Source organism: Pinus tabuliformis, chromosome 5_2 (genome assembly GCF_031772625.1).
Source record: "Pinus tabuliformis cultivar Carrire ecotype Pingquan chromosome 5_2, CPIR1, whole genome shotgun sequence".
NCBI lineage: Eukaryota > Viridiplantae > Streptophyta > Pinopsida > Pinales > Pinaceae > Pinus > Pinus tabuliformis.
This window is the reverse complement of record NC_142306.1, coordinates 806,521,872-806,666,050: the sequence shown is the minus strand read 5'-3', so window position 1 is coordinate 806,666,050 and position 144,179 is coordinate 806,521,872. Positions and strand designations below refer to the sequence as shown.

The 144,179-nt window shown below is 38.2% G+C and overlaps 1 protein-coding gene across 1 annotated transcript; it reads left to right on the top strand.

Moving 5' to 3' along the window:
• The first annotated feature begins 43,200 nt into the window (after nt 1-43,200).
• LOC149161768 (uncharacterized) lies at nt 43,201-90,193 on the top strand. The gene is made up of 7 exons (XM_089434994.1): nt 43,201-43,233; nt 43,489-43,652; nt 87,362-88,016; nt 88,206-88,645; nt 88,793-89,477; nt 89,742-89,834; nt 90,125-90,193. Exons 1-7 carry the CDS (start codon nt 43,201-43,203, stop codon nt 90,191-90,193), a joined length of 2,139 nt encoding a protein of 712 aa, XP_089291120.1.
• The last annotated feature ends 53,986 nt before the right edge of the window (nt 90,194-144,179 follow it).

The window sequence follows — 144,179 nt, the reverse complement described above, 5'->3', positions numbered from 1 at the left end:
GCTCAGTGTCCTATTGTGGTAAGAATACACCAACCCCCCACCACCACCCCCCCTTCCCCCGCCCCCCATATTCACTTAATTCTCATTATGGCGACCCTTTGATTGAATGATTGGTTATATCACTATTTGATTTTGAGTATTTGGATGGCTTCAATATGCTCCTATCTCCCTATCATAACTCATTTGATCTTATTTGGACATTTGGTTTGCAAATAACACCTAATTGAAGATTGGATGTTTTTTTACTACTTTGGCCTTATCTAATGTATTTTACCTTTTATTTTATAAATTTGTCTCTTTGTAAATAATTAGCTTTTTGGAAATATTTATTATTTTCAAATATATATATATCATGCATTTCATAGCCCTCGAGAGCAAGACCAAGTCTTATATTACAAAGTGACTTTTATATTATGAATTGACTTATATTATTAAAAGTAGAGAAAGGCCTATTGAAAAGAATGCATATATCAAATCTAATATCGGAGCTTTGATATCGGAGGAATTCATTTGAAATCCTCGATATTCAAAGTCTAATCCATAAAGTGGTTCTTTTCAATAATCAAATAAACTATGTTGAAAATTGGCAAGAAGGAATTGCTAAAAGTAGAAGTGCTAAAAATAGCACTGCTAAAAATAGCAATTTGGGAATCAATGTTGGATTGGGCAACAGGGAATGAAAAATGGAAGTGATAAAAATAGAAGTTCTATTTTTAGCAATGCAATGTGGATTCCTATTTTAGTCAGTCCCTGGACTAGAAATAGGAAGTAAAATTCGAATTTGGTCTTACCAGCAGTTTGAATATTAATTAATTAGTTCAATTTGAGTTAATTAGTTAAGGAATTATGAACTTGATGTCTTTGTGAGAACATGCAATATTTTCTCCATTGATTGGGGAATGTGTCCTTGATTTGCTCCACTGATTGAGGAATTAAGGATGAGTTCTATATTGAGAGGATCAGTTGAATTAGTTTAACTTAATCAAGTCTAGTTAGATTAATTTAACAGTTTGTTAAATTAATGAGATTCAGTTTGTTGATGCTTGCATGCATGTGACAACTGGTATTTTCAGATAACTGAGTATTCACTCATGGATAACTGATGCATGGCAGTTCAGACAAAGACCCAGTTGAGATCAGATGAGGGACAATGTACTATCAGTTGCTAGGATATTCCTAGTGAATATTCCTTGCATGAGGAAGGAATATTATTCCTTCTAGTACTATGTAGTTGGACCTGAGGTGACAGCATGTATGATTTGGCCAATTCACACATGTTATGTAATTGGACCCCAATAAAAAATGCGCAAGGAAATAGGGGCTTGGAGGACTTGTGGAGCCTATATATACAGGCCTAGATAGTCCATGAGCTACATCATCAGAGTATAGAGAGAGCAGGATAGCTTTTGAGCTGATTCTTTTTGTATGTTGTTGAGGATTTCCACTTGATTGATAATACAGAGATGGGGTTTTAGACTGATGTTTTTCCCAGATAAATTCTTTTGTGTTATGTGTGATTGATTCCTTCTTATTGTTCATGCTTGATGTTGCTGATGTTCAATTAAGCTTCTGCAAAGTTTATGGTAGATGCAGATCTAGTATTATTCTTTAGTACATTGCATATATTAGTTTGATCTGCAGGTGAAATTTCTACATGATATCAATAAGCTAGCTAAATTGTAAAGAAAATTCTACATGGTATCGGAGCACATGTGATCAAGGAAGAACAGTATACAAGAAGGAAGAAGTTTGTGGTTTCTAGATATAGATATCGAGTTCTTATCACATTTCAGATTTCATCAATGGCATTCTATGGTTTGAGGCTTGAGTATGCACTAGATGGCAGCTCAAACTATATAGCCTGGAAGGATCACATGGAGGCAGTATTAGAGGATAACAGGGTGAAGGACTTCATTGATCAAGAAGTCCCCAAGCCCTCAGGATCTAATGCCCAAGAGTTGGCAGAATGGAGGAAGTGTGTGGCTAGGGCTAGGAGAATCATCCTGGAGGGAGTTCGAGATCACATAGTCTCATGGGAAGGAGACTCTGTTTTCGATGTGGAAAACATTGAAAGATCTTTACCATAACAACAATGATTAGAGGAAGTTGGCACTGAAGGACACACTTTGAAAGATCAAGTGTGAAAAGGGTGACACGATCTCTATGTATCTGACCAAGCTCACCACATGCAGGGATGAGCTTGCAAGTGTAGGGGTCATGACAGCTAATGATGACATGGTGAGTCTTGCACTCCCCGAACTTCCTAAGAGCTGGCATAGCTACCAGGACTCGGTTAATGGAAGAGAGAAACTGCTAGATTGGGAACGACTTTGGTCGGATTTGATGCAGGAGGAAATAAGAAGAAGCACCAGAGATGGTTCTTCATCCATGGAGGATGAAGAAAACTGTGCCTTAGTGAGTAAGGCGAAGAAGGGGAAGGAGAAGGTTTCTCTTTCCGAATCCAGTTCTTCCCATGGTGGGAAGAAGTTTGACAAATCAAAAGTGCGATGCTTTTGTTGTCATGAGGTGGGCCATTTTGTTACAAATTGTCCACTGAGGAAATCCAAGAAGGGATCTGGGGAAGGATATGAAGGTGAGGCACTTGCTTCACAGTTCAAGTTGGATTTCACACTCTTCGCATCCATGGTTTCATCCATGGTGGGAAATGGTTGGTTTCTTGACAGTGGAGCTTCTTTCCACATGACCAGCGACAAGAGTTTGTTCAGTACTTTGGAGGAGAAAGATCTCCAGATACTCATAGCGATGGGCAATGATGAAAAGTACAGTGTGTCAGGTGTAGGCACGGTTATTTTTTAGAGGGAGCATGCAGCTCACCTAACCTTGACCGATGTCAAGTATGTACCAGGACTGAAGCAAAACTTGGTGTCGATTGCGATGCTGGAAGACAGAGGCTATGATGTAGTCTTCAGTAAGGGAAAGGTTTTCCTTAGACACATCATCACTAGACAGGTGAAGCAGATTGGTTCACGAGTCAAGAACCTGTATGCTCTTGAGGTTCAAGATGCATGCAAGGCCTTGAGCAGCAAGGCAACTAATGGAGACTTGGTGGTTGAGAGGGAGAGTCTATTACCTCTCAACATGCAGCGCCAAAAGAAGTCTTAGACGATTGTGGAGGAGCCATGATTGGTGCAGCAGCTTCAGGAGGTTGTGGAGCAGCGACAACAGGGGAAGCTAAGTGGAGATCGAGTAGAGACATCTACTCATGTAGAGACCTCCAGTAGGGGGGAACTTTGAGCCAGGTGGGCTGAGGGATCACATGCAGCCATACCTCCAGGTAGGAGGTGGGGCGATGTGGAGTGATCGTCCCAAGGAGGAGGGGCAGGATCCTTGAGGTACCCAACCTCTTTGATTCGACTTTGCTATGGGAGCTCCGATGAGGAGTAGCAGGAACTGGCTGATTGGGCAACAAGGAATGAAAAATGAAAGTGCTAAAAATAGAAGTTCTATTTTTAGCAGTGCAATGTGGATTCCTATTTTAGTCAGTCCCTGGACTAGAAATAGGAAGTAAAATTCAAATTTGGTCTTATGAGTAGTTTGAATATTAATTAATTAGTTCAATTTGAGTTAATTAGTTAAGGAATTATGAACTTGATGTCTTTGTGAGAACATGCAATATTTTCTCCACTGATTGGGGAATGTGTCCTTGATTTGCTCCACTAATTGAGGAATTAAGGATGAATTCTATATTGAGAGGATCAGTTGACTTAGTTTAACTTAGTCAAGTCCAGTTAGATTAATTTAACAGTTTGTTAAATTAATGAGATTCAGTTTGTTGATGCTTGCATGCATGTGACAACTGGTATTTTCAGATAACTGAGTATTCACTCATGGATAACTGATGCATGGTAGTTCAGACAGAGACCCAGTTGAGATCAGATGAGGGACAGTGTACTATCAGTTGCTAGGATATTCCTAGTGAATATTCCTTGCATGAGGAAGGAATATTATTCCTTCTAGTACTATGTAGTTGGACCTGAGGTGACAACAGGTATGATTTGGCCAATTCACACATGTTATGTAATTGGACCCCAATCAAAACTGCACAAGGAAATAGGGGCTTGGAGGACTTGTGGAGCCTATATATACAGGCCTAGATAGTCCATGAGCTACATCATTGGAGTACAAAGAGAGAATGATAGATTTTGAGCTGATTCTTTTTGTATGTTGTTGAGGATTTCCACTTGATTGATAATACAGAGATGGGGTTTTAGGCTGATGCTTTTCCTAGATAAATTCTTTTGTGTTATGTGTGATTGATTCCTTATTATCAGTTATATGTGTTCATGCTTGATGTTGCTCATGTTCAATTAAGCTTCCGCAAAGTTTATGGTAGATGTAGATCTAGTATTATGCTTTAGTACATTGCATATATTAGTTTGATCTGCAAGTGAAATTTCTACATGATATCAGTGAGCTAGTTGAATTGTAGAGAAAATTCTACAAACTATATTAAGTGGCTCTTTTCAATAATCAAATGAATATATTAAGTGGCCATATAACTTTCGGAACTATATAATAAAGCGGAAGTCGGAGGACCCACATTCCACGTCATTGTTTCCACTCTCGAATATCGAAGGTAGTGCATATTGGAGATTTCCTTTCGAGACACATTTAAAAAACTCTGATCGCTGATATTCCAATATGCCAATCCCTCTGATATGTCGATACAACATATCCCTCTGATCTTTGATACAACACTCCCTCTCATCTCTGATATCGATATAACCTCTTACTTCGACCTCGGATAATCTCTCCATCGCCGATATTCCAATGCACTTCTCCCTCCAACTTTTGATATATGTTAGGCTCTAATATCCAGACCCAGTATGCGTATTAATGATGATCTAATTGGAATATCGCATTTGCTTATATATCAGAACTTTTAAATGGTAACATTCATAAAACCCCTGATAATCCGTTCACCTCCGATATTTGGACCTGATATAGTTTAAACAAAAAAAAAAATGTGAAATCGCATCCATTCCATATCAGAGCCTTACAATATCAGCGTTTTTTATTTGCGCACATTATAAAAAGTTCTGATGGGCTTACGTATGATACCACTCAACTCTTGCCACATGTATCATCCTTTGGCCATTTTTATAGCCACTAAATTTAAAAATTCCACTTAGTTATAAAGTTGGGCATATAAATGATGGTTTAAGGATTGGTATCGCATCCACTTCGTAACACCCATATATCGTAATATTTGCTGTGTGACTATGTTTAAACCTATGATATGAATTTCTCTAATGTCTGTCAATGCTTACCATTTGTCACCTCCAGGGGGGCGTTGTCTTATTAATAGAAAAGTCGTGATATATATTGATTTTGGGTTTAATGAGAGTTTGTTCAAAGTTTGTTTTACTCTATTTTTAGTATATAATGGCTAATTTTGATTTTGGTTTTGATAGAGGGCTTCCAATATATGGCTGAAAACGAAAAATGATCCAATGAAATTCCTCTAGGCAACAAATGAATCCTTTATTAGCAGAAAGTTGTTGAAAACCACCGAGTTAATTTTAGCACTGCGCAGACTAAATTGGGGAATTCATTCTTAATTGTCCCATCGACATTTTGCCAGATCCCAATCAAAGCAATCCTTCCGTTTAATTGTATTTTTAATAACTCTATTGTTGAGAGATTCGGGGAAATGGTTATTATTTCTAAATCATGTATAAAAACCCATCGTTGGGCTAAGTTAAGGGGGATTCGAATCTAAGAGAAGAGGCAGAATAATTTAGGAGATTTTAGTCTGTTTGTAGAGGAGTTTCAACACTCATTTGCACTATTATAGTGGGATTGAAGTCTTCTTTGCAGACAAAGATCGAGTTGCTGACAGTAAGGGATTTGCACTACTGTAATCTTTTGAGGTTTTGTAACTTGATTCATATTCATAATAAAGTTTATTTCTATAATTGTTGTATGGCACTATTGTTTGCATCAATTATTGAAATAATTTTTTTTAGTTTTCAATTACATTTATGTTGTATGAGTTATTTGTTGGCTTTAGCACTATTGTTAAATGTTAATTGTTAGCCCATTTAAAATTTTGATCAAGCTACCTTGCAGAATTAATCAGAAATGCATCTTGAAAACTGGAAATTGTATAAGAACAAACATTTATTTCTTTAGGCTAGCTAGCTATCTAACAATTTAGAGTTATAGATGTTTTTCTTTTCTACATGGCATTTTATTTGAACTACTTCAGTACTATGACATGAATTTCTCATTCTTATACATATTTTTATTAGGAGTTGGAGTTATTTACAATTAAGTGTCTGGTAACTATTTATTAGGCATTTAGCTATTTGTATTTGTTTTAACAAGGATTAGATCTCGTGAACTATTTCCTTGGTCTATTTCCTTCATTCCAATTCCAATTCCTACATGCTTCTTTTCCCGTCATTTTAGATTTCTCTCGATTGAGAGAAAGACTATTATTTCCTTAAAACGAGATAGGATAAGTGCATCATAGGTTAAGTTTTGCATTTTAATTCTTGTTTCTACATATTAGAAGTCCTCTTCCCAAAGAGGAAAACTTTAGTTGTGGCTTGGTTGAGCCCCATATCAGCTTAAGGATCACTTTCTTGCTTGATCAGAAAGAAGTATTGATTTGATGTCTCTTCTCTATTGGTAGGTGGAAGTCATATTTTAAGCCAATGGAGATAGAGAGAAGGTAACCGGACATAGTTTAACCAATCAGAACCACCATTTCAACGGAAAAGGAGTTGCTCTAAGTTCCCAACCGAGTGGTCTCCTTTATAATGTTGTAGGCAAATATTTTCAAGCCTTCAACATTTTTGGCGCTAGAAGGAGGGCCTGAAGACTTGTTGTCTTTTGGAGTTTTTGTATTTTAAAATTTTATTTTAATCATAATGGCTCCTCTCAAACTTCCAATTTGGAGTTGTATCTTTGGATGTGCATCTGCCAATACTCCAATAGAAATAATAAGACACTTGTCAAAGACAAATTTTAATGGTAAGAAGAATACTTCTGCATTTGATCATGCCTTACAATTTATTCAAAAAATTTCAAATTCTACTTATCATGATGTTGATAAAGGTTATGCATGATTTTTACTCTTACATTTTCAAGAAAAGCCAGAAACTGGTGTAAATCTCTTCCAGTTGCCTCTATTCATAGTTGGGATCAATTTATCACAATGTTCCTTTTTAAATTTGATGCGTATGAGTGTTAACAAGTATGTGATGAATTTGAAGGTTTACGAAGATTTGAAAATGAATCTCTTTTATATTTTACTGTTAGATTTCAATTAACTTGCCTGAGATTCAAAGTTGAAGATAAACCTTCAAGAATTGAATTGATAGAATGGTGTGAATATATTTGTTCTCTTGCTCCCATTTCAAATCCATATAAAACAATTGCAAGCTTTGATGACTCTCCTTCAACTTCTAGTAATATTATAAAAAATTCTGATATAGAGGTGCATTTTAATCATGATAAAGTGGCCTCAATTATGTATGATAAATTCCTAAATTTAGTACAGACCTCTTACAATGTTAATGGTAATCATGTTGATGAAATATTATCACAAAGCTTGCAAGAATTTGATAAACCACTACAAGAAGAAATCAATAATTAAATTGAAGGACCATCTGCCAGGAAATCTTAAAATCACTGAATTAAATTCATAAAAACAGATTATAAATCATCAAGTATAAGCAGAAATTGAAGTTTCCAATAATATGCAATCTGTTGTACAAATTTCCGAATTTGATCATGTTGATCAAAAGACAAATTCAGGGCATCCAAGAAATATTCTTCAAGAAAGCACAATTAGCCAAGTAAATGATTTGGAATCTAAAATTTGCAATGAAGAAAATGCACAAGAATTCACAAAGAAAGATATTTTTAAATTCATTGCTTATGATTCTCATTTTCACATCTATCCTGATATTTTCGCTGATAGCAATTTATCCCCTCTTTACCTTAATGTTGTTTGAGAAAACAAAGAGGCTGACATAAATTAATTGCCAATTAGTTTTCATCAAGATAGAGAATCATTCATTGATCATTCTTCTAGCATTAATGAACATGTTCTCCATATTCCTTCTTGTTTTGATACATCGGATGGGAGTGAAGAGAATTTTAATGAATGTCCTAAAGTTATTTACGATAATTACTATCACATTGAGGATGTTGATTTATCTTCTTATACATTAAATCCTCATGATCAAAGTCAAATCATACTTGAAAATGAAGAGGAATTGTAACACCCTCCTCCCATATCTACCCAAGCAACTGGCCAACTTGGGTAAACATGCAACGAGAGGCCACTATGATATGATTCAACCTCCTAAGTCATGTTAAGGAAGTGGAACTGATAGAAACACACCATACAAACATCAATCATCAACTGCATGACCCTCAGGAACCAATCCAATGCTTTTGACATCTTGCCTTGGGGTCCCACTAAAATTTTGGACAACTTAAGCCTCAGTCGCTCTCATGCTACAGGCAAGAGGGCCACCATAAATCCAAATTCGCTCACATAAGCTTGCCTGCCAATGACCAGAGACCAAAATTGTCAGTACTATGCGAGTGACTCCGGGATTTGAGCCACTTTTTTAGGCCCATAGCCCAGGTCATTGCCTAGAATTGAACCATCTCTTCAAATAAGCAAAATAACATGGAAATGACAGTACTAAAGAAAATACTTTTTCAAGACCTTGACTAGACCCCTACTAGACATCACAGGAATTTCGTCAAACACGGTGTTTTGATGAAGGCGTTCACCCCTCCTAGGCTACATCTCCTTAGTCCAACTTCCATGGCTTGGGCCTCTGTATTAGCTCAATGTGGAAAAAAATGTTGTTTACAAAGCTCTATGGCTCCTGATACCTACACCAATGTTTTCAGAATTTCCAAATTAGCCAAAAATGACTATTGGATCTATGAAAACTGACTCTGGCTGCTCTGGGTATGACCCCCTTCCTTGGTGGCTCTAGGCTTCCTTGAACTTTTCCGTGGAAAAATCATCTGTAGAATTCTTCTATTGCCTCTGCAACTTGTACCAATGTCTTCAGAAGGTCTAAATCATCTAAAATTTGTTGAAAATTGAGCAAGATATGCTTCATTCAATTTTCCCTAGGAACCCCAATAAATTTGGAGGAGACTTCAGTTAGCACCACCAGAACTAGCAATTCCGCCGAACTTGGCACTCCCTCCAAAATCTCCGCCAACTTAATCCATCATTAATGGAGGGATAATTATTCATTAAGCATGATTATGGGCACGCTTAGTGCTAGCCCTAGCCCTTGGTTTCGGTGCTTGGTCGCATGGGGGGGACAAGCCCCCTTCACCCCCACCGTCGGCTCCGTTTTGTGCTTTAAATGAAATGTCATGGCAAGGTTTAACAAACCTGTGGCTTGGTACGATGGTTATGTATTGGAGTTTGGGAGGGGGAGGTCATGGGTTCAAACCCACCCTCTGCCCATCCCTTAAACATTTTTCCACCATATAATACATTACAATTCATATATATTCAGACTTATAACTTTGCCATACGATAAAATTTAAAATGCACCATTCCAATTCAGACTTTGCTATAGTTTGGATTTGTAATGTTTGTATAATATATATATATATATATATATATATAGAGTTAAAAACTATATAATTTAAATAATTTTTTTTTGTAAGCTTCGATAGTTCCTTCTTTTTCTATTTATAAACCAAGTTGTTTCATGTACAGAAATTTAGTGGCCTCAACTTTCCCGGATGGGAAAGCAAGTCTGTTGGCCACCTGAGACTGTTATATGCCATCCAATAACAAAATTTAACTAGTCTTTCAATCCAAGCTAAATAAACTTCACATCTAGAAACACTATTCAGGTTCCGTACTAACATAAAACACAGGAAAAGAAAATGATAACCGCTAAAAAATCAAAACTAGAAACTAAAAAAACTATTCCTTTCAATCCTCTTTGTCAGATTCCACAATAGCCAGTGCGGCAGCAGAGTCGCCTGGCGCTGGAGACAACTTCATCAAATGTTGCTGGATCTCATCTAGCTTACTGTCTTGCATAATAAAGATAATTTGCAAGTTTTTCATGTCCTTTTTAATATTGGGCATGCCTTGTGCTAGTTCTGCCATCTCCCCCACCACCTGCTCCAGGGCTCTGGCCAGTAAGCACTTCATAACCCAGTATACGTGCAAGGCTTGTCTATATAGCGTCATCCTACCTCTGGTGTGCCCTGGATTGGGGACTATATCCCCCCATTCTTCCATCTCTGGCTTAGAATCTTCTTCCATGACGCTATCCTCCATCTCCTATATTAGCTGACGAATATCAACATTCGTCCCTTCTCTGTATGCGTGAGCGGCTTCATGGACAGCCGTATTGATATATTTCCTACCATTTCTCTGATCTGTTGGTGTCGAAGTTGTAGGATTGCTTCTACACGGCTGGCTTTGGCATCCTTTGCCCTCACGACCCTGACCTCTGCCCAGGCATGCCATCTTTTCCTTTACTGACTCTTGCTTACAATTTTCAACAACAAACGTTAGCTTTCTATGAACTTCTATCTTCCCATCAGCTAACATGTCTTTGTCGCTTAGCATACCTTCCCCACTCTGGCCTCCCCCATCACTCTGGAGAATCGATGGACTCTCCCCCCCCTGGACTAAGGTTGGTGGTCAAGCCCTCTGCCATCCTATCCTTCTCATGGATTTCAGCCATGGTTTTCCAAGGTTGACCCTTTGCCCTGCTAATACATTCCCCAGGTATGCCTATTCTTTGTTTCTCTCGCTCCCTCACAACGCCGCCCTCAAACCCACCTAGACACAGCCCCTCCCCTGCGAGTCCCAGCTTTCCCCCCTCCTCCAACAGGCTATGTGAGATAGAGTGAATTGTAGAGGTAAGCCAAAGGAAACATACCCGGAATTGAGCTCAACCTTAGAAGATCCTGTCACCCGTGCTACCTTGTTCCCCTCCTTCCTTCACTACAAACTGGGTTCTCTTCCTACCGTTGCCACCCTCATGAAGCCCTTTCCATCTACCCTACATCCCATCCCACTACCGCCACCTTTTCTTCCCACCTCTTCCCCCACACTCCTGCCACTTTGCTTCCTCGACATTCCCGCAAACATGCAGGACACCACCACGTCCAATTGATCCAGATTGAGGGTAGCAGGTGGCCGTCCTGGCCGTCCTCTCCCTTGCGTTGTCCTCCGGCTCGTACACTCCCCCTTCATCACCCCGATCGGGGGAATATAATATAAATAATAATTATATATAATAATATTTAAATAAAAACAAATTCAAATTCCAACTTAGGATAATTAGGCAATTTCACAATCACATAACCAAATTGGTGAATCGGGAGGTGATACTTGTCACAGCCCCATTGGGTGAAAACTGAAGAAGATTCCCCTTCCTGACTAGACTGCTGACTGGACTGCCATGTCATCATTCTATCATATTCTGTAATTTTTTTTAGTTGTTTAGGAAAACAAACATAGGCCTTTTCTCCTTCATTTGGACACCGTTTTCAATGAAACGAATTGCATTGCGATCATCTTTATGAGATAGATGCATTCATGCAATTTTTGAGCTAATATGAGAACTTTAATTTTTCAGCTAAATACTGAGCACCTGATCATCTGAATTTCCTCTTCTCAAGGAATTCAGTTGAGGTTTTAAGGCCTTGTGCACCACTCTTCAGGTCCGGAACATAACGTCAAACCTCAGTGGTCAACTTTGTACAACGGTATGCAAGAAACTTCAGGTTGGTGGGTGAACAAAGGTAGCCAATTAGTGGTCATTGGCTCCCCTCTGGCTTGTGGCACATGGTCATAACTAGTCTTACTACTGGTTTATGTCATGTATTCGCCTAGTCATTGAAAATATTGAAAAATTTTGTCTTAATTTGAATGACCCATTGAAGAAGAGTCATTAACTTTGTAACTAAAAACTGAGTAGCCCTAGTCTTAGTCATTTTTTCTTTTTGTTAGACAAGCTAGTTAAGAAAAGCATGTGCAAGCTTGAGAATCTCAACTTCTGTTATTGGGTCGATTTCCCAATAGGGCAAGCAATTGCACAAAGGAGAACTTTATATATCTCTTTGGGACATTAATATAAAGCAAAAAAATAAAAAAATCGCAATGTAAACTAAACTAAAAATAAACAAATTTAATAATTAAATAATAATAATTATTATTATTATTATTATTTAAAAACATCACAATCACTATAGTTCAATACTCGTTACAACTACAATTAATTAAAACATAAACAGAAGCCAAAAATGCCTCCACCTAAGCCAGTGAAGGCATGTGAATATCTTATCTCTTCGAATTTATGATTGCCTCGAGCCCCTCATTCAATGGCGACAGATTCTCCGGTGATAAACCATTGGGTAATGAACTAACGTGTGTCAATATTAACAGAGACAAACAAGCGAGTCCCAATATTCATGTAAGTAGGTTGAAGGAATCTGCAATCGAAATAATGGTTGTCGGTCAAAAGTATGTGGTTGATTCTAGAGGCAAAAGTTGTAGCTCTACTTAATGTGTTTAGGGAAAGTGACCAAAGAGAGTGAAAAACTATCTCTAATACAATAAGCATTATAATTGTTTGCATGTGAGAAAGTAGTAATGTGTTAAATTAATGATAGATAGTTGTCTTGGTGTGTTTGAGATGAGACGCAGAGGAATTATGAAGAATTGGTGTTGGTAGGGTAATAAATGACACTTTTGGTGGCATTGAAAGAAGCAATGTGTGGTCATGAGATGTAAATGGGCTTGTAATATGTTGGGTATTTAGTAAATCATTTGGAATACTTGTTGTACATGATTTAAAATGTTGTAATAATTCCTGTGTTGTATGGGGTGCATGATTGGTTATACCTGACACCCTAACAGCTTTTGGTCCAAACTATAAAAGTTGATTTCCCTATGTGTTAGTAAGCCTTGTTGAATCAAGGATATAGATTAGTGTGGTAACAAAAGTAATAATGTGGCGAGTATCCCTCTTGTTGAAAATGTAACTAGTTTCAATCTTCATAATTGTTGTACTCATTTCAATATGTATCCTATGTAACAAACAAAAGAAGAAATGAAAAATTTAATATTGTTAAAGCATGGGTTTCATTCTCTTTATTGATGGTATTCTAGGTAAAAGCATGTTCTTCTTGCTTCTAGGGTTTGTTAGGTCTTAGGATTTACTATCATGAGTCAAAAGAGTCAACATCATGTTTATAAGACCCTTATAGGAAAAATGTAATTGTAAAAAGAATTATTTTTGAGTCCAGAAAGTCTTGGAATCTCCAAAAGTACAAGTCGGCCCTAGCAGTTACAAGTCAGCCTAAAGGAGGGAATTCAACCCCTTGGAAAGTCTATATAAAGAAGCAATTCGACCTCATTTAGGACTCACTCATTCACAAGTTCGATCTATCAAGAAAGGGTTTGATCTGTAGCTGGGAAGTAGGAATAAGAAGAAAGAAGGGTGAAATATCTTATTTTTTGGGCTCTATCTCTCTAAAACATGTGAAGTTCTAGGGTTTATGGTGCTACAGAAGGAGGTTGAAGTTGCAGGAGGACGAAGTGAAGAAACTTGTAACTGGAAGGAATAACACCCTACCTTGACCTCATTAACCTTGGGAAGAGTTATCTTGTTGTAGGAAGGTCTCAGCAAAAGGTTGGATCAGGGTTTCCATAGAAGCTGCAAGGCCAAAATTGTATGGTAAAAGTTTCAGGACGAGTTGCAATATTGAAGTTGGTAGGTCGAAGTTTCATTATTGAAGCTGGTTGGTGCAGGATCAGGGAAGGACTTGTTGGAGGGATGACTTGGTACTTGGAGAAGGACTTGGTCTAGGATTTGGGTCTTTGTTTCTCAATTTAAGAAGATTCTATAAGAAGAGAAGATTTTTTCATGTTTTCCCCTTAGAGTGGTTTTTCCCTAGATGAGAGCCTAATTTTCAGGTCCTATATTGTTGTTATTTCATTCTTGATGTTTGTTTGATGAAAATATCTAACTAAAGAACACAAGAAGAATAACTAATTTCACAAGCAAGTATTAAGGTAAAGGGAAATAAGAATCATTAAGCTACCACTTTCCATTTTCCAACATGGTATCAGAGCTAAGGTGAACAAGGAAGGTGGTTGGAAGGACACTAGAAGGAATTTCTTGAGGGGAAGGAAAAAAGGAAACTCTCAAGGAAAACTTGAAGGAACTAGTTAAAATACTCATTGGTAGACCTCTTTAAAGGAAGCATCAAAGGATCTTATCATTCATCACTCTTGGAAGTTATTGTTGGAGGAATCATAGGGAATATATTTCAAGGAAGTATCTTCAAAGATATTGAAGGCATCAAGAAGGTTGAATACATCATCAAGGAAGAGGAGTATCTTGATTATCAAGTAAGTTTTACATCATGTTTGAATCTACGGGTCATATCGGTTCTTTCTACAAGGAAAGTAATAAGTTCGTTGGAGCATCAAACTACCTAGCATGGAAGAAAAGGGTTTATCTAATACTCACAAAACAAGAAGTAATGGAATATGTTGATGGGAAAATTACTGAACCTAGCAAAGACAAGACATAAGAACTAGCAAAGTACAATAAAGAAGAAGTAAGGGCTCAAAGGATCATAGTTGAATCCATTAAAGATTCTCTTGGTCCATTTGTTGCAAATTTGAAGACTTCCAAGGCTATGTATGACAAGTTGGTGAATTTATACGCTGTAGGTACATCAAGACAAAAGATGTCTTTGCAGGATAAGGTATATATAATGAGGAAATAAAAGTACGAGGACATTTCATCCTTTCTCATGAAATTCTATCAACTAAGAGACCATTTGCAAGGACTTGGAGAAACAGTTTCTAATTCGGAAGTCACCATATGCGTACTAAATGCATTTCTACAGAAATGGAGCAGCTTTGAACCAAGCATCTACTCCAAGAAAGATTCAATTACTTTCGATAAGTTTCGGGCACAATTCATTTTGGAAGAATCAAGGATCAAGGTAAAAGATGACATTGGATCATATGAACAGTCTCAAGACTTTCTAGCTCGAGTCGAGAAGTTGAAGAAGGGAAAGTTTGGAAATTCCAAGAAGAAATACATGTACAAGGTGTAATGCTTCAAGTGCAGTGATTTTGGACACTTTAAGAGGGGTCGTCCAAGTCTGCATAACAACAAGAGAAAGGAAAGGAGTGAAGCTCATGTAGTCGAGGAAATGGGAGAACCTGAGAAGAAACTGAAGAAGGAAGAAGTGAAGGATATTTACTATTAGAAAAGGCATCTTGGTTGGTTCTTGGTAAAATTGGCCTTTCCTTTAGGATATCATGCATTGTTTAGAAAAGTTTTGATTTTGCATAACATGATAGAGAGAAGCATGTGATAGTTACATTAGTAGAATCTACTTGGTTAAGTTACTTATTGAGTCCTTAAATATCTAGATAGATAATTTTGCATATTGATCATCTGAGCATTATCTAACATTGTGTTAGAGGTAGTCATATTGATTTGATGGATCATTATGCTCTTGGAAGAACCATCATTATGGAAGGTTCCTGGGAAGAAGCACTATGACAAAGTTAGTATACATTCCATGTAATGTGGAACTAATAATGGTAAAGGGATGAAGGAATGTAATGAGTCAGGATACAAGCTCTTTTTGAGATTTATATAGCTAGATGATGGAGTAAGAACCATAGGAATTCACATTGAAATAGACTCTTGGATAAGATTCATTTGAGTAGAATATGGTAACATGCTTAGTGTGATTATATGATGTTTAAAGAAAAGAAGTTGACTTACTTGAGAATTTATAAAAGATTAAGATTTTCTCTAGAATATGTAAATAATGATTATCATCTAGTATAGTCTCCAGAAGAAAAGTTGTGACTTGGTAACCAAGTTTGATCCTTAGGCACTATGATGCAAGAAGGAATATTCATATGGAGATGGAAAGAGAAGATCATCATGATGAGGTAAGTCTGATTTTAATTATTGTTTATTATCTGGTTAATATATTATTTTTTCTACCTAGAAGAATGTTGCAGGAATACATGATGACATTTGAGGCAAGTTCAACTGTATGGATGGAAATGTATGAAGAATATTGAGGGAAGCTCAATATTTGGTGCCTGGCAACTGTGAATTCAAGATGTACTTATCTTGTGATTGAAAGGTAACAGTGAAAGAAGATAACCCAAAGGTAAAAAAGAATATCACTTTCATGAAAAATCTTGAAGCTTAGGAATGCTCAATACAATGCTTGCATCTATGATGACGATGATGGAATTGGTGAGCAAGAAGAATGACCTGGAACCTGTCACAAGATTGCAGAGTGAAGATGGCTCCATGATACCTTGAAAGGAAGCAAGTTCGATACGATGGGATGCGAATAAAAGAGGAAGCCAGACAACTATGGAGAACTAGTAATTAGTACTCTTATCAAGACAAGTTATAAGGCTTGTGGTGTTGAATTCCCAAATAGAAAGGAAGTCTATGTCTCCTTAAGTTTTGAGAGGAAGTAAAAGGAGTCTCCCTGAATAGGAGAAAGGTTATATTCTCAAATTAAAAAGAAGAATAGGGATGTCCTCTCTGGTTGAGAGGGAGTGATGTTGGACATCACATGTGCATTCTCTTCTTCAGGTTATGAAGAGAGAATGACAAAGGTTTAGATAAGCATTTGTAGTTTCTTGACGATAAAACATCCAACAAAGCAAAGTTATCGACACTCTTTGAGGATGTGACAAGTATCCAGGAGAAGAGTGGTCGAAGAGGACCAATATTCTTTGAGGACTCAGGATTGGAGATCCAAGAATAGTCCTAAAAGGACATACCTTCTAGACATCCAGATGGGGTATGTACCTTGTAGATGTAGTGCTGTATCAATGTAAAACCTCCCAGCATAATGCTCTTGAATAAAGAAGAGTCTACCTAGTTAGGCCTCAGAGATACTGTTGGTCATGATGATGATGCTTATAGTATGGCTTATCAATTTAACTCTTCTTATGAGAACTCTTCAATTTGAGAATGATGTTGTACTGGTTGTACAATTATGAATACCTCCCTAGTTAAGAGGGAGTGTTGAAAATGTAACTAGTTTTGGTCTTCATAATTGTTGTACTCATTTCAATATGTATCCTATGTAATAAACAAAAGAAGAAAAGAAAAAGTTATTATTATTAAAGCATGGGTTTCATGCTCTTTATTGATGGTATTCTAGGTAAAATCATGTTCTTCATGCTTCTAGGGTTTGTTAGGTCTTAGGATTTATTTTCATGAGTCAAAAGAGTCAACATCATGTTTATAAGACCCTTCTGGGAAAAATGTAATTGTAAAAAGAATTGTTTTTTAGTCTAGAAAGTCCTAGAAACTCCAATAGTAAAATTCATCCCTAGCAGTTATGAGTCGACCTAAAGGAGGGAATCTGACCCCTTGGAAAGTCTATATAAAGAAGCAGTTTGACCTCATTTAGGACCCAATCATTCAAAAGTCCAATTTATCAAGAACGAGTTTGATCTATAGCTAGGAAGCAAGAAGAAGAAGAGTGAAGGTCTACAAGAAGAAATAAGGATGAAATATCTTGTTCTGGGGCTCTATCTCTCTCACACGTGTGAATTTATAGGGTTTCTAGTGCTACAGAAGGAGGTTGAAGTTGCAAGTTTGAGCTACAGGAGGACGAAGTGAAGAAACTTATAGCTGGAAGGAAGAACACCCTACCTTGACCTCGTTGACCTTGGGAAGAGTTGTCTTGCTCTAGGAAGGTCTCAAAAGGAGGTTAGATTAGGGTTTCCATATAAGCTGCAAGGTTGAGATTGCAAGGTCGAAGTTGCAAGACGAGTTGCAGTATTGAAGCTGGCAGGTTGAAGTTGTAGTGTTGAAGCTAGTTGGTGCATAATCAGGGAACGACTTATTGGAGGGATGACTTGGTACTTGGAGAAGGACTTGGTCTACGGTTTGGGTCTTTATGTCTCAATTGAAGCAGATTCTATAAGAAGAGAAGATTTTTTATCGTTTTTCACTGACTGAGAGCCTAATTTCTATGTCCTCTATTGTCATTATTCCATTCCTAATATTTGTTTGATGAAAATATCTAACTAAAGAAAACAAGAAGAATAACTAAGTTCACAAGCACGTATTAAGGTAAAGGAAAATAATAATCAATAAATTGACACTTTCAATTTTCTAACACCTATGAGGTATAGAGTGAATGTGATATCAAGTTGTGGAATTAACCACTCAGATAGGTGCGTGGGTAGCGAGTGGACTTGTATCTTAGCTTGATGTGGAATCAGATAATTGAGTCTTTAATTAAGCGGGGATGTGAAATAAAGTAATATCAAAATATGGGAATGTAAAGGACCAAGTTAGAGAGAGTTGAATAGATTGATGAACAATGTAAGTGAAAAGGATTCCAAGATAATTTACGAGTATAGTGGATGGTACATGTTGTAACATGCATTTTTGTTGCGTGTGGTATTCATTTTTCATTCAAGAATCACTTGAAAATATTTCAAAAAAAGATAAAAGCAAGATGAAGAAGTGATAATGGCATAGCGGAATCGCTAAAAGAACAAGCATAAAAGAATCGGCCCCGGTATACCCATGCAACCAACTTAAATCATATTATAAAGGGTTATATGGAGCCATAACCAATATATGTATACATATACATGTATACATACATATATATATAGATGTATATGTATACATACACATATGTGTATGTATACATACACACACATATATGTATACATGTATATGTGTATATATATATATATATATATATATATACCCATGCAACCAAGTTAAATCATATTATAAAGGGTTATATGGAGCCATAACCTATATATGTGTGTGTGTGTGTGTGTGTTAAGCGATGCGGTTAATCGTAATTGCAAAGATGCAGTGGGCAGTTATATTATTACCACAGGAATAACCGATTCCCGATTGCAATGAGCGGTTATATGATATCACCCTTGGCTGGACCTGAAAGATTATATATTGCATTTATTACTTCCACGGGTCCACGGAGCAATGGATGTTGGTTTCGCCGATTTCAATTTGTGATAGGCGGATATATATATATATATACCCATGCAACCAAGTTAAATCATATTATAAAGGGTTATATGGAGCCATAACCTATATGTGTGTGTGTGTGTGTGTGTTAAGCGATGCGGTTAATCGTAATTGCAAAGATGCAATGGGCAGTTATATTATTACCACAGGAATCACCGATTCCCGATTGCAATGAGCGGTTATATGATATCACCCTTGGCTGGACCTGAAAGATTATATATTGCATTTATTACTTCCACGGGTCCACGGAGCAATGGATGTTGGTTTCGCCGATTTCAATTTGTGATAGGCGGATCCCAAAACATATATGTTGCATTTTATAAGCCCGGAGGGTCCGCAATATCGCATAATGCTTTATGCATATGCGTTGGGTTATGCCGATTGCGATATGCGATGGACGTACCCGAAAATATATATATTGTGTTTTATAATGTCGGTGGGTCCATCATATCGCATAACATATTATATATATGTGATTAGTTCATTCGCCAATTGCGATATGCAATGCGATTCTAGACCCGATATTGTTATGTATTACGTTTAATAACTCCAGCGGGTCTGTCATGTCTCAGATTGTTAAATATTGGGTTGATACATCTTTTGAAATGGGCCGATTGCGATTTGTGATGGGAAGTTAATGCAACATTGAACGGGCAGATCCAATGGAGTTATTAAACTGGGTTAATTCTTTTTCAGTTCCGCTTTTGCGTGCTTTGTGTTAATTTTGCCGTGTAAAGGAAAAAATCAGTGTTAAAGCCGAATTTGAAGAAAAGGCAGTTGGTCGAGTTTCTTGGTGTTTTGGCCAATTGAAATGCACCCAATACATGCGTAAGCCCAGGTTTACACAAGTCAAACATAGTTCGTTATGACTAAAGCGGATCAATCATTGTTAAAGCATCTAGAGAAGAAACTTAAGAGCCGATTAACAGAGCAAGCCAACAGCTATCGTCCTCTTCTAAATTCAGTTATTTTCCTATTATTTCATGTTCTTTGAGGTGTCTTTTACCCTCTGTAAAATTTTGTAATAGTTTTACTTTAGATAGTTAGAGAAACAGTTTTAGTAGTTTGGCAGTTTCAGAGATCAGCAACTGTTTCACAAAAGTATAAAAGGAGGAAAACTTACAGAGAAGGGGTTGGAATTTTGGAGAAACTGGAGACTAGGCCACTATATTCCTGATATAACTGTTGATTAATGAAAGAATCATAAGTTTCCATGAATTGTTGGGTATAATTTTGTAACCTTCTCTGTCATGTGTCATCTTATGTTTTCTTCTTTCAAGTATAGTAATGAAGTTGCAGGTCTTTATTTGCTTATGTAGATAAAGTTAAAATTCCTTAAAAGAGCACTCCTATACTTGAAGTTTTCACCTTCCTTTCTAAGTTATAGATAATAGTTTCTGTGTAAGGCAACATATTATCTTTAACTTCTCCAAGGGTCGTAGATAGTAGTTTCTGTGTTAAGCAACATATTGTCTATGATTCAATTCTCATTTTCATAATTATTCTAAGTGACAGATAGTAGGTTCTATGTTAAGCAGCATATTATCTTTAACTTCTCCTTCAAGCTTTCTTCATTCATCATTTATATCTAGAAACAAATGGCATTCTGAGATGTTCTTGTCATACATGTATTAAGGGTTAAAGACCAAGTTTTCTAGGTTCTTCGTTTGAGAACACAACAAACAATAAAGTGACAAATAAGTGACAACAAACAATAATCATTAATGTCTTAAGCACAATTTCTCCACAGCCAGGAAATTGGTTTCTTAAGGTACAACATTAATTGGCGTCGCTGGCAGGGAGAGAAGACAATAACACTTTTCCCTAGATTTTTCAATATTTTCCTCTAGTTGTTTAGTGAGGAGGAAATACTTGGCTGTTTTGAATAAAAGCAATAAAAAGTGACTCCATAATAACAGAGACCACAGCCTGCAAAATAATTGAATAAGAACACTTTTCCATAGGTTTATTAAGTTTGAAGCTGATCCTTGAGAGTGACAAGTTTCAACAGTTGGTTGTACATTCACACTTGTGATTTTCACTTACAACATTAATTGGCAACTCTATTACACTTTGAAGTTTTCTTCTTTGGGTTCTAATGGCTCTCCCTACGTTCTTAATCCATAAATTTGATCCATTTGATTTTGCTGGGATCACTGGCTATCCTCATGATATGCCTGCAGTTTCTGCGTGGAATGAGTATCTTCCAAAATTCAGTAGAATGGAATATGAAGATCCATCTCAGCATCTCCGAGAGTTTCATGAATGCATGGAGCAGTAGGGCATCATTCATGAAGATGTGAAGATGAAGTTGTTTTTGTTTTCTTTATACCAAGAACCTATGGTTTGGTTCAGGTCTCTGCCTCATTCAAGCATTTCATCTCTGAAAGATTTCCATTCAGTATTCAATTCTTATTGTAGAACTTATTATCCACACAAGTTTCTTTTTGAAGGTTGTTGTGAATATTATGATTTTAAAGAAACTTTAAAAGCTCAAGATAATCCTGTTGAGGAAACTAATGATCTTGTTGATAATATATCAAGCATTCAGAGAAGTTATAGCCATATTAACTATGAGCAAGTCTCTAAAAGCGAGGAACTATCATTTTCTCAAAATGATGTGGAGAAGTTTATAAAGCATTTCTCTTCAATAATCTCCCAAGCAGAGAATTGGTTGACTATGTTCCAAGCAGATCGAGCATCATTTTCTCAAAATGATGTGGAGAGGTTTATAAAGCATTTCTCTCCAATAATCTCCCAAGCAGAGAATTGGTTGACTCTGTTCCAAGAAAATCAAGAGAGTATTCAGATGGAGGAAAGTTCAAACATGCATCAAGAATTTCTGCTCAGTAGTCGAGAAGAGGAAGAAATAATTAAGTTGCAAATAAATCCCCAGATTTCCTATTTTGTTAAATTTGATGATCCTCCTATCTATAATGAAAATGGTTTAAATGGGGAACAGGACGAAGCTCTTCAAGTTCATCAGTTGGGTGTTGAACATACAGGAAGAAACCAGCAAGTGGGATATGTTGGACAACAATATATTGAGCCATCTATCATAGCAAAAGAGGTTATCTTATGTAAAAAGAAAGCTGATAAAGAGATTGTATATCATTGCATTGAAGAACATAAGGATGCCCATGGATCAGAGGTAAACAATCTGTTTGAAGTTGATCATATGTCGTATAGTAATGTGAAAAATTTTCTTTTTCCTGAGGTTAGAATTACAAATTATTTTCAATCAAAGCTTAGAGATGAAAAGTGGAGACATGAAAGTGACATAGATCATTTTCTTAAAGATGTTGCTAATTGTTCTGTTGAACATATTATCCCAACAGAAGGTTTAATCGAGCAAGAACCTTCATACATAGAGAATTTCTTTTTTGGAGTTGATCAAGAACATATTTTTATTATACTTTTGAAGATCATGTGGCAGATTACATGGAAGAATTTATCAACAGTCTACACATATCATTTTGTGGATATACTCCTAATTTTTGTTGTGAGCTGCTTTTATGCATAATTTATTTTTTGTTCAGGATGAATTGTATTTTCAAGATTCATTGGCAGAATGGTTCTAGATTAAGCACCCAAATGCTAACCTGGTACCATTGGAAGATTGACTTCACTTGATGGAGATCAATCATGTACATATGTAGGAACTTGTACATAAATAAGCTCAGGTGTTGAGCATTTGGTTTCCAATTGTAGTTCTTCAGTTTAATCATTAGTTGATGAATAACGGTGACTTTCCCTGTTGAAAACCAGTTTGCAGAGGTTTCAGACTTCAAGAATGTTAGGTTTCAGTTTGTCAAATTTCAGGGTTTTCACAGTTTTGGACTCCATGCCCAACTAAGGCTATTGATCTATGATTCTCAATATTTTGCTATCAAAGTGAAAACGTCTTATCACTGCATATATTGGCGTGGGTTCACTATATAAATTTTTACATAGTTAAGTTTGGCGAAGCAATGTTTGACTCCATGCCCAATGGATAAGGCACTGATCTGCGACTCTTAGTGCTTCTGTGGCAAAAGCACTATCCCCAGGTGGAGCTAGATGTTGTAACATGCATTTTTGTTGCCTGTAGTATTCATTTTTTATTCAATAATCACTTGAAAAGATTTCAAAAAAAGATAAAAGCAAGATGAAGAAGTGATAATGGCATAGCGGAATCACTAAAAGAACAAGTATAAAAGAATCGGCCCCGGTATACCCATGCGACCAAGTTAAATCATATTATAAAGGGTTATATGGATCCATAACCAATATATATATATATATATATATATATATATATATATATATATATATCTGTGTGTGTGTGTTAAGCGATGTGGTTAATCGCAATCGCAAAGATGCAGCGAGCAGTTACATTATTACCACAGGAATCACCGATTCCCGATTGCAATGAGCAGTTATATGATATCACCCCTGGCCGGACCCGAAAGAATATATATCGCATTTATTACTTCCACGGGTCCGCAGAGCAATGGATGTTGGTTCTGTCAATTGCGATTTGTGATAGGCAGATCCGAAAACATATATGTTGCATTTTATAAGCCCAACGGGTCTGCAATATCCCATAATTCTTAATGCATATGCGTTGGGTTCCACCGATTGCGATATGTGATGGTCAGACCCGAAAATATATATATTGTGTTTTATAATTTCGGCGGGTCCGTCATATCGCATAACGATTATATATATGTGATTAGTTCATTCGACGATTGCAATATGTGATGGGATTCCGGACCTGATATTGTTATGTATTACGTTTAATAACTCCAGCGGGTCTATCATATCTCAAATTGTTAAATATTGGGTTGATACATCATTTGAAATGGGCTGATTGTGATTTGTGATGGGAAGTTAATGCAACACTGAATGGGCGAATCCGATGGAGTTATTGAACTAGGTTAATTCTTTTTCAGTTCTGCTTTTGCATGCTTTGCATTAATTTTGTCATGTAAAGGAAAAAATCAGTCTTAAAGTTGAATTTGAAGAAAAGGCAGTTGGTCGAGTTTCTTGGTGTTTTGGCCAATTGAAATTCACCTGATACATGCGTAAGCCCAGGTTTACACAAGTCAAACACAATTCGTTACGGCTAAAGCGAATAAATCATTGTTAAAGAATCTAGAGAAGAAACTTAAGAGCCGATTAACATAGCAAGCCAGCAGTTATCGACCTCTTCTAAATTCCATTATTTTCCTGTTATTTCATGTTCTTTGAGGTGTCTTTTACCCTCTGTAAAATTCTGTAATAGTTTTACTTCAGAAAGTTAGAGAAACACTTTTAGTAGTTTGGCAGTTTCAAAGATCAACAATTGTTTCACAAATGTATAAAAGGAGGAAAACTTACAAAGAAGGGGTTGGAATTTTGGAGAAACTGGAGACTAGACCACTGTATTCCTGATATAACTGTTGATTAACGAAAGAATCAGAAGTTTCCATGAATTGTTGGGTATAATTTTGTAACCTTCTCTGTCATGTGTCATCTAATGTTTTCTTCTTTCAAGTATAGTAATGAAGCTGCAAGTCTTTATTTGTTTCTGTAGATAAAGTTAAAATTCCTTAAAAGAGTGCTCCTATACTTGAAGTTTTCACCTTCCTTTCTAAGTTATAGATAATAGTTTCTGTGTAAGGCAGCATATTATCTTTAACTTCTCCAAGGGTCGCAGATAGTAGTTTCCGTGTTAAGCAACATATTGTCTATGATTCAATTCTCATTTTCATAATTCTTCTAAGTGACGGATAGTAGGTTCTGTGTTAAGCAGCATATTATCTTTAACTTCTCCTTCAAGCTTTCTTCATTCATCATTTATATCTAGCAACAAATGGCATTCTGAGATGTTCTTGTCATACATGTATTAAGGGTTAAAGACCAAGTTTTCCAGGTCCTTCATTTGAGAACACAACAAACAATAAAGTGACAAATAAGTGACAACAAACAATAATCATTAATGTCTTAAGCACAATTTCTCCACAGCCAGGAAATTGGTTTCTTAAGGTACAACAATACACATGTATCTTAGTAGATGGATTGCTTTTTATATGGAAATCAATAATCAATTGTTTGCAAAAAGAAGCATTAGATTTGTATGCAAGTACAAGAGCAAGAAGAAGAAATCCCATAGTGAAGAAAGCACAAGAGAAGACAAGTATGATCCTTGAAGTAACATAAACAAACAACTAGTGATAATGCATGTGGAAGTCGTGTGGCAACAATGAAGATGAAAAAAAAGGATATTGATTATGGCAATAGTGGAGAATGCATGATGGTGGACAATGAAGGTAAAAATTGTGTGAAGAAGTTTGTGTGAGTTTGTCGAATAGAATCAAATATCATAATGAAATGTGAATCACACATTGTGTTTATACACAAGTCTATAATGTCATGTTTGAGTTGATATGGCGGTCCTACAAAACGTATGTACCTAATATCTCCATGATTTGAGTTTGTGATAACATGTAACTAAGTCAATGGTTGTAACATCCTCGTGTTGATTTTTCCATGAAAATGGAAGGAAATTTTAAAGGCAAAAATATGACCAACGTTACGGGACACGTATTCCAAGTTGAATGGAGGGGAAAACATTAAAGTGGGCATCACTTGTGGTCAATTAATGGCTATGGAAATGGGCATTAGCAAAGGGAAAAAAATGGAAATTAATTGAAGGAGAAAAGGAAAATAGAAGAAGAGGAAGATGAGGGGACAATAATATGCATGATAGGGAAATTAGAAAGAAAATAAAGGAAAATGAAAGAAAAGAGGAAAGGGAAAGGAAGAGACACCAAACATCAATGATAAAAAGGCATTTGAGAAACGATTGACAACTTTGATTAGTTTCAACTTTAGTTTTGCTAAGGAATAAATCTAACTCTAAGAGAGGAGAGAGAGAGAGCACTTGGACACAAGCAAGCACAAGAAATCAAGGGAGCGCAAGGAGAAGGTTGGAAGAGTAGTTATAACCAGAAGATTTTGCAGGTAGTAGGTTGCATGTGTGATTTCCTTGTCGGGATTTGAATGCATGGTGCATGCACTTTGTTTCCATGATTACTTTGTTGTCATTAGCATGGGATTTTCTTAGATTGACAGTGGTTATAGCCTTGCCTTGCCATTTCTTGGATAGCCATGGTGTGGTGGGATTCATTCTTGGTTGAGCTTTGGATTATCGAAATATTTTGGATCTCGGTGAGGTGGTCATAGGAAAATCCCAAGGGTTGGGGGTGGAGATGGTTTTCTCTAGGAAGCCCTTGACAGGTGGGTGGTGAAAGGAAAATTCCTCTGCGTATGGTGAAAAAATTATGAGGAATCCAAGCTTGTGTTGGTTTGGTTTCTAGACCAATTTAGGTGAAATCACTCTGGTTGAGGGTTGAGGTGGTTTAGGCTCTGGATGCCTTGGTTGGTTTTGTTTTGGTGTATCCCATGAGATCCCACATTCATGCTTGGAATATAACATAGGGTTGATTGGCTGAAAGAGAGATGTGGTTCAACCCAATCTATGGTCGGGTGGTACATGGAAGTCCCTGATTTGGTTGGCTTTATGCATATATTATTATGTTTTATTTCTTATTAAGATCAATGAGCACACGTATTGGTTATTGTGTTGATTTTATGATTGGTTTGTCATGGCTTCATTCTGGTTAAATGTTAGTTATAGGCATGGTTAAATGGTGTGCTCTTGTTATGGATTTTGTTCATGATTCAATACGTTAGTGAATGGTTATATGAATGTACGAGCTAACAAGTGTTTGATGCAGCTAGCTTGAGCCTTCTTGATGATTCTCTGGTGAAACTATGAGACAGTGAACATATATGCATTCATGGCTTGTAGCTACTATGTTTACAATATGTTTGTCTAAATGTTTATCATGTGTTTGGCATGTTTGGGCAAGATCAAAGCCTAAGTATCAATTATGCATACTTGTGACTATTTTAGAATTGATTCTGAAAAGTTATAGGCAGTGGCCTATAAGCTAGCACTAAATTTGTGGCACTAAATCCATGGCCGCAGGCACAAATCTAAGTATTTTTTTTTGGTAATCACATGGAAGATGGCCTGTGCATGTGGCTAGAGCCTTCTAATTGCATGGAAGACTCAACATGTGTGCAACTAGGCTATGAAGTGAGTCAAAAAGGCAGTTCCAGTCTAGGAAAAGTTGATCAATGGATGTTGTTTGACATTTGGGTGATCAGGTGTTCTTGGGGGTTGCAGTGAAGTTTAAAGGTAGTAGGCCCCACTTCCATAATTGGAACTTGGTTTTCAGGTCATGCATAATAAGTCTTAACTCATGTTTACCCTGGAGAGCTAGTAAAAGTGGGTAAATGTGGGGTGGGGTGGTTACAGGGTGGTATCAAAGCAGTTACGTTCCCTGTAAAACTTTCTCTAGTGTCAGTGTTGTAGAGTGGTATCAAAGCGAGGTTTACAGTATTAGACCTCGAGGTAAATTCATATGCATATGCTTATCATGCAAGCAATTATTGTTTTAGTTTTGTATTGTCATCTTGATTCATGCATGATGTTGATATGCTATTGCTATTATTATATATTGTGTTAATCTGGACTAACTTGTGCAAATGTAATAACCTCCCTTGAGATACATTGAGGTATGATTTTGATTATGTCTTCTATTTGGTTTATCTAACATGGTATGTTTGCAGGAAATAGAAGGCCAAAATATGAAGAGAAGAATGGTGGATTATAATTCACATGACTCCCTATATAGGACTGAAGTGAAATAAATGGAATGGGAAAAGTCAATTAAGTAGCAAGGAGAGGGATATTCTCCTGAACTAGCAGATACAATGAGGAGCCTGAGGGCAAAGATTAGAAGTTGTAAAGTAGACAGTAACAGGTTGATTGAGGCACATGAAATACTTGTAAAGGCTCAAGAAAAGCAAGTTGAATTCAATGTAGTAATTCTTCAAAGCCTTTCAAACTTACATAAGCAAGGACAACTGGGGATTAGCCATGGAAATAGGCAGGAGAAGAAGACTAATGGAGCAGATGGAAGAAGGTCTCAAAGAAGGTATCAGATGGACATTTATGATACAGTGAAGAGTGGCAGACTCTTGGATACACCTGACAAGAGGACACGTATGCATGGATTTTATTTTGGCTCTTCTTCTAAGAGACATCATTGCCATCACCGCCATCATCATAGGAGGAGAAAGTATTTTCCAGAGGAATTAAAGAAAGCCAAGCCTCCTACTTTTGATGGGGAAATAAAGAAATCAGAATATGCAGAAGAATGGCTGCTTAGGATGTGGAAATTTTTCAGAGTGCATTATTACTCAAAGAACATGAAAGCTAAGATAACCACCTTCAATCTGAAAGGAAAAGCATATATCTAGTGGGAATATAAGATATTAAGAATGTGAAAGGCATAAGAAAAGAAAATCTAACTTGGAATGAGTTTGAAAGGATCTTTAGGAAGAAGTACCTATCTCAGAGGTATTATGATGGAAAGGCCAAGGAGTTTTATGAGCTCAATATGGGTTCAATTATAGAAGAAGAGTACACGACTACATTTCTAGAATTGTTGATGTATGTGCATTATATCAAGGATGAGAATGAAAAGATCCAAACGTTCATTAGTCAATTTCCATTATCATTCAAATACTGGATTGAGTTTGATTAGCCCCAGTCTTTGGAGGAAGCCACCAGGAAGTTGAAGCATTATTATGAGCAGTGAAATCACAAGCCTGAGTTCAACCATGATTGGAAAGATAATGAGAAGACTAAAGGAAAATTACCCCGAAAGCAAGGAAGATCTTAGGACGTGGGTGAGAAGGAAAATGCAACCCCTCATAAGAAGTTCAATGCAAATGAGAAAGGACATGGGTCTCATCCTAAAGAGCAACAAAATAAAGGCAAGGGCAGGGAACTGTTGAAGTGTTGGATTTGTGGTAAATACCATTGTAAGAAGGATTGTCCATTGTACCAGGGTGGCAGGCCATAGATCTACAATGCTCAGGAGGCACAGACAGTTGGGGATGTTGGTCAAAGCATTCCCCGGATCTATGCAACACTTAATAACAGGCAGGTATACCATTAAGCATTTATTATTGAGATGGAAGGTAAGCTTTGTAATCAAGTTGTTTCTATTTTGATTGATCTTATAGCTATGTTAGTTTTGACCTGGTGGATAAGTGTCGTTTGAATAAAGAAGTGCATATAGAATCTTAGTTGGTGCAGTTGGCTACAAGGACCAAGAGAAGAGTTCATCACTGGGTGAGATCTTGTGCATTTGAGCTTAATGGCATGCCTACAATAACACACCTAAATGTGTTTCCTTTGGGTGAAAATAGAATTATTTTGGGCGTGGATTGGCTATTTACTCATTGGACCAAGGTAGATTTTTATGAGAAGGCCATTGAGTGCTTGGATGATGATGGAGAAAAGAGAGTCTTGCAAGGAAAGAAGAAGCCTACATCAGTGAGAATGGTTACAACTATGCAAGCTAAGTGAAATTGTAGGAAAGGGTGTGTATTTTTTTTAGTTCATGTTTCCAGTGACAAAGGGAAGGATGTTGAGGATGATGAAGTCTTGAGGAAGTATCATGTCTAGCAATAATTTTAGGATGTGTTTTTAGCATAGATTCTTGAGTTGCCTCCTCATAGATAGGTGTATTTCTCTATTGAGTTGGTACCAAGAGCAACACCAACATCTAAGTCACCAGACAGGATGAGCACTCTGAAGTTGGTGGAATTGAAGTTGCAACTTAAAGAGATGATTGATAAGGGATACATAAGGCCAAGTGTGTTGCCTTGGGGTGCTCCAGTCTTGTTTGTAAAGAAGAAGGATGGTACTCTCAGATTGTGCATTGATTACAGGCAGCTGAACAAGGTGACTATCAAGAACATGTACTCATTGTTACAGATCCATTTGGGCATATCACTCCCATCATCCAGATCAGTGTTTTAGGGCTCATCAAACCCTAATTTTAGTTGCTACATGCCCTAAACAAGTCAACCTTTTGAATGCCTCCTTCGTAGACAGTTTCATGACTTTAAGACATCCTAAAATGATCTCTAAAGGGACCAACGCAGGTATGCTCATGTAAGGATGCGCTGTAGAGTAGTTAAATCCATGATAGGGTACTCTGTAGAGTACTTAGGCCCTCTTTGACCTGTGCTGGGTGAGATTGAGCGAAATTCACATAGGGTTTGGGGAATATTCTTATCTCTTGGAGTCTTCTAGAAGTTTCCCTCACTTATCAACTCCTATGAGCTTGAAAATGGATGAGGAATGAGTTATGATGCATCCTATCCTCTCATCCCTTCCTGCATGGAACTAATTCTAAGTATGGAAGGCCATTCAATACCCCCATTTATGACATAACCTGCTCCATCTTGCTATAAATTGAGCACTCATCTAAGTGATCAAGGGGCTGGACTTTGATGAATTGTAAGGAGATAATGTTGCTATGAGAATTGACTTTGAGACAAGTATTGTTATGATGCCAGAGTTTCATGCTTTTGATGTGATGTGGATGGGATCAAAGCTGGAGGAGTGACTTCGAATCAGACTTCATGGTTGTAATTCTTCCTTCTATTCAATAAAGTATTTGAACCATTTTTCCATATGCTTATCTTGTTATATGATTCTTATATGTGTGAATGTATCTGATTCCATTTACTTCTAATCAATAGATCTTTTTCTTTGATTGGTTCTTTGTCTTTTGTTGATGTTTACATGTACTTCTCAAGCGTGTTAAGTATGGGAAGGAGCGACGGGACTGATACAAAGGAGACAATAGGAAAGCAAAACTACAAGTAGGTCTTCTCATCCTCTTTGTCTTACCTATTGCTTATTGGAAAAGGCTAAAGTGCTTTAAACTCTTGTTCTAGATATGGCTACTTATCTAGGGAATTAGTATTTATTCGTAGATACCAAATTCTCCAAAACAAATTGGCAACTCTACTAGGGAAAGGTCATTGTTCCAAGTAGGTTATCCACATCCTAGGACACTCTAGAAGACTTTAATTACCTTCATTGATCTTATTTCAAGCCTTTTGAGGTTTTTGGTCAAAATTTGCACTGGAATGCCTACTTTAGGAATGTGTTGGAATCAATGCACCCTTGGTTAGGGTACAGTGCTCCGATCAGTGCACTGTCTCCCATTCAGACCTGCGTTAATCAGTGCACTGTCTCCCATTCAGACCTGTGTTGATCAGTGCACCCTTGGCTTAGAGACAGTACATTTCAACGCACTGTCTCCTATTCAAACCTGCACTGATCCACCTTAAGTCAAATTTCCACCTTTGGATTGGGTTTTTCCACCAAATTTCCTTATGTTTCTGCTTACTGAATGATCAATGAATGTTATGTCTCTGAAATCAACATTGTATTTCCTTTCCTAGCCCTACTTTGGCCTTGATTGTTTAGTGTTTCTTAAATGATTTCTTTATCACTATCAATTCATTGTCAAAGTTAGTTTATAGTCATTAATCTTTGATCAAAAGAAAGTGTCGTAAAAGTCTTCATTTCTTTTGAAACAGAGCTGTCGTAAAGCCTTCGTTCTTGCAAAAATATTGATTGATTGTATGTGCATTATTTTCCTTTTGTTCATCACAACATTAAGGGAATTGAAAAGAAAAACTTGCATTGTGCATATTGTAGTTTGTGAATGCTTGATAGGAATAGTTAGGGAAATTGCATTAGATGTGCTCTTTGCTCTTTGTCAAAGATATGATTGCTCTATCCCTTTCTAGCTAAGGTTTTCATTGTTCAAATTGAATGAAAAGAATGTTTATCATAATAGTTGCATTCTAGGAATTGCAAACATACATCACACGGTGAACCTTGAAAGGCAAATTCTGAAGAAGATCAACATAAAATTCATTTAGATTAGACTAATGGAGCATTGTAACTTAACACATAACATTTAGAGGTTCTAGGCTAGAAACGTGTTCCGGCATCATAAAACATAGCAGCTGTCACTAAATTGTCTGCGATACATCCTGAGTGTGATACCTCATTCCACATACGTGAGTATATCGTAGCTCGTCCATGTACCTTCGGGTATATAGGGCGGTGTTACAGTACGTAAAGTATATGGGAATGCTCTCACTGTGCGGTTTCACATTAGAGAACGCTAATACGGATTGGGCCTCCACGTACTTTCGAGTATATATCAGAGGACAACACTAGGTTGCTATCCATCCTTAGGTAACCGAGGCGGCCACCTTGTACACTTTGATACACCGAACAGAACATTCGGGGAGATTGCCTGCCCGTACTTCTCAGTTCGCCGGGAGGTATTTTGCAGTTCACAGTTACTTGGTAATCCTTTTGCCTAGATCATCTCTCTTTATTTCACCTACCCCTTCCTAAGGTTGGTCTAGTTAAGGTCCTTAGTGAGCTATGCTCTTTTAGGGGAAGAAAGAAAAGGTCAGTCACATCTTCCCAAACCTAGAAGGATGAGGAGCCCAACCTAAGGAAGGCAAACAACCGTTCTCAAGGATTGATTGAGTGTTAAGACAGGCATTAGGAAGGACCAGTCGTAGAAGTGAAGCCTATCGGTTCCATCCCCAACCAAATGAAACTCGGCATCTCGAAACTAACTTTAGGTATTCTCCTTCGAACCAATGGTTGTCCCGGTGCCTTCCCGAACCAATCACTCATTCATTCTGGACCCATTGCTAATCAGTGCCATGGATGAAGGAAATTTTGTAAGCGGATCAATTCGACGATTTGAATATGAAGTCAAGAAGGAGGAATCCACTACCAAAACCTACTTGCTTAGAGAATCAAATTGTTCCTTCGATAGCCAAGTTCTAGTGCTCTCCGAAAGTACCAGTTGTGGTAAGCAGTACATTCTACTCGCTTGGGATAGGAGGTGGGGGGGGGAGGTATAACCTTGCGTGGCTGGCTACTATAAGGGATCGACTGATAAATCCCTCTCCTTAGCAGTCGAGCCCCTGCCAATCCTTATTCATCGATCTGAGAAGGGAAGATTGGGGAGCTAGCTAGACAGACAGTAAGTGGCTTGATGAGGATAACTGAGCTGACACGTCGGGGTTGGCTGCTGGCACAACTAGGTGGTGCCTTAACACAGGTGAACGTCGCCGCGGTAGCGTTCATGGTGGTGCATCAGGATTCCAATGTACTGCGTCCAGGCAGGATTCGAACGAGCTTGCCAGAGGACCACTGTCGTCCCATTATTCAGTGAGTTGGAGCGCAACCATCTCATCCACTGAATGGAGAGTTGAAACACTAAAGGATATCCCAGAATTTGAATTTGTGTGTGTAGGCAACTACAATATATAGTGCACAAATTCTACAAAAGGACCGGAAAAGAAACACGGCGGCATAGTAACCACGACACCGGATAAATATGATGTATGGGATCCTCGTAGTAGGCTGGACCAACATCCAGCCGAGAGAGGACAACCTTTAGAAGAAAGAAGCAATAGGTTGGGTGGGAAAGATAACGCGGAGCGTTTTGGGAATCACCAGATCATTTGTGGAGGAAAGATGATTCTATAGTGAATTACGGCAACTATGATCGACCTATAGTGACAGAATTACAACACTATAGATAGATCGTAGTTGCCCTTCGGATAACCTTAATTTGTATAGGTTTTAACTTACTGGGTGAAAATTAGGTTTGGGAAGATATGACTGACCCTTTCTTTCTTCTCCTAAAAGAGCATAACTCACTAAGGACTTTAACTGGACCAACGTCGGGAAGGGGTAGGTGAAATAAATAGGGAACGGCTTTCCCTTCACCCTCCCTCTTGTGGGCAGCGGCCAAGAAGACAAATAGCTTTGCGAGCCAGCCAATTGATTGTGAGTGATCTCCTTCATTCATGCGTTGAATCGTTTCCTTCCTTTCGCATCACGCGGGGTAAATAGTGACTTCGCTTTGGAAATAGATTGAGGGTAAACAACACGTAGCTCTATCGCTTTAATTTCTTACTTGTTCTGATCAGGTTCTCCCCTCGAACCCCTGCCTCCCCTATAATGCCTAGGTATGAATAGTTCCAAAAACTTTGATGGTTGGCCCAAAAATTAAAGAAACAAAATGATAATCTTAAGTAGAACAGAGATATTGGATCACTCCAATATGGATAACAATAAAAGAAACAAAATAAATTTAATTGACCGTGAATAACATCCTCCACGTTCACTCCTTAGTTGATCTTAGGTTGAGACATATGGCGACAAATCCAGAGTCCACCGATCAAGGAATTCCTTTTGATGGGAATCCTAGTCCTTTTCCTCCTTTCAAAAATATTGGTGCTCCTTATATGGCTACATTGTCCCTTCCAAGACTTACCATTGGCTTGCTAGTATGGTTGTTTTTAACCTCCTTGGTTCAAAATGTCATGATTTGTCTGCAATCGAGTACTCCTCCAACTGGACAAAATCAACCTCCAATTGACCCTTTTCCTTCTTCCTCAGTTGTTTCTTCCTCCCCTTCATCCTCTTCACCTAGTAAAAGTATTGGTACTAGTAACCAGGTGGCTAAGAAGAAGAAGAAAGGGAAGAAGAAGAAGAAGAAGAAAATTTAGCAGGGGGAAACCAATAAACCATTACTTTGAATGCAACTTTTGATGAGACACTGTCTGATAAGCCTCACAAAGTTCAATATCCATGCAAACTTTGTACAGGAGACCATCTTCTTTGAAATTGTCTTGATATTCCTCAGATCTTAGAAGAATGGTCTTCTCGTTCACATCATCCTGTGCCATCAACTTCTGGAGATCATGCTGGTGACACACCATCAACTAGTGGTACTAAAGTTCATGGAAAGAAGGGTAAAGTTAAGTTTCCCTGTAGGTTATGTGAAGGGAATCACCCCATTCACCTTTGTCCCTATCTGGATGAAGCCAAAAAAGTGTTGGATAACCGTCCTGCTTCACCACAACGACTTCCATTTGGTTACTGGAGACTATCCCTTAATCCTTCACTAGTTGATAAAGTGTCTGACCTAAATCAACTGTCAGTCAAACCCACTCTCTCTGAATGTGAATCCCATGAGTCTATATCTAATCAATCACAGGTCGAGGAAACAATTGACCTGATTTCACCTTCAGTTAATCGTACATTCCCTGAAGAGAGTGAATATGATACCACTCAGGTCTTCACATTTCGTTAGATTCAAATGAGCTTGGGGGAAATCCTCTTGTTCCATCAAGACAAGAGGAAAATCCTCCCATTCTCATAACTCAAGGGGTTAATTCTCCCATTTCTACAGTACCCCCTCCAAGTAGTCTGGTCAATTCCTTTGATTGGAATCAACTGACAGGATTTCGTCTTCCTTCTTATATGCCTTTCCAGATCATTGTACAAGTTTGTAATATGATTGTATCTAGCACTATTATAGATGAAGGTGCATCTGTGAGTATCCTTTCCTCCACTACTTGGAAAACAATCAATTCACCACCACTTGTGCCTGTTACCCAGAATCTATTGGCTTTTAACAGAGGAACCAGTCAACCATGAGGGATCCTTCCTCACTTGCCTATTACTTTGGGAGGAAAAAATGTTTATCTCAATGTGATGGTAGTCCCAGGCCCTTTAGATTACAATTTACTTCTTGGGTGTGACTATGTTTATGACATGGGAGCTATTGTTTCAACACTCTTTCGAGTGATTTGTTTCCTGCATGAAGGAAAAATTGTCACCATTGACCAAATTTCATTTCCCGGTCCAAATATGGCTTCCGGTTAATCTTCCCTAAATGGTCCTTTTGTACCAATGGTATCATCCCCGCCATGGGTTAATTATGTGGTAACCTGTTCCATGCCTATATCAACTAACGATCAATTTAGTGATGTTGTACATTATGTACTGGGGGCATTAGAACCAGATCTTTCTAATGGATTCCTTGCTACAGATCCCTTCCAGAGCATTGTTCTCCCATCTGATGAGAACCTCTTAGACGTCATGACCTCTTATGAGTCATGATCGAGGAAAATGAGGATAGTTATTTTACTGTTTCAACCTCATTAAAAAATGAAACAACTCCCATGAGGATAGTTCTTTGTCTTGTGTCAACCTTGTTAAAAAATGAAACCAAGGATATGAGGATAGTTCCTTGTCTTGTGTCAACCTCGTTAAAAAATGAAACCAAGGATATGAGGATATTTCCTGGTCTTGTGTCAACCTCGTTAAAAAATGAAACAAGGAGTATGAGCATAGTTCCTTGTCCTATGTCAAGCTCGTTAAAAAATGAAACAAGGAATCTGAGCAGAGTTCCTTGTCTTGTGTCAAGCTCATTAAAAAATGAAACAAGGACCATGAGGATAGTTCTTTTACTGTGTCAACCTCGTTAAAAAATGAAATAGGTCATGATAATAGTTCTTCATTTCAAGCTTGTCTAAAAATGAACCCATTTCCATTTCAACCCTCGTGATTTCCATTCTATTAGCCTTTACCATCATATGAGCCTTGGTTTTTCTCCTTCCATCGTCACTATCTATTTGGCCGATCATACGCTTTCACTTGGTTGTTTTACCCTTTTTGAGGAACAGTTTCAATGAGTGGTCTTATTAGCCAACCTCTTCACATAAATCAACATGTTTTGAGAAGTTCCAACATCACCGGAACCAGTTGCTATCCTAGACACCACTCGTTCCTCAAAGTGGAGTCCTCTTTAAGCTCTTTTCAGACTCTTGAAATATGAAAAGATTATCGAGCGCTTGTCCTTTTCAGCTCGTTAACGGATTGGAAACGACATCTACTCAGTATAAGTTTAACCCTTTTTCGAGTTGAGATAGATTATTTACGAAAAAGGAATACGTTGACTGAACATGGTCAATAGGTTCTATATCATATTTTTTTATGCTTTCTTGGGCTTGAGAGACAAATATACGAAAAAGAACTTGTGGAGTTTTTTTTTTTTGTTCCTTTTCAAACTCTCTAAACATGAAAAGGACTGAGTTATCTTTGTCGTTAAACTCGTTAAAACATCAAATAGCGACAAACTTGTCCATCTAGAAAAGAGAGAGTTTCACCTTCGCTAGACTCGTTAAAACATCACATAGTGATGGATTCACCTGAAGGGTGGAATTATACAAGAAGCATATGTTATCCTCCTCAAGGTTGAAAAAAAATAAAGAGGTATTGGTCAGAAATGACTAGGGAAAATGGAAAAAGGGGTAAACCACTTTATGGTAGCAGGTCGTTCTTGAACATGACACTTTCACTTCATCACCGTGACTACTTGGGTTGGGTTATCAGCTTGATGATTATCATACCATTGGTCTATCATACCATTCATCACTTTGTTTTGGGTCAATGCTACCAATTCATTTCAGTGTTGCCGACATGTTCAGAGAAGTCATCCAGTTAAAATTCATCCTTTGCAATACCATAAACCTTCGTTTTCATGACTGCCATTCCTGAACCTTATGTCGCTAGTCAAATTCCATCTCCAAAATCATTACACTTGTTTCGTGTCATTGATGTGGGATACATCAAGGCCCTCCTGTGACCAGTGGCTTCTTGTCGACATCAGCACATTATCCAAGAAGTTGACTTAGAAACACCCTTCTAGTACCTAGAGGCTTGCATACATCAATGGTAGGTTTCTCGCTTCCGATGATAGGTTGACATCAATGGCCTTTGACTGAAAGACTTTGTATGGTGTTCGACATCAAAACATGCATTCACACCATGCAAAATGTACTGTAGTACCTTGAGGATCATTATCATTATCGATGATTTCTCTCGCGTCTGTTAACGGCTTACATCATTGGCTGGTAATTAGACAGTGTCTTCCCATGTTCGACTTCATATCACATATTCACATGGTTAGACTCATGCTTAAGCGAATGATTGAACGAGATAGAAGACCACAGATCTAGTTTCATCCATTCGGGCTGCGATTTCAGGAGTACTAAATCATATGTACAATGGCCTTACACTAATGGTCATCCATATATGGGTCTATATCTGTAGACGACGGTCTATGTACATGTAATGAAAGTTTATATGCTGAGCATGGTATGCCTTCCCTCAGGGATTCATGAAAAAATCAAATATCATGATATATGTATTGTAATTGATGCAAGTCACCTTCCACTTGGAAACCTCCTCATCAAATCGTAAAGGATTTCATTCGACATTTACATTTTTCGACTTCATGCTTTAGGGGAAGCTGTTACAGATCCATTTGGGCATATCACTCCCATCATCCAAATCAGTGTTTTAGGGCTCATCAAACCCTAATTTCAGTTGCTACATGCCCTAAACAAGTCAACCTTTTGAATGCCTCCTTCCCAGACAGTTTCATGACTTGAAGACATCCTGAAATGATCTCTAAAGGGACCAACGCAGGTAGGCCCATGTAAGGGTGTGCTGCAGAGTAGTTAAGTCCATGCCAGGGTGCTCTGTAGAGTACTTAGGCCCTCTTTGACCTGCGCTAGGCGAGATTGAGCAAAATTCACATAGGGTTTGGGGAATATTCTTATCTCTTGAAGTCTTCTAGAAGTCTCCCTCAATTATCAACTCCTATGAGCTCGAAAATGCATGAGGAATGAGTTAAGATGAATCCTATCCTCTCATCCCTTCCTCCATGGAACTAATTCTAAGTATGGAAGGCCATTCAATACCCCCATTTATGACATAACATCCTCCATCTTCCTATAAATTGAGCACTCATCTAAGTGATCAAGGGGCTAGACTTTGATTAATTGTAAGGAGATAATGTTGTTATGAGAATTGACTTTGAGACAAGTATTGTTATGCTACCAGAGTGTCATGCTTTTGATGTGATGTGGATGGAATCAAAGCTGGAGGAGTGACTTCGAATCAGACTTCATGGTTGTAATTCTTCCTTCTATTCAATAAAGTATTTGAACCCTTTTTCCATATGCTTATCTTGTTATACGATGCTTATATGTGTGAATGTATATGATTCTATTTACTTGTAATCAATAGATCTTTTGCTTTGATTGGTTCTTTGTCTTCTGTTGATGTTTACATGTACTTCTCAAGCATGTTAAGTACGGGAAGGAGTGACGAGACTGATACAAAGGAGACAAGAGGAAAGTGAAACTACAAGTAGGTATTCACATCCTCTTTGTCTTATCTATTAATTATAGGAAAAGGCTAAAGTGCTTTAAATTGTTGTTCTAGATATGGCTACTTATCTAGGGAATTAGTATTTATTCGTAGATACCAAATTCTCCAAAACAAATCATCCTATCGTGGGTCTATATCTGTAGACGACTGTCTATGTACTTGTAATGAAAGTTTATATGCTGAGCATGGGTATGCCTTCCCTCAGCAATTCATGAGAAAAAATCAAAATATCATGATATTATGTATTGTAATCGATGCAGGTCACGGTCCACTTCGGAACCTCCTCATCACATTGTAAAGCATATCACTCAACATTATTATTTTCAACTTCATGCTTTAGGGGGCAGCTGTTACATATCCATTTGGGCACATCACTCCCATCATCCAGATCAGCACTACTAGGGTTCATCAAACCCTAATTTAGTTGCTACATGCCCTAGACAAGTCAACACTTTGAATGCATCCTTCCCTAACAGTTTCATGGCTTGAAGACATCATGAAATGACTCCTAGAAGGACAAACGCAAGTAGACCCATGCAAGGGTTCTCTGCAAAGCACTTAGGCCCACTTTGACCTGCGCTGGGTGAGATTGAGCAAAATTCACACCGGGTTCTGGGAATATTCTTATCTTCCGGAGCCTTCTAGAGGATTCCCACACTTATCATCTCCTATGAGGTCGAAAATGGATGAGGAATGAGTTAAGTAACCTCCTATCCTCTCATCCCTTCCTCCATGGAAACTAACTCTAAGTATGGAAGGCCATTCAATACCCTCATTTATGACAAAACCTCCTCCATCTTCCTATAAATTGAACACTCATCTAAGTGATCAAGGGCTGGACTTTGATGAATTGTAAGGAGATAATGTTAGTTTGAGAATTGAGACTATTGTAAGTGTCGTTATGCTACCGGAATGTCATGCTTATGATGTGATGTGGATGGAACCAAAGCTAGAGGAGTGACTTCGAATCAAGCTTCATGGTTGTAATTCTTCATGCTATTCAATACAATATTTACACCTTTTTCCATATGCTTATCTTGATATGTGAATGTATCTGATTCCATTTACTTGTAATCAATAGATATTTTGCTTTGATTGGTTCTTTGTCTTCTGTTGATGTTTACAGGTACTTCTCAAGCATGTTAAGTACGGGAAGGAGCGACAGGACCGATACAAAGGAGACAAGAGGAAAGCGAAATTACAAGTAGGTCCTCTCATTCTCTTTGTCTTATCTATTGTTTATAGAAAAAGGTTAAAGTGCTTTAAACTGTTGTTCTAGATATGGCTACTTATCTAGGGAATTAGTATTTATCCGTAGATACTAAATTCTTCATAACGATTACCTCAGATTGATGATTTATTTAATTAGCTGAAAGGAGTAGCAATATTTTCAAAGATTGATCTCAAATCAAGATATCATTAAGTGCGCATTAAAGAAGAATACATCTACAAGAATGCATTTCGTACAAAGTATGGGCACTATGAGTTCGTGGTTGTTCCTTTTGGTCTTGCCAATGCTCCAACCACCTTCATGTGTTTGATGAACAATGTGTTGTGCCCTTACCTGGATAAGTTTGTGATAGTATTTTTTGATGATATATTGGTATATTCAAAGAGTGAGGAGGAGCATGCAAAGCACCTTGTAGTGGTGTTGTGATTGTTGAGAGAGAATAAGTTGTATTCCAAGCTCAACAAGTGTAGTTTCTTTCAGTATCAGATTCATTACTTGGGACATGTTGTTTCCAAGGAAGGGATAACAGTGGATCTGGAAAATATTAAGGCTATCATGGAGTGGCCAACTCCGAATAATGTGGATGAGGTCAGATCATTCATGGGATTAACAGGTTATTACAGGAGGTTCATCAGGAACTTCTCCAAGATTGGTTATCCTATCACATCTTTACAGAGGAAAGGGAAGAATTTTGAATGAACTATTGAGTGTGCAACTAGTTCTGATCAGTTGAAGCATTTGCTTACCAATGCTCTGATTTTAAAGATTACAGATCATGATAAGGAGTTTGTGGTTTGACAAATGCATGTAAGGAAGGACTGTTGGGTTATGTTATATTCTTTCCACGACTAGCCCACGTAGTTAACTGGGGGATTAGAGGGGGGGTCACATGGGGTTTGAGGCGTACCCATAACCCCACTTTATGGGGTCCGGGGCAGCACCCCGGAAAATTTTGGTTTTGTACCCTATGTTAGGTTGGGCGAACCGACCTATGGTTTTGTGCATGATTTTCGCACATGTTTTTTGGACACGATGGTTTTCGGTCCATGGTTTTGGACTCGATGGTTTTTGGTCCATGGTATTGGATGCTTTAGCATGTATAAATATGTATTGTAACATTGAAAGGAATATAATGAAAAATTGATCTGGTAATCTTGGTTTTGGGATCTAAGGAAAATCTCTGTGTATATTTGTTTTATGTGTTATGCTCTCACATTGTTTATTTTCTATGTTTTAGAATTTGTATGCAGGTAATTTCTGTACGAGGTTAAAACCTACATTTGGAATCAGAGTTGTTTTGGCTTCAAGGGGACGCCATTGTTGCTGAGGGGTTTCGCTCGGGCCTGTGGTAGACCCTGTTCAGTGGGACATCTGCGAGATCAATTCTGGTGGTGAAAGAAGATGGCGAGCAGTGGAAAGATAGAGATCGAGAAATTTAATGGTCAGAGTTTTGAGTTGTGGAAACTCAAGATGGAGGATCTGTTGGTGGATAAGGATTAGTGAATTGTGGTAGATCCGGGTAATAAACCAATGGGAGTGTTCAATGAAGAATGGAAGAAGTTGGATCAGAAGGCAAAGAGCACAATACGATTGTGTGTCTCATATTAAGTATTGCTGAATGTATCAGGGGAAGCTATGGCGAAGGCTTTGTGGGACAAGTTAGGGACTTTGTACCAATCTAAGTCTCTGGTGAATAAACTGTTCCTGCGGAAAAAGCTGTATAACCTGAGGATGAAAGATGGAGACTCGGTGACAGAGCATCTGAATGCATTTAATACTGTGGTAAGTCAACTAGCATCTGTTGGTATTAAAATTTCAAATGAAGATAAGTGCATCAGTTTGATGTGTTCTCTACCAGATTCATGGGATAGTCTGGTTATTGCAATAGGTAGCAATGCAACTGCCTTGCAGTTTGATGAAATAGTCTCAGCCTTACTGACGAGGAGATGAGACGGAAAAATATGGAGAGCCAGAATGGTGATGCCTTGTCTATACGAGGATGGTCCTAGAACAAAAACAAAAATAAGTCATCCAATGGGAGATCTAAATCTAGAGGGAGATCTAAATCTCCAGGAAAACATGTAAAGGTGGTGTGCTGGAAATGCGGAAAGGAAGGGCACTACAAAAGGGACTGTAAATCTAAAGCACCTGATAAAGGAAAGGGATCTGATGATGCTCCTTCTGCAGAGGTGAAAACCACCTCAGATGAAGGTGGGGATGTGTACTTGGCTTCTTCAAGTACACATGTAGATCATGAGGCATGGTTGATTGACTCAGGTGCATCCTTTCACTTCACTCCCCATAGAGAGTGGTTCTGCGAGTATGAGAAATATGATGGTGGTGATGTCTTCTTGGGGGATGACGGGAAGGCTAGAATCATTGGTCGCATAAAAGTAAAGTTGAAGTTGCAATGTGGAAGGGTTAGAACACTTCCGGGTGTTCTGCATATTCCTACATTGGCTAGAAATCTGATTTCTGTAAGCAAGTTGGATGATGCAGGTGTAAAAGTAGTGTTCGAGAAGGATACCTGCAAGATGGTTCGGGGAGCACTTTGATGCGAGGAGTTTAGATTGGAACTTTGTACAAGCTGCAAGGTAGCACTGTTATTGATGGTTGCAACAGTTCTATGGTTCCTGAAAGTGGAGCAGAAAATCTAGTGGTCTCTGGAGAGAAGACCATGCTATGGCATCAAAGGCTTGGACATATTGGAGAGAAGAGCCTTCGAATACTTCATCGGGAACTTCTCCAAGAGTGGTTTCTTTCAGTATCAAATTCATTACTTGGGACGTGTTGTTTCCAAGGAAGGGATAACAGAAGATCTAGAAAATATTAAGGCTATCATGGAGGGGCCAACTCCGAATAATGTGGATGAGGTAAGATCATTCATGGGATTAACAGGTTATTACAGGAGGTTCATCAGGAACTTCTCCAAGAGTGGTTATCCTATCACATCTTTACAGAGGAAAGGGAGGAAGAATTTTGAATGAACTATTGAGTGTGCAACTAGTTTTGATCAGTTGAAGCATTTGCTTACCAATGCTCTGATTTTAAAGATTGCAGATCATGATAAGGATTTTGTGGTTTGAACAAATTCGTGTAAGGAAGGACTTGGTGGATTCTTTATGCAGGAAGGAGAGGTGGTTTTCTATGAATCAAGAAAGTTGAATCAACATGAGCAAAACTATGTGACTCGTAATCTTGAATTGGCAGCCATCATTCATGCATTGAAGATGTGGAGTCATTATCACCTTGGAAAGAGGTTCATCTTGATGATTGATTATACTGGACTAAGGTATTTGTTGGACCAACCCAATCTGAATGCAAGGAAATCTAGATGGTTGACTACTCTCAGTGAGTTTGATTTTGAGATCAGGTACATCCAAGGAAAAGAGAACAAGGTTGTAGATGCTCTAAGTAGTAGAGTGTAGGTGAATCATATTTCAGTTGTGATGCTCTCAGTAGGAGAGTGTAGCTAAAGCATAGATTGCAATAGTAGGATGAGGTGTGATTAGTATACGGAGTATCACCTCATAGAAAATGGCTTCGTCAAATTTAGGAACAAGATCTAAGTGCCAATTAGAAGCAAATTGAAGAATCTTATTTTGAGAGAGTTTTGTTTCAATCCATATTCAGGCCATCTAGGATATCCGAAGACTTTGATAGATGTTAATAAGTTCTATTATTGGCCAAATCTGAAGAAAGAGGTGGTTGAGTTTGTTGGCAAGTGTTTGGACTGGCAACAGGTGAAATTTGAATGCAAGCATCTAGCTGATTTGTTGCAACCTATTCTGATTCTAGAATGGAAATGGGAGGTCATTTCCATGGACTTCATTATAGGGTTTCCTAGGACATCAAGGAAGCATGACTCCATCATGGTTGTGGTTGATAGGTTGAGTAAGGTAGCTCACTTCATTGTGGTGAAGTTTACAAATTTAGCTAGTGAAGTGGCTCAAGTCTTCATCAGGGAGATAGTGAGGTTGCATGGAGTTCCCAAGAAGATTATATCAAACAAAGATGACAAGTTCACTTCCAGATTTTTGAAGGCATTGTTTGCAGGATTGGGGACAAACTCAGCTTTCAACACAACTTACCATCCATAGACTTATGGACAGATAGTGAGGTTTAACAGGATCCTTGAGGATACGTTAAGGATGTACATCATGCATCAACAGAGGAAGTGGGAGGAGTATCTTCCACTGGTGGAGTTTGCCTATAAAAATGGGTATGAGGAATCCTTGAAGGTTAGTCCATTTGAGGCTCTCTACAGGCAGAGTTGTAATACTCCCATCAACTGGAGTGATCTAGTGAACAAGGTGTTGATTGGACCGGATATGTTCGTAGAGATGGAGCAAGAGATCTAGGTTATCAAAAGAAATTTAAGGCAGCACAAGACATGCATAAGAGTTATGCGGATCAACATAGAGCATTCAAGGAGTTTCAGGTTGGGGAGAATGTGTACTTGCACATCAAGCCCAAGAGGAGTTCCTTGAGGATTGGGTCATGTGCAAAGCTAGCACCTCAGTATTATGGGCCTTTTGAGATCCTTGAGAGGATTGGATCAGTGGCCTACAAACTTGCTTTGCAGCCATCAGTCAAAGCCAATGATGTTTTGCATGTTTCATTGCTTAAGAGATATGTACATGATGTTGATCATGTGATTGATTGGTTTGTATTGTAGGTGGAACTAGAGGGAGAGTTCTAGCCAAAGCCACAATGCATATTGCAGCAAAAATAACTCATGCTCTGGAACCGAGCAATAGAGCAAGTTAAAGTGCAGTGGAAGCACTTTGGGCCCGATGAAGCTACATGGGAGATGGTTGATCAAATGCGGGCATTATATCCTTCTTTATTTGTTGGTTGAAGAAAATGAGTTTTTGGTGTGTGTGTCTGTGCGTCATGTTTTTAGCAGTTTGTCATTTTAAATACTACATCAAGTTGTGTTATAAAGCTCCAATATGTAGTATGTTTGTTATGTTTTTAGCAGTTTGTCATTGTAAATACTGCAACAAGTTGTGTTATAAAGCTCCAATAAGCAATATGTTTTGTTTTCAGCGGTTTGTTGGTCATAAGTGTCATAGAACACCGAGGACAGTGTTCCCCCAAGAGAGAGGGATTTGTAACAACCATGGGTTGATTTTCCATGTAAATAGAAGGACATTATAAATTAAAAAATAAGACCAAGGTCATGGGACACGTATTCCAAGTGGAATGGACGGAAAAACATTAAAGTGGGCATAACTTGTGGTTAAATAAAGGCTAAGGAAATTGGCATTGATAAAGGGCACATGGCAATAAATGGAAATTAATTCAAGCAATAAAATAAAATAGGAGAAAAGGGAGATAAAGGTACATCAATATGGATGCAAGGAAAATTAGAGAGAAAATAAAGGAAAATTAAAGAAAAGAGGAAAGGGAAAGGAAGAGACATAAGACATCAATATTAAAAAGGCATATGAGAAACAATTGACAACTTTTGATCCATTTCAGCTTTAGTTTTTCTAAGAAATAAATCAAACTCCAAGAGAGGGGGGAGAGAGAACTTGGACACAAGCAAGTAAATGACAAGCAAAGGAAAGCAAGGGAGTGTAAGGAGAAGGTTGGAAGACCAACTACAACATGAAGATTTTGCAAGTAACAACTTGCATGTGTAGTTTCCTTGTTGGGATTTGAATGCATGGTGCATGCATTTGGTTTACATGATACGTTGTTGTCATTGGCATGGGATTTGCCTAGATTAACAATGGTTACAACATTGCCTCGAAATTTCCTGGATAGTCATGTTGTGATGGGATTCATTCTTGGTTGAGCTTTGGATTGCCGGAAAAATTTGGATCCGGGTAAGGCGGTCTCAGGAAAATCCCAAGTGTTGGGGTGGAGATGGTTTTCTCCAATAAGCCCTTGACAGGTGGGTGGAGATAAGAAAATTCCTCTAGGTATGGTGAAGAAATTCTAAGGCATCCAAGCTTGTGTTGGTTTAGTGATTTCTGGACCGATTTAGGTGAAATCACTATGGTTGAGGGTTGAGGTGGTTTAGCCTCTAGATTCCTTGGTTAGTTTTGTGTTGGTTTATCCCATGAGATCCCAGATTCATGCTTTGAATATGGCACAAGAGTGATTAACTGAAAGAGATATTTTGTTTAGCTTAATCTATGGTCGGGTGGTACGTGGAAGCCCATGACTTGGTTGGCTTTATGCATATATTATTATGTGTTATTTCTTATTGAGATCAATGAACACATGTATTGGTTATTGTGTTGATTTTATGACTGGTTTGTCATGGCTTCATTTTGGTTAAATGTTAGTTATAGGCATTGTTAAATGATGTGCTCTTGTTATGGATCTTGTTCATGATTTGATAAGTTAGTGAATGGTTATATGAATGTATGAGCTAACAAGCATTTGATGCAGCTAACTTGAGAGGGAAGTGAGCCTTCGTCGTGATTCTCTTGTGAAACTATGGGACAGTGAACATATATGCATTCATGACTTGTAGCTACTATGTTTAACATATGTTTGTCTAAATGTTTATCATGTGTTTGGCATGTTTGGGCAAGATCTGAGCCTAAGTATAGGTTATGCATACTTGTGATTATCTTAGACTTGATTTTGGAAAGTTCTGGGTAGTTCTAGGCAGTGGCATGTAGGCTAGCCCTGAATTTTTGGCACTAAATTCGCGGCTACCAGCACAGATCTGAGTATTTTCGGCTGTAGTCACATGGAATACGGCTTGTGTGTGCAACTGGAGCCTTATGCCCACATGGAAGGCTTGGAATGTGTGCGGTTGGGTTGTGGAGTGAATTAAAAAGGTAGTTACAGTCTAGGAAAAGACAATTAATGGATGTTATCTAACATCTGGGTGATTAAGTGTTCTTGGAGGTTGCAGTAAAGTTTAAAAGTAATATGCCCCACTTCCATAACTAGAACTTGGTTGTTGGGTCATGCATAGTAACTCTCATCTCATGTTTACCTTAGAGAGCTCGTAAAAGTGGGTGAATGTGGGGTGGGGTGTTTACAATGGTGATATCAACCTTATGAGATAATGTTTACCCCTGCAAAGTTCAGGGCAATCTTAAAACCACTTTGTAGTGCAAGTTTGTGGTAATATGAAACCACTTGGATGTGAAATTTGTGGTCAGCTAGAAACCACTTGGTGTGATAGTTTATGGTCATCAAAAACCACTTGATGCATTGTTTGTGGTATGTAAAAAATATACGAGAATGTGATGAAGAAATGCAAGTTTGTGAGAGATAGGGAACATATGTATAAGGATTCCTATAGAGTGTTTTTTTTTCCCTTGGGGGTTTAATGCAAGTGCATAGAGAACATGGTTGAGGACAATCTAACAAAACCCATAGTATGGTTGGGAGTAAGTTGAGAAAACCCAAAGCATGGTTATGGCTAAGCCAAGAAAACCTAGGATGATGATGATGGTGATGAAGGGGGAGTTAAAGGTATAGGTATAGGTAAATACATGTATGAAGGTATGATGGTTGAATTATGCATGTACATGAAGGACATCCTAGTATATCGATGATTGCAATGGTTGGTTACCCATGCATTCTGGAAGATGGTTGTTCCTTTATATGGATGCCAACATTTTGGTGATGTTTGTAAACGCCAAGTTGGACGAAACATAGATTTTGCTAATAAGGAGGTGCCTCAATTCATAGTAGATCATTTGTTGTGGAGGACATTTTGGTAAGACATCAAGTGATCGTGATTAAGACAAATAGTCATTAAGGGGGAGTGTTAGAGTATATAAATCCTACTTATCTTGGATGTCATATTTGGTTCGAGGAGGAGTTTGTTCCTAGTCTTTAGGAGGTTTTTGGAACTAGTTGGATGTGAGACATTCTATCCAACAAGATAGTTCATAGATTGGTGTTTGGGTGAAATATTTACACAAGTAGTTGATTGTGTGATTAAAATAGTTTTTCTATCTTGAGATAACATAGATGTATTTATATGTGTCATTATTTGATTAATGCAAGTGTTTTCTGAATTTATAATTTGGTCTCAGAGCATCAGGACTGGCCCTGACTCCCTTATAGGAGGGCCCAAAATATGTGGAGAGCAGTCTTGTGTGTTGTTTGTGAATGTCTTGGTTTTGTGTGGCCATGGTTTGTCATGGAAGTATGGTGTTTGTTCATCAAATCAAATGGGAGATAATATGTTGTTGCTACTAGGTATCGTGTTATGCTTAATAAAAGCTAAGTTCTCTTACTTTTGGTAAGAAAATGTATCGGTTATTATGTGGATTTAATGGTTGTTCTCTTATGGTTATTTATCTAGTTGTATGTTGGTTATAAGCATGGTTATATGATAGTTCTTGGTCATGGCTCTATTCATGTTTTTACTTGTAGTTGGATAACTAACAAATGCAAGACCTAATTGATGATATGACAACTAATGTGAGAATGTAGAGACCCTTCTTGTTAAACCTCAGTTATGTTTTCAGTCCTTTATGTTCAGATTTGCATTCATGATTTGTAGGTTGCATATCTACCAAGTGTTTGATGAAAATTCAGTCTTGGTTGGGGATGGCCAAGTCAAGTCATGGCTCCATTTTTTGTTCATAAGCATTGTCTTCGTGTCTTTTATGAGTTCTAGAAGTTTCATGGATTTCTGGGCAGAGGCTTAGCCCCAGCCCTGGAAAGTAGCCTTAATTCTCGTAGTCACTAGCACAACACTGGCAGAAAAAGGCCACAGTCGCACTGATGCAGGCCTATGGGAATGACTGGGAACCCATAGTCGCATGGAGGCCTTGGCAAGGGAGCGATTGGGGCTCAAGGTCAGGGAAAAATGAGTTGTCTTAGGGGTTGGACACCTGGAGGGGTCGGATTACTCCTGGAGGTCTTGTGGAACCTGAGGGAAGTCAGTAAGGTTTTCAGTCTCCGACTCCATTTCCTTAAGGTCACATAGGAGGATGAGTCATATCATAGTGACCCTCAACTCATGTTTACCCCGAGCAAGTCAGTGAAAGTGGGTGAATGTGGGAGGAGGCGGTCACACTCAGTTTGGAGAGAAGAAAAATAAAGGCAATAATAGGGAACCGTTGAAGTGTTGGATTTGTGGTAAAGACCATCGTAAGAAGGATTTTCCATTGTACCAGATTGATAGGCCATAAATCTACAATGCTCAGGAGGCATAGACAATTGGGGATGTTGGTCAGAGCATTCCCCAAATCTATGCAATACTTAATAACAGGCAAGTAGACCATCAAGCATCTATTATTGAGATGGAAGGTAAGCTTCGTGATCAAGTTGTTTCCATTTTGATTGATCCTATATCTAATTATAACTATGTTAGTCCTGACCTAGTGGATGACTGTTGTTTGAATAAAGAAGTGCATGTAGAATCTTAGTTGGTGTAGTTGGTTACAAGGACCAAGAGAAGAGTTCATCATTGGTTGAGATCTTGTGCATTTGAGCTTAATGGCATGCCTACAATAACACGCATAAATGTGCATCCTTTAGGTGCATATAGAATGATTTTGGGCATTGATTGACTATGTACGGACTAGACCAATTTAGATTGTTATGAGAAGGCCATTGAGTGCCTGTATGATGATGGAGAAAAGAGAGTTTTGTAGGGAAAGAAGAAGCTTGCATCAGTGAGAATGGTTACAGCTATGCAAGCTAAGTGTAGTTGTAGTAAAGGGTGTGTATTGTGTGCAATTCATGTTTACAGTGGAAAAGGGAAGGATGTTGAGGATGATGAAGTATCGAGGAAGTATCTTGTCTAGCAACAGTTTCATGATGTGTTTCCTGTAGAGATTCCAGAGTTGCCTCCTCACAAAGAGCTGGATTTCTCTATTGAGTTGGTACCAGGAGCATCACCGACATCTAAGGCACCATACAAGATGAGCACTCTGAAGTTGGTCGAATTGAAGTTAGAGATTAAAGAGATGCTTGATAAGGGATACATAAGGCCAAGTGTGTCACATTGGGGTGCACCAATGTTGTTTGTAAAAAAGAAGGATGGTACTCTCAGATTGTGCATTGATTATAGGTAGCTAAACATGGTGACTATCAAGAACATGTGCCCATTACCTCAAATTGATGATTTATTTAATCAATTGAGGGGAGTAAAAATATTTTCAAATATTGATCTTAGATCAAGATATCATCAGGTGTGCATCAAAGAAGAAGATATCTACAAGACTCCATTTCATACAAAGTATGGGCACTATGAATTCGTGGTTGTTCCTTTTGGTCTTACCAATGCTCCAACCACCTTCATGTGTTTCATGAAAAGTGTGTTGCTCCCTTGCTTGGATAAGTTTGTGATAGTATTTTTTGATGATATATTGGTATATTAAAAGAGTGAGGAGGAGCATGCATATCACCTTGTAGTGGTGTTGAGATTGTTTAGAGAACATAAGTTGTATGCCAAGCTCAGCAAGTGCAATTTCTTTCGGTCTCATATTCATTACTTGGGACATGTTGTTTCCAAGGAAGGGATAACAATGGATCTAGAAAAGATTAAGGCTATCATGGAGTGACAAACTCTGAAGAATGTGGATGAGGTCAGATCATTCATGGGATTAATAGGTTATTACATGAGGTTCATCGGGAACTTCTCCAAGATTTGTTATCATATCACATCTTTACAGAGAAAAGGGAAGAAGTTTGAAAGAAATGTTGAGTGTGCAACTATTTTTTATCAGTTGAAGCATTTTCTTATGAATGCTCCAATTTCAAAGATTGCAGATCATGATAAGGAGTTTGTGGTTTGTACAAATGCATGTAAGGAAGGACTTGGTGTTGTCTTGATGCAGGAAGGACAGGTGGTTTGTTATGAATAAAGAAAGTTGAATGAACACGAGAAGAACAATGTGACTCATTATCTTGAATTGGAAGCCAACATTCATGCATTGAAGATGTGGAGTTATTATCTCCTTGGCAGGAGGTTCATCTTGATGAGCGATCATAGTGGAATGAGGTATTTGTTGGACAAACCCAATTTGAATGCAAGACAAGCTAGATGGTTAGCTACTCTCATTTAGTTTGATTTTTAGATAAGGTACATCAAAGGCAAAGAGAACAGGGTTGCAAATTATCTCAATAGGAGAGTGCAGGTGAATCATATTTTAGTTGTGATATCTTATGGGAAAAGTTTACAAGAACAGATTTTACAGGCAGAGCAGCATGATGAGAAGTATCTGTAGCTAAAACAGAGATTGCAATAACAGGGTGAGGGTGATTAGGATAAAGAGTGTCACCTAATAGCAAATGGCTTAGTCAGATTCATGAACATGATCTATGTGCCAGTTAGTAACGAATTGAAGAAGCTTATTTTGAGAGAGTTTCATGTCAATCCATTTTCAAGCCATCCAAGATATCCGAAGACTTTGACAGTTATTAAGAAGTTATATTATTGGCCAAATCTAAAGAAAGAGGTGGTTGAGTTTGTTTCCAAGTGTTTGGACTGTCAATAGGTGAAAGTTGAACGCAATCATCGAGTTGGTTTGTTGAAACCTATTTCAATTCTAGAATGGAAATGGGAGGTCATTTCCATTGACTTCATTACAGGCTTGCCTATGACATCAAGGCAACATGACTCCTTCATGGTTTTGGTTGACAGGTTGAGTAAGGTAGCTCACTTCATTGTGGTGAAGTCTACAAATTCAGCAAGTGAAGTGGCTCAAGCCTTGATGAGGGAGATAGCGAGGTTGCATGGAGTTCCCAAGAATATTATATCAGACAAAGATGCTAAGTTCACTTCCAGGTTTTGGAACGAGTTGTTTGCATTATTGGGGACAGAGTTAGCTTTCAATACAACTTACAATCCACAGACATATGGAAAAACAGAGAGGGTTAACAAGACCCTTGAGGATATGTTAAGGATGTATGGCATGCATCAACAGAGAAAGTGGGAGGAGTATCTTACACTAGTGGAGTTTTCCTATAACAATGGGAATCAAGAATCCTTGAAGATGAGTCCATTTGAGGCTTTCTATGGGCAGAGTTGTAATACTCCCATCAGTTGGAGTGATCTAGTGAATAGGGTGTTGATTGGACCAGATATGTTAGCATAGATGGAGCAAGAGATGGAGGTTATGAAAAGAAATTTAAAGGCAACACAAGACATGCATAAGAATTATGAAGATCAATATAGAGCATTCAAGGAGTTTCAGGTTGGGGAGCAAGTGTACTTGTGCATTAAGGCCAAGAAGAGCTCCTTGAGGATTGGGTCCTATGCAAAGCTAGCACCTCAGTATTGTGGGCCTTTTCAGATCCTTGAGAGGATTGGACCAGTGGCCTAGAAACTTACTTTTCCACCATCGGTCAAAGTCGATGATGTTTTGAATGTTTCGTTACTTAAGAGTTAAGTACATGATGTTGATCATCTGCTTGGTTGTAGTATTGTATGTGGAACTAGAGGGAGAGTTCCAGTCAGAGCCACCATGCATATTGCAGCGGAAACAACTCATGCTTTGGAACCGAGCAATACAACAAGTTAAGGTGCATTGGAAGCACTTTGGACCCGATGAAGCTACATGGGAGATGGTTGATCTCATGTGGACATTATATCCTTCTTTACTTGTTGGTTGAAGCAAATGAATTTTTCATGTGTGTGTGTGTGTGTGTGTTCAGAAGTTTATCATTCTAAATACTACATCAAGTTGTGTTATAAAGCTCTAATAAGCAGTATGATTGTCATGTTTTCAATAGTTTGTCATTGTAAATACTGCAACAAGTTGTGTTATAAAGCTCCAATAAGCAATATGTTTTGTTTTCAGCAGTTTTTTGGTCATAAGTGTCATAGAACACCGAGGACATTGTTCCCCCAAGGGGGAGGGGTTTGTAACAACCCTAGATTTATTTTCCATGTAAATGGAAGGACATTATAAATGCAAAAATAAGACCAAGGTCATGGGACACATATTCCATGCTAAATGGAGGGAAAAACATTAAAGTGGGCATAACTTGTGGTTAATTAATGGCTATGGAAATTAGCATTGACATTGATAAAGGGCAAAGGGAAATAAAAGGCAATTAATTCAAGCAATAAAATAAAATAAGTGAAAAGGAAGATAAGGGACAAGAATATGCATGCAAGGGAAATTAGAGAGAATATAAAGGAAAATTAAAGAAAATAGGAAATGGAAAGGAAGAGACACCAAACATCAATATTAAAAATGCATCTCAAAAATAATTGACAGCTTTTGATAAGTTTTAACTTTAGTTTTGAAATCAAACTCCAAGAGAGGAGAGAGAGGGCACTTAGACACAAGCAAGCAAGCAAGCATATGACAAGCAAAGGAAAGCAAGGAAGTGCAAGAAGAAGGTTGGAAGAGCAGCTACAACAAGAAGATTTTGCAAGTAACAGGTTACATGTGTGATTTCTTTGTTGGGATTTGAATGCATGATGCATGCATTTGGTTTACATGTTTACTTTGTTATCATTAGCACGGGATTTGACTGGATTGACAGTGCTTACAACCTTGCCTCGCCATTTCCTGGATTGTCATGGTGTGATGGGATTCATTCTTGGTCAAGCTTTGGATGAAAGAAAGATTTTGAATCCGAGTAAGGCAATCTTAGGAAAATCCCAAGGGTTGGGGGTGGAGATGGTTTTCTCAGGGAAGCCATTGACAGGTGGGTGGGCACAAGAAAATTACTCTAGATATGGTGAAGAAATCTACGGCATCCAATCTTGTGTTTGTTTAGTGATTTCTGGATTGGTTTAGGTGAAATCACTATGGTTGAGGGTTGGGGTGGTTTAGCCTCTAGATGGCCTCGTTGGTTTTGTCTTGGTTTATGGTCAAGTGGTACATGGAAGCCCCTCACTTTGTTGGCTTTATGCATATATTATTATGTGTTATTTCTTATTGAGATCAATGAGCACATGTATTGGTTATTGTGTTAATTTTATGATTAGTTTGTCATGGCTTCATTCTGGTTAAATGTTGGTTATAGGCACGGTTAAATGGTGTGCTCTTGTTATGTATCTTGTTCATGATTCGATAAGTTAGTGAATGGTTATACGAATGTATGAGCTAATATGAGCTAAAAAGCATTTGATGCAGCTAGCTTGAGAGGGAAGTGAGCCTTCTTGGTGATTCCCTCGTGAAATTATGAGACAGTGAACATATATGCATTCATGACTTGTAGCTACTATGTCTACCATATGTTTGTCTAAATGTTTACCATGTGTTTGTCATGTTTGGGAAAGATATAAGCCTAAGTATTGATTATGCATACTTGTTATTATCTTAGACTTGATTATGGAAAGTTCCAGGTAGTGGCCTGTAGGCTAGCCCTGAATTTTTGGCACTGAATTCGAGGTTGCAGGCACAGTTTCAAGTATTTTCGGCTATAGTCACATGGAATACGGTATGTGTGTACAGTTGGAGCCTTCTGGCCGCGTGGAAGGCTTGGCATGCATGCGGTTGGGCTGTGAAGTGAGTTAAAAAGGTAGTTACAGTCCAATCAATAGATGTTGTCTAACATCTAGGTGGTCAGGTGTTCCTGGAGGTTGGAGTAAAGTTTAAAAATAGTAGGCCCCACTTCCATAACTAGAACTTGGTTATCGAGTCATGCATAGTAACTCTCAGCCCATGTTTAGCTTGGAGAGCTGGTAAAAGCAGGTAAATGTGAGGTGCAGTGTTTACAATGGTGATATCAACCTAATTAGATAATGTGCACCCATGTGAAGTTCAGGGTAATCTTAAAACCACTTTTTAATGCAAGTTTGTGGTAATATGAAACCACTTGGATGTGAAGTTTTTGGTGAGCTAGAAAACACTTGGTGTAATGGTTTATGGTCATAAAAAACCACTTGATGCGTTGTTTGTGGTAAGTAAAAACTATACGAGGATGTGATGAAGAAATGCAAGTTTGTGAAAGATAGGGAACATATGGATAGGGATTTATGTAGAGTGTTTTTTCCCTTGAGGGTCTATTGCAAGTGCTTAGAGAGCATGGTTGAGGGTAATCTAACAAAACCCATAGTATGGTTGATAGTAAGCTAAGAAAACCCAAAGCATGGTTATGGGTAATGCTAAGAAAACCCAGGATGATGACAATGGTGATGAAGGGAGAGTTAAAGGTATAGATACATATAAATTCATGTATGAAGGTATGATGGTTGAATTAACCATGTACATGAAGGACATCCTAGTATATTGATGATTGCAATAGTTGGCTACCCATGCATTCTAGGGGATGGTTGTTCCTTAAACTGATGTCAACATTTTGATGATGTTTGTAAATGCTAGGTTGGACCAAACATAGACTTTACTAATAAGGAGGTGCCTCAGTTCATAGTAGATCATTTGTTGTAGAGGACATATTGGTAAATTATCAATCAAATAATTAAAAATGTCATATAAAAATATTTTAATGGCAATTATGTATATATTATATATTACTTAAAAAAATATGTTATATATCATGAAAACTATATATTAATAATTAAATTAAATTAAAAATATATATTTTAATATTATATAAAACACAAAATTTCACTTTTATCACAATATATATGAGAATTTAATGTTGAATAAAGCTATGCACTTAATGTTTGCCCTTTAAAAACTTATAAAAAAATACTTTGCCATCTATATCATTACATTTCCATTTTAAAAAAATTAATGATTTCCAATAATATGAATACTTTATTCGACAACCCCAATGTAATGTTTCGGTTAGGGACCCATAGATCCCATGCATAAAAATTGAGTCCGATTCTATATTCCAAACTATTGAGTCATGTTAATGAACTTTCTATTTGACCATTCACGGATGTTGATTGGATTCTAACCCATGTGTCGGTTAATGTTTGTTAATGATAACGGATCTTGTTAGTTGGTGTTTATCGATAAACAGCAAGCTCAATCATTTAATCGGTTTACCTAGTCCACTTAGAGATGGATGTTCATAATCTTTTGGAGGCAATCTAACAATAAGATTTTCACACCTTCTCAGTTTAATATATAGCTTGTGCTTTCATACATTTTTAATTTTATAGCCTTTTGCTTTCATATATTATAATTTTACTTTAATATATAGTTTTTGCTTTTAACTTGTCATTATAAGTTATTGGATTCGAATTATTTAAAAAAAAAAAAAAAATTATATACTAAGAATTAGCTAGTGTTACATAATAATTAATATTTGTAGTTTAGTTTAAATATAATAAAATTTAAGTAAAAATATTGAATTCAAGTTAGTGTTGAAATTTAGTATCTAGTCAATTTAAGTTTTACTAATTAGTAAATTGAGATATTTTATTAATTATAATTTTGCATTGTGGTATTGGAGAATCTAATCATCATATTTTATGTCACAATTTTATGGATATAGTTGAAATATTAATGCATTAGCGTTGTGTTGTGCAAATATTAATAATAATAAAAACAATAATAAATATTAAAAATAATAATAAAATAAAATTTATATGGTTAAACTAAAAAAGTTACTATTTTTTAGTAAAAAAATAATAATATAAAATCAAAAGAAAAATAAAATAATTAATACCATGCCAATTGCGAGTATAATATATAATATAAACTTTACCTTTATATTTATTTATTTTTAAATAATTTTATATAATATTAATAAATTTTATTTTATGTATTTATTAAAAAATCATAATAATTTGTGAAAACATATTTTAATTTTAATTTAGAATATTACAAATTAATATGCATTTAAACAATATAATAATCCATGTCGTTAGTATGTGGATGTATAAATGTAGCTGGGTTGATCATTTAGAGGAATTTCGGTTCTGTAAACACAAGCCCAAAAATCTCCATGCAACCAAAGAAAAGGCATTATCGAAAAGGCATTAGAATTGAATTAATAGCTCTTAATAGGGGTTAAATTTGACGGGTCACTTTACCCATCAGGGAAAAAAAATTTAAAGACGATTTTATTTTTAAATTGCTTTTCATATGAATTTAAATATTTATTTTTACAAGTTTTTTTTTTAACTTTTGCGAATCATATTCATAATTGCTTTCACATTAAAATAGTGAATGTAGGCAACTAAATTAGATAGTTAAATTTAACTTAACAGAAATTGAAACACACATACCATGTTTTCCATTTAAGTCACTTCAATGCCAATCCAATTAAAGAATAATATGTGATATAAGTTTCAAACAAAAAAACATAATTTGCATGAAATATGTAAATGTTTAAAAAAACACATTCAATATCATCATGTACAAAAACTAAATTTTGGAGAGTTTCACCAAACAAAGTAATTGTCAAAATAATTACATGTTGGGGCCATAAGTGTCACGCCCCTACACCTGCAGTAGTCTTTCAGCCGCTTATAGTGAGGTGCGGCACCACCGAACACTTTCTTTTCACCAATACTTATGTTCATGGACTACGCCTTAACATTCAATACTTAGTTTATTTTTCTTCACCAAGTATTATTATTAGCCTTTATACTAATGAACACCCATACACATTCATTATCCACAACAATTATACATAAACAACACAATTGCAACAGTATAAAGGGAGGGGCAACTCCCTAAATAAGAGTCTGCCCAATTTCAATATATTTTCAACTTTTACAAATTTACAAGTATACCTTGGCAACCCCAAGTTTTATACTTAGACAAAATTCTGACTTCGTGTCTTGCCAACGAGCTGCCCACCTCGTGCACGCCTTGCACGGTGGTCACTCTTACATTCCACACTTAGCCAAATTTTCCACTCGGCAACACCTTCGTGCAGCCTCACACGAAACTCCAACCGCGGGCGGGCACCTTCATTCATCCTCCACCCGAGTTCACCAATCGACAGGCGGGCGCCTTCGTGCAGCCCTCCACTCGTGCACACAACCGACTAGCGGGCAAGCGCCTTCGTGCAACTCTCCACCCATGCACACAACCGACCGGTGGGCGGGCACCTTCGTGCAGCCCTCCACCCACCCGTATCACCAACTGACGGGCGGGCACCTTCGTGCACCCTCCACCCGTATCACCAACTGACGGGCGGGCACGCCTTCATGTGGCCCTCCACCCGTGTCACAACCGACGGGCAGGCGTGCCTTCGTGCGGCCCTCCACCCGTGTCGCCAACCGTGGGCAGGCGCGCCTTTGTGCAGCCCGCGTACCCGTTCAACTCGTGCAACCCGTGCGAGTCTACCCGGCGGGTGGGCGCATCAACCTTCGGTTCGACCTGCGCCTTACACCTACTCCTCCACGTTTATACCTGCACCTCGCACCTCGATCTCGTCCCTTGACTCGTCCGAATGCTTGTTCGTTGGTTGTTCGATGCTGCTCAACCTCTCCAACTTGTCCATCCATATATATGGCGGGTGGGCAAGTTGTGCCCCCCGGCCGACTCGTCCAACTCGCCCAGCTGACTTCGCCTTTGTTGTAAAACTCATTTAGCTTTGTGGGTCAGCCCGCCCATCACACGGGACCGCCCCACCTATCTCGCCCACATCGCAACTCTTCCTTGGTCGGCTCGTGGGTAGCTCGTTCAGCTCGCCCACGCATATAAACTCGCCCAACAAACCAACTCCTACGCGCACTTTGCCTTCGCACGCTTATCGTGTTTGCCTTAGCTCGCATCTTCGCACCGGATGTGCGTCCTGCCCGTCGCACGGACCACAGGGCCTTACAATAAGGATCTGTAAATGTATAAAACAAAAAAAAAAGCAAAAAACAAAAACAAAAACAAACTACATACTTGGACCTTCTTCTAAAAAATCTTCAAATATTCGTCATCTAGCATGTCCGTAGTGTTTGTTAGTTGCATTAAGTCCAAAAGTGAAAATTTATAATTATCAATGACCTGCAAATTGTAACAACTTTTACAAACAATGAGTTCACTTACAATCTAGGCATACCACATTCAGAGTATTAAGCTCCAATTTTCTTATTTTTAATATTTCATACAAATTATTCCATCACTTATGGGTGTTTTTCGGACATGCAAATATGCTAGTATAGATATGGTTTGTATATGTGAGAAAAGTCTATAAAAAAAACAAATGTTATGGCATTTACAACATAATTTTCCAACAACAAAAAAAAAAAACATTTTTCTGAAGCAAATAATTACACTTCTCCATCAAAGATTAAACATCTAAGCATAACCTAATGAAATTATATAAACATCCAAATGTATAAATTTAAACTTTCTTTATATCATTAATTCAAAAAATCATATAACAAAATGAAAAATTGTAATTTGATAAAAATATTATGTAGTAGAATTCCTTTGATAATTACGATCAAATAAAGTTCAAGTTGTAAAACAGTTAAACTTCTTTTTCAAATATTAATTCATTTTGGGAAATTTTCAGACAGATGCACTGAAATGTTGTGTGGGAAAATATTTTTTTCAAAAAATACTATGCAATCATGTGGGAAATACATAAAAATAATTATGTGAGAAAAAACCAGAGGAGAACCTGAATAGGTAAAATTTCTTGCATTTCAGTGACGACCTCGGGGTGTCCACAAATGAGGCTTCGTTTTTTGAAATGGCCATCATTATGTTTTCTAACTTTACATATGCTCTTTTTCAGTTGGGTTGCTATCTCCTATATATTGCTCTTTCCGTAGGCACTTGCTCACTTATCCACTCAATTCCATGTTACTGTGAAGGGTGTTAGTTGATGAGGAATTCATAAATCTATTAAATGAAATGGACAAATCAGGCCTACTATCTAGAATGTAGAGCAGATCCACTAAATATGACTCAATAACCAGCTTCCATGGAGATGGAGAGCCCAAAAATGCACAAATATATTAAATGAAATGGACAAACGGGCCTATTATCTAGAATGTAGAGCAGATAGACAAAACATGACTCATCAACCAGCTTCGATGGCGACGGAGAGCCCAAAATCCAGCCTCTGGGACCCCGAATCCGTTTCTACGGGGGAGCCGAGCCGAGTAGTGCAGGGAACCGTGTAGCTCCTTGGTTTTGCCAAGGTTCAAATCCAAGGAAGTCCCAATGTCTCTGTTAGTGATATGATATTGAAGTTAGTTGAAAAAATCTTAATGAGGATTATGTGAATGGGAAACAAGAATAAATTTATGTATTTCAAATTAGCTTCTTCAATATCTAATTCAATCCTTTTCTTAAGCCTTTGAAGAAACCCATGCCTTGCCCTACCCTGCCTTGTACAATAACCAAACAAATTCAAAGCAGAATAGTCATTATAATTATAATTATAATTATGACTATGAGGAGATCCATATGCACAAAACAAAGATTTCTTAAATCTTTGAACCATTCTTGTACGATAATTAACTGTAAATGCGAGGCTTGACTTGTCTCTGAGCAATTTTGTGTTTTGAATGACTATAGTGTGCAAGTCACAATTAACTATAAGATCTAGAAACACGAAGTATATTCATCACTTTCATTACCCTAGTTCATCCTTCCTAGGTTCTACCAACCTAGACATCGTTGAAGTTATCTTGTCCTTGTCTTCTCTGTGACGAAATTCAATATGCCCTCACTCCTCTACATTAAACCCTTTATGATAATGAAGAGCTGCCATTTCCAACAAAATCTATATGCAGATTCCATATGGAAGAAAGATATGTATTTGATATATAAAATAGATATATAGATATATATATATATATGTAAAAATTTAAAACTGGTAAATTTCTTATACACCCGTCATTATGACATTTTGAAAAATTAGTCAATAATTACGTGTTTATTTTGAAATAACCTGTATTTGACTGCTAAAAAAGGTAAAACGTGCATACGGGCGTCAATTTTAAAGCCTGGCTCTTAATATTTTAAATGATAATTAAATGATTTCAATAATGTATTAATACCTGCCCAGGTATTATTTAACATTTGACCAAGTTCTGACCTGTGATAAATACGAAGAGGACATGCAAAGTTGTAATGTGCAAGTTCCGACATGTGAAAGGAGCCTCAGTTTAGAGCCAGCGTGACGGTGGCTTTGGCAGAAGCAGGTACACTGTAATTACCAAGAAATTTATCATCCATCATCACAACAACGTGATTGTAGTATGATCTCGGCAGTAGATGCATTAATATAAGGGATGAACAAATCACATTTTAAATTTTAAATTTAAATATAATTAAACAATACTAAAATTTAGTTTATAAGGTAAAACTATTACATAGTTTCAAAAAAATATTGTCAAACAAAAACTAATACTTAGTCAATGTAAAATCGATTGCGTAATATCCAATAATTGATTTAAATAATAAGTGGTTTTTTGTTTGTTAGTTAGATTAGGTTTCGCTTGTTTGATTTAAATAATAATTTATTATTGACACGTTTAATTTGTGGTTTGAGTCGCTATAACTTGGGGCATTTAAGTTGTTAAAATCACCTAGGAATCACACCTTATCTCGTCACTGGGCCACACTAGCTCTTAGCATAGCTGAATTTTTGCTCATGGAGTTTTCAACCAGTATCCTTACACCATGAAGTGCCTTAACATAACGCCTTTGTCACTATCTAATATACGCCTAGTCGACAATTCAAACAATAAATTTTTATATATAATATTTTTTAATAAAACTAAGACAATTTTTTATATTAAAATAAATTTTATCGAGAAAATAATAATAATACTAATAATAATTGTGTGTGAATAAAAAAAAAATTTAATTTTAATTTCATGTTAAAAAATAGAAATAACAATTTTATATAATATATATAATTATAATTATTATTATTATTATTATTATTGTGTGTGGATAAAAAAAATGAATTTTGAATTTTATGTTAAAAAATAGAAATAACAATTTTATATATAAATACATAAATTTTATATTATAATAAATATTGTACGTATTAATTTTAAATATTTTTTAATTTTAATAAATTTTAGAAAAATAAATAAATTATTTTCATATATGTATTTGTAGGTTACATATGTTTGACTATTATTTTCAAGTGATATCATAATAACTTTAAAATAATGGATAAATATATGTTTGATAAGTTTCAAATATATGTTTGACAAGTCTCAAAGAAAATGGTCTCTTTGAAATAATGGTGATCCAAGTGGATATTGGTGGCCACCCATCGATTCCACCTGGACTTCTAGTCGGTTTCATTTGTTTCTTTGTTTATTTCAGCGTTTACTATTTTTAGCTGTTTTTCGGGTCCCGAATTTCCGAAGCGGTTTTGTCCCCCATAAACGGTGTTTTTTTAGGTCTCTTGCAAGCCCAAAATCATGGGCAGGGCCCTGGGGCAAAACATGTAGTACTCAGAGAGACCTTTCCAACATGGTATCTTATGCGCCAAACGGAGATAATATGACCAAGTTTTGACCCCGAGAAGTTGGTTGCCCAACTAACCCCAACGGGGCCCACAAACTCTTGGCGTTACATCTCTTGGGGTTAGGGTTTTGGTTGTTTAGGGTTTTCTCATGTCTTTCAATAATAAATAGGCCTTTAAGCCTCATTATAACATAATTCAGAGGCATGTAGTCGCCACATCTCTTTTCAAAGATAAGCTACCATTGCCCGAGCTAGTCTTATTTCCATTCTGTTTGTAAGCATATTTCAGTGTTTGATATTAATGAAATGAAGTGTTATTTTTGTTGCAGCTTTGTATTTATGGTTATATCTGTAATTTGTTGCGTTCCTGTTTAAATTCAAATTAGTGGTATCAAAGCAGTCTGCTCTTTCTTTGTTTTTCTTTGCATGTCCCCAACGGGGTCGGGATATATGGAGTTAGGGCTTGAACTAGTCGAACCTTTGCAAGACCAGCCTCGCAAATCCCGACGACCTCCCATGGCGAAAGAAAATAAAGATGAGGGGGCAGGAGATCCTTTCAAAATCTTGCTCGAAGAAGCCCTTGAGCGACAAAGGAATGTGATGATGTATATCTTTGCCCAGATCCTTCAGCGGTTACCCAAGGGCGAGGCATCTACTTCCAACAGCTACTCTAGGAGCACCACACCCTTAAGGTACAATTTAACTTTGACATTCCCATATTTGAGGGTCAGATAGATGCAGACGTCGTAGATAAATGGTTAAATCTACTAGAAGGATATTTTTCTGTTCATGATTTTTCCAGCCGGAAAAAGATTACTTTTTCTCTTCTCAAAGCCACCCCCCCATGTCAAGGACTGGTGGGAAACCCACTGTGAGCATAAGGATGAAAGTACGCCCTCACTTGTTTTGGTCGCACCCACTTGGGATTCATTCTGGGACACCATCAAGGAGCAGTACTACCCTGTTGGAAGTTATGAAGATAAATACATAAAGTGGACCACACTGCGACATGGAAGGGACAAAGACGTGCCAGAGTTTACTAATGTTTTTCATACCTTTCGCACGAAGTTGGGTATCAAAGATTCTAAGAAACATTTGGTACTCAAGTATCGCGCCTGCCTACACAGGTATATCGAGGATGAGATGGAGTTCCTGGACATCTCCTTGCTCGGCACATCGTACCGATACACTGTCAAGATTGAGTAGAAGCTTAAGACAAAAAAGTGTTGAAAATGCAACATGGATCATGGTCTATGAGTTGCAGGATGCTGTTTATGGATGATTGGTCATGTTGGGAAAAATAGATGATCTTCTATTTTTGGTTCACAGCGGAGTGATCAGAGTCTATTTTTAGACTGCCAGGCTAAAAATAGAAACAGTCAAATATTATTAGCCCTTAGTAATATTTGGACTCTAAACATTATCTTATTCTCTTGGAGCACTTCAGTTCGAGCTACGGATGTGGCACATGCAGCTAACAGAAGGAATCACGTGGTTTCTTATGTGTTAGTTGAGCTATTGCATGGAGGACTTCAGTTAGAACTCATGCATGTGAGTTCTGTGGAGTTGGATGTGGAGTTGATGGAGTTGTGTTCAGTTTGACTTAATTGAACTAGTTGTATTTAGTCTAACTAAAGAATACACTAGTGATGAGTTGTGTGAATTGATTGTTAATTAATTCACTAATTATTAACTCATAAAGCAACTAAAGAATACATCAGTTAACTCAGTGCATGGACAGTTCAACAGAGACAGGTGTTAGAGGTAAGTGAAAGGGTGAGTTGTGACAATCAGTTGTGCATGAGATTTTGCACATGCATGGATTGAGTAATGCCAATGAGGATTGCGCAGTGTGGGCCAATACAAAGGCAATTGTAGCTTGTGCTCACGTGATTCTCTTGCAGGATTGTGCAGTGGAGGCAGGCAAAGCAGCGGGGGATTTGGAGATCAGATCTGAGCTGTATTGTGTGTAACAGGTGGAGATAGTACTGAGTACTTGTGAGGAGTATTGTACTATGTATTGTTACATGTTCTCAATCATTATAATATATAGATAGTGTGGGGTTTTCAGCTGTAAGCTTTCCCCAGGTTACATACTGTGTTAATGTGTGCATGCGATTGATGTTTCATTGTTTTTGATGCTGCTAAATTGATGATCAACGTAGAGGAGGTTATGTATTATGCATGTATTCCGCAATAGTGTATAATCGGGATAATCTCTGTGAATAAGTGTCATATTATTCAAAATTTCTACAAAAAGCAAGACTTTGGATCTGCAAATCTGAAGCAAGGGAAAGGTGCCCCCAAACCACAGAGCAAAGGGCAAAGCCAAGGCAGGGAGACCTAGGATAACCTACCGAAGTCGCAAGAAAAGAACAACACCACAAAGACAAAGAAGGACATGGGAAAGCGGTGTGAGTTCCATAAGAGCTCCACCTACAACACAAGTGAGTGTCGAGCCAAACAGTCACTGGTGGCCGAGCTAAAGGCTTCTGAGTCCGATGCATGTTCCAACTCTGAGTTAGAACCGACAAGGTGAATGACAAAGGGAAGTAGATCATCGATGCAAAGCCTAGTGCCATTGTGGCCATCACCAGGATCCAGAAGATTGAGCCTAGAGATCCAGAAGAGGGGGAGCGCCTATTCCACTCACAGATGTGGGTGAAGGGTTCTCTGTTGCAGTTCATTATCAACAGTGGGAGCAAAAATAACCTCATTTCAGCAGAGGTCGTGAAGCGACTGGACCTACCGACTACAACACATCTGCAGTCGTACACCATCGGGTGGCTTCACCAAGGATGAGATCTTTGCGTCAGCCAGCAGTGCCACCTTCCCTACAACATCAAGCCCTTCACAGATGAGGTATTGTGTGATGTCGCTCATCTTGAAGTTTGTGATGTATTATTAGGACAACCATATTTATGGAAGCGACATGTTGTATATGAGTCTAAACCTTGCTCTATTATTATTTCTTTGGGTACTAAGTTATATAGGATACCAGAGGTAGCTCCGCCTACTGCCATCTCTTTGATCTCTGCTAAGCAATGCAGTAAGGTCATCTCCCATACTGGGAAATTTGTTTTCTTTTTGATTCGCTCTCAAAGTAAGGGGAAGGTCGTGGCCATATCCATGGCCCCCAGGAAGGGTTCCTCCAAGCAGCAGAAGCAGGTGGATACATCTTGGAAGAATACAGGGACATCTTCTCCTCACCCACAGAGGTACCCTTGCATTGTCAGGTCAAGCATTCAATCGATCTGACTCTCGTATCACCTCTACCCAACAGGCTGATATATCTTCGCTTCATTTTGGAAAATGAAGAGATCAGGTGGTAAATCCAGGAGTTGCTGCAAAAAGGGCACATCCGACCAAGTTCCACACCTTGTGGGAGCCCAATTGTACTTGTACAAAAGAAGGATGGGACCTAGAGGCTCTGGATTGATTGTCAGGCATTAAACAAAATCGCTGTCAGGAACAGGTATCCAATCCCATAGATTGATGACCTGTTGGACCAAACTCAAGGGGGTCAAATATTTCACCAAGATCGATCTAAAGCCTGATTATCACTAGGTTCCAATAGAGCCCACAAATGTATGGAAGACTGCCTTTAAATCTAAGGAAGGCCTTTTCGAATGGTTGGTTATGCCCTTCGGGTAAATGCCCCTGCTACTTTTATGAGACTAATGGATGACACGTTGCGTCCCTTCACCAACTCATTTGTGGTGGTTTATCTGGACAACATCCTCATCTTCAGCAAGAGTTGGGAAGCACACTTGCAACACATTCGACAGGTCCTTCAAACCCTTTGGCAGCACAAACTATGTGCCAACTTGGGGAAATGCACCTTTGGCATGAACCAGATCCAATACTTGGGTTACATCATAGATGAGAGTGGCGTGCATGTGGACCGGACTAAGATCCAAGTCATTCTGGATTGGCCAGCCCCGACCACTCTAACGGAGCTTTGCAACTTTTTGGACCTTGCAAATTTTTATTGGAGGTTCGTGCTAGGATTCTCCCATATTACTTTGCCTTTAAGTCATATTACTAAGGTCGGGGCGAAAGCAAAGTTTTCCTGGTCCGAGTCATAACAAAAGGCATTCGTTGAGTTGAAGCACCGCCTCAGCTCTGCACCAGTACTCACCCTGCCAGACCTGCAACAACCATTTGAAATCGAGACAGGCACCTTGGACTATGTTATTGGTGTAGTCCTCACCCAGCACGGGCATCTAATGGCCTATCATAGTGAGACACTTTTCGATACAATTTGAAAGTACCCCACTTATGATAAAGAGATGTATTCCATTGTGCAGGCTTGCCAATAATGGAAGCACTACATTCTGGGGAAGGAGACGGTCATCCACACCGATCACCGACCTCTTCAGTTTATACAGACACAAGGGAAGTTGCAGAACGATCACCATTAGAAGTGGTCTACATATCTGCAACAATTCCACTTGAACATTAAATACAAAAAGGGCAACACCAATCATGTTGCAGACTACCTCAGTCGGCCCCCAGTTGCAACATTGACTATTGTTCTCAACTCTTGTGGTCATGAGACCTCTGGATGGCCGCAACTATACAAAAATGATCCAGAGTTCGCCTCCACATACTAGATGCTAGTAGATGGAAAGAAATTTCTCGATTTCCACCTCCAGGATGCATTATTATTCTACCTGGGCCACCTTTGTGTTCCTTCAAGCGAGCGTGCCAAGCTGATTTTGGAGGCGCACTACAGTCGGGTCACAGGACACTTTGGTGTGGAGAAAACTATGGATGTACTACAAAAGTAATTTTTTTGGCCCAAACTCCGACTGGATGTTGGGAAATATATTAGATCCTGCACTCACTGCGCCATCGCCAAGCCAACCATTAAGAAGTAAGGCCTGTACACTCCTCTGCCTACTCCCAGCCTGTCGTGGGAATCCATCTCCATGGACTATATGTCTGGTCTCTCTTCTACCAAGCATGGTAATGACTGTGTATTCGTGGTCAGGGACATATTTTTTAATATGGCTATATTAGCGGCCTACAAGAAGAGTATCACCACAGAGGACACTACCAAACTCTTCCTTGAATGAGTATGGGTACATTTTAGGACCCCACAAACCATTATATTATATTGGGATAGTAGGTTCCTAAGCACATTCTGGTCAAGACTCTGGACACTATTGGACACCAAGCTCACCAAGTCAACTACCTTCCATCCCCAAACTGATTGCCAGACATAGGTCATCAATAGGATGATAGTGCACATACTCCGCATGTACAACTCCAACCATCCCCAAACCTCGGATGAGAGTCTTCCATATGTGCAACACAGTTATAATAGAGCTCTCCATAGGTCGACTAGTCGCATCCCCTTTCAGGTGGGTTTAGGATTTTAACCATTGTGTATGATTGATGTTGCCATGCCTCACGCGGCTACACAGATAGAATCCACACATGTATTGTTTGAGGCAGTGTTCAATGTGGACCGCCTTCGACCATACTTCCCACCATTATAGGACACATCAGACATTGCAGAACAACTCACACCAATAGAGTTAAGCCCAGACTGCATGGAACAAGCCACAACTGATCAGATTATGGACAAACAGGTTAAGAACAATCGCCAACAGAAGATCCAACTATATCGAGTTGTCAACGTTGGCCAACTCCTGCACCAAGGCAAGTGGCTCACCAGGGACCAGGTTCAACAGAAATTTCCTCACCTCGTGGAGGTTCTGCACACAATGGGGACCGTTGCTTCCTAACAAGGGAGAAATGTTCCAGGTGGATATTAGTGGCCACTCACCTATTCCACTTGGACCTCCAATTGATTTCATTTCTTTCCTTGTCTATTTCAGAATTTACTATTTTTAGCAGTTTTTCGGGTCCCGAACTTCCGGAGCAGTTTTGACCCCCTAAACAACATTTTTTTAGGTCTGCTACAGGGCCATAATTGTAGGTAAGGGCTTGCGGCAAAACCTATAGTACTCGGAGAGACCTTTCCAACAAGGTATTGTACGCGCCAAACAAAGATAATATGACCAAGTTATGACCCCGGGAAGTTGGCTGCCCAACTAACCCCCAATAGGACCCACAAACTCTTGGCATTACATCTCATGGGCTTAGGGTTTTGGTTGTTTATGGCTTTCTCATGTATTTCAATAATAAATAGGCCCTTGAGCCTCATTGTAACACAATTCATAGACATGTAGCCGCCACATCTCTTCTTAGAGATAAGATACCATCGCCCGAGCTAATCTTATTTCCATTATGTTTGTAAGTATATTTTAATATTTGATATTAATGAAATGAAATGTTATTTCTGCAACATCTTTGTATTTATGGTTATATCTGTAATTTGTTGCATTCCCGTTTAAATTGAGATTAAATGGCTTAACACACTTATGTGTTAGTGTTAATGTTACACGTCTTACATATTTAATTACTACTTCTTTGTCTTTGCATAATTAGCTTACGGTTCGAAAGATAACTTTTATATGGACTAGACATTGGTCAATAGTGAGAAAGTCATTGTTCCTTTTGATTAAATCTAACCTCTTTGAACTTATGGCTGCAACAATAATATTACCATTGCAAATCATTGATACATACTAAGAAAAACATTAAAAATATCTTGAAAGTAACTATGAACTTCTAAGAGCTAGTCAACACCTATAAAACAACCATGAGTAGCGTGTTCATCTTCATCTTATTCCATGAATGCCTTCTACCATGCACACAAAATTGGTGAAGTTTTATGATAGTAGCAAAACACCAACATGGTAATCATGTGTAATGCGTTCATTTGCATCATCTTTTATGAATTTTCTCCTATGTTTTGTCGTCAATTAAGTCTATGCTTATGGAAGATTGTGATGCCATATGAAATTGCTAATTGGTAGAAGCTTATGCATAATAAACCATCATAGCATCCATGTTAACTCTAACATTGTGATATGGGCATGGTGCATGCATCAATAAAGAAGATAACTAGCTAATGACAAGAATAGAGCCTCTTTATCACAATATAGGACTAGACAATAGGGTATTGATAGGTTATCACATTATGGACAAGCTTCACTAATTGATACAATTTACAAGTGAAGTCGTGCATGTCAATAAGGGAACTAATAGGTCTAAACTCATTAACAATTTGTTGCCACTCCAAAAAGCTTTAGAGTACATATTATCACACATGTGAACAACTGTCACTTGTGATATTGATGTTTTATATTGGATAATAAGAAGAAAAAAAACATATCTACAAAAGCCTTTTGCAACCTTTAATAATGAAACATAATGAGGGGTAGAGAATATGAAGTGTTGTTGCTATCTCCCTTCTAAAATTAGAACATAATCAATATGTATATAGATTATATTTGAACAATGATACTATTGTGTTTAAGTAATATTTTATATAAAAAATGATGGAGTGTTTGGACTTGATAAATTTTATTGTAGATCTTGAAGAATTAGTAGAAAAAGATGGTATTTTCTCATCCCAAGTAAACATGATAAAAACATGGAATGATAAATTTGCAAATTGGGACATAAACATCTGCTTTTTTCTCCTAGAGGTGATACAAAATAATATTTTCCCCCTATTCAAAGCATTACCCCTCAAGAGGTGCCAAATCACCACCTTACAAATTACGAGGATTAGAGGAAGGAGTTTTCTATGTGTAATTAGGGTAAGGCCTACCTTTTCTCCACCTTGTTGATCATCAACATTTTGCAAAAAAATCCCTACTCATTTAAAGGGGGGGAATGCAATTAGACCAAAACAAAGGGTTTCAAATCTACATAAGTTTTTCAAAGGTCCACCTTAGTCCATGACATGTAGATCAAGGGTGGAGTATATGTTAAAGCACAAGATAAGTAAATGGGATGGAGATTAAGTTGTAACACCCCACCCCACATTTACCCACTTTTACAAGCTCACGAGGGTAAACATGAGTAGAGAGTTACTATGCATGACCCGAAATCCAAGACTTACTTATGGAAATGGGGCCTAACTTATCAAGTTGTACCAAACTTAATGCAACACCCAGAGGCCCCAGATCACACAACTATCAAACACTTCCCATTGGTGACCTTCCCTCTGAGTTGGAACTACTTTTTACCTAACATTACAACCCAATCGCATGCATGCAGTCTTGTGGGTGCAACTAGATGCCTTCAGCCACACGCATAAGCCATCCTCCATGCGACTACAATCGATATCTTCTAGTTCTGTACCTACAGCTACGAATTCAATGCCATAATTTCAGGGCTAGCCTAGAGGCCACTACCCAAAACTTTCCAAGACTCTGTCAATGATAATTACAAGTTTGCATAATCTATTCTTAGGCTCAGATCTTGTCCGAGTTTGTTGACACATGATCAACATTTAAACAAAGACTTTAACACTTGTAGGTCATGAATGCGTATTTGTTCAGTGTTTCACTAATTTCATCAAAGGTTCATCAAGAAGGTTAACTTCCCTCTCAAGCTAGTTGCAACAATGCTTTTTAGTCCATGCATTCATATAACCATTCAATAACTTATCAAACCATGAATAAGATCCATAACAAGAGCGCATCATATAATAATAGATATACCATGCCTATAACCAACATTTAACTAGAATGAAGCCATGACAAACCAGTCATAAAATCAACACAATAACCAATACTTGTGCTCATTGATCTCAATAAGAAATAACACATACTAACATATGCACAAAACCAACCAAGTCAGCGACTTCCATGTACCACCCGACCATACATTGGGTTGAACCAAATATTTATTTCATCCAATCACCCTTGCGCCCTATTTCAATCATGAATGTGGGATCAAATGGGATAAATCAAAACAAAAGCAACCAGTGAATCCATAGGTTAAACCACCTCCACCCTCAACCACAGTGATTTCACCTAAACCGGTTTAGAAATCACTGTAACCAATACAAGTTTGGATGCCTCAGGATTTCTTCACCATACCCAGAGGAATTTTCATGTCTCCACCCCCCTGTCAAGAGCTTTTCGGAGAAAACCATATCCACCCTAAACCCTTGGGATTTTCCTGAGACCACCTCAACCAGATCTGAATCCACCGACAATCCAAATCTCAACCAAAATTAAAACCCATTATACCACGACTATCTAGGAAATGGCAAAGGAAAGGTTGTACACCACTCTCAATCCAGAAAAATCCCATGCCAATGACAGTAAAATGACTAATAAACCAAACGCATGAACCATGCATTCAAATCCCAACAAGATAAACATACATGCAACCTGTTACTTGCAAAATACTCTTGTTGATTGCTCTTTCTCTGCTTGATTTTTGCCCTTGCCTACTGTTGTCCAACCTTCCTCTTGCGCTCCATTACTTATTCCTTGATTGCTTGCTTGTGTCTTCCTTGTGTCAAAGTGCTTGTTCTCTCTCTCTAGCTCTCCTCTTCTCTAAGTGAATCCTAGAATGTCCAAAAGTGTGTTTGGATGTTCTCTCTCCTTTTTCTTTTCTTTTCCTTTCCTTTTTCTTCATTTTCCCTTGCATGCATATTCTTGTATCTTCATCTTCCTTTTCTCCTATTTTCCTCTATTTCTTGTATTGATTGCCATTTATTGCCTTTTGCCTCTTCCAACGCCAATTTCCATAGCCAATAATAAGCCACAAGTGGATCCAAATATAATGTCTTTCCCCTCCATTCAACTTTGAATACGTGTCCCATGATCTTGGTTTTATTTTTGCCTTTTATAATGCTCATTTATTACATGGAACTTTAATCCAGGGTTGTTACACAAGTGCAATTCCTTCAAAATATTTTATCCTAAATAATCAATCAATTGGATATCATGTCAATTAGTGGAAGTAGATTGTCTAGTAGTTATAGTATTTTATTGTCTTAATGAGGGAGTAGAAGATGAAGTGAGGATCTATAATAGTTCTACTTGTCTTAGGGATTGAAGAGGTAAAGCACTAGTTGAAAGAGGGATTACTCTCCACCATTCTATTGAACCCAAAGTTATATAAAAGAGAGAAAAGGGTGATTCCTCAAGAAAGTGTTATAGTATATTGCAAAAAACGAAGAAAAATAATAAATGTTCCCATAATGCCTCCATAGGAATCCTTGTAACCTTGTGGAGGAGATTTGAAGCAAATGTGAACCCCTAAAAGTATTACTATGGAAGAAGAGAAGAATAGACTCGAGAAGAAGAGAAGCATAGGCTTGAGAAGAAGAGAAGGAAAATTGGGATAATTAAATGAAGGGAAGGGAGAAAAAGGCTAGAGTTGGAGTTAGAGGTAGTGTTGGAGTGAATATTTAGGTAGAGTCTGCCCTAATTTAACACTTTTCAGGGTCCAAATTAAATGATAATTCCTTCAGGTAATGGATGTCATAGAAGGAGTGGAAGAAATTCTTGGGATATCAACCACGTTTCTATTTAATGGATATAGTCTGTTAGGTCCCTATAATACTAGTGATTCCCCCATTACTATTGTCATTGTATCGCTTATTGTTATTGTTGTGCCCCTATTGTCTCCATATTGTTATTATTGTGCCCCATAAAATCCCACTATTGTTATTTTTGTGTCTTTATATTATTATTGTTAGGTCGACTTGGTTATATTGTGACCCCTTAGACTCATATATATAAAAAGGAGGTTTTGTCATTTGCATCATCCAAGAATTGTTCATTTGTGTAATGTAAAGGAGGTTTTCCCCTCGAAGAGGCTGAATTCTAAGGCGTTGATCTATCTTTTCATCTTTTTGTGAGCTGGTTTCCTAACATTTGCTATCAGAGCTTTGCATTCTAGGGTTTTGTTGTTCCAAATAGGTCATCGTGGCATTTTCGCTATAACTTTTTTTATTTTTTTTCTTTTTTTCTCTCTTTTTTTTTTTTTTTTTTGCGACGTTTCAGATCAAAAAAAAAACCCATTTGAGAAGAAATCATGCTGAACCTCGGGTCTGAATTTCAGAGCTTGTATCGCTATATTTTCGGAGATATGATCTGAGAAAGTTAGGGTGTCAGCAAGCTCCAGAATTTAAGCTAAAACAGGTCATCGTGGGATTTTCACTATAACTCTTTCACTACGAAGTTTCAGAAGCTAAAACAAAAACCCATTTGAGAAGAAATTGGTCTGAACCTCGGCTCCGAATTTCAAATCTTGTCTCACTATATTTTCGAAGATATAGTCTGAGGAAGTTGAGGTTTTCGCAAACCCCCGAATTACATTCCAAATAGGTCACAGTGGGAAAATCGTCATAACTGTCTCTCTGAGCATCATATTGAAATTTCATAAGAAGTTACAGAAAGAGGACGGACTGTAGTTTCTTGTATATATTTTCAGATCCAAAGGTCAAAATAGTGACACGTGGCACGTCGTACAAGTTCGCTCTGCTGAACTAGTCTATAATCAGGTCACCGTGGGAGATTTAGCATAACTCTTCCTTGGAGAATCCAATTTGGATCAAACTGGTGGCATTGGAAAGAGGACGTAGAGGGCTACTGCAGATCACGATTTCAGAACTGGGAGATCTAAAATTACAGAGGTACATCAGATTCAATATCGAGCTCCTACAAGTGAAAAAAGGTGTGTATTTTTTAAATTTTTGCATAAGCTTGGTTTGAAAAAATAGTTTGAAGGAATTCAAAGGGCATAATGAAGCATTATTATCGGTAATTGATGCCCCGAAGAAAGAAAATGGAAACACCTAGTAAGCAACCTGAAAGCTCTAGCATGACTCATGAAGAAGAGGAAGAAATGCAACATGATATATCAATATTACGAAACCAAGTGCAACAAATTTCACTCGCACAAAAGGTAACAGAAAATAAGATGGATGGTTTAAAGAAAGACGTAGAAGCTAAGATGAATGGTTTAAATAAAGGCGTAGAAGCTAAGATGAATGACGTGGAAGCTAAGATGGATGGCGTGGAAACTAAGATGGACAATTTGAAGACAGATTTGAAGACAGACATGGAAGATTTGAAGACAGATTTGACAAAGTTTCTACAAGAAATGCTTACTAATGGCGAAAGGGTAGTAAAGGAAACTCATGATGAGAACAAAATAAATGTTAATCATGATTTCATAGACTCTAACATTGGATCGAAAAACCACCATATTCCAAAGATCGATATGAGGAAGTTTGATGGCAAGGATCCCGGAACATGGATACTACAGATGGAGCAATTTTTCGATCTCCATAATGTGCAAAACACACAAAAGGTACGCATTGCAACTTTATATTTTGAACCAAATCAGTTTGTATGGTGTCAATGGCTTTGCTCTCGTAAACAAATTGTCACTTGGGCTTATTTTACGAATGAAATGATAGCACATTATGAGGATACAAAAAGCAACACTTTTTTAGGCCAATTGATGAATCTCAGACAAAAGGGTCCAATGATGGAGCACATTGAGGACTTCCAAAATAAGGGTAAAAGATATTCCAGAGGAGCATAGGATTGATATGTTCATAGGGACTTTCAAAGATAACATCCAACATGAGGTTCACCTTTGGAAACCAGATTCATTGGAGAAGGTATTCAGGTTGGCAAGAAAAATGGAAAGCAAAATTATGGCAACAAGGAAGCCTACCACTCACAATCATAAAGATGGAAGTGTTGTTGCCCTTAGCCATCCATAGCCTACAAGGTTGACACCACAACAATTGGAAGAAAAAAGAGCAAAAGGGCTTTGTTACAGTTGTGATAGCAAATACACTAAAGGTCATAAGTGTGCCGAGAAGAAATTATTTTACATAGATTGTGAAGAGGAGGAAGAAAAGAAACAAGAAACGTCAAAAGAAGAGGATATACACCAGGAAAGAACCCTAGAAAAAGAAGAAATGAATCCGACCATATCTTGTAATGCATTGGCTGGAATTACCACTCCTCAAACTATCAAGATATAAGGGCATATCAAGAAGAAAAAGGTAATAGTGTTGATTGATTCGGGAAGTACCCATAATTTTATTCATTATAAGAAGCCAAAGAATTGAATTGCTTTCTATATCCAGCACCAGAGTGTCAAGTGATGGTTGCAAGTGGAGGAACCATAAATTGCTCAGGAAAGTGCCATAATATCAAGCTATCCATGGGAGAACATGTATTGAATAGCCCAATGCTTTCCATTCCAATGGGTGGTGTTGATGTTGTACTAGGAGTCCAATGGCTACAATCCTTGGGTACATAGCTTTTAATTTTCAAGAACTTTTCATGAAATTCTCTTCAGAAGGAAAGGAAATTGAATTAAGGGGGGTATCACATGGAAACTGGGAAAGATAATCAATTCTAATGGAATGACAAAACTTCTAAAGAAAGAACAACAAGGAATAATTGCACAATTACGTTCACTAGAGGTTCCCACATAGAAATCATCCATTTCTCCAGATCTCCAAAAAGTCTTGGACAATCATTCCAAAGTATTTGAGACTCCCAAAGGCCTCCCACCTATTTGTGATCATGATCATGCTATTAAATTGATTCCAGGAAGTGTTCCTCCAAACATCAGGCCTTACAGATATCCCTATGTCGAAAAGAGTGAAATTGAACGTATGGTTGCAGAAATGCTAGAGGCTGGTATAATTCAACCTAGTCAAAGTTCTTTCTCTACTCCAGTAGTATTGGTTCACAAGAAGGATGGGTCATGGCGAATTTGTCCAAATTATAGGGAGCTCAACAAGCTCACTATTAAAGATAAATTTCTCATTCTTGTCATTTATGAGTTATTGGATGAATTGCATGGATCAATTTACTTCACCAAGTTGGATCTTCGTTTAGGATATCATCAAATCAGACTGAAGACTGAAGACATTCCAAAAACAACATTTAGAACTCATGAGGGTCATTATGAATTTTTGGTCATGCCTTTTGGCCTTACTAATGCACCTTCTACATTTCAAGGTTTGATGAATTCCATTTTCAAACCCACCCTTCGAAAATTTGTGTTAGTATTTTTTGATGATATACTAATCTACAACAAGTCTTGGAAGGATCATGTCCAACATGTTGACATGGTGCTCAAACTATTGGAGGAAAAAATAATTATATGCAAAAATGTCCAAATGTTTCTTTGGAGTACAAGAGGTGGAATACCTGGGTCATATTGTATCTCATGAAGGTGTTAAGGCAGACCCTAGCAAAATTAAAACCTTTAAGGAATGGAAAATCCCCACATCCATAAAGCATATACTAGCATTTCTCGAGTTGACAGGGTATTATCGCAAGTTTGTTAAGAATTATGGGAGAATAGCAGCACCTCTAACAACATTATTGAAGAAAGATGCATTCCCATGGACTCCGGAAGCAACGAAGGCCTTTGAACATCTTAAAGAGGCAATGTGCCAAGCACCAGTCTTAGCTACACCGGACTTCACAAAAACCTTTATTGTGGAATGTGATGCCTCAGGAATGTGATGTATCGCTTTCATCTTCAAGTCAATTGAAGATAAGGATCAGACATGCATATGAATTTGGTTTTGGGAGATTTTCAATCTCAAACTTAATCATTAGATTCTTAGATTTGACTCTTTTAAAACTAAGTCCAACAATGTCTCTTTATGGGTAAAACTCCTATATTTGCCCCTTGAACTTTGGATATAAGATATTTTCAAATCCATTTAGAACTTTATGGGGATATTTATAACTATAGAAGAGAACGCACAAAAAATAAAATGCTTAGCATCCTTGGTGGCAAATATTTGTGTAGAAGTGGACTTAGGCATGGTCTTATAGAGAGTATAGAGATAGTGGTGAATGGATTGGAGCACCAACAAAGACTAGATTATGTTAGAGTCCCATTTAGATGTGGTAAATGCAAATCCTATGAGCATATCAATGGTGTATGCCTTAAAAGGAAGGAAAATAACATTTTATATTAAGATGCTTGAAAAAACAACGGAGAGAAGTATTTGCAAGGATATGAAGAAAAAGAGAACAAGGAAGAAACAAGCACGGTATACATATGTGTTGATTACCGCTTCTTGAGACACATTTGCACACCATGCATGTTTTTCCTTATTCTTTTTTTCTTCATATCCTTGTAGATACTTCTCTCCACCAATTTTTCAAGCATCTTAATCTTCTTGATACACCAAGTCTTGAGAACTGAAGAGCAAGCAAGAAGCCCTAAACACATTGAAGCAACTTTAGTGATTGTGGGATGTTGCTTATCTATGACATGAAATGGACATGGTGATGAGTCTTAATGAGAAAGGTAAGGAGTGGATGGTAAAGTCCACTCCACATCCTCTTTCCTCTGTTAGATTGATTCCTATAGGTTTCACTTTGGAAGGACTAGAAGAAAAAGAGAGAGGTCAAAAGTAGGAGGTTCAATGTTTATGCAAGGTAAAGGACATATAAGTTGGAGAAATTTACATTTGCACTTCCCCCTCTACCTTTAGTATCTAGGTTGACCATATAATATCAAGGAAATATAATCTCAAACATGTGAAGAAATATTAGGGAGATTAGAGGGAGATAAGTATGATATCTTTTGAAAAAAATGGATGCATATCAACTCATAAATCCCTAGGAAGGAAGTTCTTCATTTAACATGTCAAAGAGCAAGCAAAATAAGAGTTTAGTAGAGAAACAAAAATCCATAACTGAGGCCTTTAGATATAAAACATTAAAAGTGGGTGAAAAATTATATGCTTATCCATCAATTTAAGGGATCTATAGAATCCCATAAACAAAATTCCCCAAAGAGGATCATTTGCAAGTACTAGGAAAATTTTATATTCTTACAAGAGACTATGCAATTAGTGAGGATGAGGAAATTTCGTTTTAAGAGTATCACTCAAAAGTTGGGAGTTTATAACAGATGATGCTATGGGAAAGTTAGGAAATGCAGTGGTGTGATGGAATTAGAATTTGTTGTAGCAACTACAACAACCCTATATTTTTTTGACAATAGGAAAAATTAGAGTCCCCTCATTCAAAAATATAATACGTCTATGTAACCTATACACTGAGGCTATTTTGCACACCCTTGAGTTGCAATATATGATAAGTTTTAACTTAGAAAATTTGAAAAATAATGGAGGGCACTTGGCAACTTTTGTCACACCACAATTTTGCATCTCATCATATTGTAACTTTGCATCACATCACAACCTTTTGTCACATCACACTTTTGCATCTCATCACATCCCAACTTTGCATTGCATCACAATATTGCATCTCATTGCATCACAACTTTGCATAGCATCACAACCTTTCATCGCATCACAACCTTATATTACATCACAATCTTACATCTCTTCTATGCATTGCCACCTTGTGCAACACACATTACATATTGATGATTCATCACATTGCATATATGTTGATTAACGTGAGTTTTAGTGTTGCACTATGACACAAATCCTTTGCACATCACGTAATGGATTTTTGTGATGCAACACATAGTCATGTCACAATCTTGTCATTAACATTCACACCCTAATACAAAGCGAGTAAAGTATCATACAACTCCTTAGCTATCTTCCTGGAAATACAAGGGATCAAGTGATCCTTCACTGAGTCAAGGACGATTGACTTCAACTTAGCTTGCTTTTTATTATGCTTGGTCAATAGTGCAGCATTTGTAGGAGTTGTAACCTCCTCATTATCCATAGAGATCCAAAAATCAACCTCCTCCAATAGCATTTACAACTGCATTCCCACAGTGTGAAGTTGGAAGCACTCTCTAGATGGTCACACTTTTGGAGACATTGACTAATCATACTTGTAGCTCCTGACCACACTTGAAACCAAAAAATCAGCCCGAAAAGAAATCATATACAGCACTCCAATCACTAGAGCACTATGCGGATCAACCCCACTAAAATCTTTCAACAATGTCATCTCATGGACAACTGAACTATCCATTACGAATTCCTGGAAGATCTCAGAAGCATGGCTCTGACTGCATGTTAAAATTTCAATATATGATAAGCAGACCTGCAAAACTAAACCTTGAATAGCTTTGAAACTTGAAACCTATCAAAAATGTTGGTTTATATGATAGATGAAATATGAACAACAGAAGGTAGAAAAAACCTGCAGCACTGAATGACACCTGTTTTTTAATTAACTGAAAGAAATAAAACTACACAACAATAGCTCAACCTAGAATGAATATATCACTCCCACCCTTGCCTTTAATTTAGACAAGAAGAAAGGCTAGGTTACAGAGAATTGAATACACCAGCAGTGCACCTAGACTGAGAATGTACAAACCCTGACCTGCCTAGGGAAGTGTGCCCTTCCTGCAAGCAATGATCCCTAAGATAGAACACTCCCTGCCCTGGAGCTCTTCTATGCAAGGTGCCGATTCTAAATAAGACAGCTGCTAAATATAGTACTTATGCTAATTCTGGAAAATCAAACTCTAGAACAGAAAAGCAATTCTCAGTATAGGAAAAGCTAAACATAAAAAAAGCCTCTATGGAAGGCATGTACATGCACCTCTATCTGACTCTGTAAGACTAAAGCATCTTTTAGAGGCCAAACTGGTGCTGCAACTCAAACCCAGAGTCATCTGTGATGCACAAGAACCTAGGAAAAATCTGATCTGCTGTGAATGCTAGCGCACACCATCACTGCTGGGGAACACAGACTGAGTAAGTCAGTTAAAAATCTACGACTAAATCAAGTATAACTTATTGAAGCCTAAGTCCATGTATAGGAGACCTTAATAGCTACGTAGTACCATTACAGCTTAAACACATCGCAATTTATGTGTAACAATCTCTACAAAACAAACAGCAAATAGATAGCTCGACAGCTCTGTGGAGAAGAGATTCCTTGACATGCTTTGTTGTCAATGGGTATAGATGGTGGAGTCCAACCTAGGAGAGTTCTAAAACGGACCCTTTCAGCAGTTTAATATTTAATTAATTTTGGCTTTTGAACAAGCAAGCCCCGTGCCTATCACTCAATCCAACATTGATGCATGTCTACAGTCTAATTATGCACAATATTATGGGCACCTGCAACAATTAGGTTAGTCGTTGTACAGGTTGCAAAGGACATAGATCTAGAGGAGTAAACACGGAACACCACACATTGATTTCCAAAAGCCCTGACAGTCAATTGACTGGAGAGTTATGACCATAGTTAATTCAATTGACAAAAGTTACTCAGAAAAAGGCCCAACTTAGATTTTGCTTGTATTTTCACTTGAAGTCCTACTCGTAGCATTTTTCATCATTACACAATATATTCATGTAACTTAAGAAGTACAGATCATAGTTTTCTTAAGAGGTTTAATTTTACAAACCCCATTAGCATTTTGCTTTGGAAACAGCACCCTTTTTGAAGCACTTTTCAAGTGAAGATAAAATGTACTAAGCTGAGTAGTTGTTTTGAAATGGTGACCTAAACCAGCCTAAATTTGTTTACGGAGTGTAATTGAAAACAAAAGATACAAAGAGTAACTGAAAAACTTTAAAGAGGCATGAAATACAGGGTTAGATCTATGGGCTGTGTCCACCTCTCTGTCCTAGATCATGACAGTACCTTTGTACATATCAGATGGGAATGTTCATGATTGATGTAGGCACCAGCATAAATAAATGTGGATCCATTAAGCGAAGCAAGGGGACCATCATGTCATCTAAATAACCAACAGAAATTGATATTGGAGGTCCAACGACCATTAGACTTCACGCCAACTCTTTAACAGCTGTTGCAGCTCCTCGAATTGCTTGCAGGAAAAGTTCTAAGAGCCATAGAAATCAAAGCACTGATCAATCTGCCTCTGAATCTTCTTCAAGAGCCTGAAAGTCTCCAGTCAAGCATGCAGCTGAGTAGATCTACAAAACCCTTCGATTTCTTTGTGCAGCCATCTGAAAAATTCCTCCACCATTGGGTTTATATGCAAACACTAAGGAAACCAAGATGGTGCGCACAACAAGTACGATGGAATTATGTAGATCCGGATAATCATGAGTTGGTGAGATGATGTAATAAGCGCTCAAAATGCCCTAAGCAAGGAAATCTAAATTCATGGTGTTGCCGCAAGCAGCAAAACCAAAAAAAGAGAGAGCACAAGCGAGGAGGCTAAGCAGCTGATAGCACCGATGGCACAATACTGACATGTTAAAGGTCATTGAGTATACAAATCCATCGGAAGGCAACAATTCCCTTTGGCAGGAAAATTATAGTCTAAATATAATCATATGATTGCTGCAAAAAAATTGGGTTGCTTAATGCTGTTTTAAAAAGGCCATAATCGAACTCAACAAGACGATATTTGCGATCGTTTCTAGTGAAGTGTCAATATCTTGTGTTTTTAAAAAGTGGGAAAACATTTTGGCATATTGGATCTCCAGTGGAATAAATTTCAACTGATTGCAAGTGGTAGCTTGAACTGCATGTATAAAGCTTACCTCAACCGTCCATGTTGACCAGATGGCAGCCAAGTTTCCCTCAAAGCTTTACGCCTCTCTGCAGATCCGAAACCAGTTTGTATTCCTACAAACCCTAAGACCTTCGGTCTACTCTGAAGGGAATTCGTTTGAATGCCAGAACTGAAATCATTCGACTTATTACCCGCTGTATAAAACCTGTATGTTGTAATCGGTCCCCGCAAAATAGAGATGGACACAATAGTACCTAGGGTGCCACACAGAAAACAGCAGAAAGCCAAGAGGGACCTCCGACTATAAGAAGCCCATAACTGGCGCGTCAACAAAAGCTTCCTCTTGAGCGTGGGAGATGACATTCTAACTGAGGTCGATGATGAACAGTTCCCTTGATTGCTCGAAAATAAAGAACGTAATTTTGTTTCACACTAAAATAATAATGAATTTGACGTTGAAGTGGACAAATCGGCCATACGAAGGAGGATTTTCTGTTAACACGGGAATTTGAACGGAACTTCACCGTAATAAAACAAGATTTCTCCGTTCAGACTAAGATTTCGAGTTCTCGAGACGTTTTTTCCAATTCTGAAGCAATTACGAGGAAATTTAAGGGAGAATGGCTGGTTCAGTCGTGTATTTTCGATGTCGGGGATTAATATCGGAAACTTTCACGTTATGTTGGCAAATGTGAGTCAGAATTAAAGATTTCAAGAATCCCACGGCTCAGAGGCAGTGTTCAAAATTGAACACGTCAGAGCCCTTCAAAGGCCTCTGGCACGTCAAAGAAGTAAGGAGAAATTTCTACACGTCAAAAAAATTTTAAAATAAGATTTTTGTAATTTAAAAAAAAAAAAATTTAAAATATGATTTTTGTCATTTAAAAAAAAATTGAAATAATATCTTAAATTTTTTTAAGAAGGGTTGTTAAATTTTCAACCTTTTTTTAAATTTCATTTTTTCTAAAATTAAAATTTTAAGAATGTTGAATTTGAGAATTTCCTTTCATGTTAAAACTTAAATCCCATTTGAGAAACTCCCATTTCAAAAACAACAGTTTCTTTTTGAGTTGTTTTTTCTAATTGTGCATATGATGCAAGTTTTTATTACTTATTATGCCAAAATTACCTTTTCATACCATTACATTTGGCAGTTTCTAAGTTGCTCCCATTTAAAAAACAACAGTTTCTTTTTGAGTTGTTTTTTCTAATTGTGCATATGATCCAAGTTCTTATTAATTATTATTTAACAATTACCCTTTGATACCATTTCATTTGGTAGTTTCAATTGAGAGCCATTAGGTTTAACAACGATTTAAGCTGGAGAGGAGCATAGATTCATGATTCAGCAAACCCCTGTCAAGCAAGGTTTAAGCACAATTTATGCTTGGAGAGGAGCGCATTCCACAGGCTTCCTAACGTTGGATTTTATTTGTTTGCGGATTCCCAATTCCTGGTATGGTTTCATATTCTCAATGTTTGAATGAGTTACTTGTATCAGTGTTAGTAAATGTGCTAGTGACTTGGAGGTAAGATACTAGTAATCAGATAACAGATTTATCTTTGTTCATAATAATTCTAGATGCCACCCCAAATCTGGAAAATATGTTGTGGAATGCTTGTAGTTTGCTTACTTTATTTTTCTAGAAAACAACAGGTCATCCACAAACATGAGATGTGAAATACCAGTGGTTCTTATTACCCCGCATCTAGCAATTAGTCCATTTTCTCTAGCCAACTGAATGCCTCTGCTCAGACCATCAATAACTAAAATAAATAGTAATGGAGAAGGGGAACAATCTTGTTTTAGTCCCTTGTAGAGTTTGAAGAAATTATTCGGTTTCTGGTTGATGAGTATTGACAGTTTTGTTGAGGAAATGCATGTCATAACATAACAAGATTAGTCCAGATCGATATAGCAGGCAATTCTCTGTCATCTGTAAATAAACATGTACTCATTTTTAATCAATCAATATCATATTATTTCCCCATCAAATTTCAATATCAATATTCAATAGGATGGTCCATTTCATCATCACCCTTTCGTTTGAACTTAGAATGATCTTTCAATTGCAATACAAAAACAATGTCCCCAGTTACAGTGTCCGGTGCTTCATCAGCGTCACCCTGAAAGACGTGTCCGGTGCTTCATCAGCGTCACCCTGAAAGACTATCCTCTGTCCATGCAGCAGTGACGGTACCAAGTAATATGGGGATTGGTTTCTTTCAAAAGCATATAATTTTCAGAGAGAATAATGTACATATGCCGTCTCAGTCATTTCCCTGCTTATTCAGTCGCAATCTCATTAAAATTGCCGGGTAAAAATAAAGCTGAAGCTTTACAGACTTACCCCACTCTCAAGTAATGGCCTGCTTCAGATTAATTATATGAAATAAGGGTTGGCATCTAAATGTCTTTGTGATGAACATGTGTCAGCCAACATGAAAATGAATCGTCCTTCTCATTTTAACTGTGTCTTCCACTTTCAATTCAATTGATTGACGCCGCCTTCAGATGAAACTTATGTATAAAGGCTGGCATCTGAATTCAGAGTTTGTGTGCACTGAATAAGCTATCCTAGTTGCAATTAAGTTTAATTTATTCAGTTTATAATAAATAAAAAATTGATGTCTCGTTTAACACTTACAAAAGAAAATATGAATATTAAAGGCTTGGTGGCATTTTTAGATCCAAAATTAAAATCAATCAAAATTGGTAATATGAATATTTTATCAATATTTTAATTTAATATTTTGATTGAAAACCCTTACCCACGCATAAATCTATCAAACTATCCCATGCCAAACACGAAACCGCCTCATCAATTATAAAAATTAGAAATACAGCCCACAGTTTTCCAAATCCGCCTAGCTTATGAATACAACCCACTGTGTTTTAATCCCTTGTCTTCTATAAAATACAACACCCTTCTTCGATTCCTCAGAGCGAACACGAAACCGCCTCATCAATTATAAAAATTAGAAATACAGCCCACGGTTTTCCAAATCCGCCTCGCTTATGAATACAACCCACTGTTTTTTAATCCCTTGTCTTCTATAAAATACAACACCCTTCTTCGATTCCTCAGAGCGAACACGAAACCGCCTCATCAATTATAAAAATTAGAAATACAACCCACAGTTTTCCAAATCCGCCTCGCTTATGAATACAACCCACTGTTTTTTAATCCCTTGTCTTCTATAAAATACAACACCCTTCTTCGATTCCTCAGAGCTTCTCTTGCGTTCGCGTTCTGTTATCATTTTTATACGTCCGAATAACTATCCTAGTTGCAATTAAGCTTAATTTATTCAGTTTATAAGAATTAATAATAATTTCAAATGAGTGGCCATTAATTTTGCTCATACATTTGTGTTGACTATGAATGTATGCTCTAAAACAGAATATCCTAAAGTCTAATTGGTGAACAGGGACCAAAGCGATACATTGATTGATTTAATAATAGCGCAATATAAGAGATTTAAAGGGACCAAACACTGAAAGATTATCAATTTCATTAACATTGTATCCCAAATGAATTATGTATCCCAAACTCTAATTCATGAAGCTAGACCAAAGTGATACATAGATTGATTTAATAATAACACAATATAAGATATTTAAGGGGAACAAAAATTGAAAGATTATCAATTTCATTGCCAATAAAGTTAAGGGTAAAGTGATTTACAATCAATTGTCTCTCATAATAACTTATTTTGAACATAAAAGTTTAGTTAATGAAATGAACATAGAAGAATAATGAATAAAAAGAGAATAATAAAATGTAAGTGGAAAAGATTTAACAATTTTTTTTTTTGTTTTATTAATTTTTTTTTCAATATGTCAATCATCTTTTTTACCAAATGTAATATGGATTTGAATTTTATAAATCAAGAAGTGAGAAAATAAATTTTTTATATCTTTTTAAATTAAACAAAGAAATTTAAAATGCTATATTTTAGAGTAGAAACACAAGTTTTTGGTCATGACATACAAAGCAATTTAATTACACTAGAAAAAACTCACACTCATGAGTGAATTGATTATTGTTCATTCACTTTATTTATTTTTATAAAAATATAAACAAGCATTTTGAAGGATAAAAAAATTGGAAGTTATTCAATCAATCAAAGTATTGTTTAAATCCCTATACAATAATGACATTGATCAAAGTATATCTACCTATATTTTAATCCTAGAGACGTCTAATATCACATGTTTGCAATAGTGAAATGAATAATGTTAATTTATTATAGAGAAATCCAACATACAAAAAGCAATAGATATAAATCCATATAGGACAATAATAATTAATAAGATAGAATGAGTGATGGCTTTACAATGTCATGTGATAATATGTTTATATGTGTTGGCTAGTCAATATTATGTTCATTATAACAAGTTGATTTGAGATGCAATGGAATGATTTGAAACATATGTACATTGTTCAATGTATTTTTTTTACTGTATAAAAGAAGGATAAATAGATGAAGAAAAATATTCCACTAATAAAAGCATGTAACAACTCAGAGAGAGATAGAAGCATTTGTTGTTTTTATTTTCCTAAAGCAAAACACACAATAAGAATATTTGAAACAATTGAAATGCGCACTCTTTCATGTTTGTAATTTTATTTGAGATGTAATTAGAACCATAACATTGAAATGTACACACATGCATGTCTATAATTTTATGTGTGATGTAATTAGAACCATAACATTGAAATGTACAGTTGTTGAGCAATGAAATTTGGACTTATAGTTGCCCACCTCCCCTCTCAACCATGTGTAGTTGTTAACATACATAACAATCATGGAACCATGCATGTTAATATTCATGGCTATCCTAATCATCTGGTGTTAGCAGTGTTGGGAGATAATCGTGTACGATTTTTATTCATTATTTATTATCCAGCCACACCACCTTGTACAGCTGAATTTTCTTGCTAATTTCTACCTTCTAATTCTGGGTGGGTGTAATTCAACTGCTGAGAATCACTTTCTTCATTTGAGACAAAAGGAAGCATCTTAATGCTCTTCTCTAGTTGGAAGTGTTTGTGAACTCTTCTCAAGAAGTATCCATACATGACACATGCTGCATAGACTTGCCCCACTCGAACTGCCAACTGCTGGTGTGCTTTGTGCATCCCCTTTTTTGTGATTGTTGTCCTTGTGAATCATGATGCCTTCTACATTACAATTACTAAAAAACAATTTGAGATATTCCTTGTTATAGAAGAAATTTCATTTTGGTGATAGCAATGTGCATAACCTTCCATGAAGATCAATGTTAATTTTAATTTTCAATGATCAACAGACCTATGTGTGTGAGATCTATTTGTTGCTTTTCATTAGTTTTCATATGAATTTTGTTGTATATTGTCTTATTTTCAAATAATATTATGTTTTTTTATATTAATTTATATTTTTATATTTCTTGTTTTGTTGACTATAGGTATAAAATGCCACCTCTTGGTCACCCCAAAAAGGATCTGAAACAACTTTCACTTTCCGATGCATTTGGTATCTCTCAATGTTCTAATCAACCACATATTTCTGAAAATGAAGTATACGATCATGTGGATGAGGACCATGAATCAGATAGTGCAGAACTTCTTGAAGAGGAACCAACATCCAAGAGGTACAAAAGAACATTCAAGTCCAAATGGAAGTTGAGATTTCCATGGGCTTATGCTGTAAAAGATTTTAATGGTGTTGAAAGGATAAAATGTTCATGGTGTGTAAAATTTAAAAGAGAAACTCCATTTTCTAAAGATGGAAGCACAACCCTTCAAGTTAGTGCTTTAAACATCCATGCAACATCAGAGGCTCATAAATTTGCTTTGCAACTTGTAGAGGGAGAAAGTAAACGGAGTACTCTTCCAATTACAAAACATGTAGAACTAATGGTTGATGCTCAGAAAGAGAGAATTATATCAGTTATTGAGAACATGTATTTCATTGCAATACATGATTTACCTTTGGAAGTATATAAGCCAATTTGTGAGTTGAATAGGTATAAAAACACTCCTCACATGCCTCTAACAGATGAATACTCAACATATACAAATACAACATCTGGAAAAGACTTTCTAGAAGCTGCTAAGGAGGTATATTGGAAAAAATTAAAAGATGAGATTTTCCAAAGTCCATATTACTCACTTTTAGTTGATGAAAGCACTGATCGGACTATGGTGCAACATTTGATTATTTATATTACATATTTGACCAATGAAGGAAGAGGTCCATGTGCTACAAAATTCATACAATTGCTACAAATTAGGGATGGAACATCACAGTCTATGTATGATGTTGTGACATCTCTTTTAGCAGACATGAATCTATCCATGACAAAGTTAGTTGGATTTGGATCTGATGGAGCATCATCCATGAGGGGTATTCGTGAAGGTTTATCTACTAAGCTTCGTCGACATGCTCCTCATTTAGTAGATATCCATTGTATAGCTCATCGAGAAGCATTAGCAGCTAATGATGCTTCATCTTATTTTGAAGAGTTGCAAGCTATTGATAAGTTTGCAAACAAGATCTATTCATGGTTAGGGAAATCTACTAAAATACATGGAGAATTGAAAGAGCTAATGCAGTCATTTCAAATCACAAGGCTAGAAGTGTTACAAATTCATCATATTAGATGGCTTTCTAGAGGAAAAGTCATGGAAAGACTCGTTAAGCTCATGCCTGCTTTGTTAAGGGACTGGATGTTAGTGGAGAAAAAAATGTATGAGATGACTACAATATTTCAAGTTCAATTTTGCATCCACTTATTTGTAGATGTGCTTATTGAATTAAATAAGCTGAATCAAAAGTTTCAAAAGGATCATGTTGACATTACATCTATTGGAACAACTTTGGATATCACTATTAGCTTGCTTCATAAGCGATTTCTAAAAGGCACATTTGGGGCAGGTGCAATGCATACATCATCCTTCTTAGATAAAACACAACAGGGAACTCTTGAGTTTGCAGATTTCATAGGTATAGTACATGTACATGAATTAAGGTTTGAGAGTTTGCCAAAATCACAAAGATCAGGGACACTAGATGATTGCATTACGCTGGGAAAGGCTTTTGTAATGAAGGTGATTGACTCTCTAAATGCAAGGTTCACAGATTTACCTATTTTTAATGCAGCTAAATTTTTTAGTCCTCATAATTATTATGAGGATATGGATGACAGAGACTCTCAAACAAGAAGATGGTTGACATGTTTATGTGAAAAATTTAGTGCTGGAGGCTTGCTTTTTGTGGACAACATTAAATGTATGGGTGAAATGGATGAATTTATATGTACTATGTATAAATCTGACCCAAAGAAGCATATGTTTGGAGCATGGGATCTATGTGGAGGTGAAATTGAATGGTTTGAAGGATTTCCATGCTTAATGCAGCTATGGCAAGCAATTCTTGTTATTTCGGCTAGTACAACAGTTTGTGAAAGAGGTTTTTCAAAATTAAATCAGATAAAAAATGAGGATAGGTCAAGGCTTTCTTTAAAAACATTGGATATGTTAATGTTTATCTCTCTCAGTGCACCTCATGCTCTAAATGAGGTAGATTGGAATGCTATTTATGATGAATGGAAATAGATGAAAACTCGAAAACCTCTTCCACTATGAAAATAGATTGAAAGAACTAGTAAGTTTCAGTGTTTATTACCATCATTGTCTTACTCTATCGAGCACTTGAATGAACCATTTTGGTAAGTGAATTTTTTTAGTTTTATATTATTTGCCTTTTGTAAATGAAAGCATAACCATATTTTTCAAGTTTGCGTGTGAAGTTTTTCTAACACATATTGAATGTAATCATTGCAGGATATTGCACAAGATATGTTAAGCTGGAGGACCACAATTGTCAAAGTTTTATCACTGAAAGAAAAAGCTATCTTAGATCAATTTTGCAGCCAAGTATAGGGACTGTAGTTCCAATAATTTGAGATGTGAAAATATTGGAAGTCTCAACTTTCCAAAAGAGTTCTAATAGACAATAGAATAGTGATTTGGTCAAATTTGAAGTTTATAAGCTAGAATTACACTGATACTTCCTATATAAGCTAGAATTTATTTTTCATTTTATAAATGAGACCTTCTATATACTTTTAATATAAGTATTTTTGTTTCTTCGTATTTTTATTTTTGTTTCAATTTCATTAAGATGTAATTATGTATATATGTTTATTTTTTGTACTCATATGCAGTTTCCCAACTATGATTTTGTCCCTATAGTTGGTTCAATTGTGGCTGAGTTCAAGGCCTGTGCAATATGATCTTATGTGGTTACATTTCTCAATCACTAAGAGTAATTCATTTACTAATGCAGCCTTTGACATAGTAGTATCTTTTTGTTTGTGAAAAAATAAAAAGAAATTTGAAAATAATTTACTATTGTCAATTGAATTGCTTTTTTTTGTTATGCTTTTCATTCTAGAAGTGCGACCTAAATGTGTGCCCTTCTAAATGAAATTAAGACCTACCCTTCAAATTTGATCACTGCTCAGAGGCAGAATTTCCATGGCCTGTGCATTTAGAACTGGAGTTTTCGATTGATTTTGCTAAATTTGATTCAAATTCTAAGAATTCAACTAAATTTTTTAAAGAAACCGTCAACCGTCAAGCTGGATTTGAGTGGCGGAATCGCAAATTTAGAAATTTAATCCGGATTGTGCAATGAAAAAATAGCTAAAGAATTAGAAAAATAGGTTGCTAAATCTTCAGTGAAGGGAAAGAAATAGAACCGGAAAAATAGGTCTTCGCATGAGAAACTGAGATTAATAAACGCAAACGATGATTAAAAAGATTTTACGTAGGGGTTCGAAACAACGACCTCCCGTGTTCGACACTGCCAGGGAGTAATGAATTTAGCGTTCCCTTCAATCATTATAAAGATGGTGATCCAGTCCGCTGTGCAAAGATCAATTCGTATTTAAGCGTGGAGAGTAAGAAGGAATGTGTCTCAAAACCAGAGATCTTTGAGAAAAATGTCTGAGGTTCCGACAGTGCTGGTTGTTGGCCCGGCAAAAATTTAAAATGACGAGGTTGAAATAGAAAATCGATGAGATGGAATGATATATTTACATACATTTTAAGCATGTTTGTTTTATGGAAATGTACTTTTCAACGTCAATTGGTCGAAGTTGCATTCGCTCTATTAAAAAGGGGTTGTAGCAATGTCAAGTAACCATAGAAAAATATGAAGGTTGGAGATGAACATATAAAGTGATGCAGATATTAAGGTTCTTTAAAGATATGTTTTTCTACCCTAATTTGTTTATTTGTTTTAAGGTGGGTTCTATTATAATATGTTGTGGGAAATTATAGTGATTTGTTTATGAAGGTGGGAGATGCAACATATAAAAGTGATAGAGATATAAAGGTTATTTAAATAAAGATAGGTTTTTCTATTGTAATTTGTTTATTTGTTTTAAGATGGTTTTATTATAATTTGTTTTGAGAAATTATATTCGTTTATTGTAATTTGTTTGTTTGTTTTAATATATGTGTGTGTGTGTTTTTTTTTTTTTTTTTTACAGAAATGGGTAGTGGATATATTAGAATCTTGGCCTTAATGCCAAAGAGCGGATTACAAAGGGTGAGTCTAAAACGATAAGTGCTAAGCAGCCTTGCAAAACCGTGGCATTTATGATTAGCTCACATCTTTTCTTAGCAGCAACTATGTGATCAATTTCAGAGATTTTCCCAAGCTTGTGGGTACAAACAAACTGATTTAACAGAAAGCAATAAAACATGACAATGTTCTAAATTAAGGGATTGGTTCCCATATTTCCTGACCACCTCTGAGCAGAGCACCAGCCGTAAGAAGGGCTGCTTTGTTAGCTTCAGTGTCTGCCTCTTTATTATTGGCTCTCAACACATGATAGAATTTTAAATTCTGGAAAGAATCACCAAGGTCTGAAATTCTGTGAATCAGCCTTGCTAGCCTTAGGTCCTTTGGCTTAGAACGAGTCACCATAGTATTAATAATAACCTGAGAGTCTCCAATAACATTAACCTCCCTGATGTTCAACACTTTCAGCATCTTGAGTCCTTGATAAAGAGCCAAAGCCTCTGCTTGGATGCTGGAAGCGATGCCCAAGCCCCAGGCGAAACTGTAAATCCTAGATCCAGCTGGGTTAAAAATAACTCCTCCAGCACCAGCTCTTCCAGGATTGCCCTTAGCAGCCCCATCAAAAAATAGAGAGTGCCTCTGATGGTTTGCAATCCATCCCTGGAGCTCGTTTGTTGTAGCCCTTATTTGCCAAGCTTTTGGGAGGGAGATGCTCTTTCCCAAATTTTGGAACTGTAGATCGAGCGAAGAGCCCCAATTTTTATCTTGCTGAGAGAGATTTAAATCATCTTTGTGGTCTCTCAGGCACTCTTTTAACTGACATTTAATTTTAACTGCCACTAGCTTGACGTCTTGCTCACAGTTTCTGAAAATCCTTTTGTTTCGCTCAAGCCAGATCTGCCAGCAGGTAATTTTAGGGAGGATAAACCAAGCAGCTCTGATAATTTTGTTTTTTGGAGGAGGACCAGGGTACCTTTGCAGCCATTTGTCAAAAAAATCAGTAGTGGAGGAAGGCAACTCGAAGCTGGCACTCAAAGTATTCAGCAGCGTGGACCAGATCTGCAAAGTGAAGGAACATTCTAGCATCAAATGAGAAACGCTTTCCTGATTTACCTTGCAAAGTCTGCACCTTGAAGGGCCGTGGAAGCCACGCTTTTGCAGATTGTCGTCAGTCAAGATTTTGGAGTGGCATAACAGCCAATTGAAAAAATCAATTTTAGGCAGAGAGGGGTGGTACCAAATCCCTTTCCAAGGCTCTGGATTCCTGGCCACATGGGTGCGCTCGCAAAGCTTGGCATAACCCTGAGCTACGGAATAACCACCAGCCTGCACACCCCAACCTCTAGAATCCCTACTTCGCATCCGCGTTGGGGCCAATCCGTGAAGCTTGGAGAGCAGTTCCTTGTGTTCTATAGCCAAATTTGGGGGCGTTTCAATTTTCCAGCCAGCCCAGCGTGAATCCTGCCAGGCTGAGATATCCCACAGGGAACGCAATCCAGCATCGTTCATCCAACTGCGCAACACATGGAGAGAGGGACAGTCTCCCAGCGGCTCATTGTTCATAATTTTGTCTGTCCAAAGGTTGATCCTTTTTCCATTGCCAGGGACCCAGAAGGCATGAGTATTTATAAGTTGACATGCTTTTGAACAGAGCTTCTGGAAGGGCGAGTTCTGGAGCGGCAGAGGATGGTCTAAACAGCAGAAACGCTTGCCCTTAAAATATTTTTTCCAAAGAGCTATATGAGCCCAGGCAGGGTTAGGAGAAATAATTCTCCATATGAGCTTAACTCCCATGGCGATATTTTGGTATCCAAGATTTTTGAAGTTCAAGCCTCCTTCCAAGAGCGGTTTGGAGATGGAATCCTAGCTGACTAACAAAAACTTTTTCTCATTTTGCTTGCCCCCCTTCCAAAAAAAATTCTGAATAATCTCCTCCATTTTTCTGAGAATCCCGGAGGGAGCAAGAAGTACAGAAAACTAAAATAAGGGAAGACTATTAAGCACAGATTTAATGAGGACAGACTTACCAGCAATGTTGAGCCAGGAAAAGCCCCAGGCAAGCAGCTTATTCTTGAATTTCTCTAGTTGGGGAAGCCAATCTCTGCTGAAGGCTCTTTTAAGAAAAATAGGAAGGCCCAAATACTTGAAGGAAGTCTAGTTTGAGGAGGCTGCGAAACCAAGGGTTCTGGAAATGGAATTGAGCATGCTGGAAGTGGTGTTCCAGCAATAGATTTGGCATTTTCCATTGTTTAAACTGCTTCCCCGAAATCAGACAAAACTCGTCCAGGACTCCTTTAAAACTGGAGGCTATGAGCACAGAGGCAGCTCCCAATAACAAGGTGTCATCCATAAAGAGGGCATGGTTGATGTTTTTAACACCTCTTGCTATATAGAGCCCAACAATTTCCTGATCCATCATTTTTTTGTCTAAATAGAAGCTGAGGACAGAGGCTTGAAGAACAAACAGAAGGGGTGAGAGTGGGCACCCCTGCCTGAGCCCTCTCGTGGCTTTGAAAAAGTCAGCAGCTCTGTCGTTTACTAAAGGAGCGATCCAAGGCTCCGAAATGCAGGCCCGAATCCAATTTATAAAGTTCTCCCCAAATCCAAATTTGTGTAAGACTTTCAGCAGAAAACTGTGCTTGACTCTATCAAAAGCATTTGCTAAATCAAGCTTGACAACCATACCTTTTTCCTTGCGACTCATACTTGAGTGGATTGCCTCTTGGACCAACAAGTAGTTGTCCACTATCTGTCTCCCTTGAATGAATCCTCCTTGGTTTTCTGGAATGACTTTGGGGAGGATGAGCTTAAGCCTATTAGCAATAACTTTAGTAATCAGTTTATAACCGATGTTACATAGCGATATCGGACGAAACCTGTTGAACGTGTTGGCTCCTTTCTCTTTGGGAATGAGAGCAAGAAAAGCAGAGTTCGTGCTGCCTCCGATTTTCTGGCAAGCTTGGGACTTGATAACCATTTTGTATAGGTATTTTTCCACAATCTGCCAGCAAGATTGGAGGAATCTGGCTGTAAATCCATCCGGTCCAGGGGCTTTGTCCGGGTCCATGGTGAAGAGGGCATCCTTGACTTCATTCTTAGTGACTTTAGCTTCAAGAAGGTGATTCATTTCAACAGTAATCAAGGAGGGAACCACGTCAATCATATCAGAGCTTTGATCCAGATTTTTATCTTCGCTATACAGGCTTTGAAAGTGAAGAGAGGCAGCTTTTTTGATGCTTGCATTGTCTTTATGAGTAATAGTGCCATCTTTGATTTCGGAAATGGCATTGGTACATTTCCTTGCCTGAGCTTGTTTATGGAAGAAGGAAGAGTTCCTGTCCCCTGCTTTAAGCCAAAGACTGCGTGACTTAATTCTCCAGTACTCTTCTTCTGCTAGACAAGCCTTGTGGAAGTTTTGCTGGAGCTGGGCTTCTTTGTCTAGAAATTCTTTAGTTATATCAGCTGTTTCAGCATGGAGGTGGTGATTTTCCAGACTGCGTTGAAGATTTTTTCTTTCATTTGCTGGATTGGGCAGAGTTTTAACCCAGGTTTTTAAAGCCCTTTTCACTCTTCTGAGCTTCTCCTCCCAGACAAAAAAGGGGGAGCCTTTTACCGGCTGCATCCAGATGTCCTTAACTAAATGCATGAAGTTTGATTCATTAGTCCAGAGCGGGCTGAATCTGAAGGGGATTGGACCTAGGTCAAGCTGAGACACCAGTTCCAGCTTGATGGGTTTATGGTCTGAAGTGCTGCAAGGGAGAATATGAACTCTAGCCTCTAACCCAAGCAGAAGAAAAGAGCTTTGAATTAAGAATCTATCCAATCTAGTAGCAATATGACCAGGGCAATTCTTTTGTTAGTCCAAGTGAACTTACAAGAGATTGGCTTGATGTCCAGGAGGTACCAGTCTTGCATAAGATCCTCTGCCCATTCCCTTGCTGAATCTCGAACAATGCTACCTCATCTCTTGTTTGCTGATAAGAGAGTAAGATTGAGATCTCTTGCTATGATGATATTCTCCAAGTTAACTAGATCTGCTTGGGTTCTTATGGAGTCCCAGCAGGCCTTTTTTTCCACAGCGTTCATAGGGATGTACACGTTGAAGAGGCTGATAATCTCTTTTGAGCCTAAGTGCTGCAATTTTAAGAGCAGCGAGTGAGTATTGAGGGTCTCAGAAATGAATGAGAATTTGCTAGCGTTCCAAAGAGTGGCCAGCCCTCAGGAAGCCCCTCGAGCTAAGATAGCTTTTGCCTCACATTTGCTCCAAAGTTTCTTACTTGCTTGAAGGAAGACAGAGTCTTCCAGTTTGGTCTCCTGGATGAGAAGTATGTCAGGAGTTTCTGTTCTTATTAAACTTCTGATGGCTTCTTCTTTGATTTTTCTCCCCATACCTCTACAGTTCCAGGAGACTATCTTCATCATTTGAATTTCTGGTTGGCTCCCTTGGAGCCTTGGGGCTGGTTTCTCGCCATCTTTGCTTTTGATGCTAGGAGCTTCTCAAGGGTTGGCTGGCTGCCTAGAAGTTTATCCTTAAAAGTTTCCTGCTCTCTTTTTCCCCAGTCAGATTTGCGGCCTCTTGTGGATCTCGTTATCGAAGCTTGGGATTCTCCTGTTTCCCCTTCTTCCTTTGAGGACTCTGATTCATGCTTCTCTTCCTCTGCTGGGATAGTGTTTCCTTTGGAGCTCTCAACTATTGCCAAATCTATTGCTGGAACACCACTTTCAACCATTGCCTCTGTTGCTGGAACACCACTTCCAGCTTGATCAACTCCATTTCCAGAACCTTTGGGGGTGTCTTTGGAGGGAGGGGTTGATTTTTGATTTTCTGGTTCCTGAGTTTCCTCTATTTGCGAGCTTAGAGGGGCAAATTTGTTTTCTTGATCCTTTCTGGGAGGGGGATGCTAAAGGGGGGCTTGAGGACCTCTTCCGTTTGGACTAGCCTGCTTTTGGGTTTTCCTGGCGTGCTTGACCTGGTTCCAAGTTTCTTCTTTACCCTTTTCTGGTTCCACATTAGTTGGGAAACCTCTGGCGAAGTGGCCGTAGACATGGAATTTTCGGCATTTGAAAGGCAGCTGCTCGTAGTCCAACTTCTGCAGATGGGACCAGCTTCCTACTTTGATTTTGATGGCTTCCGGGAGACCCACCTCTAGATATATTTCTATGCAGATACGAGCACAATCATATTGATCTTTGCTGTTTTCCCTATCTATGAATTTCCCAAGGGCATTTCCAATGTGTTTCAGCGAGTCCCAGTTCCAGCAATGGACTGGAAGATTAGGAAGTCTGACCCAAACAGGGACAGCTGAAGGGACATCGACTGCAGGGTCGAAATCCGACGTCCATCTGTTGAGGTACAAGCCCTGGGGGCCCATGAAATAGGGGCCATTCTGGAAGATCAGATCCTTGTCCTCCTGTGAGGTGAATTCGAAAAGGAAATACCCTCGTCCTAAGAAGTAAGAGGTGATGCTGCTCTTGATCAAAGGAGCCCAGTTTCTGTTAACCCAGGACTCAGTGGTCTTAGGGGTGTTATCACTCAGGTTGTTCCTAAAAGTTGTAGAAAAGGAATACGGCAAAGGTAACCATAGACCAAACTTTCAGACACAGATTCTAGCCAATCTGCATCCAGAGAGGGCTCTCTCTTTATAATTTAGCTTTGTTTTGAGGTATATTAGGCTAGTTATTAAGAACAAGCGTTTGTTTGATTTTTGGATGGTAATATTCAATAGAAAAGGGGTGCAAATCTGAGAAGTTCAGTCCATTGGGCTAATGGAGTCTATGAGGATGAATCGCTGGATATGGTTTCTTTAACAGAGGGGGTACTACAGAGCAAGGTAATCAGTCATGGGACAATTTATAAGCTGAAATCAGATGGAATGGAGTCTGTGGGTGAAGGGCAATTAAGAATCCTTCATCATGTAGACAGAGGGAAAATGGATGATTATTGCCAAGGAGCAGTTAAGAATTCCCAAACAAATATTCAAGATGTAAGAATTAGGGGAAACAGGAGCAGTTAAGAATTCCTGTTTATGCTAATTCTGAAGAAAACATAAATAATAACAGAGATTGAACACAGAGTACAGTTAAGTAAGTTCTGGGTTATTCTTTTTCCCTGTTATTTAGATCATGAAACATATATCATATAGTAAACACAGAAATTTAAAACACAAGTAAGAGAGACTTATTGATCCACAAAATGATTCAGGAATTCTGTAACATAGTCCTCTGCCATTAATTCCACATCCATAGAGTTCAGCAAAAACGCATTCCAGCAACTTTTATTTAGAAGAGTTTTCAGAGTTACAGCACAGTTCCAGAAATGTATCACCAACCCCTAATAATTTGCTTGGGGAGGTATTTGTACAAAAATGTTTACAAAATATCTCAAAGAGATAATATCTAGTAATAACTTCTTCTACCTACTTTACAGGAGAAGTAAATGATCTTGGGAACAGGAAGAAATAAATGCAGAAGTGATTGCTGTTGTGCTGGCCACTCAGTTGGTAAGATGCGTTGACTGTAAGCTTTGACGAGCAGGCCGGTGGCTGTTTCCACTGATCTTTTGCGCGGCTGTTTTAGCTTTCTCGGGTGCATTTAATTTTTGATTTGATACATCGCTACCCCGCGAGACTCTCACCCGTTCCTTTTCTCTGCTTTATGATATCTATTGTATTCTGGGAAAAAACAAAAGTTTGAAACCCGCCTACAGGATTTCCAACATACTTTGCCACCACTGCTCCTCTGGTAATTGATGTCTTCGTAGCTTTCTCAAAGTCTCATCAGCGTCTGTGTACCTGTAGAAGTTAGGCTGGACTGTAAAAAGGTGTTTGACTTCATGTTCAATAAAAAATAGATTCTTCAAGTTACTGTAGAGAGTTTGGCCAGATGGAAGGGCCTTCTCTGCTGAAGTACTTGATGATGCATTTGCTTGATTAGCAGCATGCTCATTCAACTTGTGTGTGTACTCAGCTTGTCTCAGTAGACGTTCATTACTCCCCAACAGACTTGGCAAGCCCCTTCCATGAAAAACTTCAAATCTCTCTACAAAATAATCTACCTCCACTTGCATGTCCTGGCTCTTCCTCTCCAAATTCTGCATCAGGGTTTTCATGGCTAGAACTCTTTTGACTATTAGAATGGTGGCTGTCCTGTCCCGGATGTCCAATGCTGCTAGTTCCTCGCTAGTTTTAGTGTTCAGAAAATGTATTAACCTGTTGGCCTGTTCGGGCATATGTCCCAATAAATTTCTGGCCTTCTGAATTTCCACCTGGGCTGCTGCTATCAAGTCAATCTGTTCATGTATAATTTGAATAGATCTCCACATATTACAAATGGATTCACTGATGTTAGCCCACAAAATGCCTCTGATTTCTCCCAGAGGCTTATCTAAAGAGAGGTCCTTTTCCAATGCTTTTAACTTGTTTTCTAATGCTTTCACCTCTCTTGTCTTTTCTGCCACAGTCACTTTGGATTTGTCATAACTCACCTCTAATTTTGCCAATTTCTCTTTGGCTTCTTTTAATTATGATACTTGGAGTTTTAGATCCTCCATAGCTTTTATTAACTGCTCTGTGGTCATGGTAGTGCTGTTGCTGTTGTTGCTGAAGTACTTGCTGCTGATGCTAGGACAATGGGAGGGACTGTTGTTGTAACTGTAGGAGGGGCAGCTGTGACTGTTGGAGCTATTTCAGGTGGCTGGGAGGTCGACTCTCCCTGCTTATCTTGTAGTGCTTTCTCCAAGGCTTGCTCTGTCTCACTTAGTCTTTGATTCATTCTCATCAGCAAGTCCATCATGTCCTCCTCTTCTTTTTGCTGCACAATCTCTGAAGTTTGTGGATGCATAGTAATAGGCAGCTTCAGTTGTTTCCTGAGGGCAGCAATGTCCTCTTCCTTTTTCTTCATCAATGCTTTTATTCCCTTGGCATCCTTGGGATCATGTCCCAACTCAATGATAATTTCTTCCAAGGACTTTATCCTGTTGTCTTTGGCTAAAGAAGATGCCTTTTCCAAATCCAGTTGGGCAGAAGTGTTATTCAATGAGTTCTGCAATTGGTGAGCTAACATTGCCTTGTCTGCCAATGTGGAGTAGACCATCTCACCAGTTTGCTTGTGCAGCTCTATTTGGTCCATAGGATGAATGTCTTTGGCAAGGACCTCCAGATTTGTTCTAATATAATCTGCAGCTGATTGTGGCTGTTGCACTTTAGGCTTAAAGTGGCTCAAGATTATTTTTCCTTCCTTAATGTCATAGGCAGACATTAACCTTTGCTGTTTGGTGGGGGTCATCTTGAGAAACTGATCATAAAGTTGCAGTCTTATTGGCTCATTCTGGGCCTTGATGTCCGTGAATGTTCTTTTGATATCAGAACCTTGTTTGCTTTGCGGCCTTGTGGAGGAAACTTCCACACTATGCTGCCTCTCCAATTCCTGCCTGTGAGAGCTGGTGGATGTTTCTATCACCGGGGAGATCTGTGGGCTGGTTGCCCTCTCGCCTCTTAGGCTTTCTATGGTTTCCTCAATAATTTCCTCTTCAGCTAGAGGATCCACTCTTTGCCTTTTTGCCTCTGGTTGCTCTGCTGGTCCACTTACAGGTGTGGTCTCTTCTCTATCCCTTTTCTTGCCCTTTTCCTCATTTAGAGGAGTCTGTAATGCTGGTATCTCTGGTGCTTTGGTCTGGGTAGGAGGATTTTTCCCTTGGCCCTGCTCCTTTGGTGTTGCTGGCTGATCTGTCATTATGTGCTATTCTGTATCTAGCACTTCTCTGCCTTTTGATGTCCCTGTGTCTGATGTAGTGCTTCCTTGGGCAGGCTGCCGTGAAGTCCCAGCTGTAGATGTACCCACTCCAGTTTGCTGCGGCAGTTTGAAGAATACCTGTCCAAAAGAGTCCAGGTCAAGAGTCTTCTCTAGATTTTTCATAGCTTGTTCCATTTTCTCTTGCTCAGTAAGCTCTTCTATCAATGTGCCTTCTACCCACTCATCTTTATTAGCAAATTGCTCTATTTCAGGGATCCTACAATGATTATAGGCTGATAGCCTGTTTTTGACTTTTCTTTCACAGATAAATCCATTTGGGTCATAGGGTACCCACCAAAAGCTCCTCTTTAATTTGAGTTGTTCTCCCAATATCTTGTCAGCATCTTGCCATGCTTCCTTTTTGTAAACAATAAAAGGGCCTAACTGGTTTCTGAATTTCAGTTGAGCTTTTTTCTTTGCACCATAGAAATGAGTCAAATCTGAATTGATAAATTGCCTGAAATATTCCAAAGCAAACAGTTTCATAGGCACATATTTTGGCAGTTTATAGGGGCACAGCTCACAGCCATATATCCTGATCTCAGTGTGGTTCTAGTAGAAATACCAGTCACCTATTTTGTAGCTTTTGGAGAGTTGTAAAATTTTCTGCATATCATTGGAGAGTCTAGGAGGAGGAGTTTTCATCAGCAAATAGGAGATCGGATGTATAAACAAATCAATGAATTCACAGTAAGTGTAAGGAAAGTTATGGACTTCATGGAAGATTGAGGTCCAAAAAATCACAGACCTCCTTTCTCCTTTAGCATCCAATTTTCTGATGGGAAACTGAAAACTGTCTGTTTGATAGTACAAGAACAGATGATATATATAAGATGTGTACTTAAAGACTCCTTCTCTTTCTAGACTCATGAATTGGTCATGGATCTTATTGGCAATGAAAGTAGCAAAGTCATATTTGATAGCAGGAGGATGCCCTAGAATAAACATGGACAACAAAGCTAAAATGGTCTCATCAACATATTCACTTGTCTTAAATCCTAGGACATAGGATATCATATCAATAACGGATCTTCCAGCTTCATTGAACCAGACATGGTGAAAAGGAGGCGACTCTCTGGGCTGGCAATCTGGTTCCATAAATAACTTGGCAATTCAGCCTATTTCTGCAGTGGACAGTTTAGAGCCTTGCTCCAGCAAATATCCCATGGACAGAGGGGCCAAAGGTTGAGTAGGTTTGAAGTGTAGCATTTCATTTATGGACTCAGGAGTTATATAAAAGAGGACAGTTCCAGTTGGAGTCATAACTGCTCTCTGAGTAGGTTCATAATTGGCACAGCATAGGTGGATAACAGCTGGGAATACATTTACTGAGGGAAGGTAGTATCTGGGCAGATTGGATTCCCATATCCCATAGAGATCAGTTTTATTTAGGTGACTGTTCCTAATTTCACAGAATGCTTGGAGGTGGTTTTTGTCACCAATTAAGTCATGTATTTGAAAATCCCTATCAGCCAAGGGCAACCATTCCAACTCTTTGTGAGGAGCATTAAGGGGAGCAACATTGAGGGCCACTGGAGCTTCCATGGCTCAATTTTCTTGTGATTTTCAAATTGAATTTGGGTTTTTGTAGGAGAAAGGCACAACAACAGCTCTGGGCTTTTCTGCGGGAATTGCAGACCAAAGCTGACTCAAATTTAGCTCACTGGGTGAAATTTACACAGAAAATGAATTTTGCAGGGTTTTTTTGGTGAAAATGGGTAAAAGCAGTGGTTCTGGTGAATTTTAGTGGGCTAAGAGACTGCTCTGTTCTTAAATTTGGCTCTCACAGGTATAATTTTACAGAGGAAAAGTAAAAATAGGGTTTTGGGAGGTGAAACGGGTAAATACCCGTGTTTTATAGCGCATTGTGCGGATTACAGGCTGCGGGACGAGCTGGAAGACCGGATTATGGACTCTTTTTAACTTGGTGGCGGACTGTATGGTTGAATGCTGCCTTGGGACATAAATCGCATGCAATAATCGCACAGAGAAAACAAATGAAAATGAGTGAAAACGACGCTTTCACGCCTTTTTTTACCAAAAAATTGACTTTGGCGGGCTTTTGGCGCGTTTTAGTTGGGTGACGTCAGCATGACATAAGGTTTTGTCATGTAGCGGGGTGACGTGGCGCTGACATGGCTGTGACGTTAGCTGATGACGCAAGGATGATGTTAGCAGGGGGGCGCAGGGGTGGTAAGCGGTATTGGCCCTGCACCGCTTTTGGACAAAGGTGGTATTGGAGGGGAGGGCAGCGAGCATTGCGAGCGAACGCCACCTGTCCCAAGGTACGACGACAATACCACCATTCCTTGGGCGCTAAAGGTTGGCATGAAAGGGTGTCACGATATGGATCTGGGCTGTCTGATCTGCGGGCCCGAATCGGACGGTCAGCGCTCAACAGAGCTGGTGGAGGGCTACGGCGCAGGGCCCGTCAATTATTTTAATGTTTTTTTAATGCGGGTGGGTTAATTGATTGGTTAGGTCTGCAGGGGTTAAGTTAATTAATCAACTGAATGTCGACTAATTCCTTTTAAATGGCGTGGCAATGGGTTATGAAAAGGTTTCAAATAAACCTTTTAATTTCCTTTGAACAATAATATATGGCTATAGCTTAGCCGGGGGGGAATATTTAAATATTTCGGGCGTTTTTGTATATTAATATAGTACGGGGAAAGGGAAAGAGCATAGGGATTTATATAATACAGTTAAAGTGTCAATATGAGTATGAGGTAGGAATTAGCGCTAAGTCTAATGTTTGAGATACTTAGGCTAAGAGGAGAAAAGTATCTTTTTACACAAGAAATGTGGCTTGTTTTATCCTAAGTAAAACAAAGTTTCACTTAGTCTTTTTCATGAAATGGAATGATCTAGGAGTATTGAACAGATCTCAATGTCCTTGGGGAGAGGTTAGTAAGTGATTTTGGGAGAAATGTGGAGGGAAGTTAATCATGCTTTATCTGTTTTGGAGCCAAACCATTGCCATTGTGCTTATGATATCCATGAGAGCTGAATTATCTTTGAAAGACAAAATCACTCATAAGCCTGCTTCTGCAACATCAAAACTGCCTACTCAGCCTACTGTATCTAACATTTTTTCTTCATTTTTCCTTGGGTGCATTTAAACTAGCAAACCCTTACCCTCTTCTTTTCTTTTAGCTGCCCTCCTATCTAAGTCTACATTTATGTCTTCCAGGGGCTCAGATTTAGCTGTTGAGCACCTTTGCTTCTCTACCTAACTACTTATCCGCCAAGCTTGAACTGTTTGGACAGATTTTATTCTCTACCTCTAAAATAGGAAATTTAAACATGGACTGGCCAAGATTAAGATGTTTGGCCATCCATCAATTGTGACAAGAATCAACTGATCGCATACCATGAAGTTCTTATGCAAAAATAGAATAGTAGTGGCATTTTGGACTAGCATACTTTCCTGGTCTTCTTCATTTGGGGTTCATTTTCTTTCTTTTTGACTAATTCATTCTTTTTTCCCTTTGATTTTTCTTTTAGGGCATACCCTCTTTTCATTTTTTAATTTTTTTTTTGTTGATTTTTTCAAAATATGGAACCTTTGCAGCATGGAAAGGATGAACATATTTGAGATTTCACCAGTCAATCATGAAATATGACACCTATTGGTATAGGAGCATAACACTGGCTCCACTTGGGGATGGCTTTTCCTGGTGAAAAGTCAAGAACAGTAGGTCAGATGGCCTTATGTACAATTCTTGTTGTATTATGAAATTTTCCCTTTGCTACAAACAAAACTGCACCTCTGCAACATATATACATTTCTCATGAACTCTTTTAAACAATTACAGCTCTTTTTTGGACACTTTGTCTGAATATTTGTTCTGATATTTTCAGTTCCCAAGTGTTCTTTTTCAATTTCTAGTAAACTAAAAAGGTAACACAAAGAGGTAGCACTGTTCCTTGACTGTTGCTCAAAATTTGTTGCATATTCCTTCCCATTTTATTGTTGTAATAAACTGCAGAAAGTAAATACTCTTATGTACAAATTAGGGTCCTGACATATCAACAAGTTTGATCAAAATAGTGCTTGAGCATCCGACCATTTACTGGTCCATCTTGTGCTTCTGTACCATCCAGGCTTTTCAGAAAATAGGTATTGTTTCCTTGTGAAGCCTGAATAATATAAGGTCCCTTCCATAGGAAGTCAAACTTCCCATGTTTTCCTTTATCTTCCCTTCTGGAATCCCATTTCAGAACTTTGTCTCCTATGAAAAAATCCTCTGCCTTTGTCCTTTTGTCAAATATCTTCTTAAGTTTTTCTTGTAGAATTTGAGATCTTTGATACACCTCTTCTCTAGTCTGCTGTAAATGAATAGTCTGATTGATTCTTCTCTGAATGTCATTGGGTTCTGCCTGCACTTCTTGCAGCAACTTTATCACAGGGACTCCCAAAGATGAAGGGAATACAGCCTCCATGCCATAAACCAATTCATAGGGGCTTGTTCCAATGGATCTCTTTGTAGTCAATCTGTCTGCCCAAAGTGCATTGATAAGCTTCTTATGCCAGTTTTTCTTGTTTTCCTCCAATACTTTCTTAATGATATTGATCAGGCTTTTATTGGATGATTCAGCTAGACCATTACCTTGAGGGTAATAGGCTGTGGAGTGCCCTAAGGTAATGTGGTATTTGTGACGGAAATTAATCATTCTCTTGGATTTAAATGCAGCAGCATTATCTGTTATAATCTTTTCAGGAGAGCCAAACCTAGACAGGATATTGGTTTCTAGGAATTGCATGATTACTGAATCATTAACTTGTCTACAAGGGATGGCTTCTATCCACTTAGTGAAGTAGTATGTGGCAGTCAAAATCCATTTGTGCTGGCCAGAAGAGGGACGGTGAATTTCCCCAATGAAATCTAAACCCCATTGTTGAAATGGTCTCTTAGTGGAAATTGGTTTGAGGGGTAGAGGTAGAAGTTTTCTCTTGCCTTCAAAGATTTGACATTTATGGCAAGTAGTGACAAAATTCTTTACATCAGCAAACAGGGTGGGCCAATAAAATCTAGCCCTTAGGATTTTATCAGCAGTTGATTTCCAGTACAAGTGTCCACCACAGTCCCTTGCATGAAATTCTTTCAGCACTTTGTCAGTTTAATCCTTTGTTAAGCAACTCAGTAAAATGCCTTCATGATTTTTCCAAAATAAAACATTATCTACAATACAGAATTTTGAAGCTTTCATTTTCAGAACAAGGGTTTGAGGTATATTAGGCTAGTTATTAAGAACAAGGGTTTGTTTGATTTTTGGATGGTAATATTCAATAGAACAGGGGTGCAAATCTGAGAAGTTCAGTCCATTGGGCTAATGGAGTCTATGAGGATGAACCGCTCGATATGGTTTCTTTAATAGAGGGGGTACTACAGAGCAAGGTAATCAGTCATGGGACAATTTATAAGCTGAAATCAGATGGAATGGAGTCTGTGGGTGAAGGGCAATTAAGAATATTTCATCATGTAGACAGAGGGAAAATGGATGATTATTGCCAGGGAGCAGTTAAGAATTCCCAAACAAATATTCAAGATGTAAGAATCAGGGGAAACAGGAGCAGTTAAGAATTCATGTTTATGCTAATTCTGAAGAAAACATAAATAATAACAGAGATTGAACACAGAGTACAGTTAAGTAAGTTATGGGTTATTCTTTTTCCCTGTTATTCAGATCATGAAACATATATGATATAGTAAACACATAAATTTAAAACACAAGTAAGAGAGACTTATTGATCCACAAAATGATTCAGGAATTCTGTAACATAGTCCTCTGCCATCAATTCCACATCCAGAGAGTTCAGTAACAATGCATTCCAACAACTTTTATTCAGAAGAGTTTTCAGAGTTACAACACAGTTCCAGAAATGTATCACCAACCCCTAATACTTTGCTTGGGGAGGTATTTGTACAAAAATGTTTACAAAATATTTCAAAGAGATAATATCTAGTAATAACTTCTTCTACCTACTTTATAGGAGAAGTAAATGATCTTGGGAACAGGAAGAAATAGATGCAGAAGTGATTGCTGTTGTGTTGGCCACTTAGTTGGTAAGATGCGTTGACTGTAAGCTTCGACGAGCAGGCCGATGGCTGTTTCCACTGATCTTTTGCGCGGCTGTTTTAGCTTTCTTAGGTGCATTTAATTTTTGATTTGATACATCGCTGCCCCGTGAGACTCTCACCCGTTCCTTTTCTTTGCTTTATGATATCTGTTGTATTTTGGGAAAAAACAAAAGTTTAAAACACGCCTACAGGATTTCCAACATACTTTGCCACCACTGCTCCTTTGGTAATTGATGTCTTCACAGCTTTCTCAAAGTCTCATCAGTGCCTGTGTACCTGTAGAAGTTAGGCTAGACTGTAAAAAGGTGTTTGACTTCATGTTCAATAAAAAATAGATTCTCCAAGTTGCTGTAGAGAGTTTGGCCAGATGGAAGGGCCTTTTCTGCTGAAGTACTTGATGATGCATTTGCTTGATCAGTAGCATGTTCATTCAACCTGTGTGTGTACTCAGCTTGTCTCAGCAGGCGTTCATTACTTCCCAACAGACTTGGCAAGCCCCTTCCATGCAAAACTGCAAATCTCTCTACAAAAGAATCTACCTCCACTTGCATGTCCTGGCTCTTCCTCTCCAAATTCTGCATCAGGGTTTTCATGGTCAGAACTCTTTTGACTGTTAGAATGGTGGCTGTCCTGTCCTGGATGTCCAATGTTGCTAGTTCCTCGCTGGTTTTAGTGTTCAGAAAATGTATTAACCTGTTGGCCTATTCGGGCATATGTCCCAATAAATTTATGGCCTTCTGAATTTCCACCTGGGCTGCTGCTATCAAGTCAATCTGTTCATGTATAATTTGAATAGATCTCCACATATTACAAATGGATTCACTGATGTTAGCCCACAAAATGCCTCTGATTTCTCCCAGAGGCTTATCTAAAGAGAGGTCCTTTTCCAATGCTTTTACCTTGTTTTCTAATGCTTTCACCTCTCTTGTCTTTTTTGCCATAGTCATTTTAGATTTGTCATAACTCACCTCTAATTTTGCCAATTTCTCTTTGGCTTCTTTTAATTCTGATACTTGGAGTTTTAGATCCTCCATAGCTTTTATTAACTGCTCTGTGGTCATGGTAGTGCTGCTGCCTGCTGCTGCTGTTGTTGCTGAAGTACCTGCTGCTGATGCTGGGACAGTGGGAGGGACTGTTGTTGTAACTGTAGGAGGGGCAGCTGTGACTGTTGGAGCTATTTCAGGTGGCTGGCAGGTCGACTCTCCCTGCTTATCTTGTAGTGCTTTCTCCTTTAGCATCCAATTTTTTGATGGGAAACTGAAAACTGTCTGTTTGATAGTACAAGAACAGATGATATATATAAGATGTGTCCATAAAGACTCCTTCTCTTTCTAGACTCATGAATTGGTCATGGATCTTGTTGGCAATGAAAGTAGCAAAGTCATATTTGATAGCAGGAGGATGCCCTAGAATAAACATGGACAACAAAGCTAAAATGGTCTCATCAACATATTCACTTGTCTTAAATCCCATGACATAGGATATCATATCAATAATGGATCTTCCAGCTTCATTGAACCAGACATGGTGAAAAGGAGGTGAATTTCTGGGCTGGCAATCTGGTTCCATAAATAACTTGGCAATTCGGCCTATTTCTGCAGTGGACAGTTTAGAGCCTTGCTCCAGCAAATATCCCATGGACAGAGGGGCCAAAGGTTGAGTAGGTTTGAAGTGTAGCATTTCATTTATGGACTCAGGAGTTATATAAAAGAGGACAGTTCCAGTTGGAGTCATAACTGCTCTCTGAGAAGGTTCATAATTGGTACAGCATAGGTGGCTAACAGCTGGGAATACATTTACTGAGGGAAGGTAGTATCTGGGCAGATTGGATTCCCATATCCCATAGAGATCAGTTTTATTTAGGTGACTATTCCTAATTTCACAGAATGCTTGGAGGTGGTTTTTGTCACCAATTAAGTCCTGTATTTGAAAATCCCTATCAGCCAAGGGCAACCATTCCAACTCTTTGTGAGGAGCATTAAGGGGAGCAACATTGAGGGCCAATGGAGCTTCCATGGCTCAATTTTCTTGTGATTTTCAAATTGAATTTGGGTTTTTGTAGGAGAAAGGCACAACAACAACTCTGGGCTTTTCTTCGGGAATTTCAAACCAAAGCCGACTCGAATTTAGCTCACTGGGTGAAATTTACATAGAAAACGAATTTTGCAGGGTTTTTGGTGAAAATGGGTAAAAGCAGTGGTTTTGGTGAATTTTAGTGGGCTAAGAGACTGCTCTGTTCTTAAATTTGGCTCTCGTAGGTATAATTTTACAGAGGAAAAGTAAAAACAGGGTTTTGGGAGGTGAAACGGGTAAATACCTGTGTTTTATAGCGCACTGTGCGGATTATAGGCTGCAAGATGAGCTGGAAGACCAGACTGTGGACTCTTTTTAACTTGGTGGCGGACTGTATGGTTGAATGCTGCCTTGGGACATAAATCACATGCAATAATCACACAGAGAAAACAAATGAAAATGAGTGAAAACGACGCGTTCACGCCTTTTTTACCAAAAATTGACTTTGGCGGGCTTTTGGCACGTTTTAGTTGGGTGACGTCAACATGACGTAAGGTTTTGTCGTGTAGCGGGGTGACGTGGCGCTGACGTGGCTGTGACGTCAGCTGATGATGCGAGGATGATGTCAGCAAGGGGGTGCGGGGGCAGTAAGCAGTATTGGCCCCGCACCGCTTTTTGACAAAGGTGGTATCGGAGGGGAGGGCATTGAGCATTGCGGGCGAGCACCACCTGTCCCAAGGTACGGCGGCAATACCACCATTCCCCATGCGCTAAAGGTTGGCACGAAAAGGTGCCGCGATATGGATCTGGGCCCTCCGATCTGCGGGCCCGGATTCGACGGTCAGCGCTCAACAGAGCTGGTGGAGGGCTACGACGCTGGGCCCGTCAATTATTTTAATGTTTTGTAATGCAGGCGGGTTAATTGATTGGTTAGGTCTGCAGGGGTTAAGTTAATTAATCAACCAAATGTCGACTAATTCCTTTTAAATGGCGCGGCAATGGGTTATGAAAAGGTTTCAAATAAACCTTTTAATTTCCTTTGAACAATAATATATGGCTATAGCTTAGCCCGGGGGGAATATTTAAATATTTTGGGGGTTTTTGTATATTAAATAGTACGGGGAAAGGGAAAGAGCATAGGGATTTATACAATACAGTTAAAGTGTCAATATGAGTATGAGGTAGGAATTAGCGTTAAGTCTAATGTTTGAGATACTTACGCTAAGAGGAGAAAAGTATCTTTTTACACAAGAAATGTGGCTTGTTTTATCCTAAGTAAAACAGAGTTTCACTTAGTCTTTTTCATGAAATGGAATGATCTAGGAGTATTGAGCAGATCTCAATGTTCTTGGGGGGAGGTTAGTAAGTGATTTTGGGAGAAATGTGGAGGGACGTTAATCATGCTTTATCTGTTCTGGAGCCAAACCATTGCCATTGTGCTTATGATATCCATGAGAGCTGAATTATCTTTGAAAGACAAAATCACTCATAAGCCTGCTTCTACAACATCAAAACTGCCTACCCAGCCTACTGTATCTAACATTTTTTCTTCATTTTTCCTTGGGTGCATTTAAACTAGCAAACCCTTACTCTCTTCTTTTCTTTTAGCTTCCCTCCTATCTAAGTCTGCCCTTATGTCTTCCAGGGGCTCAGATTTAGCTGTTGAGCACCTTTGCTTCTCTACCTAACTACTTATTTGCGAAGCTTGAACTGTTTGGACAAATTTTGTTCTCTACCTCTAAAACAGGAAATTTAAACATGGATTGGCCAAGATTAAGCTATTTGGCCATCCATCAATTGTGACAAGAATCAACTGATCACATACCATGAAGTTCTTATGCAAAAATAGAATAGTAGTGGCATTTTGGACTAGCATACTTTCCTGGTCTTCTTCATTTGGTGTTCATTTTCTTTCTTTTTGACCAATTCATTCTTTTTGCCCTTTGATTTTTCTTTTAGGGCATACCCTCTTTTCATTTTTTAATTTTTTTTTTGATTTTTTCAAAATATGGAACCTTTGCAGCATGGAAAGGATGAACATATTTGTGATTTCACCAGTCAATCATGAAATATGACACCTATTGGTATAGGAGCATAACAAGGGGAAGGCCATAGACCGGTGAACTGGCCAACAAGAGCCCGCTCAGCTAAGGAGAGGGCAACTTGAATCGGGGTCTCTGGTGGCAGGGAGATTTCAGGAATGTCTTCCAGCCTCTTGACAAACTTGGTTGCTTCACTCTTCTTCTTCTGCGGCAAGCCGGCCAAGAGCCGAGTGAAAGCTTCGGCAGATGAGGGCAGGCTTGCCTGGGGCGAGCTCGGGACCTCCATGAGGGCGAGCCCAGCTTAATCGTCCCGCCTAGCAGAAGATGGGCGCTGTGAACCGCAGAAGCTCAAGAAGGAACGCTGAGAAGGAGGGCAGAGGGCCCAAAGCCACAGGCCGCAGAGCAGCAAGGGCGCAGAGGCGCCGGGGCGTAGCTAGGGTTTCATGGCTGCTCCAGAGCTCACGTCATCAACCCAATCGTTGCCTATCTTGTTTTAATATGTGTTTTATTATAATTTGTATTAGGAAATTATATTATTGTAAAAAAAATAGATCACTAATATATATATATATATATATATATATATATATATATATATATATATATATATATATATATATATATATATATATATATATATATATATATATATATATATATATATATATATATATATATATATATATCAAGATAAAAAATGATAAATATGAGAATTTTATGATTGTTTATTTGTTTTAAGATGTGCTTTGTTATAATTTGTTTTAGGAAATTATATTATTGTAAAAAAAATAGATAATGAAAAATATATATAATATTAAAATAAAAAATGATAGATTTGAAAATTTTATGATTGGTTTTAGTAAATGTTTTTTTGTTATCACAATTGTACAATTCTAATTTTTACAAATTGTAACTTTGGGAGAGTTATCTTTCTTAGTTCTTTATTATGAATTCTCTTAACTCAATGTGTCTATGCTAAAGGAGAAGAATATAAAAGAGAGAGAGAATTCACCACATGGTCTATAATACCTAGATGCGTCACAATTCATCCCATTAGTTGCTATAAATATTGTAATTAAGCAAAGCCCTCTAGATTGTTGTTGTGCTAAATATCCATAAATACTTGAACCTCCTTCTACTAGTCTCTTATTTCAACACGTCTTGTTGTGTCAACAATGCAATTATCTCAAGCTACATTATTTTGTTGACTTTTTTTGCTCAAATTCACACTAGCACTTTTCCCATCGAATCTATATTGAACTTTACCCACATCCCAAACAAAATGACCCAACCCACAAAGGATGTAGCACCAATTTTTACAATGGCAGTGCACAATAAAAACCATGAATAAAATAATCAAAAGGAATATATTAAACCAAAACATTAAACATTATAAATATGCATACTCAAAACCAAAGGAAGAAGGCTTCGTCCTTCATCCAACATTATGTCCTATTGCAAGATCAAGCATCCATAATCGAGACAAAGAAAATCCAGGACCTCAAAAATAATTGGAGAGGACAGATGTCCCTTGTATTCAACTCATAGTACATGTCGAACTACACCACCATGCATCTCATATCAGTTTGAAAAATGAATAAGGGAGGGAGTAATGGAATTCAATTGGGTTATAAATGATGGTTGTGGCAATCTTGGTTTTCTTACCATGGAGATGCCACCAAGAATATGACTACATTTTTTAGGGAACTGAAAGGAGCTCCCCACATTTAAATGACAACAACCAACACTAAGTCCACTGCCCAAATTGGTGTGCCCATCTTCTATTGAAAATTAGCACCTTGCGACATGGAAAATTTTGAGCTTATGGACACCATAAACTTTTTAAATGATTCGTTGTACAAAGAGAGCTAGGTTTGGTTGTCTAGGGAGAGACATATAATGAATTGCTCTTATAGTCACCATTGAGTATCCCACCATTGATAGCACGTGGATCCCTTGAGATTTGAGGAGAAAGAGGACTTTGAAGAGGGCTAAAGTCTCAACTTCATTATTTGAGGAAATCTTGATACCAACTAGTTTTGATCTACCTAATGCCTAAGCCTTTTTTTCAACTCTTCATTCATGCCCTTGATATGGCTACGCTCTGTTGGCACAAATGATGCCCGCAAGCTCTGAGCTTTCTTATGAAGCCCATGAGCCTTTCCTTCTTCTTTGTCTAGTTTGTGATGCCAACTAGTCAAATTTGCCTTGGAAGATGCATATGATTGGTGTTTTGTGGTTGTGGGCGTAATTTCAATTTCCAACTCAAATTAACACTGAATATACAACTAAGTATCAAACCCCATTGAACTATCCTTTGAAATTTTATAATTCAAAACCAAACCTTTGGTTACCCATCAGATTGATTCATACTCAAATGTAAATAAACATTACCATCGTGTTCCTTCTAGATCGATCAAAGAACAAGGTATTTAAAACACATAAGTAAATGCTTTTTCATCTAAGAGTTATTTCCTTCAACACATCATAGTTGTTCTTGAAATAAATCTCTTTTCCTAAAGGTTCGAACCTCCTTCAGAAAGCCTTCACCAATTAATACCCATGATTGAACCTTTGCATGATCTAACAAAATAAAACCTCACTTACCTTCAGATGCTACTTGTAACAATCTTGGTGAAAATTTCATGTAATAAAAGTTAATAAAGGCAAAATAAGACCAAGGTCATGGGACACTTATTCCAAATTGAATGTTGAGAAAGACATCTTTGTGTGGGTGTTCATTTCGATTATTATGGCTAAGGAAATTGGCAAAGGCTTTAAAAACGCAAAATGGCATTTCTGGGATTTTATTTATGAAAAATAATGGAAATTAGGAGAAAAAGAAGGTGAAGGGTCACAAGTTGCATGTGAGGAGGAAAATAATGGAAATTGAAGAAAATATAGACCGCATTAATAAAAAGGCTTTTGAGGATCAGTTCATGGCTTTTGATTAGTTCAGTTTTGGAGATCTCTCTCTCACACTCTTGGACACTTAGAGTTTTCTTGGAGCACTTCAACATTGGATTAAGAAAGGCAAAGAAGGCAAGAGGAAGCCAAGATCAAGCAAGGAAGAGCAAGATCTAACAACTACGGTGGGATTATTTGCAGGTATCGATTTGCATGTGTGATTTCCTTGCTAGATTTAACATGCATGGTTATGCATGTGTGTTATTGGTTCTATTGTTGTCACGGGCATGGGTTTTGCCAGGTGTGACAATGTTTTTCAACCTACCCTTGCCATTTCAGGATAGCCATCTTGTGGTGGATTCTTTTGTATGTGGTTAAGCTGGATTTCCAGATGGACTCGAAGTTGAGTGGGATAGTCCCAGGATTATTCACAAGGACTAGGAATCTTGAGATGGGATACACGGCAAAGCCTGAATGTGAACACCTCGATTGAGCCTAGGAATCCCTTGACCGGTAATGGTGAGATACACACTAAAGCTCAGTGGTGAGTACCCTTGATTAGGCCTAGGAATCCTAGGATGGGATACACGATAAAGCCCAGAGGGTGGAGACCTCGTAGGCCTAGGAATCCCTTGACTGGTAATGGCGGGATACACGGTAAAGTCGAGAGGTTGGGATAGACAAATTCATCACGGTGTAGGTGGAGAGATCTAGTGGCATTCATTGTTGTTTTGGCTTAGTGATTCGATGAGGATTGTGGTAAATCTTGGTATTGTATGTTTATTATTTATGACCTGGTGATCTGGTGGGGATTGAGGTAAAGCTTGGTTCTATTATTGAGGGTGAGGTGGTGTAGCCTCAGGAAGCCCTAGTTGATTTTGGTGATAAGTCCCACATTCATGCTTGGAATATGGCATGGGGGTGATTGGCTGAAGAGAGACTTGGCTTAGCCAATCTACGGTTGGGTGGAATGTGGTAGTCCCATATTGGGTTGGCTTTTACATTCATTATTGAGAATTATTTCTCCTTGGTATTTTATGAGAAAATGTACTCGTTCATATGAGACATTTATGGCTTATGTATCCTTGTTATTTCTATTGGTTATATGCTGGTTGTGAGCATGTTTTATGACAGTGATGATGTATGCCTCTCATCATGTTTTGATTTTTAAATGAATGTACAATGAGTATATGACCTAATAAATGATAATGCAGCTAATTTGATAAGGTATCAATGCTTCTTAGCAATTCTCAGATAAGTATGAGACCCATATGCTTAGATATGTTGTTATGACCTGTAGAATTCATATTTGTGACATGTTTGATGAAATGCCTGTCATGGCTAGTAGGGGTCCAGTCAAGTCTTTATTCAAGTATTTTCATTTGTATCATTGTTTCGATGTTACTTTTCATTCCTGAAAGTTTCATGGAGTTCTGGGCAGTGGCCTGAGTCCTGGCCTTGAAAAAGTGGCACAAAATCTAGGGTCACAGGCTTAGAACTAGCTGAAAAATACCCCAGTCGCTTGCATGCCCATGTTGTGAGAGCAACTAGAGGGCCCCAGTCACATGCATGCCCATGTCATGGGAGCGACTAAGGCTCTAGGGCAGTGAAGTGTCAAGTTGTTGCAAGGGTTGATCACCTGGAAGGGTTGGTTGGTTCCTGTAGGTTCTATGGTATGTGCAGAAGGTCAGATTGGTTGTGTTGTGTCAATTCCACTTCCTTAAGGTGACCTAGGAGGTTGAATCAGATTGTAGTAGCTTCTCATCATATGTTTACCCCGGCGGATCAGTTAACTTGGGTAAATGTAGGAGGAGGGTGCTACACTACTAATGGATATTCAGTCATTGCTTAGCTACCTTTACAACAATCTCAAATGAACATAGGTTTTGGTTCACCTACACTATCAAGTCCAATCTTCAATTATGTTTCAACCCTTTAGTTGGAGTCTAATGACACAATGCAGAGAAGCTCAATCTCGCATCAATGTCCTTCTCCAAACATAGGCTTTCAGTGAGCTTCCATAAACGTCAGGCTTTGATCTAGTAAATATAACACAAAGACACTTGATTCATCTCCTTCACTCATCAAAATGGTGTTCCAACCCTTTTACAGACCTTGTAGCTGTCAATTAACAAAAACATATAGCTATCAAGAATTCATTCATTCTCTCTCTCTTACGAGAAACACACATTCTTATATTATCAATTTGTCTTTATCATTCAATAGAGATAGGATCAACCGCGGGGTTTATTGCCAACACTCAATCCCAGGATTTGATTCAACATTGAATTTAAACTATTGCCACAACATAGAGTAATGTTGAGCCAATGCGAGCACAGGGACATTAATCCTTATTAGAGACTATATATACATAGATGAACCATAAGCATAAAATCATGTAAATCATATTTGAATAATCAATTTCAAATACACAGGAACATTGGATTGATGATACACATATGGGCATACTTTTCCCTGTCCCTTTCTCTTCTCTGCCTCTCACTCTCTACCACTCCGCCTTTTTCAAAAAATTATTTCTGCCCCATATATAAATGCATATATAACTTTTGATTAGCTAGAATATCTCCTAATATGACAAAGACTATTTGAACATTTGTCCCAACTCCTAGAAAGGCTAACTCCTCAACCTATCATTTGTCACTCTTATAGTGTGCCACATGGCTAAGAGTGATATCTTAGCAAAAACAACCTAACAACCTAGATTCTTATATGGACACATGTAATTACATGAAAATTGCATATTTCTAGATTTATTCATAAATTCTATTGAGGAAATATACCCCCTTGGGAAATTTGCATGACCCCCTTGGGTCTAGGTAAAATGATTGCCTAGGGGGGTAATGCTCTTGCATTAGACTCCTCGGGTAGAAGATTTTATGACCTCCTTATCATATGTCTTCAATTTGTTGAAGTCCTCCTATATATCTGACTTTATGTTGTTGACGTCCACAAGCTTACTTGCATTATTTCCCTGTTGTTGTCCTCGGCTTTTCAGGATCCATACTCTAGTTTTTTGCTACCCTTTTGCTTTTCTGATGCAATCCTATACATCCAACCACATTTTCCTGCTTGCTTCCTCCTTTCCTTGGTGGTTTCCATACTCATATTTTTGCCAAGGTTGGTTTCTTATCACCGTGCCCTATTCCTGGGTCATTACTACCCTTGTTCTACTATCATTACGCAAAGGTTTTTCTCAACCTTTGTCCCATTTTTGTCATCATCCTCTCAACCTTCCACTAATTCCTACCTTTTCATATGTTGTCCAAAAAGTATTTCAATCATGATTTCAAAATTATTAATCATAAGAGTTTGGAAAAGCATTATATTCATTCTCACATACTCTTTTTGCAAAAACTCCATTGTGGCCATGCAACATTTATTGAGTGCTTCTTTCTTGCCACTTCCTAGAACTATTACTTTATTTTCAACAAGCTTTATGCCCGCATCAAGACAGTGTTATACATCCCCTTTCAAGATACTAATTATAATATCTTAAAGCTAGCTCAAGATGCCTTTAGATTGTTGCTTTCTTTCTAAAAACTTGATTGCCCTTCTCTTTATCTTTTATTATTTGGAATTCCTCTTCCTTCAAGCTGCTCCTAGACTAGTTTCCTCTCTCATATATTGATATTCCATTCTTGTTTTTAGGACGTTCACATTTGTTTCTCCCTTTTTGGATGTATTCTTGTTGCCTACAACTTTGTACAACCTACATCTCTTCCTCAACTCTGAAATTGCATTACTTCTTCCAGATTTCTCCTTCGCCGTGCCTTTGATCATATTGACTTTCTAAAAGATACATGGTTCATATTAGGACATGTTTTGGATTGTGTATGCTAAGCCTCTTTGCTCCCATAATCGATTCTTCAGACACAATATTGGTAGCTTGTACAATCCTCTGTGTGTGTATAAATTCATAAATACACCATGTGCTTTGATGTTTTCTCCATTGCCACTTAATGGAAGATAGTTTTTTTTCTCCTTGAACTTTGATTTCTTTATTGCCTTCCAAACAATTGCCTCGTGCTTTATTTGATGGAAACTTGACTAAATTGAGAGGGGGATGGAATCAATTTAGTGCATTCATAGACATAAATTTCTTTTATTTTAAACTCATTAACTAAACCTTTAAATGAACAACTTAACATATTTTGAATAACAAATTCAATATGTGAACAACAAATAATAAGTAAACCATAACATCACATCAACACATAACGATAACACATATGGACATCAGATATAAGTGGAAACCCATAAAGGGAGAAAACCATGACTTTGTTATTGTTGTGATGCAAAGGCAAGCTCATCTCCATTATTAGATCTAATTTTCTGTAGGCTCCAACCTACTGGAGGTTGCTACCTCAATAGGCTCCAACATGTTTTTTATCAAGCTACAACTTGAAAGGAGATTAAAGTCCCGTCATACATAAAGAAAACAATGTGCTAGTTACCTGATCTATAAATCTGCATACCTCCATCTCTGTATTTGGTTCTTCTTCTTCAAAATTTTGCATCACTTCTGCTCTACATGTTCCAGATAATAAACAATTCAAATCAACGCTTACATTCTCAAACTCTCTAACATCCAACCCTCCAAACTCACATAATTTTATAAATGAACTTTGATGGTTGTGAGTATTCCATAAACACGAATTTGAAATGAAAAAACTTGTCTCTTTGCATTCTAAGGGTGTCTCATCAATTCCAAAATTGTTTCAACTCTTGAATATTAAAATATATAAAATGAATTTCTCCATATCCAAATGGCATGCATTCATATTCTTCATGCCAATAAAATAAATTTCAACGTATTCAAATAACATGCATTAATATAGTCCACCTTTAAGGATTACAATAGCCAAAGTCCTAACAGATGCAAGCCAACACCTTTGCAACTCTGTTCAACACACATTTGTCTTTGTCATAGCCTTGCACCACAATACTCTTAATGCCTTTGCCTTTTCTTTTGTCTTTGGCTTTGCCTCACATATTTTCATTTGCCTTGCATCATGTCTTTGCCTTTGCTTTTTCCTTGCATCAAAATATCTCTGATCAACCATCATATGCATATAGCAACATAAGCAAGCCAATTGTAACAACCCCTGGTTGATTTTCTATGTAAATAAAAATAAGACCAAGATCATGGGACACATATTCCAAGTTGAATGTTAGGCAAAACATAGTGATGGGTATCACTTGTGATTCATTTATGGCAAAGGTAAAGTGGCAATAATTGGCATTTTATTTATGAAATGAAGTAAAATAGGAGAAAATGAAGGTGAAGGGTCACAAATTTGCATGAGATGGAAAATGAAGGGAAACTGAAGAAAGTAGAGGCCTCAATGATACAAAGGCTTTTAAGGATCAGTTCATAACATTTTCTGGTTTAGCTTTTGTCAGTTCAGTTTTGGAGCTCTCTTTTATTCTCTCATTCTCTCACTCTTACACACTTAATCTTGGAGAATTCTTGGAGCATTTTGGCATACATTGGGTTTGGAGAAAGAAGGAAAAGGAAATCAGGAAAAGCATAAGGGAACGAGTGAATCAACAAGTACAATTGGTTTGCTTTGCAGGTAACAGTTTGCATGTACAATTTCCTTGCTGATTTATGGATGCATGGTATATGCATGTGATTTTCTGGTTATGTGTTATCAATGGCATGGAGGATTGCCTGGATTGATAGACGTTTTAGCCTTGCCTTTCCATTTCCTGGATAGCCATGGTGATGTGGGTTTTTCCACTTGATTGTTTTCTGATTGGTGCTCATATTCGTTATGGTTGTGGGTTGGAACAAACGCTTTCGAAGGCCTGGAACAACTTAGGTTGAGTTACTAGTTATGGAACCTAGGTTGGGACAAACACTTTGGAGCCCTTGTTGGGTTGAGTTACTAATCCCTGGAGCCGAGTTGAACAAAAGCTCTAGAGCCTTGGAAGGATGTGGGTTGAGTTACTAGTTCCCAGAGTCCTAGACAACTTGGGTAGATACCGATCTGGTTCGTGTTGGTGATGTCTGACCATGATGTGGAATCATTGGTTGAGGGTTGAGGTTGTTTGCCCTCTGGAAGCCTTGCTTTGGTTTGTCTTTGTTTATTCAATGAGATTCCACATTCATGCTTGGAATATGGTGTGGGGGCGATTGGCTGAAAGAGAGATTTGGTTTAGCCAAATCTACGGCCAGGTGGTACATGGAAGTCCCTGACTTGGTTGGAATTTTCCTATGTTAATATGAGACATTTCCTTATTTTGTTTTATGATCATTTGCAGTATTATACTGGCGATATTATGTCTGAGTTTCCATGACTTCTATGTTGGTTATTTTATGGTTATATGTTGTTTATATGATGTGTACCATCTATGGCTCTTGTCATGAATAGTTTAGTTATTGATTGATTGATGGATAAAAGGACTAATAAATGGTGTTGCAGCTATGTGGAGAGGGCATAGATCTATCTTGGTGTTTTTTCGATGAATATTAGACTATTATGATTAGATATGCATTCATGACTTGTAGCTTACATGTTTGGCATGTGTTTGATGAAATGTCTAGTATGTTCTAGGTAGTCTAGGTCAAGTTATTCATTCGAGTTTGATTGTTTAGCTTTGTCCTTATGTTAATAACGATTATGGAAAGTATCATATAGTTCTGGGAAGTGGTCTGGACATTGGCCTGGAATTGTGGCTCAGATCTCAGGACTACACCCTCTAAACTAGGAATTTTGGGCTATAACCACATGGAAGCAGTGTCATGTGTGCGGTTGGAGGCCTATAACCGCACTCTTGTAGACTTGTGTGTTCAGTTGGGGGTTAAGTTGTGAGAAAAGTAACTTTAGCTCATGATTTGGTCACCTGGGGTAGTTCTTTGGCCCTTGAGTTTCCTGTAAGCCTTCAGGGATGTCTGTAAGTTGTCAATGTTGGCCTCACTTCCATAACTGAAGCTTGGAGGTCGGGTCATGTCATAACAACTCTTTGTCTCATGTTTACCATGACAGTTCTGTGAAATTGGGTAAGTATGGGAGGGGGTGGCTACATAGTGGTATCAGAGTGGGTTTCCATTCTCTTTGGGTGATATCTGATACCACAGGGTGGTATCAAAGCTTTTTGGTTTAGATGCTTGGACTAGATGAGCAGAATGTGTTTGTCATGCATGCATATTCATTGTTTATGTGTTTGTTATGCATGCATTGTGATGGTCGTTGTTGTGGTTTTGTGTCGTCATGTAGAGGTTGATGATGATGGTATGTTGATATATATATATATATATATATTGTGCTAATCCGGATTGACTGTGCAGATTAGATAGCCTCCCCTGAACTTCATTGAGGTATGTTTGATTATGTTTATATTTGGTTTATCTGACATGATATTTTTGTAGGAAGAATATCATAGATGACATGCAAGATGGCGGATTTTAGTTCATGTGACTCTTTTTATAGATTAGATGAGCAACACAGAGATGAGTATTCTCCGAACATAGACGATAATTTGAGAATTTTAAAGGCAGATATTAGGAGTTGCAAAGCAGACAATGACTTAATCATTCAATCACGAGAAAGACTTGCGAGGGCATAGGAAAAACAAGCAAAGGTCAATGTAGTGATTCTTCAAAGTTTATCAGTTTTGCGTAGATAGGGTCAGCCACGGATTGGTTATAGATAGGAGGAAAACATAAATGGAGCATATGGTAGTAGGTCTCATGGAGGGCATGGGTCGAACAAATATGATACAGTTAGAGGTAGTAGATGGATAGATAAACCTGACAAGAGGGGTAGTGAATATGGATTTTATTATGGTTTTGGATCAAAGAGACAACATGGTCATCATTTCTATCATCCTTACAGGAATAGTGAGAAGGAATACTTTTAAGATGAGTTCAAGAAATCCAAACCGCCTACATTTGATGGAGAGATGGAGAAACTGAAAGATGCAAAGGCATGGTTGCTTGGGATGAAAGAGATCTTTGAGTTACATGATTATACCGAGAATATGAAAGCTACAATAGTCATTATTAGTCTCAAAGGGAAAGCAGACATCTGGTGGGAAAATGTGAAGTGTGTTAGAGGTATCAGGACATAGGAGTTGAGTTGGCATGAATTCAAAAGATTCTTCCAGAAGAAGTATTTGTCAAAGAGATACTATGACGGTAAGACTGAGGAGTTGTATGAATTGAAGATGGGGTTTGACAAATGACGAGTATACGACTAAGTTTTTGAAGTTTTTTAGGTATGTATCATATCTTAAGGATGAGAAGACGAAGGTTCAAAGATTTGTTAGTGGATTCCATTAGCATTTAAGCATCGGATTGAGTAAGATGAGCCTCAAACATTGGAGGAAGTAATTGGGAAGTTGAAACATTGTTATGAGCAGTTTAAGCGTAAATTTGAACCTAAGCAGGGTTGGAAAGGTAATGACAAGACTATGGGAAAATGGGATAAGAAGCAAGGAAGACCTTAGGATGTAGGTAACAAGGAGAATGCGACACTGTACAAGGAATTCAATGCAGTTAACAAAGGACAAGGATTTCAGTCCGAGCAACAGGACAAGGGTGATAACAGGAAGCCTTTACATTGTTAGACTTGTGGTGGAGAGCATCGCAGGAGAGATTGTCCACAACATCAGGGTGGTAGACCTCATATTTACCATGCTCGAGAGGTACAGACAGTTGGGGATGTTGGACAAAGTATTCCTCGGATTTATGCAACATTGGATAGTAGGCAAGTTGATTATCATACATTAATTATCAAGATGGAAGGTAAACTTTATGATCAAGTTGTTTATATTTTGATTGATCCTAGATCTAACTATAGTTATATCAGTCTTGACCTGGTGGTTAATTGTTGCTTGAATAAAGAAGTGCATGCAAAGTCTTGTTTGGTGTAGTTGGCTATAGTTACCAAGAAAAGAGTTCATCATTGGGTAAGATATTATGCATTTGAGTTGAATGATATGTCTACATCAGCGCATCTAAATGTCCTTCCATTGGGATCAGACAATATGTTGTTGGGTATGGATTGGTTGTACATTCACGGGACTAAAGTGGATTATTATGATAAGGCTATTGATTTCTTTGATGATGATGGGGAAAAAATTGCAAGGTAAGAAGAAGTCTACATCAGTTAGAATGGTTATAGCTATGCAGACAAAGCGCAACATTAGGAAAGGATGTGACTTGTTTGTAGTTCATATTTTCAGTGACAAAGGGAAGGATTTTGAAGTCTTGAAGAGGTTTCTGGTATTTCAATAGTTTCAGGATGTATTTCTAGCATATATTTTAGAGTTACCTTCTCATAAGGAAGTGGAATTTTCTATGTCGAGAGCATCACCAACATTTAAGGCACCTTACAAAACGAGCACTGCAAAATTAGTGGAACTGAAGCTGCAATTGAAGGAAATGCTTGATAAGGGATACATTAGACTAAGTGCATCACCTTGGGGTGCACCAATATTGTTTGTGAAGAAGAAGGATGGTGCTCTAAGGTTGTATATTGATTACAAGCAGTTGAACAAGGTGACGATCAAGAACATATATCCTTTGCCACATATTGATGATTTGTTTGATCAGTTGAAGGGAGCAACAATGTTCTTGAAGATTGATTTGAGATCGGGATCTCATCATGTATGAATCAAAGAAGAGGGCATCTACAAGACTGCTTTTTGAACCAAGTATGGGAATTATCAGTTTGTAGTAGTTCTGTTTGGTTTTAGTAATGCTCCAACTACTTTTATGTGTTTTATGAATAGTGTAGTGCATCCTTATCTAGACAAGTCTATGATAGTATTTATTGATGACATATTGATATATTCTAAGAATGAGGAAGAGCATGCAAAACATATAACAATAATTATAATACTGTTGAGAGAGCCCCAGTTGTATGCCAAACTTAGTAAGTGAAATTTCTTTCAAACAAAAGTTCATTACTTGGAACATGTTGTTTCCAAAAAAGGTATAAGAGTGGACCCATAAAAGATTAGAGGTATCATGGAATGGTCAATTCCTAGAAATTTGGATGAGGGCAGATTATTCATGGGGTTAGCAGGTTATTACAGGAGGTTCATCAGGAACTTCTCACAAATGCCTATCATATTACATCATTGTAGAGAAAAGAGAAGAAGTTTGAATGGATAGATGAATGTGCAACTAGTTTTGAGTAGTTGAAGCAATTGATTACAAAAGCTCTAGTCTTGAAGATTGCAGATCTTAATAAAGAGTTCATGGTATGTACGAATGCTTACAAGATAGGACTTGGTGGAGTTATGATGTAGGAAGGACAAGTGGTATACTACGAGTCAAAGAAATTGAATGAGCACGAGAAAAATTATGTGACTCGTGATCTTGAGGTGACAACGAACATTCATGCATTGAAGATGTGGAGGCATTATCTTCTAGGCAGATGATTTATTTTGATGAGCGATCACAGTGTGGTAAGGTACTTGCTTGACCAACCTAATCTGAATGTTAGGCCAGCGAGGTGGTTAACTACTCTCAGTGAGTTTGATTTTGAGAATAGGTACATTAAGGGTAAGGAGAATAGGGTTGCAGATGCTTTTAGGAGAAGAGTGGAGGTAAATCACATTGTAGCTATGAGTTCATATGGGACAGATTTGTAGGAGCGAATCTTGCAGGCAAGACAATAAGATGACAGGTATCAACAGTTGAAGCACATGTTTCAACAACAGAGTACAGGTAATAGGGATGAGGAGTATCATCTCACAACAGATGGTTTTATCAGGTTTAGGAATATGATTTATGTGCCAAATGACAATGAGTTCAAGAAGCTTACCTTGAGGGAATTTCATGTTAAGTCATGCTTAGGTCACTCAGGATATCAGAAGACTTTGACAGTTGTGAAGAAGTTTTACTATTGGTCAAATATGAAGAAAGAGGTAGTTGATTTTATGGCTAGATGTTTTGATTTTCAACAAGTAAAATCAAAGTGTAAACATCTAGGTGGTTTATTGTTGTTGGTTTTGATTCCATAATGGAAATGGGAGGTCATTTCCATGGATTTCATTACAAATATGTCGAGGACATCTAGACAACATGATTCCATTATGGTTGTGGTTGACAGTTTGACAAAGGTAACTCACTTCACTGTGGTTAAGTCTACTAATTCAGCTAGTGAGGTAGCTCAGGTCTTCATTAGGGATATAATGAGATTGCATGGTGTTCCTAAGAAGATTGCATTTGACATAGATTCCAAGTTTACTTCTAGGTTTTGGAAAGAGTTGTTTGCAGGTTTGTGTATAGAGTTAGCCTTTAGTACAAGTTATCATCTCCAAACAAATGGATAGACAAAGAGGATTAACATGATAGTCGTGGGTTAGAACAAACACTCTAGAATCCCTGGAACAACTTGGGTTGGGTTACTATTCCTGGAGCCTAAGTTGGGACAAACACTCTAAAGCCCTTGGTGGGTTGAGTTACTAGTTCCTGGAGCCCTGGACAACTTGGGTAGAGACTGATCTGGTTGGTGTTAGTGATGTCAGACAGTGAGGTGGAATCACTAGTTGAGGGTTGAGATGGTTTGGCCTATAGAATCCCTAGTTTGGTTTGTCTTGGTTTATTCCATGAGATACCACATTTATGTTTGGAATATGGCACAAGGGTGATTGGCTGAAAGAGAGATTTGGTTCATCCCAATCTATGGTTGGGTTGTTATAGACATTTTTGTGCCTTGCGTCACTGAGCATGAAATGTCAATAATTAAGGGATCCAAAGTCCCTAAACATGTTGTTCCTACCCCTAGAGGAACAAGGCCAGCAAACCACAGCAGTTTATAAAAGTTCTCCACCTGAAAACACTCAAAAACAAGCAATTTCTGGATCATGTCAACTGCTCCACTGAGCATCTGCGTTGAATGTCAAGTGCTCCACTGTGTACCTGTGTTGAATGTCAACTGCAAAGAAGGTCACCTGCGCTGAGCGTACTTGGACAAGTGGCATACTCATTTCTCAAGGTGTCAATGCCTAGGAAGCTTCCAAAATGACACTTGGATCAGGGAATTCGACTGGTGATGAGTAAGAGGTTCCAAATCTCCAAGTGGAAGTAAGAATCTCCAAGTGGACTCAAGAACTGAAGTGGGAGAGGACACTAGTTAGCTCCATGCAAGCCTCAAGCTGACTCATCCTTTCTCCAAAACTCCTATATATAGAGCTCTCTCATGAGGTCTAAGGAGGCTGGATTGTATTGCAAAGAATTGCTGTTGGTTTGTGGTTGGATCATTGGGTGTTTATGCTTTGAAAGGGGCTGAAGAAGGAATTCCATTCTGCTGGGAAGGAGATGCTGGGTTGGAACCCTATGGGTTGTATCTCTTCCTGAACCTTGTTTATCAATCAATAAAGCTTCTCGGTTCTTTCCTATATGCTGGTGTTTATTGTATGATTTGCATTAGTGTATTTGATTTACTTCTAATCCTGAATCATTTATGAATATGTATATTTGCCTTTGTATTGTGTCCTTCTCTTGTTGCATGTAGCTGTTCTCTTGTCACAGGTAGTTGTTCTCTTGTCACAGGTAGTTGTTCTCTTGTCACAGGTAGCTGTTCTCTTGTGATCTCGTGGGAGCAAAAGCGAGCAGGCAAGTAGCTGTGGACACACAAAGAGGAGAGGATCTAGATCGAGGGACAACCGAAAGATAACGGTAAGTCTACCAATCTCCTCTCTTTCATATTTCATAAAGGAAGAAACCGAAATAGCTGCATTCGTTTGTTGCTAAGGCACTATCACGCCTTAGGAGGATAGGATTGTCCTGCATAGGCATTTTTCCCCACAACAAATTGGCGACTCCGCTGGGGAAGAACTTTGTTTTAAGTCATTTTGTTTGAGCTCGCATCATTGTTTACTTCATAGACTCAACGGCAACAATCGAACTGCTTTGCAAAGTAGAATGTTGCTGCTTTGATCCTTTACTGGGTTTTTGTCTATGATCTTAACAATGGACTCATAAATGACTTGATGATCCTTTGTGATAGTCTTTAGTACCCTTTCAAAGTATCCCTCTGTTTATACCTTTCTTGTGTTTCTGATTTGGCCTGAAACAGTTGATTTTTGAGCATTTTATGACCCGGAAACCAAGAGAGACGAGAGTTTCTCCTTTCAGCGCAGGCACTGTGAAGGCAGTCTGCATTTCAACGCAGGTCCCGTGAAGGCTACCTGCGCTGAATGTCAAACTGACAGTGTTATACCTGCGCTGAACCAGTGTGGCCTTGTGCAGCTGGGGTTCCTTGCTGTCTTTTTCCTGTTTTGATCTCTGGTTTTTGCTGCCTTTAACCAGCATAGGTACCACATCTGAAACCCCTTTTCTTTGCTTGTATCCCACCTCATTTTTGTACAAAAAGACTGTAAGTGTTTTTATGTGTTTGTGGCGTCATTTACAGTTTTCCTTTGCATGAGCGAAATAGTCATCCTGTAGCCTTGATTCAGATCTGATTGAGTGATTGATTGGGATCTTAGAAGAGAGTTCATTGGCTGTTTGCAGTTTGATTTATCATTTGCTTTTGCTTATTGGTTTGAATTTGTCAATTTTGAGTGTCGAAACAAGTATTTCTTTCGAAAAATCGCAAAGTGATTGTAATCTCTTCTACCCTTGCTGATTTGGGAAAAAGTAAACTTGTTTATTTTCAGTCATTTAAAAGCAAATTCGAAGTTGTACAAAAAACTTTCTTTATAGGCATTTATACTAAGAAAGTGAAAACAAACACCTGCATTGTGCATTTGCATTTTGATAAGTTTGCATGTGTGATTTAGGAAGAGTGCATTAGAGTGTGCTGATTGCTCTTTGAGAAAAGATAGTCGCTCTCTTTTCCCTTGGTAGCTAGGATTTTCAAAGTTGAAAGATTATAAAGCTTGCTTATCATCTTAGACTGCATTTAGGAATTTGTACCAATACACCTCGTGGTGATCCTGAAAGACAAACTTTAAAAAGATCAACTTAAAATATATTGAATGAACCTAACAACGCTTTGCAACATAACGCTCACAGTAGAGGTCTAGGTAGAGACGTGTTCCGACGTCGTTAAACGTAGTGACTGTCGATCTCTAAGAAGGTGGGTGATTCCTCCTGAGGGACGATTGCACTAATACGGACTTGTGCTCCCACGTACCGTCGCGTATATATTGGGAGACCCCTATAGGCATATATCCTTTATCCTTAGGAAGCCGTGTCGGCCGCCCTACTGATCGCAATGCAGTGAACACAGCATTCACGAAGATCGACCACCCGTACCGTAAAACGTATTCTGTGGTTTTGCGAAAGGTTTGGCACACCCTCTGCCTAGATCTCCAGAGCAGTTTCTTTTGGCCTTTTTCAGACTCTATAACAGAAAAAGTCCATCCGAGCATTTGTCACTTCGGGCTCGTTAAAACATCGAAGGAGACTAGAGTCATCTTTAGCTTTTTCTCGACTCTTTAAAACTAAAAAAGCAAGTTGTGTCTAAAGCGTCGTTAACAATTTATTTTAAACGGAACAATCACCCTTTATTCCTGCGTTGATCTTCGAAGTTAGTCTACCTTCATCACAAAGTTCTTGTAGAATCGCTAGGAAATCTTTTGGATAGACTAAATATGTCTGAACAACCGTCGACATCCAGGACTGTGTCATCCGACACAGCAGCGGCAGAGCCTCCTGCTGCTACTCCAACGATGTTCGCTGGTATACCATCTGTCCCGGCAAATTGTCAACAACAAGCTGGAGTCCAATCAGAGACTGTTTCGACGACATGGTTAGTTCCTATTTCTTCATCCGGATTATCATCTGGTATTTCCTATGTTGAAACTCAACAACTTGATCCAATGTGTCTTCAAAGGCCAATCTACCCTTTAAGCACTGGATTGCCACCATATGGAGGGCAGTATGCCTTTTCATTGTTCCCCCCCGGAGAACAACCATATGGGAGTTTACAACAAAGTTCAGGTCAAACTGGAATTACATCCAGCGGATGGGTACCAATACTGCCTCAGCAACCAAGGGTTGCATATTCAATGCAACCAGTCCACCCTGTGTCGAATGTTGCCACTATACCTGGTATGTTGATTGCGTCGCAAGTACAAGCGCTACCTGTTGTATGTCAACCCCAAGTTACTCAGGTTGCCATACAACAGCCTCTTGTCTCGACAACTCAATCACAACCTCCGGTTAGTGCCTCCTTATCTGGAGCGACTCAGGCTCAAACAAGTACTATGACTCCTCATCTTGGTCAATCATCCAGTATTGGACGACAGCAAATGGTCCAACAACCGGAGCTGGTTCAAACTCAACAACCGCAATTCCAGCAATCATATCAAGGACTCGAGCAACAAGTCTTTGTAAGTAATGGGCAACCGTATAATAACGGTTATGCCCATCAAACTTGTCAAAGTTGCCAGCATCAAATACATTATGCTGGTATGCAAAGACCCACTGCTCAGGCGATTCCATCTTATCCTGGGTATGCTCCGCCTAACCTGAATCAACAGTTGCCCTTTGTAGCAACTCTAGAATTACCAGATCTAAACCGACTGACGAATGATCCAATTGCTTATGCCCCTTGGTGGCCAGCGATTCCGCATAAACTTCCATCGGACATTCCTAAATTCAATGGAAATCCAGGTGAAGACCCATCGAATCATGTCATGACTTTTCATCTGTGGTGTTCGTCGAACACCCTGAATGATGATTCGATAAGGCTTCGCCTTTTTCAGAGGACATTGACGAGTCTAGCGGCTAAATGGTATATTGAATTACCTAGAGCCTCTTTCGACAATTTCAGTTCCCTAGCCACGACTTTCTTAACCCATTTTCAATTACCGATAAGGTATGAAACTGGAACGGAAATCTTAACCAACTTCAAGCAGACGATGGCCACACATATATCTGATCATATACATGAGTGGCGTCGTCGTCGCAGGATGGTAAAGACTTACGTTCCAGATCAGCTGTTAGCTGAATGGTTTATAAAGTCGTTACTTCCTGCCATAACGGAAGATGTGGCCAAGGGGGGAGTCGTAACGGAGGAGCAAGTTATTGCTCGTGCACAATATCTAGACTTAGTATATACTCAGTCCGGCACGCTCTATGATAAAATACCTGACGCCCCTAGACCGGAATTTTCAATTCCTCCTCCTCCTAAATCAAATAGTGACTCTCATGCCGGCGATGGCGTGATTGGCACAACAGACATGAAATCGACAAAGGCTATATCTAAAAAGGCTCGTATGATTTCCGGTCAAAATGCAAATGAGGAACTTCTTGCCTCAGAAGTAAGTGCCGTGTCGGACGACAAGGGCAAACGACTGAAGCAACCAGGGGGCAAGAAGAAAAAGAAAGGGAGAAAAAGGAAACCCCCTACGGGGTGTCATATATGCGATGAGGATCATTGGACAGCAGATTGTCCATACAAAGCTGAGCTTAAAAGATTCTTTAAGAGTTTGAAAACCTCAGCTGTGTTGACTGATCCGTTTCCAAGCCCGAGAACCGAACTGGTTGCTAATCAAAATGCTTCCTGATCCCAAGTGCTTATGTTGTCTGTATCAAAGCAGCAAAATGATGCTTTGACGAGGAATAAGGATTATAGGAATCCAAAGCTGTCGAACAACAAGGCTAATGAACAACCTAGTAGTTCGACAACAACTTTGACCGAAGTTGTGCCACCCATCGTCCCTGAGCCAATGATAAAGTCGCAAAAGGGAGCAGTACACAAATCGACATTTAATCCTTGTGCGAAAATAGCACAGATAGAGGACCTGGCCCAATCGCCGTCCGTTATGTCGACACTTGAGGTACCGCAAAATTGCTTCTCCCAAGAGCAAGCTTTATTATCAGCATTAGGTGGAATTGACACAATGGATTCCAATCTTGTGGCCTTTGATCGTAAAGGATATGATCCTCAGTTACCAGCTCAACTAGCTTTCCTTATTCAAGTGAAAGCCCTCAACAAAACTGTTCATCGAACAATTATTGATGAGGGGGCATCTACATGCATTATGTCGATGAGTTGCTGGAAAACTTTAGGATCTCCAACCTTGTCGAGGTCTGCGACGACGTTAAAAGCATTCGACGGAAGGACATATACCCCATATGGTATACTAAATAACTTGAAAGTTGAACTAGAGGGAAAAACGGTAGAAATAGATGTTGAAGTCATCGATGGGAATCTTGATTACAACATCCTACTAGGAAGACCATGGATATATGCCATGGCAGCTGTTGTGTTGACCTATTTTAGGAAGATTGCATTTCCCTTCCAAGGAGGAATTACAATCGTTGACCAACAAACTTTTCTCCCCAACAGTTCGCAAGTTACGGGAAGCATTCCAATGATCCATGGAAGGAATCATTTGCTCCAAAATATCGGAGTAGGTCTCCTAAAAGACCCTGCCTTAATGGGCACTTTTGCCCTACCGCCTCCGAGTAATCTGGCGGAGGTGGCCACAGTGGAATATGAAACCTTCTACATCTAATGGATTTGGACTCCGAGGACGGTTCTTATCTTGTGTCAACCTCATTAAAAAATGAAACAAATCCCCTTTCTCAAAGGTAAACCTTCATTCCAACCACCGAGTTGAATACAATGAAGCTTGGGGGGCATGCACCTTGATTTGCGTTATTATGCTGGGGGCATGCAAACTTATCATCGAGCAGTTTTACCGCGGAATTTATGCTCGTTAAAAAATAGAAAAGCGAGATTCGAGCAGTTTTACCGCGGAATTTATGCTCGTTAAAAAATAGAAAAGCGAGATTCGAGCAGTTTTACCGCGGAATTTATGCTCGTTAAAAAATAGAAAAGCGAGATCCGAGCAGTTTTAGCACATAGTTCATGCTCGTTAAAAAATAAACATAAGATTGAGCAGTGTTTTGGCGCATTCAAGCTCGTTAAAAAATGAACCCATCCCGGTAAATAACTATTGAGTATGTAACCTGATCAACCGTAAAAAGACCTTGGTCGTGTTTTGTGCACCTTCACCTCCACTGTTCATTTGGCCGATCGTTTACCTCCATATGATTGTTTACCCATTTTGAGGAACAGCTGCGAAGAGTGATTTCACCTAGCCATCCTTATGACACTGCCGTGATTGGAAAATTCCAACCTGTACCTGGAATTAGCTGCGAACCCTGTTCATCACTTGTTCCTCAAAAGATGAGTCTTCTTTAAGCTCTTTTCAACTGACTCGTAAAATATGAAAAGATTGCCGAGTTTTGGCCTCCCAGCTCGCTAAACGACCGGAAGAGCTATCCCTCTTCTAGATTTTAATCTTTTTGGACCTGAGGGATTATTGCACAAAAAGATCGAGCGCTTGTTTTGTTCGGCTCGTTAAAAGTACCGAAAACTCAACCCTTCTGTATTGTTTTATACTTTTTCGGACTTAAGGGATTAGATGACGAAAAAGGAATTTTGGAGTTAACTTTATGTACCTTTTCAGACTCTCTAAAAATGAAAAGCGCCGAGTTTTCCTTGTCGTTAGACTCGTTAAAATCACTAAATAGCGACAAACTTGTCTTTAGACGAGAACGAGTTTCCCTATCGCTAGGCTCGTTAAAACATAGCGATGGGCTTGCCCGAAGGGTAGGTTATAGAACAAGCATATGTTATCCTCCTCAAGCTTGACAAAAATAAAGAGGTACTGGTCAGAAATGACTGGGGAAAAATTGGGAAAAAATCGAGAAGTCTTTGATGGTAGCAGGTCGCTCTTGAACATGACACTTTTCCTTCGTACCACATCGGGTTGGGTTGTTTCATTCACCGGTCACATCACCATGGTCTTTGCCACACCATCCATACTTGGGGTAATGCTACCAATCCATCGCATCAGTGTTGCCATATGTTCAAGAGAAGTCGTTCAGAAAGAGTCAACCAGGTCCCATCCACTGCCATACATTATCCTTCATCCATTCATGACCGCCACCCTGAATCATATGTCACAGATCGTTTTCACCTCCATTAAAATCATTAGCTCCGTTCCGTGTCACTGATGTGGGATTCATTAAGGCCCTCCTTTGACGGATCGCTTCTTGTCGACATCATCTCATTATCCAAGAAGTTGATCTAGGAACAACCCCTTCAGTACTTTGAAGCTTGCATGCCTCAATGGCAAGTTTCTCACTTCCGGCGACAGGTATACATCAATGACCTTCGACCAGAAGATTTTGCGTGGTGTTTGACGTCAAGTCCTTTATTCACACCACGTGAATTGTACTGCAGTACCTTGAGGGTCATTATCATTATCGATGATTCCTCTCGCGCTTGTTAACGGTTTTCATCATCGACCGGTAATCAAGCGATGTCTTTCCATGTTCGACTTCAGCGCAGCTCTCACATGGATCGACTTGTACTTAGAGTGAAGATTGAACGAGTTTGAAGACCCCGGATCTAGTTTCATCCATCCGGGCTGCGATAATATATTCAGGAAAATAAAGACATTTGACATGTACATCATTGCAGCAGATGATCATCCTTCTCAAAGGATGGTAGTTTCGCCAGAACTATCAGTCTACCATCAGACAATCGTCTGTTCTATGTACCAAAATGTATTTATAAAGCCGAGCATGGGAATGCCCGCCTCAGCTAGATCATGAAAGCAGAATGAATCATAATGTATTGTATTGTATCTTATTACAGGTCTCCTCCCAGCAAATGGATGAACTTCGGACTCCCCTGGATAAAGCATTTCACCCGATAAATGACCTCATACTTTAGGGGGCAACTGTTATAGACATTTTTGTGCCTTGCGTCACTGAGCATGAAATGTCAATAATTAAGGGATCCAAAGTCCCTAAACATGTTGTTCCTACCCCTAGAGGAATAAGGCCAGCAAACCACAGCAGTTTATAAAAGTTCTCCACCTGAAAACACTCAAAAACAAGCAATTTCTGGATCATGTCAACTACTCCACTGAGCATCTGCGCTGAATGTCAAGTGCTCCACTGTGTACCTGCGCTGAATGTCAACTGCAAAGAAGGCCACCTGCGCTGAGCGTACTTGGACAAGTGGCAGACTCATTTCTCAAGGTGTCAATGCCCAGGAAGCTTCCAAAATGACACTTGGATCAGGGAATTCGACTGGTGATGAGTAAGAGGTTCCAAATCTCCAAGTGGAAGTAAGAATCTCCAAGTGGACTCAAGAACTGAAGTGGGAGAGGACACTAGTCAGCTCCATGCAAGCCTCAAGCTGACTCATCCTTTCTCCAAAACTCCTATATATAGAGCTCTCTCATGAGGTCTAAGGAGGCTGGATTGTATTGCAAAGAATTGCTGTTGGTTTGTGGTTGGATCATTGGGTGTTTATGCTTTGAAAGGGGCTGAAGAAGGAATTCCATTCTGCTGGGAAGGAGATGCTGGGTTGGAACCCTATGGGTTGTATCTCTTCCTGAACCTTGTTTATCAATCAATAAAGCTTCTCGGTTCTTTCCTATATGCTGGTGTTTATTGTATGATTTGCATTAGTGTATTTGATTTACTTCTAATCCTGAATCATTTATGAATATGTATATTTGCCTTTGTATTGTGTCCTTCTCTTGTTGCATGTAGTTGTTCTCTTGTCACAGGTAGCTGTTCTCTTGTGATCTCGTGGGAGCAAAAGCGAGCAGGCAAGTAGCTGTGGACACACAAAGAGGAGAGGATCTAGATCGAGGGACAACTGAAAGATAACGGTAAGTCTACCAATCTCCTCTCTTTCATATTTCATAAAGGAAGAAACCGAAATAGCTGCATTCGTTTGTTGCTAAGGCACTATCACGCCTTAGGAGGATAGGATCGTCCTGCATAGGCATTTTTCCCCACAACAAATTGGCGACTCCGCTGGGGAAGAACTTTGTTTTAAGTCATTTTGTTTGAGCTTGCATCATTGTTTACTTCATAGACTCAACGGCAACAATCGAACTGCTTTGCAAAGTAGAATGTTGCTGCTTTGATCCTTTACTGGGTTTTTGTCTATGATCTTAACAATGGACTCATAAATGACTTGATGATCCTTTGTGATAGTCTTTAGTACCCTTTCAAAGTATCCCTCTGTTTATACCTTGCTTGTGTTTCTGATTTGGCCTGAAACAGTTGATTTTTGAGCATTTTATGACCCGGAAACCAAGAGAGACGAGAGTTTCTCCTTTCAGCGCAGGCACTGTGAAGGCAGTCTGCATTTCAACGCAGGTCCCGTGAAGGCTACCTGCGCTGAATGTCGAACTGACAGTGTTATACCTGCGCTGAACCAGTGTGGCCTTGTGCAGCTGGGGTTCCTTGCTGTCTTTTGCCTGTTTTGATCTCTGTTTTTTGCTGCCTTTGCTGTCAGAACATTCTAAATAGATATGGTGTTGCGACTGATGTGAATCCTCTTGAGTAAAGAATGTGATGAAGTACCAAAATAACTCTAATGCATGTAAAAATGTCGAGAGGAGTGAAATTTATAAGTAGAACTTCGACATAAATCACATATAGAAAGACCTTTGTCGATGCGTTTCGAACCAACCAGTGTGGTTCATCGTCAGGATAAGTTGAAGAAACAGATCCAGCTTTGCATGTTAAATAGTCAGAGCAGAGCCTCCAATGGCTATCTTGACCAACGACTAATTTTGACTTAGGGACCAGAGTCAAAAAGTCATTTTGATAATTTAAAGGAAGTTAGTTATCATCAGTGACCATACCTTAAAATATATATAAAAATATATAAATGAAATAATTTTAGATGGTGTTTAAGTTAATAGTTAGTTAAAAAGGTATCATTTAATAATTAAAAATTGTAATTTAAATGGGAATTAGTTAAATTGAAGACCTTACTTTTTTATATAAATATATATAAGGTAATTTTAAGATGATAGTTAGTTAGAATAACTATCTATTAGAACGAGAAATTGCTCGTAAGTTAAAATAAATAGATAAATAACTAAAAAATATAAATAAATAAATAAACAAAAACACATAAATAAATAAAGTAAAATAATTAAATTTAATTAAGAACGTAGCTGGTAAAAAAATAAAAATAAAAATAAAAATATTAAAATTAAAAAAATAAAACAAAAATAAAAAATAAAAATAAAGAATAAAAAGTAAAAGTAAGAGTAAGAGTAAGAGTAAGAGTAAAAGTAAAAAAGTAAAAGTAAAAGTAAAAGTAAAAGTAAAAGCTAGAAGGACTAGAAAAAGTCCATTAGAAAACCATAGAGCAAGAAGGAAAAACCCTAGGAGAAAGGAAGGCTCTAGGGGGAACAACGAAAGCGAAAAAGATAAAGGGGGGGGGGGGGGGGGGGGGGGAGGAAAAGAAAGACTAGGATGAAAGGGCAGGGATCCAACATCTACTGATCTTCCAGCCGTCATCTCTATTGAGATTGTTAGGCCTTCTTTCAATCTCAATAGCTTCCCTGAATTTACGATGATGGAACTGAGCAACTTTGGCAACAACCTTGGCCTCCTCTATACAAACCTGATGCTTGGTCTTTTCCACATGTTCTGCTAATGCTGAAGACTTGGTTCTCCCATGTCTTAGGTCAACTGCATGTTCACTGATCCTCTGATGGATGGAGCACCCTGTTTCCCCAATATAGGGGGTCCCACAAGAGTAAGGGATCAAGTAGACACCCTTCATGTCCTTAGGGTTAACGGGATCTTTCACCGATCGGAGGGAATTATGAATGGAATTTGTCAATAAGTGAACCAAAATAGCTCGAAAGTATATAAAAATTCAAAGAGGAATAGTAGTATCAAGAATGATTGGTGGGTTGAAGCAAATGAAATGGAAAAGAAAAGAAATATAAGGTCCATGAATATACTAAAATGATTCAATGCCGCCACACCCACCCCCCCCCCAGTTTAGTCAATTTTTCATCATTACCAATGTATATGGCTGCCTAAATTCCCCATGTTACCTATAATATGAATTCTTCTACTATTGGAAACTTCTCAGTTGAATGTTCTTCTCCTCATTTGCAAATCCCTTATGCACATTCGATGCTCCTTTACCAAGTTTGTTAGTTGGGTTGGTGTAGACTTCATCCACCTCCTTTTCTTGTAGAGGTGTCTCTTGTCGAGCTTTGTTATTATCTTCAGAGACAAACCTTTGCTCTTTAGCTATTAGCACATCTTCATGTTTATTAAGAAAAACTTGATCTATTAAAGGTAAATCCAGTACCTTAGCACATGTAGCTTCTTTCCTCGTAGGAATTACATTCTCTTTCTCCATCATAAGTTTGTTTCCTTCCATTCCATTTGTTGAATTTTGCTTGTCTCTATCTCTTAGAGACAATTCTACATTCTCTTCTTCCTTTATGGCAACCTTTAATGATTTATGACAACAAAATCATGGTGCCAGCTTGACACATGATCCAATCTGCAAGGAGCTCTTCTTCGGTTTGCGCAAGTACACATGTTCCCCAACTTGGAACCCCTTGAACAACATGTTCCAATCTGCATAGCTTTTCTTCCTATCCTATGTTGTCCTTATATTTCTCTTTATAACCTAAATTTCTTGTTTCATGTCTACCAACATCTTTGGTCCAATCAACACCCTGTTAACCAGATCACTCCAACTGATGGGAGTATTACAACTCTACCCATACAATGCCTCAAAAGGACTCATCCTCAATGAGCCCTAATAATCGTTGTTGTATGCAAACTCTACCAAAGGAATATATTCTTCCCATTATCATTGTTGATGCATCACATATATCCTCAACATGTCCTCCAATATCCTGTTGACCCTTTCTATCTGTCCATCTTTCTATGGATGATAAGTTGTGCTGAAGGCCAAATCTGTGCCCAAACCTGCAAATAACTCCTTCCAAAACTTGGAAGTGAACTTCGCATCCCTGTATGACACAATTTTCTTTGGGACACCATGCAAGAGACACCGTGCACAATATCCATATATCCAACATCCTGCTGACCTGCCCACAAGAACCTATCGTGTAGATATGTCCCATAAGAGCTCATAGTTGCTAAGTGATTACCTATATTTGTATGCTAAGAGCATCTACCACTCTGTTCTCTTTACCTTTGATATGCCTAATCTCAAAATCAAACTCACTAGTCATGGCCAACCATCTAGCCTATCGAGCGTTTAGATTTGGCTGGTTAAACAAATACCTCAACCCAATATGATCACTCATAAGTACAAACCTCCTGCCAAGAAGATAATGTCTCCACATCTTTAATGCATGTATGATCGTTGCTAACTCAAGATCATGTGCTGAGTAGTTCTGCTCATGCTCGTTTAGTTTCTAGGACTCATAGCATACCACCTGTCCATCCTGCAAAAGGAATCCACCAAGCCCTCTCTTACAAGCATATGTGCATACTGCAAACTCTTTGTTTGGATCTGTAATCTATAGCACTGGTGCATGTTTCAACAACTTCTTAAGCTGCTCAAAGCTAGCCTCACACTCCTTTGTCCATTCGAACTTCTTGCCTTTCCTTTGCAATGACGTGATAGTATAAGCAATTTGTGAGAAGTTCTTGATGAACCTCCTATTATAGCCTGCCAACCCCATGAAAGGTCTCACCTCATCCACATTTTTAAGAGCTACCCACTCCATGATGGCCCTTATCTTCTTTGGATCTACTACAATGCCCTCTTTGTAGACAACTTGCTAAGCTTAGCATAAAATTGATGTTCCCTCAACAATTTCAACACTGCTGCTAAATGCTTGACATGTTGTTCCTCATTTTTAGAATATACCAATATATCATCAATGAACACAATAAAAAACTTATCCAAATATGAATGCAACACATTATTCATCAAGCACATGAATGTAGTTGGAGCATTAGTTAAGCCAAATAGAACAAAAACAAACTCATCATGCCCATACCCGGTACTGAACGCAGTCTTGTAAATGTCCTCCTCTTTGATGCATATCTGATGGTATCTCGATCTCAAGTCGATCTTGGAGAACACTGTTGCTCCCTTCAGCTGATCAAACAAGTCATAAATTCTTGGCAACGTATATATGTTCTTGATGGTCACTTTGTTCAACTTCTTGTAGTCAATGAATAATATGAGAGTTCCATATTTTAGATCTAAGTCTTTCGGATTAATCACATTGTTAGAATTTGGTTGATGTTTCGAACCAACTAATGTGGTTCATCCTCAGGACAAGGTGAGAAATCCATTGATCAGAAGGAATAAATAGTAAGGATGCAACATTGCCCAAAGTTAGCCGTTAGAAATTAGCTGTTGGTGAATTAGTTAGTAGGTCAAGAAATTAATTACTTTGGAATTAGGGGTGAGGAAAAATATTCTAAATTTAGTTAAAAATAGATGTTAAGGAATAATTAAAAGTAAAAATAATGTTTTAATATTATTTGTTATGGGTTGACTTATTCATAATAGAAAACTAAATGTTAGGAAAGTATATTTAATCCCAAAATAAGTCATTAATTATAAATAACATTAATTTCCATATTAAGATTATATAATAATATTATGTTCATATTATCTGAAAGGGGGATGCTTAAAAAAAAGAAGGGAATCCAAGATAAATTAAACCAAATCAGAGTCAAAGGATAATTGGAAGATATTTAATGTGCTACAAAAAAATAAAAAATAAAAAATAAATAAATACATAAAATAAATAAATAAATAATAATAATAATAACAATAATGATTCTTCTCCACAAAGAAGACCAGTGCGCCCCAAGGTGATACACTTGGCCTAATGTATCCCTTGTCCAACATTTCCTTCAATTATAGTGCTCATCCTATAAGGTGCTTTTGATGCTGGAGCCGCCCCTAGCACTAACTTGATAGAAAAGTCTACCTCCCTGTGAGGTAGCAACTCTGTAATGTGCTCAGGAAATACATCTCGAAACTGCTACAAAACTAGGTACCTGCTCAACACATCTGCGTTCTCAACCTCCTTGCCCTTATCACTAGAAATGTGTACTGCAAATAACATCCACCCTTTCCTGTGGCTACACTTTTCTTGCATAGTTGTCACCATCCTAACTGATGTGGTTTTCTTCTTACCCTGCAAGACTCTTGCTTCTCCATTGCCATCAACAAACTCAATGGCTTTGTCATAACAATCTACCTTGGTTTTATGAAGATACAACCAATCCATGCCCAACAACATATTGTATGATCCCAATGGTAATACATTCAAATGTGTTGCGGTAAGGATACCACTCAAATAAAATGCACAAGCTCTTACCCAATGATGAACTCGCTTTTTTGTACCTATAGCCAACTGCACTAACCAAGACTCTGCATGCAACTCTGTTAGGCCCCTATACTACTAGTGTAACCCCTTATTGTTATTAGTACAACCCCCTTATTATATTGTTGTACCCATGTAGTCCCCATATTGTTACTATTGTGCCCATAGAAGCCCACTATTGTTATTATTGTGCCCTTACATTATTATTGTTATGTCGGCTCTGATTATATTATGACCCCTTAGACTCCTATATATAGAAAGGAGGTCTTTTCATTTGTATCATCCAAGAATTGTTCATTTATGTAATGTAAAGGAGGTTGCCCCCTTGAAGAGGTTGAATTCTAAGGCGTTGATCTATCTTTTCTATTTTTTGTGAGCTGGTTTCATAACATTTGGTATTGGGGCTTTGGATTCTAGGGTTTCGCTACTCCAAACAGGGCATCGTGGCATTTGCACTATAACTTTTTTTCCGCGACGTTTCAAATGATACAAAAATACCCATTTGGGCCGAAATCATTCTAAACCTCGGGTCCAAATTTCAGAGCTTTTTGAGCTATATTTACGGAGATATGATCTGAGGAAGTTGGTCTTTTTGCAGACTCCCGAATTACATTCCAAACAAGTGACTTGGGGAAAATCTTCATAACTTTTGTTTTGAGCATCGGATTAAAATTTTGTAAGAAGTTACAGAAAGAGGACGAATTGTAGTTTCCAGTGTATATTGTTTAGATCCGAAGGTCAAAACAGTGACACGTGGCACTCCATACAATTTCGCTCTTTTGAAAAGGTATATAATCAGGTCATCTTGGGAGATTGTGCATAACTTTTTCTTGGAGAATCTAAATTTGATCAGATTGGTGGTATTGGAAAGAGGACGTAGAGGGCTACTGCAAGTTGCAATTTCACAACTTAAAGATCCGAAAGTATAGAGTTATAGTCGTTTCAAGATCGAGCTCCTAAAATCAAGAAAAAGCGAGATGAGGAAGTTTGATGGCAAGGATTTCATAAATTGGATACTACAGATGGAGGAATATTTTGATCTACATGGTGTACCACTATTACAAAAGGTATGTATTGCATCTTCATATTTAGAACAAGATCAATTTTTATGGTATAAAGGGCTTTGTTCTCGTAAACAACCTGTTACGTGGTCAATTTCCACGGAGGAAATTATAGCACATTATGAGAATACAAAGAGCAACACCTTCTTTAGAGCAGCACCACAACAATTGGAAGAAAAAAGAGAAAAAGGGCTTTCTTACAAAGTGGAAAGAAAAATTATGGCAACAAGGAATTCTACCCCTCACAACTATAAAGATGGAAGTATTGTTTCTCCTAGCCTTCCACAACCTACAAGGGTTACACCACAACAATTGGAAGAAAAAAGAGAAAAAGGGCTTTGTTACAATTGTGATAGCAAATGCACTAAAGGTCATAAGTGTGCTGAGAAGAAATTATTTTACATAGAGTATGAAGAGGAGGAAGAAAATGATCAAGAAAAATCAAAAGAAGAGGATATACACCAGGACCCAACCCCAGAGAAAAAAGAAATGAATCCGACCATATCTTCTAAAGCATTGGCAAGAATTACCACTCCTCAAACTCTCAAGATAGAAGGACATATCAAGAAGAAAAAGGTTCAAGAAGTGAAAGATCACATCAAGAAAGAAGAAATGAATCCAACCATATCTTGTAATGCATTGGCCAGAATTACCACTCCTCAAACTATCCAGATAGAAGGACATATCAAGAAAAAAATTGTTCAAGAAGTGAAAGATCACATCGAGCATCAAGAAATGAATCTGGCCATATCTTGTAAAGCATTGGAAGAAATTACCACTCCTCAAACTCTCAAGATAGAAGGACATATCAAGAAGAAAAAGGTTCAAGCAGTGAAAGATCACATCGAGCATCAACAACAAGTTCTCCAACTTCTAAAGGATAACGCCACTTTGGTGCAAAATCGAATGAAACAACAGGTAGATCAACATCGTAGTGAAAAATGTTTTGATGTAGGTGATTGGGTATTTTCACTGCTACATCTCAAGCAAGCTATTTATGAGAAGGAAATGTTGGCAATATTACATGCACTTAAGAAATGGCGACCTTACCGAATGGGAAGACACTTCAAGGTAAAAATTGATCATTATAGTCTTAAATACTTTTTAGAACAACTATTATCTTTAGAAGAATAGAAAAAATGGGTCACAAATATGTTGGGTTATGACTTTGACATCATCTATAGAAAAGGGAAGCAAAATTTTGTTGCAGATGCACTCTCAAGAAAGGATGAGGATGTGGAAGCATTGTTTTGTGCTATTTCTATTATCCAACCAGATTGGATAAACAAAGCAAGGGATGAATGGAAGAAGGATGAAGAAGTATGGCCACTCATTCAAAAGTTACAGAAGATCCCAATTCAAACAATATTGACAGAACTTGAAGAGGAAGGAAAAATCATATTGGAACCTGGAGCAGTCACAGAAGCAAGAACCTGACAGCTACAAAATCGATCAATTTCAAAGTATCTCATCAAGTGGAAGAACTTACCCACTGAATATTCCACATGGGAGGACAAGAATTTTATACAGAAGCATCAAGAACTACTCAAGTGTTGAGGACAACACTTTTTGAAGGAGAGGGGCATGTTAGGCCCCTATACTACTAGTGTAACCCCTTATTGTTATTAGTACAACCTCCTTATTATATTGTTTTACCCATGTAGTCCCCATTTTGTTACTATTGTGCCCCATAGAAGCCCACTATTGTTATCATTGTGCCCTTATATTATTATTGTTATGTTGGCTCTGATTATATTATGACCCCTTAGACTCCTATATATAGAAAGGAGGTATTTTCATTTGTATCATCCAAGAATTGTTCATTTATGTAATGTAAAGGAGGTTGCCCCCTCGAAGAGGCTGAATTCTAAGGAGTCGATCTATCTTTTCTATCTTTTGTGAGCTGGTTTCATAACAAACTCTTTACTCAAACCAAACTTATCCACAAAGTCAGGACTAACATAGCTACAATTATATCAAAGGTCAATCAAAATAGAAATAACTTGATCACAAAACTTACCGTCCATCTCAATGATAGATACCTAGATATGAGGAATGCTCTGCCCTACATACCGAACAATCTGTGCCTCCTCTAAACTATATATCCAAGGCCTACCAGCCTGATATTGTGGACAATCTCTCTTAAGGTGTTCCTTGCCACTGTCTGTTGTCTATTGCTGCATAGATACGAGGAATGCTCTGCCCTACATCCCCAACAGTCTGTGCCTCCTCTGCACTATATATCTGAGGACTACCACCCTGATATTGTGGACAATCTCTCTTAAGGTGTTCCTTTCCACATGTCCAACACTATAACCAACCAGTACTAACACCTCTATGTTGCTGCTGCGACTCATGTCCTTGTCTAGTTGCATTAAAACTCTTTTTCGGTGCCACATTTTTTTCTCATCTACACGTTGAAGCCTTATCCTCTTAGGAGGCCATTTACCTTTACCTTTTTCTTTTCCATTCCATCCTTTCTAAGATTCATTCTTACACTTTGATTCTTCATAACAATGCTTCAATTTCCAAATAACTTCCTCAAGTGACCAAGGCTCATCATACTCAATCCGATCTCTAAATGCTAATGGAAAACCATTAAAAAATCGTTGAAGTTTAGCCTTCTCATTAGTAAGATACGGTACATACCTCAATAGCTCCAGAAACTTGGTCGTGTACTCTTCATCTTTCATCGATCCCATCTTTAGCTCATATAATTCTTTGGACTTACTGTCATAATACCTCTTTGACAAGTGCTTCTTCCTGAAAAGCCCCTTGAACTCCCGCCAACTCAAGTCATCTGCCCTGATGTCTTTGACCCACTTAACATATTCCCACCAGATGTCTGCTTTACCTTTCAAGCTGAAGATCGCTACTCTGGCCTTCATGTTATCTATGTACTCATGTAACTCAAATAATTTGTTCATCCCAAGTATACAAGCTTCTGCATCTTCTGACTTCTTCACATCTCCATCAAAAGCAGGTGGCTTTGCTTTCTTAAACTCATTTGGCAAGTATCCCCTATCATTCCCCCGATAAGGATGATAGCAGTGACAAACCATGATGTCTATCAGAAGGAGAACTATAATAGTACCTCTGCACATTGCCCCTTCTATCTAGAGTGTCCAACAGTCTACCATCTCTCACCATATCAGATCTATTCAACCTGTGTATGCTAGGAGACCTACTGTCATATGCCCCATTACTTCAATACTCATGTCCATGAATGATTTGTAGTAGTCGTTGTCGCTGCAAGTCTGACAAACTCTGAAGGAGTATAACATTAACCTCTTATTGTTTCTCTTGTGCATGTATGATCTAGTCATTATCTACCTTACAACTCCTAACCTCTTCCTTCAAGCTTCCCAGTGTATCTACCACATCAGAAGAGTAACCCACACCACAGTGCTCATTTGATGCATAGGGAGATTCTATGTAGTCTACCACATTGCTAGCCTTTTTGATCTCTTTCCTACAATGCATAATATGTCAGATAAACCAAATCATAATAAATCAATGTACCTTAACATAACTTGGGGATGATAAATTGTCTTCAAGATAAAAAATCAGAGTGATACATGTATAACCTAAACATAATAACATGTAGACATGTAACAAGTAAGTGCATCAACGCATAAATATCATTCTAGCTGGGG

Excerpts from the sequence above, each read along its gene's own strand:
- LOC149161768 (XM_089434994.1), top strand. The coding sequence starts at position 43,201 with ATGGAGGGGCCAACTCCGAATAATGTGGATGAG. Across the intron at positions 88,017-88,205 it reads TTCTAGAAGCTGCTAAGGAG|TCTATGTATGATGTTGTGAC; the intron begins GTATATTGGAAA and ends GGAACATCACAG. Across the intron at positions 88,646-88,792 it reads ATGTTAGTGGAGAAAAAAAT|CTTGCTTCATAAGCGATTTC; the intron begins GTATGAGATGAC and ends TATCACTATTAG.